Here is a 144,179-nt window from a genome sequence, read left to right as displayed (position 1 = left end):
GGCGCTTTAAAGCATAATACCTCCAGCTCGGAAATGTCAAGAGTTAATTGAACTTCTGCCCTCTGTCAGTGAGCACCGTTATAGTTGCCTTGGAATTATCTGTTTCAACTGTTAACCGGTGGTGTAAAGTCTCTTTAGCTCTTCCATGTAAGAGTACAACAATTTCACCAATTTTTGAATTCAATTCTTGCCGTTGGTTTTTGGACAGCCTCATGTAGGTATTAGCATGTTCCAAAAAGATACACACTTGGAAATCAAAAAACAAAACTCAAATCATTCAGTGCATACCCAAGCATCTATATAAAACAACATTTTTCTTCTCCAAGACGGACACATCGTAGTTAGTAGCACTAGTCATTTTATGAACCGCACAGACTGATATGAGACCGATAATGACTTTCTTAATACAGAGCAGAACTATTCATCGGCTGTGACATGTGCAGTAATCTTGACCAACATCACCTCTTCCCTTAAATAAGGGCTCCTATTTGTATATTCCTGCGTTTAACGGAAACAAGCCAAGACCTGTCCTTTTCAGCTGTGAGTCATATTCTGTTGAACTTTTTTTTATGTCACAGACAATTCTGGAAGTTTTTCTCAAGCTAGCAAACTCTCTGTAGCCTTGAGAATCCGTTTATTTCCAAAGACATAACGATTTCTGATTGGTTGAAAATATGACCTGATATTTATTTCCCTTCTGCTGACTTTTAGTTTAGCAATCTGCTCTTTGGTCTTTTTCAAATACAATTTTCGATAAATGTCTTCTTCATTAAACAATGTGACGTCTGCAGGGGGAATTCCGATGGTGTGTCGCGTTGTTCGATTATAATTATCGACAGTCTGGAAGCACATGAACATATTTCTTACTTCTATAATACGTTATCCATTTGAATATTTTTTTCTTTCAGGGTTCGGATTAATCACTCTGCTATTGCTGCCTTTTTTCCCGATCTAGTTGTATAGAAATTAATGTTAAGAGACTTAAATAAAGCCTTTACCTCTTTATTTGTAAACTCCTTTCCTTGGTTTGTGTTGAGATTGAAAGGTGTTTCTTCTTTGAAAATAGATTTGAATGCCTTAACCATTTGTTGTGAAGTTTTATTTTTAAGTGCTCTCATCCAAAACGTATCTTGAAAAGGCGTCAATACAAAAAACGAGAAGATAGGATATACCTCCGTTCTCTTTAGACCGGTTGGAAACGTCTGCTAAATCGCACTGAAATGTATGGCAAAGTCCCTGAAATAATCTTGTTCCTGGGAAAATTAAGTCTTTGTGGTCTGTGTCACACATAACTCGGCGGACTTATCAAGTACTCTTAACTGTGTATGTTTTTGTAGTGCCTTAACACCACTGAAACTACCTACAACACAAGGGTCATTGAAATCGTCTAACATCTTGTTCTTTTCTAAATAGAGGCAACATACGAAGAAGAGTTGAAGGAGTGCTGGTGGTACTTTTATTAATTGCACTGGGAGCCTTCTATGACCGGCTACTGATGGAGGGGTTACAGAGAAGTGTGAACAAAACAAAAGAATTTATAGTTGTAAAAAATATGTCAATGAGCATTCCTCCTTCATTGTAATTTTTATTATTTTTTTTATTTTCAGCCAATAAAAATTATTCTTTTTGCAGATATTATCTGTATCTACGTGATTCTTTTGTATTATATAGAAAAATAACCTTTTAAGTGTTTAACAACAACTGCTTAATTTTAAATTTTACTTTGGAAAAATATTTTGCACATCAAGTATATACAGAGCTTTGAGCAAATAACAATCATTGCAGATAAACTTGATAAGGCTTCAAGGAAACACACGGGTTTAAATTTTCAGCTTTTCAAGAACAGGTGGAACTTTGGAAGAAAAAACTTTAAGAATACAGATAATTTTTATTTTCAGGTCTGAACAACAGATGGAAACAGCAAGGAATTTTTGTCTTTCAGGCAACAAGGAATTTTTATCTTTCAGGGCATAAAAAAGTTTTTCATCCCGCAAACAAATAAGGTGCCGCGGCTGCGGCAGCCCTCCTCATACCATAAACACTCCAAAATAAACTTCCCAGAATACACCTCCCCAATTAAGACCCACAATGCAATGCAATGCAACATAACGTTAAAAATATGCACAAGAATTTACTTTGACGTCACAACAAACATATACAAAGACTACATCTAATCCTCCAATATCGGGGGACCCATTAGCTGAAAAAAAACATCAATGCCTGCTGTACACAACAATTCCAGTTTGCACCCCAGCCCAAGGGTAAAACAATAAAAATAAATTGGAAATTAAAACTAACGCCGTCTATCGAGAGAAAAACAAACTTTTTATTTCCAAACACCATTTCCCGCCAAATCGGAACTCGTCTCCATGCCCGCAAAATCGGTTCATATTATTGGGACCCGCATCCTCCTGGGTACACTTCCCCACCAAATCGGTTCAAACCAACTCCTATTACTACTTATTTTCATTCATGTCCCGATTGTTTAGATACTCCTGTAATAAGGGATTCTAATTTGCATCCTCCACTCAGTTGCGCATAATCTGATCATCGTATTTAGTACATTCATCAGGTCTGTATCATATTTCCTGCTCCTACGCCCAATTTTAAATTAAATTAAATTTTCTGTTTATACTCCGGGACGACCAAACGGTCAGGGGAGTTCGCAAGATGACAGAATACAAGAAACAGCACCGTATTCAGCAATCACGGGCTTGAACCCCGGTCACTCAAGGCACGTGTACTTATGCACCCGCGCGCCTGACCACTAGGCTACAGCGACCTTGTTGTTCCTTTCCTTATAACGTACCAGGCTCTGTGTTATTTTCTCATCTAGTGGGTACACTCTCCTTGAATCTGTATGGGGGAATCAGATCGAATTGTTATCGATGAAATTTCCTACACGTGTGCTGTGGTTTCATCACACGTTTCCCCTCCGACTAGCTCAGTGACTAAAATTTAATTTGGCTTTGTTTTCAAACAAAGAAATCATCCTGTGCTCATTAAAGAATCCTTTGTTCTTTAAGAGGGTTCAACTACATGGTCCAGTAATGTGTACTGTGACCTTTTCTCGGTACCAGGAATTCATCATGTGTGTTGTTCGCAAGCTGCAGGCTTCTTGAACCCAATGGTTTGATGGTAGAAGAAGCACAACTATAATATTGCTCGCCCAGCGACACTTGCTACGTGACACGTTTCATGAAGACCGCATAATTAAACTGCTAATCCATCTCGCTCATTCGACTGCAATCCATTCGAGAGTGTATCTAGTCAACACGTTGAACGAAACGTTGAAGACGTAAAAGACATCTTACCAATGTTTTGTTCTATTTATTCAGAGGAGTTTACAGTTTTGATGAGAATAGTCATTAACCGTATTTTGAAGTCACATGAGCTTGAACCACGGTCAACTGAAATGCCTGTGGCATTGCACGCGTTAACCACTGCTGCATAAAGCCTTATGTTGGGAACATTAATAAGGGAATGTAAGTGTGACAAATGATTACAATTACAACATATTATCGATATCTTTAGACATCACAATGAACAGTTTTCCTAACATATCAGTTGAGATGTGAATAAACATGTATAGCTCATTACATGAATAAACATGTATAGTTCACTACTACAGAAATGTACAGAAACATATTTTCCTCCTGACATTTCATGGAACTAATTTATTTTGCTATTTCGTATTGGCTGACGGTTCTCCGTTCTAAATTTCGATTTTGTGCGATTAACCTCTTCAATCAACAGGTCTTAAAAGTGATGCTGGTGAACTATGACCATCCTGTATGAAGGTAATAGACAGTTTTTGTCCGTGGCTTTCTATAAAATCTATAATGGATGCTGCATTCCACTAGGGGAGTAGTTAGCAAATAGTGAATTGGGATTTAAATTCTGCAGTCACCGAAATTTAAAAATAAAAAAATAATAAATAAATAAAAAATGAGTATGAGTATGTGTAGCACTGTTAGAACAAAAAAATAGCAGTTAGGAAGAGTAAATTATGTAGGACACCGGTCTCCAAAATTTTCATTGGAATTTTTATTCTCTGCTAGTGGGAAAATTTGGGAACTAGTGTTGTGGAAAATGCGTTTTGAATGGCAAGAATAAATCAGTGTGCGGGCGTAAGGCGGACCAGCCGGTTCGAGAAGTTGTTATAATTACAGTTGCAATGATGCAGTAAATACACTCGTTACATTTATTATATATATAGTTTCTAAACAAACAGCTGTCCGCTTGGATAATTTCACATGCATGACCAAGATATGGTATTATAGCCCTAATCCAATCCCCTCTCCTGTGAGAAATGTATTCCGTGATATTGCAGCCATTCAGAAATTAATGTACGCATTACAAAAAAAAAAAAAAAAAAAAAAAGGAAAGGAAAGGAAAAAAAAAAGAAAAGAAAAAAAAATCAAAAAGAATGAACTGCAAGAAGTGCATTTATAAAACTGTTTAATACTCACCATTCGTACTATGAATAAATGCCGGTTGTGGTATTAGCATAACCGGCTCTAACGAGCGAAATTACTCTTTTCTACCAAGATAACGAAGGTTTAGTGTATATGAACGAATAGCAGTTGAATCAATTTTTGTGAAATTTTCATTTCACTGACATCTTTAAAAAAAAAAAAAAATCACCTTTCAAAATCAACCCTGAACTGTCCTATCTAAAATTAGGTATCGGTAGTCGCCCTATTCGGAAGCCACTTGTTTCCGAGAAAAACAGAAAAGTAAACTGTATGCATGAGCTTTTTTAAATTTGCAAAACGGAAGGAGGTGTGTTAACGTATGAAACAGGTCGTATGCAATTCTAAAATTTGTTATTGTACATTACTGCCTGAAAGTCTGGAATCACGTTTCATTTTTTTTTTAACTTTCAAAGCGTTTGTTAAAATAGGACCAACTTGTTACAAATTTTTATTAAAATATTTTCATTATGTACAAAAAAAAAAAAACTGAAATAATATTTAAGAATTTTCTAGAATATTTGAGAATATTCCAGAAAAGTGTAGAAGATTCCAGAAAGGTAGACTGTAAATGATTCTAGAATATCCTAGAAAGTGGGAGTATTGTTTCAATATTATAGAAGATTGTAGATGATTCTAGAGTGTTTTCCAATAATATAAATTGAGGTATAAGAGTTGTAACTGATAAAATCGAACACCATCATTCAGAAAGAGTGTTTGTTGTAAGTTATGTGTGTTTCGTCAAAAACACGGCAAGAAATAAGGAATTGACTGAGACTTTCTAACTCTGTATAAAGAATGTTAATCCATGAAAAGTATTTCACTTAAAGGAATACAAACTTCTATTCGACGATCCAAGGAGATAATTGTGTTTTTTTCTTATTAACCAAGAAATCACTAGGTTAATGTTCCGTCATACTCTAATTTAATACTGATTTCTGAGCTGTCAGAAATGTAATCACAGATTTCCAGAAATCCTTCAGTGAATTTGGGAAGTTGTATTAATCTAACCGTAAGAGACTTAAGAGCTTGTTTGATTGCATAATCTTTCTGTCAGCGTCTCCAAATTATCTTCTATGAACTCTCAATATTTGAGATAATATGTTATTTTGGACATTATTTAAATGATATATTGCATAACTAAAAAAAATGTTAGAGAATGAACATCCTTCTAGCAAAATTACTGTCCGTGGTGAAAATCCTGTTTTAAACTAATAAATAAATAGCCTTGTAAACAGAAAAATTGATGTTTTCGAGTATAGCTCTACAATAGTTTTAGGAGTTCAAACTGTTCAGACACAATAGCTGGATTAATGGAAAAATTGGGCTTTTAAGGTGTAAATTAATAGTTAATATTATAAATTTTAAGTAATTATGGGAATATTGCGTACGCGGAGGCAGGTTTCAGTTATCCAACCAGGAGCCAAAGTCACCTCTCGTCAAGGAAGGCCTGTTTGTTAGATATACTGCTCAGTGGGTAGTACGGAAGCTTGACAAGAATGAGGTTACCGGGACACAACGGAAAGAATGATGCAGACAAATTCTTTGTCGTATGGCGAATAGCGCAGTCCGTTGATAACTGGTATTAGCGATAACCATAAAATAGTACATATTTACACTTACATTCGTCTCAGGTGAAACAGAACAACAGAGTTTTGAGAGGTGCATCGTATGCCTATCTTGTCATGAGCATGTCTACCTTGCCTTGAATGTTTTCGGCTAGACGAGAAAAAAATATATATGAATCAACAGCACTGCAGATAAACATGCAGTTTTATTATCATAAAATCATAACCACTTAAAAATGTGAGAATGAACAATGATTTTTAAAAATAGTATTTTAATAAATAAATGTTTTTTTTTGTTTATACTATGGAGCGACCACATAAAGTCAGAGGAGCTCATAAAATATACAGGGTGATTCACTACCAGTGCGACAAACTTGCAGGAGGTGTAGGGGACACAAAAACGAATCGGAATCACATAACATTGCAGGGTCCGAAATGCCTTCGTCATGCGGTAGAGGACGTTGAACGGGAGGTCGCGTGAACAGCGATCCCGCTGGAAGTCAGCATTTGCGAACCGTTTCTGTTGAAGAAACCAAGTAGCAAAAGTCCTCCGGAGTGGATAATCCGCAGGCTCCAATGATTGGACGCATTGCAGATGGTATGAACTCATTTGGTTTGTTGACAGTATCCTCCATACAGTGGATTGGGAAATACCCAATTGTTGGCCTATCGCTCGAGTACTCGTACTCGGATTGCCTTCTGCAAGACGTGGGACATTCTCCTCATTGTCTGGCGTCCTCGTCGTTCGCTCTCGATTCATGGTACCTCTCGTGAAACAACCAGTCTCACATAACCTTCTGTGCACACGTGCGAAAATCGTATGATGAGGAGCACGGCTGTGCGGGAAACGTTCCTGGTACAAGCGCAGAGCGGCGCGCCCGTTACAGTCCGCAGCTCCATACGCGAGGTGCATGTCGGCCAGTTCAACGTTTGAATACTCGTTCATCCTACTGCCTCGGGAACTGGTTCGCAAATGCTGACTTCCAGCGGGATCGCTGTTCACGCGACCTCCCGTTCAACGTCCTCTACCGCATGACGAAGGTATTCCGGACCCTGCAATGCTATGTGATTCCGATTCGTCTTTGTGCCCCCTACACCCCTGCAAGTTTGTCGCACTGGTAGTGAATCACCCTGTATGGACGTTGTGTATATATTGCTACTGCAATGCAACAGCACTAGCCCATAAATTCCGTATATTAATGATTATCAAAATACTATATACAGTACCTCATCGTACATATACAGTGGTGCTCAAAAAATTGCATCACTTGCAAAATTCATCGAATTTCTATGAAATTCAGCAATATATCATATATCTTTTTTTAGTAGCATTACTCTATTGCATCATCCATCTCTAGCAAGCTCTCTTAGATGATGGCACGTGACATCATCCTCGCGAACCGTCCTTATGTATCTACAATACATAAGGGCGGTTCTAAGAGTGAAGTGGGAAATTACCGGCCGGTTAGTCTAACTTCAGTGGTAGAGAAATAATGATCAAGGGTGGATGGAATTCAGGATTATTTAGCTAGAAATGGAATTCTGAAGGATACTCAGCATTGTTTTGTAAAGGGAAAAATCACGTTTAATAAATCTGGTTAGCTATTTTGAGAGGGTCACTCGTGAGCTGGATTTAGGGAATAATTTAGACATTGTTTATTTGGATTTCATCAAAGCATTTTACTCAGTCCCACATGAACGGTTACTTTATAAGCCGACAGGTTGGAATCACTGGAAAAATCCATAGAGATGGATAGCAGGACGGCTTCAGGGCAGGAGGCAGAGGGTTGTGATAATTAGTTATTCCTCAGATTGAGTTGATGTAAGAAGTGGGGTTCCCCAAGGATCAGTATTAGGACCACTGTTAGGAATGACATCGATGAAGGGGTAGAGGGCGTGATGTCTAAATTTGAAGATGATGTAAAGATTGGTAGAGTAGTTAATGATCACTGTCAAGCTAAGCTTCTTCAGAGAGACCTAGATAGACTTCAAGAATGGTCAGAAAAATGGCAGCTGTGCTTTAATCCAACAAAGTGTAAGGTATTACACCTGCGGAACCCCAAAATAACTTATACACTTGGTGGAGTTTAACCAAAGCCAGTAGTGGCAGAAAGGAACTTGGGTGTTACGATACGGTCAGACATGAAGTTCTCCGAGCATTGTAGACAGGTTGCAAGGAAGGCTCATGGTGTCCTATCGGTGATTTATCGAACAATTGCTAGTAGAGATAAGGACGTCATAATCCCATTATATAAGGCTATTGTTAGACCACACCTGGAATACTGCGTTCAAGTATGGAGACCGCACCTAAAGAAAGACATTTTGCTTCTTGAAAGGGTCGAAAGACGGGTAACTTGCCTGGTGAGATAGGCAAAAGGGGGCCCATACGAGGAAAGACTTCGAATATGTGGGTTGCAGAGCTTGGAAACTAGACAGCTTAGAGGAGACTTGATTGAGGTGTTTAAGGCTCTGAGAGGCATAGATAAAATAAATGAGGACAAAATTTTCTCGGTTATAAATGATTCTAGAACTAGGGGCCATAATTTCAAGTTACGGGGGAGTTGTTTAGACTGGATTGCAGGAAGTTTTATTTTAGCCAGCGAGTTAAAAATTACCTACATGGGTTGTAAAGGCTGACAGTTTGAGGAAATTCAAAGGTCAGTTGGATAGTTCCCTACGGGAGGAGGGAAATGCATAAATTGTCTGTTTCCTTTTCTTTTATTAATTATTTGTTTTTTAAATTTTTCTGTTTTTTTTTTTTTTTTTTTTTTTTTGGCTGGTGCAGCATAAGCCATAGGCTTCCTTGCGTCATGTGGCCATTGCTACTACTAATACTAACGACAGTATAAATACAGTGCATATGCACCGACAGAGCTAGCCAGGTGGATAAAGTGCCTACCTGGCAACCCAAAGGTCGTAGGTTCGAATCCCGCCTTGGGCTTGGATCAGAGTAGTACAAAAAAACCCTGAGAAGTGCATTATGGCCACAGAAGCCAATGCGCCAACAACTAACAAAAAAAAAAAAAAGTGCATATTCCACGAGACCATTCTATGCTATTGCGGTGGCTAAGTTTTCGCAATTAATACCCTGTAGGAAAAGTGTTGAATGTAGAGAGATATTCTACGCATGAAATAGCAAAGCGGATTCACTGTAATCAGTCAACAGTGGCACGTTTATCAGGAAAATTATCAGAAACTGAAAGGAAGTGGACTTCCACGAATATCTTCGGCAGCGCACGACACATTTCTGGTCCGTCTGTGTGTCCGAAACAGAAGATCCTCATCGACAGATCTCGAAACAGCAGGGGTGGAGGAGGAGGTACAGGAGTAAAGGCAAGTGCTTCTACAGTACGTAGATGCCTTTTATCATCGGGATTTGTAGCACGTCACCCAATAAAAAAAGCGACTTTTCACGCAAAAAATGATAGCCCAGTGTCTAAAGTGGGCAAAAGAGCATGCTAGTAGGTCTGAGGATCAGTGGAAATGTGTTATTTTCTCTAATGAATCGAAATTCAACTCGAATGGTTCAAACGGCCTGCAGACTGTTAGACGAAGAAGAGGAGAAGAATTTCATCCTGTCTGTATCGTCTCCATAATGAAACATTCTGTATCTCAAATGATACGGAGCTGTATTTCATACAGAGGAGTTAGTCGTCGAATTTATGAAGGGTACAGTGAATGCTGAGGCGTACATGGATATTCTTAAGACAAAATTACTTCCCACAATTAGAGATTACTATGGGGATGTTGCCAATTGTTTTTCAGAACGACCCTGCTCCATGTCATGGAGCCAAACCCGTAAGTACTTCATAAAATTAGCAAAGGTTTTTAATTTATGAAACGTGCTTAAATAAATGTATTTTATTTCGCTGTCTTTACTTCTACAGGTGCGAAAATGGTCGAAAGATAAACCAATTCGCCCAATTACATGGTCTTCAGTCCTGAATCCAGTTGAAAATTGTTGGTAAACAAATAGTTTTCTGTAATACAGAAGTAGAAAAAACACTTCGAGAGCTTCAGGAGACATTAATCGGTGTTTGGTACATGAGATTTCTAAGAAATGTATTCAGAACCTTATCCAGTTGATGCCACGACGATATTCAGCAGTCATCAAAGCAAGGGGTCGACCACGGAAATACTAGTGTGTATTTTGTTGTTTTTCGGTTATATAGCTGCCTGTCGTTATAGTATTAGCAAAGTAATGGGAAAAATCAAGAACAACGAAAAAAAAAAAACACTACCTTCATAGAATTTTTGTTATTATATGAACCGTAAGTAACATGCTGTTATTTTGGAGAAAAGCACTTATTTCGTTGTATATTTACCGATAGGGCATGAAAGTATATTTTTCCGCAATTCATAGTTTCATATGTGTATTGTTATCAATTATTTACGTTCTTTCAGCTATTTCTAAAAGGTTAGCTGCCAGTATAAAGAACCAGTATAAATAACCTAAAAAATGAGATGATGCAGTTTTTTGAGCACCACTATAAATAATCAAAATATTCTTCGTAACTAATTTCTAACATTTGCTATTAATTTAATCCACTCTGTATGTCTGACCATGAGATAGAGTGAGTTCTCTAAAGATCTCCAAACCTCTACGTTTTTCTCTTCAGATGTGTTATTTAATTACAACATTTTCAATAAAACAGCTTAATCTTTCACGTGCTAAATTAGTGTTTTTCATTTCAGTTCATTCCCATAAGATGAATAGTCACATAACATCCCCTCTTTCCGACTAATTAAATAATAATAATATGCAAAGTGACATATTGTTAATTAAGAACCAAACGAAGTACAAATCTAAAAATTAAAAATTAATCAGCATTTCTTTGTTGCAGTATTGATTAATTTTATGCTGATTTCATTAATAAGAAAGTTTTCACTATTTCCAGTACTGATACTCGGGATGTCGCATTTATCTTCATACAACATAAATTTCTGCTTGATACTTATAAAATTCCAATGTTGATTTGCATTAGCATTAGTAGAGGCATATAATGCAATAAAGCAGCGGTTCCCAACCTTTTTTGACTCGCGAACCCCTTTCAACGTAATATTATTAATGCGAACCGCTAAGCCTATATTCTCTGAAATCGTATATTTCTGAATTTTTATTATAAAATATTTCCAGTACTACGTTTTAATAAACGACATTGTGTAATAATAAAAATTATTATTAAGTATTATTTTGATTAATAACTGAAAAGCAGTTATAAAGCAGTTATTAAAGCAGTTATTAATCAGTCCAAACTAGATTTCGAATAGGCTAAGCTACACTACTCTTTCTACTTTGAGCTTGACTTAGACCATATTACGCCTTATATATTATGTCTGTAAACTGCATGTTCTGAAGTCAATTTTCATGGTTACTTGGACGAAAAACAGAAGTTCCCGTAATCAAAAAACACCTCCCTGAAACCGACTAACTCAGCCACCTTGTGAAAAGAGCTCAAAAAAAAATTCTTCGCTTCACTGACGGGTAGGATGGTACTATTATGTTATATAAGTTATATAAGTACCATCATATAAGTACCCTGCCATCCATAAGTACCAGTTATAATATAACTGGTACTTATGGATGTTTTGATATACTGCAAGATATAACTGTTATATGGTACTTATAAGTACCATCCTACCAAAATCCACCCGATTTTGGTAGGAGGGTACTTAATACTCACGACATCATAAGTGATTCAGATGGGGAAAACATCTACAGTCCGGACATGCATATAAAAGTGAAAACTGAAATATAGCTGTTCAAGAACACAAAACAAACCAGAGGTTAATAGAGAAAAAAGGATAGAACAATGGCAATAAGCTAGAATATAACATCAAGATACAGTGATACACTCGGTCAGTACAAATACTCTAAATAAACAGCATCAATATAAATGAAAAAAAAAAAAAAAAACCATAATACATAAGACTATAATATATCAATAAATATGAATTAATGACGTCAGGGTGAGTGAAATTAGTAATTATAAGAGAATAATTACCATTGTCATCAGATTGATATTTAGTAAAAGAAATATTAAGGTGTGTATGTGTTAAGCACCAAAGAACCTAAGGTTATGACATCAGTATATTGCTTCTGTAATCACTTGTATTTTCCGACTGCTTGCTAGACGAAAACCAGAGTTTTCGGAATAAAAAAAACAAAAAAAAAAAAAACATGCAACTCCTTTCCATACCGACTAACCCGGCCACGTTATGAAACGAGTTCATAAAAATTCCTTGCATCATTGACAGCATATAAACTCATGCCTTCATAATGTGTGAAAGGATTGCGATTATAATCACTGTGCTAACCACCTGGACGAAATTTTAGCAGATCTTATAGCAGTTATATACAGCAGCGGTAGTATCAGGTAGTGGCCGCCGCCGCCTCTGTTTTTTATAAACGCCAAATGCTGCTCTAAGATCGGCTAATATAGACATAGCCTTTCCCCCTTTAGGACAGAAATAAAATGGATTTTTTTTACTGCTATATGATGGGTAAAGGTTAATGATTCCCCAAACACTCCTTTAGTTCCCACCTTTAGAAAATCCAGAGACCGCCCTCTCATTTCATACTGTACACCGATGAGACAAAACACTATGACCAACGAGTCGTTATGCAAATCGAAGCACCTGCAGGTGAACTACGGCGCGTGCGCGGGTCTGGACATGGTATAAAAAACACCTTCTACTGAGCTCCGTTAATCAGTGTTACTCTTGTTCTTCAGATGGGAAAGGCAGTGGACTTAAGCAGGGCCGGATTTTAACGTTTGTAGGCCCTAGGCATTTTTATTCTGAAAAGTGGGAAAGATGAGTAAAATATTTATTATAACAAATTATACTATATTAACACACTGACTGCGAATTACATCTTTTGATATACTGCAAGTATGAACAGTTGATCAGCGCATGCACGTTTATTATAATAATAGTAAACGTCTTTGACTGTTGTCTCATGCTTATCTTGTTAAACTGACTTGTTTCGTTGAGAGTTAAACGTGCATTCTCCTGTTCAAAACAGTTGTACTCACAAATATGTACATGTGAGTTATTATGTAAAGAGAGCGGAAGCCGAGTGGGCAGGACTTAACTGCGGTAGCGCACGCTATCTCAGTGGAACGAAATTCAAGCCCGTGACTACTAAATATGATTAACATTTGTATCGATTGATTTATTGAACCCCAGGAGCTCACTTCTGGTGAGTATGGGCTTGGCACACCCAGGGTCCTGAGCTAGATATCATCATTCTTCTCTGCCTTGGTGCTTCCCTTCTACTTCTGACTCTTGTTCTCGCTCAGGGTAACACAGAATTTTCTTTTCTTTTCTTTTCTTTTTTTTTTTTTTTTTTTGGCTGGTGCAGCAAAAGCCTCAGGCTTCCTTGCACCATATGGCTAATGATAATAATAATAATTATTATAATATTGTAAATTCCGCTGATATATAATAATTGTGGCGGAGCATAAACAAGAACATTTATTATTATTATATTTTTTTAAATAGCGGAATAAGTTTGTGGTGTGACATTTTAAGAAAATAGTGTGAATTTTAAAAGACAACTGATGAGCTGTATTTTCAATTTTTCATATTCTGATCCTAGAATAATTTATTGTGTTAACTGCGTTTGACGTGATTAAAATGTCTGATGGATATATGCAAAAACACGAATCTGGATATGAATAAAGAAAAAGCGTTCGGTAAAATGAAGATTCAATCTCTGATATAAGTTGCCGCAGTTGCCGGTCATTATTCATTATGTATCAAAAAATGACGAAGTACATGAACGTTTCTTGATGTTTGTTCCCATTGAAAAGTATGATGCAAAATATCTTTTTTGACACGGTAGCATCTGTTCTTGAAAAACATGGTACAGATGTAGCAAATTGCAGATCTCAGTAATATGACAACGCTGTTAATATGAGTGGTATGTATTCTGGATCCAAGCCTGATTCAAGGAAAACAACAAACTAGCAGTATGTGCTTCACACAGTCTTAATTTAGTAGGAACCACATCCGCAGAAAGCTGTTTTGCTGCCGTTAATTTTTTCGGCATTTTACAGTCGCTCTACACATTCTCTGCAGCCTCAACACAATGATGGTCTAAATTGAGTAAGATGGAGAATACAGTCTTGGTCAAAAATCTATCAGACACAAGATGGTCATCACGTTATGATGCTGCGAGATAATTCAAAAAAAAAAAAAAAAATTACAGTAAAATTCGTGCAGCACGTATTCATATCTCAGAATGCTAAGAACAAAAACCGACAGTCGTTCATGAAGCAAAAGCTTTGATAAATAAACTCAACAGGTTATAAATAACATTAATGACTGTCATTTGGGAATATTCTCTAAAAAAACATAGATAGAGCGATTAAAGCAATTCAAGAACATGGAACTGAGTTCTGCATAATTGTGAAATTATATGATGTTCTTTTGGGTAACTTGATTGATGTTTGTGACGAAGAAAAATTTGATGATTTTGAAAAAATTCCAAAAGAATTCGTCCCAAATTCTGATTACAGACAATATGAAGACTGAAAGCGGAAAAGGAAGAAACCGTTTGATGAAACATTAGAGGAATTGGTACCAGCAGAAAAAAAGTGCAAAAGATACATTTCGAATTAAAATTTTTTATCGTATTATAGACGTACTAGTCACAGAAATGACAAAAGGACTTGCTGCATACATTCCATGATACCTTCAGTTTTCTTATAGATAAATCAATGCCACAATAAGAAATTTGATCCAAAACCACAGCATTAGTCAACACCTACTCTTCCGACTTAGAAGTAGACTTCGTTGATGAATTCCTATTGTTTTCGGCACTACAAGAACAAAACGTCTGTGGCAAAATTAATAAAGGCACAAAAAAAAAAAAAAAAAAAAAAATATATATATATGAACTGATTACTATTTTATCAAATGTACACATAGCTTTAAGAATTTTCTATGCATAATTGGATCGAATGCTGAAGGAGAGCGCTCATTTTCAAAACTTAAGCAGATCAAGAACTGTGTAACGCAACGCTCAACTTTTTTTTTTTTTTTATGGAAACCTAAAACACGAGAAGTATTAGGAGACCAATACTACTTAATACCATGCATGGGTTGAAGGTTGAGAAGACGAAAGAAGATATTTGTTGACATTAGATTTGAACTTCTGTAGACTGTAATTTTCGGGAAATACGTATGAAGGAAGCTAGGTTGTTCCAGAAAACGGCAGTTGAATGAATAAACCAGGAAGATGAAAACTTGGTTCTGTGAGTTTGAAGTTGGACAGTAAATGGATGTTGGTTGGTGGCAGCACGTGTTCGGACACTTTTGAAAGAGAAAGCGGGAATTATAGAAGCCAATTCAGAAGAACAGTGCCCATGGAAGTATCTGTAGAAGAGGCATGCAGCAGAAACAGTGCGTCTATGAGACAGAGTGGAGAGACTCTGTTAGAGATGAGTCATTAATTAACCTAACTGCCCTCTTCTGAAAGAAAACTGGAAGCCTGAGAGAGGTTTTGGGGGCACTGAAGATGATGCGGGAACAATATTCCATGGTAGGGCGTATTTTAGATTTGTACAGAGTGAACAGCTGTTTGGTGGAAATGTAACGCCAAAAGCGAAAGAGAAAACCAAGTTTTTTAGATGCAGATGAAGCAATATTTGTAATGTGCTTGTGCCAAGAGAGATTAGAAGTCAGGGTAATCCCCAAAAGAGATATATCATCTTGCCCAGAAATCGGAGTGTCACCAAAGATAAGCGTAGGAGCAGAGGAATCCTTTTTTGCGAGATATATGACAGGACTGAGTTTTAGAAGGATCGAAATCAACTAAGTTATCTTTGCCCCACTGGAAAAATACCTGGAGATCGGCATTTAAGGGATTGGTAGCAGATATTCGAGAAGTTGAAGCTGATTGAGCAGGGCGAGGTTTCTCAAACTGGAAAGTGGAATGTAAAATGCTATCATCAGCAAAACTATAGATAGGATTTCCAGTCAATGGAAGAAGGCCATTAATATACAAGAGGAAAACAGTGGGGGGGAAAGAACTGAACCTTGGGGTACACCAGCATTAGTGGAGAAGTCAGAAGAAAGAGAGCTATCTACCATCATCCTCAGTGAGTAGTCAGAGAGAAAACTGGATAATCAATTACAAAAACAGTTGGCAAACAATAAGATGGAAGCCTGTTTAGAAGACCCTTATGCAAAACACGATCGAAAGCCTTTGAAATGTCAGGGGCAACTGCTTGTGTTTCACCGAACTTTTCCATTGAATTTGTCCATAAATGGGTAACATAAGCCTGAATATCACCAGTGGATCAACGCTGACGGAATACATACTGGAGATCATTGATCAGATGGAAGGTTTCTAGATAGTTTAAAAGTTGGCAGTTAATTGATTTCTCCATTATTTTAGAAAGAGTAGAAGTAATTGCAATGGGACGATAATTGGATGGCAAGTATTTGTCACCCTTTTTGGGAACTGGCTGGATATGAGCAAATTTCCAAGCAGAAGGAAAAATTTTTTTTCCCTTTATAATAAGAAAGTGAAAAAAGTCGGCAAAGAACAGGAGTGACTTCAGGAGCGCAGGTTATGAGAATAAACAGAGGAATACCATCAGGACCTGGAGCTTTCTTAGCATCAAGATTCGTCAAAATCCTTCTGACATCCTTTTGACGGAAGACTATAGGAGGCGAATGAGCGTGTTGGGAATGGTGGGAGGTGTTTTACCAAGATCATCAATACATGAGTTGGAAGAAAAATGGGATGCTAGCAGGTCAGTTTTATCCTTGGTTGAAGTGACAATATAACCATCAGGTTTGGACACAGGTGGGAGCAGAGATTCGCAAAAATTGAGGCCAATAGCTTTGGCAAGAGACCAAATTGCTCGGCTACCATTAGGGCTAGAAGGACGTTTTCTGTTCTTACCTGTTCAAAATTTAGTTTGGACCGATTAGTAACTTCTTTACACTTTTTTGCGAGCTTTTGTGTAGTCAGAAAATGAAACTGAAGAATTGGAAACAAGCCGATTACGATATGCAACATTATTCTCTTGAACAGCCTTAGCACAAATATTGGAAAACCAAGGTTCAAATAAAGGACGAGATTTTAAAGTGGAGTGTGGAATAAAGGATGCCATTCCTACAAGAATAATTTCACTGACAAGATCTGAGCAAATATTAACATCAGAAGTTTTGAAACCGTAATCCGAGAAAGGAAAAGAAATCTCGCAGGTACAATAGTAGTAGTAATAGAGGCATGTGATGCAAGAAAGCAAGTGTATGAGCTTATGTAGCATCAGCCAAAAATAAAAAAATAAAAATAAATTCACACAACCATTCCCTCTAAACGTTTGTCCTGTTCTTCCTTCAATATATTTAAGCTATCAACTTCCACAATGACAGATGGAAGTTTGTTCCAGCAATTAACCACCTGCTGGCTAAAGGCAAATTTCTGCACATCTGTTCTACAGCTGTCTTTCCTCAATTTGAATTTATGTCCGCTTAGGTTCGTAATCTGAGCAAGCGGAAGAATCCTATCAGAATTCAGCGTGCTCATCCTGTTCAAGGCCTTATATACCTCAGTCAGATCACCTCGCAAGTGCCTAGTCTCCAGCCCCTGCAATTTGCAGAACTTAAGCCTTTCTTGGTAAGAGGACCCCTTTATCCACTCACCAATCTTGTTGCCTTTCCCTGTACACGCTCAAGCAAATCTACATCCTTCCTAAATTGAAGCCTCCAGATCTGTACGCAATACTCAAGGTCATCCAATTTTACATTCTTGTAATGTCAAACAACACGAGGTTGAGAATAGCCATGAGATAAAGGCTCCATTGGAGAAGAGACAATCACCAAGTTGTGATCTGAGGTGTCTGAAGGACCACCCACTTCGACCGTGTACTTAGAAATGTTGTTTGACTATGAGCAAAGATCGCTTATCATCGTTGGCACTTCTATGTATCGAGAACGATATTACGAGTCATATGGATTTCGAGGACTTTATTAAAGACTTTGCTACAACGAACGGCCAAAGCAAGAAACTATTGCGATATTAAGAAATTTTACAAGTGTTACAAGTAATCTAGATATTGACGATATTGTAGATTTTGTTTTATTTTAATTTCAAGAATAATGTTGAAGATTTATAGTTGCATTATTTTTAAATATGAAAACCTTTCTTCTCCCTATTTTTTTACTTTTTTTTTCTTTCCTTCGTAGGCCCAGGCACAGTGCCTAATGGGAAATCCAACCCTGGACTTAAGCGAGTTTGACAAAGGCCAAATTGTAATGGCCAGACGATTGATCAGAGCATATATAAAACAGCACCGCTGGTGGGATGCTCATTGTCAGTCGTGGATAGTACCTACCGAAAATGGTCCGAGGAGGGAAAACCCACGAACCGCCGGCGAGGTGTTGGACGACCACGGCTCCCAGAGGGTACGTGGCAACAGAAGGTCGACTGTGGCGCAACTCACTGGTAATTGGAATGGTGGTGGCGGGAGTAATGTATCACAAGACGCAGTACATCGAACCCTGCTGAAAATGGGACTGCGTAGCTACAGGCCGCTCCAAGTGTCCATGCTAACCACGGGTCACCGGCGACAGCGCCTACAGTGGACATGCAAGCATCGAAACTGGACCTTGAGTGATGGGAAGGTCGCCTGGTCCGATGAATCACGTTTCCTGTTGCACCATGTTGCACGACGCACACATACCTGGAGGTATGTGTGCGTCGTTTACCTGGGGACGTGATAGCACCACCGCCACGGCTTGTTTTCCACCGTGGCGATGGTGGTATGCTTTTGGGTGAAGTTCTGCTGGGAATCCCTGAGTTTAGTCATCCATGTGCCTGGAACTCTCACATCTACCACCTACCTAATATGATGGTCTGCGTGGGTAGCACAGTGGTATCGTCACAGTTCTCCTCACATCGGGTGGAAAATGCCCGGGTTCGAATCCCGTCGAGACGCGAGAAACTTTAATGGGCTTTTTTCACTCCGTGGCTGAGTTAGTCGGTCTCAGGCGTAGATAGCAAGTTCCCCCCCCCAGAATTTGGGGTTTTTTTGTCCAGCAAAACAGACAAATCGACCTTAGAACACACGCAATTTACAGACATATGACACACAGCAGGGCAGATGAAGTTACTTATCCGGGTGGCCAAAAATAATAGTTTTTTTTTTTTTTTTTTTACCTAATATGATGGGTAAAGGTTAATGATTCCCCAAACACTCCTTTAGTTCCCACCTTTAGAAAATCCAGAGACCACCTGGGTCAGAGCATATCCAAAACGGCATGGCTGGTAGGGCGCTCATGGTCACCCATGGTTAGTACCTACCGAAAGAGATCCGAGGAGGGAAAACACACGAACCGCCGGCGAGGTGTTGGACGGGAGACAGAAATTCGGACAAACCCACAGACGCACTGCAGCTGAGCCAAAATGATGACTCCGTGATCATAGATCACCAGGAAGAGACGTTAGGATCCCATCTCGGGGACCCCAGACAGGGAAACGCAAGAACAGGAAGAACTTGGTTTCAGGAATACCTCAAAACAAGCGAGAGACGCACTCCCAAACTGAAACAAAGGTTGCAACCGAAAACCAAACAAGCCAATGGGACGCCAGCGAGGATAAACCACAAGAGCCCCTGGATCCCACTCTGCCAGAGGGCACAGTCCATTAAAAGTCACTGTTCCTCAAAGCTTCTCTGGAAACTCTATTCAAGAAACAAACTAATAGAGTGACCACAGGGCTGAGGTCACAAATCGTGAACTTGTGGAATTAATTGGATATATACTCTGAATGGAAACCTACCTCGAATTGTGAGAGAGCTAATGCAAAGCTCCAGGCATACATGGAACGTGGGGTAAACCAAATGCCACAGTGCGCCCTCACATATGCCCAAGCGCTGAGGACCACAGTCACAATGGAACGACAACCAATCCCTGCCACCTCCGGCAAAAAAAATGGGCCCTTACTACAAAGACCTAACCTGGTCATTCTGAAGCGTACTAATACTGATATTCTTCACACAAGTGAAGAAGTAAAGAATATCGTAATCACTAACCTTAGCAATGAATTCAAAAACACCTGAATAAAATCGATAAGGAAGACCGGCAATGTCAGCGTCATCATCGAAACCGAAACACAGGAGGAGGCCAACAAAATTATAGTAAACCCGAAGGTGCCACAAGCAGAGACTCCCATGAACAAAGGATCAAGCATAGTAATTTTCAATACAGGAAATGACCTCTCACCAACACAACTGCAGGATGAAATATATCAAAGAAACCTGCAGCAAGCATTCCTGGATACGGATACATCGAAACTGATAACACCCAAATACCAGACATAGTCCAGAGGTAACAAATCAACAAACTGGGTGGTTGAACTAGCACCCAGTGCCTAGAAGGTATTAACCCAGCAGGCATGAATTTACATCGTCTGGGGTAGTCATCGCTACAGAGAGCATGTGGCTGTTCCAAAGTGTTTTAGTTGTTGGCTATTTTGCCACACCACATACGTGCATCCAACCACAAACCTCTCCAACCTGTGGGCACTGCGTGGAAGTAGGTCATAACTAGAACTCCTGCCCCAACAAAAGGACTCCACCAGTGTGTGAAAACTGCAAAGCCAATAATCTACCGGCAGACTACTCAGTCAGAGACAGTAGCTACCCCGTATGTCTAAAAGTCAAGAGTAACCAACAATCCCGAACAGACTATGGGAACTTCGCATAAAAATAAAAATTCCAAAATATGAAGTTTGCTGAACATAATGCCCAAAGGGCAAAAGCCGTCGCTGCACAAAGAAAGAAAAAGGTACACGAGGACAGCCTCGACGTCCTCTTCCTCCAGGAACCCTATGCACACAAGAATGAAGTGAAAGGTTATCCCTCCACGTACAAAATAGTCCAACATGCCGGTAACACCCCCTGGGTGGCACTGATTGTCTGCAATCCTGACCTCACGGTAAACAAAATAACACACCTCTGCAGTGAATGTCATATCCACACTGGAGAAATTTATGCAGTATTGCTACACTGCCGACCTGGCAAAGACATTCTCCCAGCAATACAATACCTGCAAAACGTCCTCCACGAGCTCTCTGCAAAAATAATTGTCTGCGCTGATGCAAACTGCAGGTCACCAGCTTGGCACAGTGCAACCCCTGACCGCAAACAGACAGCGCTTGGGAGAATTCCTGACCAATAGCTCTTTAACAGTATTAAACCAGCCAAACCTTCTCGAGGAGGCGACAATAGATATTAGCCTAGTCACTTGCTCTTCTGCTGGATGCATATCCTCATGGAAGGTCAAAGAGGACTGGACTACCTCTGACCATAGAGTAATCACATTCCAAATGCACCGTGCCCTCAATAGACCACCCACACCCAGAATAATCCTCAAGAGATTTGCCATAGCCAAGGCGAACTGGGAACAGTTCCAAGAGATATTGACATCCTCTGCTGAAACCTTCAACTGCATAACTCTCACCCCAGACCAACACCAACGTGCAGTAGTAAACCTAATCACAGAAACTGTTAACAGACATCATTGAGCAGGAGGCCAGGTATGTTTTCCACAGCCTTTTTGATCAGTTCTGGCTCCAGGAGGTCCGGTTCTGGGCATTTCCTATTTCGCATCTGTGCCGCAGCATTTTGTATCTCCTCCATGGTGAAGGGTGGCTCCATTTGTTGCGATCTGTATGCCTCGTTCGCTTGGGAGATTTCTTCCTGCTTGTCACTGAGGTTGTCTGGGGGGTTCTAGAATGATTGTATTTAACATGTTATTAATTGAATCATCCCATGTTTTAGTGAGGGATCCTTGAGGCGTTTTTGTTGCCGTCGTTATTTCGCTAAATAACCACAAATAAGCTCCCTGGGGAGCTTATTTGTGGTTATTTTGTTTACAACCCCCCAGGGGTATTCATTTCCGGTCGCAGAGACTAGTCGCTCCCAGGAGGCTTTCTTATTTTTCTTTATTTTTTCAGTGCAAGCATTGCGTAGCTGTTGGTATTGATGTCGTAGATAGGCTACGTCTGCCGGTGGCCAGGTTCTCCGCGCCTTCTGGTATTCTTTTCTCTTTATTTGAATTTGCTTTCGTAGTCTTTGTAACTCCTGAGTCCACCACGGCATGGCTCCTACGGAAGGTGTCTTCCTTTTCATCGCCATTTCCGCTGCAGTGGTTATAATGTGGGTGACTTTCTCCTGCATCCTGTCTACATTTTCCATCCTGTCACTCTCCCATCTGGTCACTTCCTCCTGTGCTTGTGCTTTGCGGATCAGTTGTTCTCGAAAAAAGCTCCCAGTTTGCCGTTTTGATGGAGAACCTGCTCGCCATGTATTTGCCATTTGTTGGTCTTGGCATCGTTCTCTTGATATTGAAGGTGATTGTGCGGTGATCCGATGTGGTCCAGGCGTTTTGCACAGTCCAATCGGTCACATGAGCTTCTATGTTTCTTGTGGTCAGCGTGATGTCTATGGTTGATTCCCATAGGGCGTTACAGTATGTCAGTAGATTGAAGGGTTGATTCTTTACAGTGAAGATAGAATTTGCTAGGAACTCCTCAAGCCTGTGCCCATTCCTGGTACCTCTTCGGTCCGTTGTAGTGCTGTGCCAAACAGGGGAGCGGCAATTTACATCGGCGCCGATTACGACTCTTTGTCCTGCTAGGGTTTCTTGCACCGTTTGTAGGTAAATGATAGCGAAATCTATTTATATTCCGGGTCTGCAGTACAGTGAGATCATATACAGGCTGCCAACAGAGCTAATAATATGGGCACATACTGGCCATGGCGTGCAGAGTTGTGGAATTTTTGTCGTAGTTATCTCCGGGTTCCGTACTACCACCGCCGCCCTCGGAGTGTCTTCGTTGCATTGTACAATTTTATATCGGAGCGGATAGCCTCTGACTTGCCTTGTGTGAGTGTAGGGCTCCTGTATCAGGATGACATCTGCGTTAGCCTCATCAGCGCTTTGCCGTACTTGGTCGGCCACTGCTCTGGCCCGCTGCGCGTTTATTTGGTGCACAACTAGGATTCCGTTATTAAATTTCTTATGGTGTATCCCCATAATTGATTCGTGACTCTAAGCCAGTGTTTCCCAACCTTTTTTTTACCATGCCCCACCTAAGTCTTTCTAAAATTCTGATGCCCCCTATGTAACGTTGGGAAACACCGATATACATATTTTTTATATTCAAAAATTGAATTATTCCCTAAATGAAGCCTAATTACAACTTGTTCAGGACACAAAACTTAGGTTTTAGGAAGAAATCATTAGGAAATTATTAAGAAAAAAACAGTAAGTAAATTTTCAAAACATATAATGGACAACTAAAATTCAAGTACAAAATAATTTATATGAAAGATTTTTTTATAATATTTTAATTTTTAGTAATTATTATTTAATTGTTTAATAATTTCAACATTCCATGTGAAGTCACTTCTAGATGAGTGCACTAAATTTAGTGAGACCCTTGTGCTTGATGCAGAGAGATTTTATATTGGGCTCCAATTTAGTCAGCTTCAGTCTCAAATCTCCCAGTTTTGTGATATCCAGTCGATTTCTTTCCTTTAGTAACAAATCATTTATGGCACTAAATCCACATTCAGCTAAATATGAAGATGGAAACGGTAACAATAGCTCTCTTGCAAAGTTGGTTGAATTTGGGTATTTAATTTCTGTTTCATCACAAAGCCATGCCATCGCTCCTTTTATATTGAATAAAGTTTTAACTGACTCATCATTTTGCATTTCTGAGAGTTCTTCTTGGTACTGCATTGATACATCAGACAAATCCACTAACATTGGTTGCATCATCCAGGTTGGAAAATCAATTTGTTTTAAATCAGAAAACCTTTCTTTTAAATCAGCGGACAGAATTTTCAGATGATCGACAATAACAAGTACAGCGGTATCAGTCACTTCACATTTTTGCAGCCAACGAAACTGTTCAAAATTTTTGTTACAAATATATTTTTGACATAATTCAATAAATGTAATGAAACCAAATATCTTCGCTTTTGCATCGACGAGAGTTTTATTTGTTCCTTGAAGTTGTTTATTTAATATATTTAGTTTTTCAAAGATATCGGCTAAATAACTCACAAATGCTTTACCATCGACCGTTAACAGATGCTTCATTTCAGGTTTGTCACTTAAAAAGTCACTAATAGTATCAAATAGTTCCATGAATCTTTTCAAGCAGTTCCCTTTCGAGAGCCACCTTACTTCAGTGTGAAGTAAAAGTCTCACATGGTCTCCATTTTGTTCTTCACAAAAAAGCTTGAAGAGACGCTCACATTTGGCATTAGCTTTAATAGCATTGACACATTTTATAACTGATTTTAATACTTCATTAAGAACAGGCGAAATATTTTTAGCTACCAAGTTTTCCCTATGAATAACACAATGCACAAGAAGCATTTCTGGATTCTCATCTTTCATCAATTTTAAGCAGCCATTTTTCTTGCCCATCATATTAGGAGCACCATCTGCAGTGCAAGATGTTATATTTTTCATTGGTATATTATTGTCATCTAAGTAATTTTTTAGCTTATTATATATATTTTTGGAGGTAGTGGTGCTCTCTAATGATTTACAGAATAACATTTCTTCAGCAAAATTACCTTTATCAATATATCTCACATAAGTTATCAGTACGGCTTCACTGTCTCTCAAAGTTGATTCATCCATTTGCACTGAGAATTTTCTTGTTTTCAGCTTTCCAACAAGTTGTATTTCAATATCTTCACTCATTTCATCTATTCTTCTGCTAACAGTATTGTTATTGAGTGGCATAGCTTTCACGTCTTTGTCATCTTTTTCCAGAACTGTTTTAAGAAATGCTGATATTGATGGTTTGATTAAATTCTCTCCTATAGTATGATTTTTCCCAGATTTAGCAATGAGTAAAGAAATTTCATAACTAGCCTCAAGAGTACGATTGACAGTTGCAGTATGAGCAATAAACAGACTTTAATGTTGCTCTTTTTTCAAAATTCTTCTTTAAAGTTTGAAAGTAATCTAAATCTGAATTTACATGAGCATTATGTTTCGCCTTCAAATGCGCCTCAAGACGACCTCGCTTCATTGATTCGTTGGTCAAGCATTGTTGGCATAAAAGACAAAAAGGTGACCTTTGATCGTGGATAGCGGGTATGAAACCAAATTTTAAGTATTCCTCTGAATACTGACGAACTTTTTTTTTACTTGCACTACTCATTTTACTGCGCAACTGAAAGAAATAAATATAAGATAAATCAAAAACTAAAAATAAACTATGCATTAAAGTTAATTTAATTTTATTTTAATATATCAAAATTAATTATTAGTACGCTTTTTGAATGAATAAATCACACGAATTACTGAATTCGGCTATTAAATCTGTGGTCTCTGTGAACAAGCAGATAAGTCTAATTTGTCAAAAATGAGATAAGTGCACTATAATAAAGTATTTATTATTTACTATTATGTGACACGCAGCTATCTTCGTTATTGTAGTTTTAGCGTGAGTAATAAATATTTGTATATTCGAATATATGCGTGTTTATATGAGAGTGTGAAGTTTATTTTTCCTCTCCTGCAAATTCGAGTTTTTGGACTTATTTGCTTATTTACTGAGACCACAGAAATACATATATGACAAATACATACCATTGTATATCACGGTTCTTCATTAATAATAATTCTGTGCGTGGACAAAGTAATTTTTATTTTAATCTGAGATCGTCAAACCTATCCAAATGTACAGTCACGATGCCCAAACGAGCGTTTGTATGAAAGGAATTACCTATTTCATATAACATGCTGAGTTTGCGGTAGGCTACAGTAGACAACCACTTTGCTTGCACATTGCATATGCCATAAGCAATCGTCCAATACAGTATATACTATTCCTTCACTAGGCATAGTAAGCAATACTCTCCGAGCAAACTGTAGTTGATATTACTCCAAACTTTCAAGTGCAGCTCTATAGAAAGTACAACATTTAACGAATGCTTATTTAAAATTGAGATACCAACAATTCTTTTGTACAAGTTAAATCATAGTAGGCGGTTGTTTTAAACTGTAGACGAGCAATTTTTGAATTGCCCCCCTGAACAATCAAATTGCCCCCATGTGGGGCGTGGGACCCACGTTGGGAAACACTGCTCTAAGCTTTCTGGTAGGTTGGGCAGTTTGTGTCGCGTGTGGAATGGGCATGATCTAACCTGAGGGATTTTCAGTTGGTGCAGATGGGATCTTTTTCTTTCTTTGGGCAGCTGCTGTAATTGTGGCCTATTTCAGAGCAGTGGCCACATGTTGCTTCTTTTTGGACGCAGTTGTGTGTTGTATGGTCATACTTGTGGCATCGAAAGCACCTTGGTATATCCACACGTTCTCTAAATCTATGGCTGCTCCACTCTATGTATATGGTGTTTTGCATTCGTAGGATCTGCCATGCTTCGGGGACCAGCTCTACCACCCAGTTGCAGTTTCCACTATTTCTAGATTTTGTTCTGTACTTGGGTATAATCAGCTATTTTTCATCCTTGTCAGGTAATTCGTTTAGGAGATGGAGATTTTTCCTGTATATCTCTTCCCTTACACTTTCAGATGTCATATCCTGGTCAATATCAAAAATGATTACAGATGGCCCTTTTCTTTTGGAGGCCTCCGCGGTAAGGCCTAGGGTGAAGATCTTGGGGTTTGTTATTATCTGCTGTGCTTCTTCTTTGGTTGCCGCTTCAATAACTATTCCAGGGTTCCTGGTTTTTCGGATAGCTTTGATTCTAGTAGCGCCGAAGTCCTCTTTCAAGTTCTCTGTGACTTTCTTCTTTATTTCCTCACTGGTGGATTTTTCATTCCCTACTGGTTGTACAACCACTATGTTGGGTGTGGGCAGAAGGGTTTTTCTTTTGACCGGTTGACTTTTGGTCTGTATATTTGTAAGTTTCCTCAGCGTTTCTGCGTAAGTGGGTGCCCGCTGTGGCATTTTTTTTGCCCCACATTCCATGTAGGCCTCCAATTTGGCCTTATTTGTTACTGCTTCTACGTGGACCTTCTGTAGAACTGTTTCCAGCTTGGTCCAGATGGTCACAATTTCTCCTCTCAGGGCAGTGGTTATTCTGCTAGAGGATTCCTTCAAATTATTTTCGAGCTGTACCCGGAGGACCAGCATCTGGTCCAGAACAGAACCCTCGGGCAGCGTAGGGTCCATGGGGGGGACTCCGCATTTTTTGGTGTGTCATTGGCATCCCGTTTGTCCTCTGTAGTGTCAGTCTGTGTGGCAGCTACTTCATTTGTCTCCTTTTGCTCGGATTGCGAGTGTGTTTTCCTTTCTGATTTCGGGGCAGTCATTTTCCAATTTTTTCCTTTGTAATATACAGATGCTTCAAAAATGTTTTTTTTTGTTTTTCTATGGCCAGTGTTAATAGCCTCTTTTCAAGACGCCAATTATCCGCATCAGTACATAAAATTAGTGTTTTGTGAAGTCCTTTTTTAATTCTTTGATACCACTGTATTTATACTTTGGTCGGGAGGCTCCTGAGCGGGGGTTCTCCGTCTCTTTTTGATTTTCTATCATTATCGAGTCATTATTTTGATCTTGTTCCGCGGCGATGGTAGTTCTGTCCGATTTTCGCTCCATTTTGTTGGTATTCCGGATTATCAGGTTTTGGGCGTGTTTGTTGAAAGCATAGATTTTTTTCCCTCTCTCCCCCATCCTATTATCCTGGTTTTTAATTTTTTTTTTAAATTTATTTATTTAGTTTATTATTACTTTTTTATTTTTAATTAATTTATTTAGTTTATTATTACTTTTTTATTTTTAATTTATTTATTTAGTTTATTATTACTTTTTTTATTTTTAATTTATTTATTTAGTTTATTATGGAAATTAATATAGTGCGGGATAAATTGCCAGGGTGAGATATGGGTGGGCGGTAGAGGTTTTTTTTTTTTACTTTTTTATCCCCTATCACCCTGTTCTTTTTTTTTTTTTTTTTCGTTGTGTTTGCTGGTACTATGTAAGTAACTAAGTGCGGGATTGTGGACCAGGAAGGTGTTTTTTTTTTTTTTTTTTAAATTTATTTATTATTTTTATTTATTTATTTATTTATTTTTTTTTTCTCTCTGCCCATAGGAGTAGAAAGCTTTGATTCCTGAATACCTGTGCGGGGAGGAGAGATTTATTAGTTTATTTTATTAATATATAAATATATACTGTATATATATTTTATTTATTTTATTACTATTATTATTTATTTTTTTTTTTTTTTTTTGGCTCCCAGGTTTGGGGGTGGGATTGCTGGCGCCCTCTGGTACTTCTACCAGAGGATGCGGGAATTTTGTGCGGGCAGCACAGATAGTACAGTAGATCTAGGCCCAGCTCCACGTTCATAAGGACGAGCATCAGGTAGCAATTATCGTAGGTGATGACTGCTCCCTGGTGGCTAGATATCTTGTATAAGGATAATAAAATCAAGTATATTAGGTGGATTTGGACAAATGTCTAGGGGCCACCAAAGACAATAATAATAATAATAATAATAATAATAATAATAATAATAATTGTTAAAAGTAGGGCTCCAAGAGCTGCGATGGACCCTAACCACAAGTCCGTAGGTTTATTACGTATCTTGCAACTGTTAATCGCAAGTTTAAGTTCTCCCCTTGGTCACGTGAAGGGGGAAGGAACAGCCAGGTGCTAAAGTGCGCCCAGAGCGATGGGATTAGTTCCCTGTGGTGTTTTCGGGAAACGCCGAAGACGATGGTGATATCACGATTTCAATGTGTCGCACGAGTAAGAAGTTCACGCGTCACCATGGAAAGTTTATGGGAGGGGGAAAAGCACAAAAAAAATCATGATTTTCTCTATAATATTGCTTTATACACAAAGTCCAGAAATACTGGAACGTTGTTTCTGTACAAGTTAACACAGGAAGAAATCACTATGAGGGCAACCTCCCCAGTCAACGGCCAGATACCAGCGTGTCGGCGTGCTTAATCGCAAATCTTCGAAGTTGTAACCAACGAGGCTCAATAAATCTTCTTCTATCACAGCCTAAATTGAAAGTAATCGCTCTGTGATCGCTGTTAATCCAATCTGGTTTAATTTGCCAATTAGACATGAAATTGAAGGCCATATTATTGGCTAACGTTACATCTATGTTAGATGTAACGTTAGCCAATTAGTTAGTTATTAATAGTCCAAAACGTCGGTTCGTTACCAGGCTTATTAATGATCTCAAGTTTAGATGAGGATATCAGCTATTCCAATAACCTGCCTCTGGCATCCGTAAATCTAGAATGCCTTAAAAGATTTTAGCATTTGAATCCAGAATATAATCACTTTTCTGCCTTTCAATCTGAATAACGGCCCTTCCAAATAGCTAAGAGCAATGAAGCTAATAGCTAAGCAATGAAGGTCCGTATCAGGCTGACAGTATACATAGTTATAATGAAAAATTGTCCCCAACTAGCTTCAATACCAACACAGACTGCATGCGATGCACATAAGGAATCAGTTCTGGTCACAACCAGATCACAGCTGAAAATTAGTATAGCAGCCCGTAGTTTGTGACACTTCTTTGAGACAAATCTAATAGAGTTGGGATATCCAGTTAGCTGACCTCTATAAACATAGGTTCCTGAAGTTGTCAATCTGGACAGTGTCAATCCTTTCACGTTCGCAAACTAATCTTAGTTCATCTGCTGCAGATCTTGCACGCTGCGCATTAATTTGGAGAACCTTGAGCTCACCGTACATATTATTTCTGTGCGTAAGAGTGCTATTGCTCTTTACCGTAAAGTGCAGAATACGCTCTTTCCTTAGTCTTTCAGTGCAAATATGTATTCAGGACACATTTTATCTCTAACCGAATGAACAGCAGACCTATTTTTCGCACTACTATTGGAACAACACTGAGGTTTGTTTGTATTTTTACAGAATTTAAAATTATAATCCGACACAGCACAATGACTGCAAATCGGCGTTTCACTTCTACATGTCTTAGAAATGTGCCCGTTCCTTTGACAATTATAACAAATGGTAACCAAATGAAATTCCTTAAATCTGTAGGACATCAATCCAATAAAGATCCGTGTTTGTTTATCAAGAAACATTTTAACTCTACAGGATATTTCCAAGGTCCAGTTAATTCCATTTTGGTTGTTTTCATTAGAAAAACGTATTTTCACTGACGTCATCTCTGCATAGACCCATATGCATATAACTCTTATGTCCTTAATTAAATCATATAATATTATTTTTAAACCAGGTTTCTAGGGCTTAGTGATATTCAATCTGAATTTCTTTATGAGGTCATTCATCCTAATATCCTCAAGCTCCTTGTTAAACTCCGTCTCAATCGCATTGTCAGGTAGTCTTCGCATTCTCCTAATTCGTACCCTTTTAAGCGAATTTTCCATGATTTTAGAGATCGCTTTTTCTACATCCATGTTAGACTTGAGTTTAGAATCATGCTCAGGCCTGAAGTACATTATTTGAACTAACATTATTTCTAAACCCATTATTCTGCTTTGCATGGCTATCATAATTAGTTATGTTATCCTACCTATTTTCCTTAACATAATTTTTAACAACCTCACTGTATAGTTTATCAGTACACCTAAAACCTGTAATTATTGCATTGTATTCAATTAGTGACCCCTTTTAATATCTATTTTTCTCTTTCAAGCGTTCATTATCTATTCCCAATTTCAAGGCCAAACTTTCAGATAACCCCATCTAGCCAATATTTGAGAGATAGCATCATTATTGATTCCATGTTCTGTAGAAAATAAAAATTTCTCTAACTTTCTTCTTATACATGTCATGACAACATTGACTGGTTTATTATGGAAATCGTTAAGCGCTTGTTTCTGCTTATTTTAGTTATTCAGTCCATCTCTATCAAACAACTGTGAATCTATTAAATCTGGTTCATAATCCAGTTCGTTTTCTACAAAATCTTGCGATTGATATCCAGAAGTGTGTGAAGCATATTGATGTTTGTCGGCGCCAATGTTGACAGAATTATTAAAATTGTCAATATCCTCAACTGGATTCGTATATTTGCTGTCAATGTTTAAGTCCATTTCGATATTCTTGTTCACTAGCGCATATGGACTTCGGTCCTAGTGGCGCCTTTTAGGGAAGTGTCTAACATGATTCCTGTTCACTTGTCTCATTTCTTCATCCTTCAATACCTCTATTTCATTTAATACATTAGTCAGATTTTTCTTACGTTTATTGCTCCAGTGTCGGCCTTAGCAAATGTGGGACCCGATTGGAGCATGCCGGCGGGGCCCCTTGAGTGCAAATATATATTCAGGACAATATTTTGAAATAATGAAAAACAAAAACAATTAATAATTGTTTATTAATTTTATATTATTACAATTTGTTAACAATTGACTAGAAATGTTGATAATATAAACAAAACTAATTAGAAGAATATTTTTCTTGCCCACTTATCTGCAAAATCTTTGAAGATTTTAGGTTCGTGTACTTCCTGATTTTTTCCCCATGGGTTTTCTGCAAGTTGACAGTGTTGGGTACCGTTATGTCAATCAGATAGGTAGCCTATTCCTTCTTGTCCGCAAGGGTTATGGCCGGTCTGTTGTGCGGGATTGTCCTATCCGTTATTATGACGCGGTCCCAGTACAACTTGTGGGTTGGGGTCTCTAGTACTGCCAGGGGTTCGTGCTTGTAGCACGGTACACTTTCTTTGATCAACTGGTATTTCCTTGTTAGCTTCTGATGTATGCTGGCTACCTGGTCGTATCTATGTGTGTACACTCCGCGGTGATGTGTTGAATCGTTTCTGAGTCCAGATGGCATCGTCGACATGTGTCATCGGACACTCCGGGCACTTGGCGATGTATTTTCTATAATTTCTTGTGTTGATTTCCTGGTCTTGGATTATTATTATTATTATTATTATTATTATTATTAGCCATATGGTGCAAGGAAGCCTGAGGCTTATGCTGCACCAGCCAAAAAAAAAAAAAAAAAAAAAAAAATTCCCTAAGTTACCTTGAGAGAGAAAGAGAGGAACCAGTTACGATGAATCGTTCATTATGTGCTGTGATATTTGGCATATATGTTAGTGACTTAGCTGCTGACCCCATATAAACGTGGGAAGAAGGCGAAGATAAAGAAGAAGAAGTTAGTGTGCGTGCTGCAGCTAGTTCCTAGTTATCATCCCTATACTAATACAAATATCAGTTCCTCTTCCTTTCTGAACTCCTAGTTGACATTATTTGATGAGGACTGACAAAGTCTGTATACAACTCTTCTGAGAGTTTATGGTCTCTTTACGTCAATAGCTTTAGTCTGTCCAAAGTTTCCAGTCTGTAATAGCACCATGTCCATTTGGTGATTATGCCTGCTTCCATTGATATAGAATGTGGAAATTTTGCAACAATGGCAAGAACAGATTTTTTGTTAATATGGCATCTAATGACGCCCGTTGTAAGTCGCTAAGCTAAACCTCGATCAATTCGAGGTTTAGCTTAGCAAAAGTTTTATGTATTTCTTTGTTGTGTTGATTTCTAGCCTAACGCAGTTGCTTTTATACCTCTTTCTTAGTGTCCAAAATATCAATGTATTGCAAGGCATTCATTGTTCCTGGAACAACGACTAAGCCTTATAATTAAACTATGTGAAATCTGTACCGCATGAATCAGTCAGCCGAAGCAACTAGAACATTCAAATCGTACAACGAGATCAACCAAATACAGGGCTAGTCCCAGGATTATCTAAGGGAGGGGGCTTATAGCAGTTAAAGGGAAGGAATAAAGTAGTGTTCAAGGAAATCATTAAGCTTTAATCGTCATATAGCAGTAAATCTACATTATTTTGATCAGTTAGTATAAATTATCTGCACATTATACATTATCCAAATTTTTCCAAGTGCGGAAACCGCTGAATCATTCCGAGAGTTGTGATGACACATCTTGGTAAATAATGTGTGAGTGTGGTAGGTGCAGTTCATTTTTCACAAATCCCAGGAGTATCGGAATACTTTCGCCAGTGTCAATAATATTGGCAAAAGACTAGCAGGGACAATAAGGTGATTATCCCTTTGTATAAGGCAATGGTCAGGCCACACTTTGAGTACTGCATACGAGGTCTGAAGGCATCATTTTAGGAAGGATGTAGAGCTGCTGAAACGAATACAGAGAAAGGCAATGCGATTGGTGAGGGGAACAAAGGTTGCTCTTACCAAAAAAGGCAAATTGCAAATTGCAGTGTCTGGAGACGAGGCACCTTCGAGGTGATCTTATTGAGGTGTATAAGGCTTTGAATGGTTTAACAAGCTCAATGCTGATAGGATTCTTCCTCTTGATAAAATTAAAATTCCAATTGAGGAAAGACAGTTGTAGAATAGATGTGTGGAAATTGCCTTTAGCCAGCGGGTGGTTAATTGCTGAAACCAAACTTCCATGTGTCATTGTGGAAGTTAGGTACTTAAATGAATTTAAGGAAGAACTGGACAAATGTTTGGAGCAAATGGATCAGTAAAATGGCAAGTTTAGCATTTAGCATTACCATTAGTAAAGGCATATGATGCAAGAAAGCAAGCTTATGTAGCATCAGCCAAAAGAAAAAAAAAAAAAACACTCCCATTTCACCCCTCCGTTCGTTCGAAATACCTGTCCATCCCATCCTATCCTGAGCCTTAAATTTCTTTAGGCTATAAACTTCCACAACAGGATGGAAGTCTGTTCCAACAACCAACTATCCGCTGGGTAAAGGCAAACTTCCACATATCTATCCTACACCTGTCTTTCCTCAATTTGAATTTATGCCCTCTCAGGTGATTATTCTGAGCAAGAGGAAGAATCCCATCAGAATTGAGCATGCTCAAACCATTGAAGTGTTTACAGTGTCTAGAGACTAGGCAACTGCAAGGTGCCTAGTCTCCAGACACTGTAATTTGCAAAATTTAAGCCTTTCTTCGTAAGGGCAGCCCTTTGTTCCATTCACTAATCTTGTTGTCCTTCTCTGTACTCGTTCCAAGAGCTGTACATCCTTCTTAAAATGAGGCCTCCAGACCTGTATACAGTACTCAAGGTGTGGCCTGACCATTGCCTTATACAAGGGGATAATCACCTCCTTATCCCTGCTAGAATAAATCCTATATATCATTGAAAAAACACTATGAGCTTCCCTTGCAGACCGTCTGCACTGCTCAGAAAACTTCATATCTGCCTCCACAATTACCCCCAGGTCCTTTTCGTTCTCTACCACTGTCAGTGTAGTACCACAGAGTTGATACGTCACTCTGGGGTTACTGCTTCCCATATGTAGTACTTTACATTTGTCAATGTTAAACTTCATTTGCCACCTCTCAGCCCATCAGCTCAACTTTTCTAGATCCTGTTGCAGCAGTGTACTGCCATTAGTGTCCTTAACAACCCTGCAACCTTCATATGGTCTGCAAACTTGGACATTAAGCTTGATATACCATCATCAATGTCATTTATAAATACAGAAAACAACAATGGACCCAACACTGAACCTTTAGGGACTCGACTAATAACATTAGTCCACGATGAGCAGTGCCCATTGATTACCACTCTCTGTCTTCTCCAACTCAACCATCCCTTTATACATAGCAGCAATTTGCCTCCAATGCCACACTGCTCCAATTTTTTCAGCAGTGTTCCATGTGTAACAGTATCAAAAGCCTTTCTAAAATCCAAATTTATGATACCAAAGTTATTCCCTGTATCCAGTTCCTTTGTGACCACATCATAGTATCCAATAAAATTGGCCAGGCAAGACTTTCCCTTAACGAAACCATGCTGTGTCAGAGCTATAAATGAATTCTGTCTAGATGATCCTGCAGTGCTTCTTTAACCAGTGCCTCCATTAATTTTTCTGGAACAGAAGTTAAACTAACAGGTCTATAATTACTTGCGTCGCCCTTTGCTCCACCTTTGTGAATTGGTGTCACATTTGTACATTGCGGTTCATGGGTACCTCGCCTGAATCCAAAGAAGCTCTCATAATTATGGCTAAGGGTTTGCTTACTTCCTTTGCTGCCTCCTTTAATATAACTGGATAGATCCATTCCCTCCCGGGTGCCTTTTTTATGTTTATCTTCAACAATTTCTCCTCCACTTTCCTCCCAGTTATTGCAATATCATCTAGTTCACTGCCAGAGTTTAACTCAACTCTGGCATTTCTCTCCCTGAATAACTCCTTATGGGTGAATGTAGATGCAAAATACTCATTTAGTTTTTTCGCCACCTGAGCAGGAGCATCAGCAGTTGAACTATCAATATCCAGTGGACAAATCTGATTCATCCCTTTCCTTCTAGAGTTTACATAGGTAAAGATTTGCTGTTTTTCTTTGCATCCTTTGCCGAAGATTTCTCATAATCTGCCTTTGCCTGCCTAATCTCCTTGTGACTTATTACAGACAAGCTTATATATATCATAGGCTTCCATGTCACCCATTAATTTGTATGTATCACAGGCATTTTCTTCTCTGCCACACGTCCCAATTCTTCATCTGACATCCATTTAAGCCTAAACCTTAAACAATATTTCTTAGTTTGTATGTAAAATCTAGTACCTTCCAAGATTAATTTTTTGAATGCTTCCCAATTTGAATTTGCTGTTGGTAACATCACCAGTTGGTCCCACTGTATAGAATTTAAATACTTTCTCAGACCTCCGCTGTAGCCTTTACGAAAGCAAAAACCCTTCCCTTTGCCCCTGATGGTAGTTACCTCTTTAAGTAAATTCCACTTCAGCACACTATGATCACTACCACCTAGTGGTTCCTTTATCTGCAGATTCTTAATGCATGAAGAATCACTATTGATAATGAGATTAGCATTAGCATTGGCATTAGCATTAGTAGAGGCATATGATGCAAGAAAGGAAGCTTATGTAGCATCAGCCAAAAAAAAAAAAAAAAAAAAACTTCCACTTCACCCCTCCGTTCGTTCGAAATACCTGTCCAGCTGAGCCTTAAATTTATTTAGGCTATCAACTTCCACAACAAGGGATGGAAGTCTTTTCCACCAACCAACTACCCGCTGGCTAAAGTCAAATTTCCGCACATCTATCCTACATCTGTCTTTCCTCAATTTGAATTTATGCCCTCTCAGGTGATTATTCTGAGAAAGTGGCAGAATCCCATCAGCATTGAGCATGCTCAAACCATTCAAGGCTTTATACACCTCTGTCAGATCACCTCGCCGGTGCCTAGGCTCCAGACACTCTAATTTGCAAAACTTAAGCCTTTCTTCGTAAGATCAAGAGTATTACTACCTCTAGTTGCCTCCCGTACATGCTGATGTAGAAAACAATCATCCAATAAATCCACAAAAGACTTGCTAGTGTGTGAGTGACCAACCTATAAATTCCAGTCAATATCTGGGAAATTAAAATCACCCATTAAAAGACTCTCTGATTTACTGGCCTATTCTATTTCCCTGTACAGTTTCTTATTATACTCATCAGTGTCATTAGGCCTATACAACACTCCTACCCTCAATTTTGATCTCTCAATGCTTATGTCACAACCAAACTGACTCGACACTGCACTGTCCAGCGATGTCGACTGGCTTCACTTCCTTGGATTTTATATGTTTCTTAACTAATAGCATAACACCTCCTCCCATCCTATCCTGTTTGTCCTTCCTGTACACATTGTACTCCCCAAATTCCAGTTCTGCATTCCTTAGATCTGTGTGACACCAAGTCTCTGATGTTCCAACAATATCTGCCTTTGATGTTTCGAGAAATACCTCAAATTCATTTACCAAACTCCTATCATTGGTGTACATGGAAGTATACATGCACCTGTTCCTATTCTTAGCTACCCTAACACAACCTATGTGTTTACTTGTACCGCAATGACTCCCAGCAGTCTCTGAAATATCCTGCATCTTGTTTTCCCAGGCTCCTGATCATTCCAATAGATGCAGTGCAAGAATCACTTTCACCTCTGCCAGTGGCTACTGTTAATCTATTAGTCCTTGAATCCCCCCAATCTAGCAGTTTTCCTATCCACCTAACGCTGCCTCGATAGCATCAGCAAAGACTCTTGCATCCTTTCTATTGAAGCGTATCTCATCCCTGTAGAAGCAGTCTCTCCTGCTAACAAGCACAGACCATGCTGAAAAAAATTCTACCCTATGAGCCTTGCACAATCCCTCCAGGGCCGAATTGATTGACAAGGCTCTCATCATATACTCCCTCCTATCGTGTCTGGGAAGAATTGCAGACACTTTCAAATTCAACCCTAATTCATGGCTTTTTTACAACAGTGACCTGTACAGGTTGTTAAGTAATTCCGTCGGTCTCCACTTAATATCATTAGTGCCAACTTGTACAACAATATCACCTTTTGTGCCCTAAAAAGATGACATCCGCTGTACAACGTCATCAACCTTTGCCCCTGGCAGCTATACCCTGGCCCTGTTCCGCCTATCCTTTTTACATAGCATGTTCCCCGTTTCCCTGGCAATAGAGTCACCAACAACTACTAGTTCCTGTGGGACCAGAGCATTCTGCCTTGGGGGTTGTGGCTGTGTTGCGTGATGATCAAATGCAAGCTCTGGCGTTGATGTGGGCAGCTGAGAGCTTGATGGGCCCCTCAATTTAGATCCTTCGTGGGCATCCTTCTAGCTTCGAGCTGTCCTTCAAGCTGTAATATAGGTCCATAACAACGCTGAGTTGTCGCCTCATTTCCTCACACTCTTTCCATCGCGCACACACAAAGACTTGGCAATATCATGTCCCGTCCTTGATTGCTCCACAAACATCAAGCAAGCAGTGCATTTTAAAAGGCTGTGATTCAGAGGACAACAGCCCCCCCCCCCTCAGTTCTCAACTGAGCCACAGCACTCCATTTAGCTTGAGCCTTTTGCTTTGCTGCTCTGGTCTGAGTCATGATTTCGATTCAAATTGAATGAATTTCAATTTCAGTACAAAATTATAACCGTAAACTTGTATCCCAAATAGCATATATATATAAAACCCTAAACTTGTATCCCAACTGTGTTGGGATACAAGTTTAGTATTAATTAGTACAAGTTTAGTATTAATAACATTATTAATACAAGTTTAGTATTAATTAACTTCCAAAATCTCGCTGTCTCAATTCAGAATAAACCAAGGATGTTGACTAGGTCTGTAAGCTGCTTATAGAAAATAATTTACCATATAATATGGGTGTAGATACACCCTAGTTAACCTATAAATTTGAATTACGTATGTAGTGTAAAAGGCATCGTTTTAATAGTATCTCATATTGTGGGTGCCTTCACAACGAGATAGCTGGTATTGCACTACTTCAAATAACGCTTCTCTAGTAGAGAAGACTATTGTTATTTTTTTTCAGAGGATACCACCACCCAGACGCTAGTGGGCTTCATCATCAGTGGGCAGGCAGGTACCCTAGTCGTGCAACATTCCATCACAGTTGTGAAATTTTATCCACAATACGAGAGATGACAAAGGGTGTTGGTAATAATGTATTTGAAGACGAAATGCACAAGGCATAATCCTTATGGGTTTTGGTAATTAACTATATAATATCGGTGTACTATATAATATAATATAGTATATAAAAACTATATAATATCGCCCGCCCACGGATGATGAAGCCCACTAGCTTCGAAACGATCGTCTGGGTGGTGGTATCCTCTGAAAATAAATAACAATAGTCTTCTCTACTAGAGAAGCGTTATTTATTTGAAGTAGGTGCAATTCCAGCTATCTCGTTGTGAAGGCAACCACAATATGAGATACTATTAAAACGATGCCTTTTACACTACATACGTAGTTCAAATTTATGGGTTAACTATGGTGTATCTACACTGATATTATATAGTTAATTACGAAAACCCATAAGGATTATGCCTTGTGCATTTCGTCTTCAAAGAAAATAATTTAATATAACAATTAGTCAATAAAGCGGCTAAACATAGCTAAGCAACTTCCCGTTCGCCGGCACTTCAAAATTTGTAAAACACGTGGATTGGATACCCTTGCTGAAACTAAGTAAACCTACAAAATCTCTATCTAAGTTAAAATTTAAACTAAGTATCGTAACTAGGAATATAAAGCTACTCTAGAAAATAAGTTAATATGCCAATTTAAGTTAATAAAACAGAAAAAATTTCTCTTATTTTCCTGAGCCGTAAAAACTTCGCCTGCACGAGGCTACTCTCGTTTTTTTTTTTTTTTTTTTTTTTGGCTTATACTGCATAAGCTTTTTCTCTTGAATCATGTGTTTCTACTAATGCTAATGCTAATGCTGCATAAGCGTTTCCTCTTGCATCAAATGTTTCTACTAATGCTAATGCTAGTGTACTGTTAAGAATTTCGTATGCTGTCTATAAATTGCGTGTGTTCTGAGGTAGATTTTCTGTTTGCTTGAGGGAAAAACTCGAGTTTCCGGAGAAAACACCATGCTACCTTCGCCTGAGAACGACTAACACGTTATGAAAAAGACCCGTAAAAATTCCTCCGTCATTGACGGGACTCGAACTCAGGTCTTTTCCACCCGGTGTGGGGAGAACGGCGATCCTATCAATTGTGATGCCCACGAGGGCACAGTTTGATGAAAATAACAGCCCAGTTGTTTATACCAAAATATAAATACTTATGGTAAAACTGAAATGTCTGCGCCGGTAGCATAGTAGTATCGTCACCGTCCTCCCCACACCGAATGGAAAAGGCTGGGTTCGATGACTCGAGGAACTTTAATGAGGTTTTTTTCACTCCGTGGCTGAGTTAATCGGTCTCAGGCGTAGATAGCCAGGTTTTAACCCCCAGAATACACACAATTAACAGACATAGGACACCGCACGCCAGATGAATTTAATTATTCGGGTGGCCTAAATATAATAGTTTGGGGTTTTTTTTTTTTTTTTTTTTGTAAAACTAAAATGAGATGCATATTCATTTTTATTTCCCAAGCAATTAAGAAGACTTTAAAATCGATTTTAAATATTGTGAATGGAGTCGTTTTAGAGACACTGTTGATAGCATTTAATAAAAAGCAGACTGTAATTTTTATCCCAGATGGCGCCGCGATTGTAGTGGACAGTTATCCAAACTGCCGTGTATGTGACTGCCGGCTTTGGATTGGTACAAAAAGAGCCGGCGGCTGCAGTTTGCTTATGTTGTCAGTGTTTGCTTCTCGGTGAAATTTAGGTTTGAAGGCCGGCTTGTATCGGCTGAACTAGCATTCTGTTACTTGCCATTTGTACTAGACACAGTTATGATTCAACCGTGGAATGATGTTCTGCTTTTTTATAATAGAACAATGGAAAACGGAGGTAAGGATTCAATTAAAAAGTAATAAATAAGTGTTTTTTTCTATATAATCGAATACCATATTTTACTGTGTTATGTATTTCACTAATTATGAAGGTTGCATACTGATATATTTTTTACTTATGTGTTGATTTCTAATTCTGGATTAAATTTTTTTGTCTTCAGTTTTGATTTGTATCTGAAACAATTATGTGAGATTAAGGTATATAAGCATGTAATCCACTTCTGAACATGGGTGTTTATTTTATTTAAAATCGATATTCACGCTAAGAAGCATCACTTTTCGTAGGATATAAAATTTGCTTCGAACCGTGAATTATTTTCCTCGCATACGTATTGATAAATTTATGTGAATTACGGTTCTTTGCAAACTGTTTTTCTGACATACCGCAGTTCAGGGGCAACTTGTAAGCATCACTTCGGTATGTTAGAAAAAAATTCAATTCAAGGATGGCAAGGGGAAAGATGACTTTATTTTTCATTTTCATTTTCACTGAGTGTTATTAGGATATAGTGATTACTAGAGGGGCTAATATACAAGTTTCTGTATCAAGGTTATTTCCACTTCCTAACAACAGTTTTCTCGTTAATGATTACAGGTATTTAAAACTTGCCACGACTCCTTATCGGATGCATTGATATTAAAAAGATCAGCATAGATCTATCCTTATTTTGGAAAAAAAAAAAAAAAGCACTGATTGTTTATGGCTGTTGTTTTGCATTTCGATCATGAGAAAATTGAACTTATTTATTATTATTATTATTATTTTTTTTTTTTCATTATTAAAAGAAACCGTTTCATATGTATGCGTATGATGTTTGGTACATTTTTAAGTTTATTTTTGAATGGAGTTATCTGCACTTAATTGACAAATGGACGTTTTGTTTTCTGTTTACCGTAATACATTAATAAATTCATCATTGTGTAACTGGTTTTAAACTGATAAATTATTTTATTTATATTTTTGACGTTATCTATAATGGAATGTAAAAATGGATGAAGATGTTGGGAAACCGAATAAAAGCATTTCCAAATGTACTGTTCTTCAGATTTCGTGGGCTGCCCAGAACCGATAATAACAATGTCGGATGAACTTTTTAAAAATCAGTTAATTATATTTTATACCAGATAATATATCTGGTATAAAACTTAATTAATTGATATTTTAATTTTGTATATAAAAAGAATATTTTGATATATTGCCGGAAACAGCGCATATGCAACATCGGAGAAGTGAATGAATCGTTAAAGTTGTCGGATGACCCCCCCCCCTTTTTTTTTTAGAATTAGCTTCCCCCTTCTCTTTCTTCTCTGAAGGTTGCGTATCACCCTGGAGGTTGTGTATCATTAGATTTTACTTTCATTGGACAAGTTTAACTGGGCTCGGCACTTTTACGCATTCCTGAAAAATTTTTTTTTTTCCAGAATGCGTACAGTGCCAAGATTTAAAACGTGTCCAACTTAGCTTATATTTTTGAAGTACACATATAATATATAAACAATAAAATTAAACTTTAGGTGAAATCTGCACTGCATGAATCAGTTGAAATAATTGGATTAATCAAAAAAAGTAATATCTGTTATGCATTATCAAAACTGTTCTTGAATCTGTTCATATGCTGGAAATGCATTAGTTTTGGAAAATGTCTGATTAATTTAATGAAATTATTCCTGGTATATCATCTCTAATGTATATGCCTATATTACAGATTAATTATCCAGCAATAAATTATTTTTATTATTTAATTTTTTAATTAAATTTTATTAAACTAATTTTTTGGATCACAAATTAGTCAGCATTAATTTATGATCCAACAAATTTCTTTTTTGAATTTTGATCGCCTTTCCTTTAAATAGTTAAAATCATCACTTTTTGTTTGTCCAGAGCCTTCCGAACTTCTTAATTTTACCCAGTTTTATATCCAGCAGAAGAATAAGTACCAACTGAGGATACAGTAATGTTAAACATAGCATAATGTTTTTGAATTTCTTAGTATAGTTGGGCATTTCCATTTTTTTTTTTTTTTTTTTATTAATACACACAGTTTACATATATTCATATATACACAAAACTTACATAGATTTATATACAATTATATAAAAATTTCCATTCACATAACCCAGGGCTTGTGTGTACGTGTATCGTGGTAGCTCCAAGGCCCCATCTGCACCTTTTTGTTCTCTGTGATGGTGCAGAAACTCTAAGCCACTTCACCATCAGGGAGCAGCCAACACCTGGGCAGCTGCCGCCTGTCACCCATCCCAGGCATGATGAAACCAGCCTGGGTCTACTATCCTTTATGTGCACAAAATGCCACACCCACAATAGGTAGTGCAATACCGGTGGGTGCCAGCAATCCCACTCCCTGGTTGCCCAGACCTGGAAGCCAGCAAAAAAAAAAAAAAAAAAAAGTGCCAATCAGTATAGTTGGGAAAGTGCAAAGTGTGTTAGTCGTCTGATAGCACCAGGGGTTCCCCCCATCTCCATGTTGTGTACTCTGTTGTTCGTGTAGCACAGAATTCTGTGAAGGCTAGAGATTTAAAAAGTGTGTGGGGAGTGGACGGATGTGTAGTGTTGTGTACCGTTGTTCTTCTGACCATTTAGCCATTGGGACCCACTTGGGACCCACCATTACCACACTTGTCTCCAGGGAGGCAGGTCAGGTACCTGGTAGATTTTATTGTACGCTGGCAGGCCCTGTCACCTAGTTTCCAAAGATTTCAGTTTGTTTGTTTTGTTATTTGGTTTTTAGGAGCATTAGCAACTAAGGCCATGTTGCTCCGGGATATGCAGTGGTCATTCCCTGACCTTTCCGCATCCTCCCTATTTGGTGGTGACGGGCTTGAACCCCTGTCTAATCAAGAAGAGTGTGCTACGCACTGCCGCTCCTTCCCACCTGGCTACGGAGGCACCTAAAGATTTCAGTGGCAAGGGCCTTTGTGAAAAAAAAAAAATAAATAAAAATAAATAAATAAAAATGGGGGTTAACGCTAGAATATAAAAGGCCAAGATAGGTTTATATAAGCATGGTTTAAATTTGGATGTTATTAATTGATAAGTTGTGTGGGGTGTACACTGCGAGTTAGACAGAGTGGGGGGGAGAAGACAAGGCTGGGGGAAAAGACAGAGGTATGGAGACGATAGAGAAGGCGACCCCAGAAATTCAGTGAGGCAGACCCTATTGCCTCACCTGGCGGAAGAAGGGGATGGAAGGGGAGAAGAGACAGGAAACAATCTCCTCCCCCCCACAGCCAGAGAGGAGAGTAAAAGAAAACTAGGCTAGAGTGCTCGATTTGATTGCCATTATGGCTTGTGGCAGAAAAGCTGCTGGCGTCTCCAGTGTCAGGATTTGGAGTCTTGAGTGGGATCAGGTACCAGTTGATCTTGCCTGCAGATATCAGCCTGATGAAACTTGGATGAAGGAAGTGAATTTCAGTTCAGTTGAGCTTTGGAGAGGTTGGTGCTGCTGGAGAGGTGTGCCCAGAATATGTCTCAAGTTATTTTGGTGGTTTAGGCTCCTTAATGTTCTTCGTCTGTTGAAGACATCCTGTGCAAAAGTGATTGGACTACTTATAATTGTCATGGGTATGAATTAGTATATGTTCTTGGTCCTTTGGCAAATTAATAATCTTATAGTTGGGCAAAAGAATAATACTCTCACAGTGGTATTTGATGAACAGTAGTGCTTGACAAGCCTGCTCTGCAGAGTAAAAGCTTGACATTAGCCACCATTAGTCGAGAAACACGTCATGATGAACCGAAGACAACAATTGAGATAAACACTGACAAAGATAAAATTGAGTATACTGAGTTATACAAAGTCATTAGAAAGAGACTCAGAGAGGACATAAGAAGATTTAAACAAGAAAAGTAGAACAAGCATTAAGGGAAAACAAAGGACTTAAATCAGTAGCCATGAGCAGTAATATAGACAGACAGAAAAATGATATTGAAACAGAAGAATAGTGATGGTGTACTTATAAATAGCAGAGAAGGCATAATTCAAATACCAGAAGACTACTATAGAGAATTATACAAACAGCGAGGGAATGATGTGATGCCAGCAGAGGGGAAGATGGATCACAAATTAGTAACACATACGACCTATCCGATATCCTTCCTTATGAGGTAGACCATGCATTGAAGAAAATAATCAGAAAGCTCTGGGGGAAGATGAAGTTACTGTAGAGTTGTTAAAATTGGGAGGAAGAGACATGACACAAAAACTTGGAAGGCTCTTTACAAAATGCATTAGAAAAGGTGTGACACCTAAGGAGTGGAATAATGCAATCATAGTTTTGCTACATAAAAAAAGGAGATAAATTGGAAATTATAGACCAGTTAGCTTGTTATCCCACATCTACGATTAAGTTGTTCACAAGGGTCACACAGATTAGAAAGAATACTTGATGAGAATCAACTGAAAGAGCAAGCTGGCTTTAGGACAGGATTCTCAACTATGGATCACCTTCACGTAATGTCATAGCTAATGGAGAAAGCAAATGAATATAAAACACCATTATGCTTGGAATTTTTGGATTATGAAAAGGCATTTGACTCCATACATCATAAGGCAATGTTTCGGGCACTGGAAAGACAAGGCGTAGATACCCCATATATTATGATTTTTGAAGAAAATATGAGAATGCTACCTCCTTCATTAGACTAGACAATATCTCCGAAGTTGTTTACTGCTGCCCTTGATGAAGCTCTCAGAAGATTAGACTGGTCGCAGAAAGGAGTCAATGTGAATGGAGAGTACCTAAACCATTTACAATTTGCAGATGACATTGTGATCATAAGCCATGATCCCAAAGAATTAGAGGAAAATCTTAATCAGTTTTGCAGAGTTAGTAAGGATTTCAGACTAAAGATAAAAATGGCTAAAACAAAAGTAATGATGAACAAGTATGCCACAGAAAGGAATATAATCGTTGAAAGAGCAGTAATTGAAAAGGTGGATTCATATACTTATCTGGGACAATTCGTTAGCTGTAATAATGATAAAGTCAAAAGAAGAATAAATTTTGGATGATAGCATTCATGAACTATAGTCACATACTGAGGAGCAATATCCCAATTTGTCTGAAACATAAAATAAAGAACCAATGTATACCCCCCACCATGACTTAATGGAAGTGAAACTTGGGCACTCACCAAAATAATGGGAGAGAAGCTGAGAACTATGCAGCAAAAAAATGGAATGAATTATATTAGGAATCATACTGTTAGATAAGAAGAGAAACACATAGATTAGGCAGCAAACTCAAGTAAAGGACATTTTTTATCAAAACTAAAACATTCTTATCGAAGACATGATGACAGATGGACTAAGAAAATAACAGAATGATACCCAAGAGGAGCTAGAAGAAAACCTGGAAGACAACGATGGACAGATAGAATTCGTGGGTAGTAAATGGATGGCCATTGCACAAAACAGAAGGAACTGGAAAGTTGCTGGAGAGGCCTTCATCCTGCAGTGGATTGAAAATGGCTGATGATGATCAAGAACTGCCAATGATGTGTTCCTTATACAGGAGGTCTCAGATCTGCATCATTTTGATCCAGTGTGAGTTTTAAATTCTAAATTTAAAAAGTTTTGCCTCTGAATGAAGATACATCAAGAAGTTATTTGTAAGGAATCGAATTGAACGATTGGGCATTGCCAAAGACAAGGCCCTATCCAGGTTTTTGTCAAAAAGACCTGGATAGGGCCATTCAGTTTCTGATTGTGGAATTGTCAAATGAGATTGGCTTTGACAAAGTCATATGTAAACTTGATGTAACATCTTGTAACTGTTGCATGGTGATTTCTTTAGTTTTGTTAAAAATTTGAGGTTGATTCGTTTTTCGATTCTTTTGTCTGTCATTTTTCCAGTAGGCTGCAAAAAGAAAAAGGAAATGAAACCTGTCTCACTGCAAAGTGAATAAGGAACATGACTTGAATGACACAAAGTGAATGTTGGAACATGACTTGACTGACAATGAGGAAAGGGCTCAAGGTCAACTGCTGGTATTTTGTTGTCCCACCATGAGCTTTAATTACAGTCTTGCACATTCTATGGCAGAATCTGATAAATGAATAATAGTTCCATGCAATCTTAACCTGCTCACTGGCTTTTTAGGAAAAATTTTCTGTCCTATAATACTCTAAAAATTTTCAGTTGAGTTTAAATTGGTATCTTACATGAACTTCTTTACCTGAAAATTGCATTAAATGATTGTAATATTAGTATTGGCAAAGATGTAAGAAAGTAAGCTCATGTAACATCAGCCAAAAAAAAAAAGAAACACACACACTTAATCCATCCAATAATTTTTATACTTTTTCCTTGAATTTGTTCAAACCATCCACTTCCACAACAACAACAACAGATGGAAGTTTTGCTCAAACAATCAACCACTTGCTAGCTGAAGGCAAACTTCCCCTTCTATCTTGCAACCATCCTTCCTCATGTGTGTAGTCTCAGCAAGAGCAAGAATGCCATTAACATTGAGCTTACTCAATCCATTCAGCACCTTAAACACTTCAGTCAGGTCAACCTGCAGGTGGTTAGTCTCTACAAGCTAAATAAGCAGAACTGAAGCCTTTCTAGATAATAGCACCCCTTTTTATTCCCTTCACCAATGTGGTTACCCTTCTCTGCGCCTGTTCCAGTAGATCTACATTCTTCCTAAAGTGAGGCCTCTAGACCTGTTTACAGTACTCAAGATGAGGTCTGATCATTGCATTATACAAAGGGATAATCACCTTCTTGTCTCCACTAGCAAAGTTTCTTTACATCATTGAAAAAACCCCCTTGAGCTGTCCTGGCAGCATGTCTGCACTGCTCAGAGAATTTTATGTCTGACTGCACAATTACCCCCAGGTCTTTTTCATTCTCCACTGTCCTGAGTGTAGTACCACACAGTTGATAAGTTACTCTGAGGATGTTGCTACCCATATGCAGTACCTTGCATTTGTCAATATTAAACATCATCTGCCATTTTTCAGCCCATTGACCCAATTTTCCTAGATCTTGTTGCAGTAGCTCATCCTGATTATTGTCGTTAACCATCTTGCCAAACTATGACATTAAGCCTGTTATACTTCATTAGTATATTAATAAATATTGAAAACAACAATGGGCCCTGCACTGAAACCTGGTGGGACTCCACTGATAACATTTAGTCCACAAAGAGCAGTGCTCATTGATAACCACTGTCTGTCTTCTTCCACTTAACCATCCCTTTATCCGTAGCAATAACATGCCTTTAATGCCACATTACTTCAGTTTATACAGTAATCCTTTATGTGCAACTGTATCGAAGCCTTCCTGAAATCCAAGTATTTGATATCAAATTTATTTTTTGCATCCAGTTCCTGGATCACTGCATCGTAGTAATGTATCAGATTGGTTAGATGAGACTGCCCCTTAACAAATCCATTCTATGATTGCAGTATAATTGCATTTCTGTCCAGATGGTCCTGCATTACTTTTTTAAAAAGTAATGCCATTATTTTCCCTGGGACAGATGCTAAGCAAACAGGTCTGTTATTACTCATGTCACCTTTTGATCTCCCTTTTATGAATTGGGGATACACTCACACATTACTAGTCTATAGGGCCCTCCTCTGAATTCAAGGATGCTGTCATGATTATGGCTGAAGTCTTGCTGACCTCCTTTTTTGTCTCTATTAACATGATTGTATAGATACTATCCACCAGGTGCCTTTTTTTTTTTTTTTTGTTCAGCTTCCACAATTTCTCTTCCACTTTCCTCTCGGTTATTACAAAGTCATTTAGCTCCCCAATGAGTTTGAACTTCTGACATCTTCACTCCAAAAGAATTCCTCATATATGAATGGTAGATGCAAAATACCTATTCAATTTTATAGCAACCTCAGGAGGGTCATCAAGAGTTAACACATTGACATTGTGGCCAATGTGATTCCCTTCCTTCAATTCTTTCTTTTCTTCTACTGTTAATATAAGCATAGAAGTTGCTTTTCTTTGCATTTTTTGCCAGAGACTTCTCATAATCTACCTTAGCTTGCCTAACCTCCTTTGTGACTTGATTACTGACTAACTTATATCTGCCATGGGCTTTGATTTTCCTGATAACTTATATATCATCATTCTTCTCTTTCTTGGTTGATTCCCTTCTACTTCTGTCTCTCAGTAACTTGGAATTTTTTTTTTTTAGCTGGTGCAGTATAAACCTCAGGCTTCCTTGCACTATATAGCTAGTAATAATAATGCATCCCATGCACTTTTCTTTTCTGTCTCTTGTCTCAATAGTTTGTGTGACATCCATTTAGGTCTAAACCTTGAACAGTATTTCTTTGTTGATATGAAAAGCCTAGTAGCTTCTATGGTTACTTCCCTGAATGGTTCCCATTTAGAATTTGCTGTTGGTGACATCATCAGTTGGTCCCACTGCATGGAATTTAAAAACTGTCTCAGCCCACTGTAGTCATCCTTATGGCAGCAAAAGCCTTTTGCTTTGCCCGTGACAGTAGTTATGTCTTTCATTAAATTCCACGTTGGTACACTGTGATCAGTGCCACCCAGTGGGGCTGCAGATTCTTAATGCATGTAGAATCACTGCTGATAACTAGATCAAGTGTATTGTTTCCTTCTTGTTGCTTCGTTAATATGCTGCTGTAGAAAACAGTCATTCACTTTCTGCTGGTGTGTGAGTGACCAACTCACAAATTCCAGTCAACGTCTGAAAAGTAAAAATACCCCATTACAAGATGCTCTGATTTACTGGCCCACTATTTCTTTGTATAGATGTTTCGTATATTCACCACAGTTATTAGGTCTATAATAACCCCAGGGGGTCACATTTGGTGAGTATTGGCTTGGCACACCCAGGGTCCTGAGCTGAATATCATTATTCTTCCCTTTTTACTTCTCTCTCTCTCTCTCTCTCTCTACCCACCCCCCTGCAGGGTAATTCAGAATTTTTTTTTTTTTTTTTTTTTTTTTTTGTCTAGTGCAGCATAAGCCTCGGGCTTCCTTGCACTATATGGCTAATATTAATATAATAACCCACTCTTATTCTCAAATTTGTTTTCCAGTGCTTATATCACACACCAAACAGACTCAACATTGCACTGGTCACCCATGCGACCTTCTTATATTTGTATAATTAAGAGTATAATTTGTGTCCTTCCTGTATACATTGTACTCCCATAATCAACTTCACTTATGTCTGAGTGACATAAGTGAGGCTGTTTTTTTTTTTTTTTTTTTTTTTTTTTTTGCAAATTTTCCCAACATTGCCTTGTACTTGTGATGTAAGTCTTCAGATCTCCTCCTACTCTTAATATCGTGAGTGCCATTACAGCAAGGAGATTTAGAAGGGTTTTTCCATCACATCACAAAATTTCTCTGCAGCTGCAGAATCAACACTGGAGACTTCACCACATACTTTAATTTTTTAGAAACCAGCACGATGCTTGAACCTAACCACCTGTTGCTTGCCACAAACATGGCTTGGGGTTCACCGTACTTATCCTTAATATCTTCATAAATACTTTTTGCTTTTGCTTGAATGGCCATTGGACTCAGGGGCACTTGCTTCTGAATCTGATTTTCCATCCATATTATTAATAGCTTTTCCACCTTCGATATAGCACCTGAACACTGTTTTGTGATCACTGTTGATCTTAGCATTGATCCTTTAACATGTTCTTTTATACGCCCACTGATCCTTAAAATAATATTCACTGTTGAAGCAGCGAGACCTAATTCGGTTCAATAGTTGACAACTGTGTCCTGCTTCATACTTCTTAATTAATCATCTTCATTTCTAAATCAATTTTGTTTTGTTTCCTAGCACTTGCACATTCCATTGGTGCCTCTCCCTTCGCCATTGTAATAAGTAAATAGGAATGAAGAGAAGATTCTGAAATTTTATTTGTTTTTTATATTATTATTAGCCATATGGTGCAAGGAAGCCTGAGCCAAAAAAAAAAAAATTCTAATTTACCGAGAGAGAGAGAGAGAGAGAGAGAGAGAGAGAGAGATCGAGATCCATCCTGGGTGTGCCAAGCCCATGCTCACCCGGGGAGTTCCTGTAGTGCCTTAATATTATCATGTTTTATTAACATTACATTCACTGTGGCATGGCACAGTTGTGTTGGAAAACAATTTTCTGTTCCTTGAAAGAGGCAAATAATGACAGCAAAAGAGTTGCCTTTAAAATGTATTCTGTCCACTCCTTTATTTGTTATATATCAACAAATCATTTAGTCCAACAAAAACTTTACTGCTGATTGAATACAGTTAGGGTTATAAGGTTTCTTTAGATCAATGTTGAATGTAGCATTTACCACTCAATATGTAGAGATTTGGATTCATCAGAGAATATTATAGGTTTCTATTGCTCAGTTGTAGTTAGGATGTGATTTAGCCCACGTTTGTTGTTTTTTCCTCATGGATTTGTCAAAAAGGCTTCTTACGAGGTTTGCTGTGCTTTCAGACTACTTGCCACAAGTCATTGTCTGAGAATTCTATTAATTGCATTTATCCCAGTATGTTCACACATGGATTTATGTGTGTGGAACTTGCACAATGATCATGGAGGCATAGATGCATCAAAACTCTGTCCTTTGCTGCAGTACTTCTTCATTTCAGTCTGGTTCCAGATTTCCTTTTGGCACTTCGTCTTGCATTTATTTTCAAGTCACCTTAATGCAGTAGACCAGTCACAGCCAACTTTTGCAGCTCTATGTTGACTAGAAAAACCCTCCCTAATAATTAAACTTTTCTTCCTTTGAGTTAACTGAGCAGTATGCTATATTACTGCTGAATAGGGGCCACGGGTGCCAAGCGTTTCCATGGCCAAGTGATTATTGTGCGTATATCAAGCGTTTTTCTTCCCAGCGAATAAGTTTTCCTTAGTTTTATCTTGCAGTTATTCAATTTTCTGTTAAATAGCTCTAGTCTCTTATAAGAAATAAGAAGAGAGCCCAGAAGAAGGAAATCACCTTTTTCTTTAATTTAGATTTACTAACCGTACTAACTCTACGCTTGGCCACAAAGCGGCACTGCTCCTGCCTCCCCGTGGCGGGGCCGGTAACCTGGGTGGTAAGGAGAAACCCCCAGGGCGAAAAAGGAGCCATTATGGATAAAAATAATTATCCACCGTTAGAGCCTTCGAGCTCAAGAACAGACACTCATGACCCCAATCACGACTTAGCAAATGATCATCCAAAGAGACAGAAGACTAATCAGATGGAGCAACCCTGCCCATCCTTTTTAATTTTCCACTCCCTTACTAGTCAGCCAATGAGCAAACTGTCTCCCTTCGTAATACAAAAACATCTCGAAGGTATTGCAGGATCTCCTAAGACTGTCAAGAGATTACAATCAGGAGACGTGCTAGTGGAGACTACGAACCACAGGCATTCGGAGAAACTCTTACAGTTAACAAACTTTGCGGGCATTCCGGTAAAAATATCTCCTCACGCAACCCTAAATTCATCTAAGGGTGTCATATCCAGTTGGGACCTGTTAAATGTCACAGAGGAAGAAATTACCCAAGAGCTGCAGGGACAAAATGTAATTCAAGCCAAACGTATAATGACTAAAAAAGATAATCAACTTATCCCAACTAGAAACATTATTCTCACATTCAATATGCCCAACTTACCGTCCTCTGTAAAAGCAGGTTATTTACTTTGCCGTATCCGCCTGTACATTCCCAATCCTTTAAGATGTTTTAAATGTCAAAAGTATGGCCACTCACAAACTGTATGCAGAGGAGTTCCTGTCTGTCCCAACTGTGGTTCCTTGTATCACATACAAAGTGACTGTACGACTACTAAAATGACATGTCCAGATTGCAAAGGTGATCATCCTGCCTATTCTAGAACTTGTGAAAAATGGAAAACGGAGAAACAAATTGTAAAATACAAGGTCGAGAACAAAGTGAGTTACCCAGAAGCGAGAAGACTAGTGGCACCTACTATGAATAAAAATATTTCCTATGCTAATGCAGTTAAAAAAATACCAAACAGTCTCTACTCAAACTAATGTTACAGTTCTTACTAATATTTCAATTTCAGATTGTGCTAGAACTGTCCTCTCTGTGGAAAAACCAAATGTACCTAAACAACAACCCAAACTCTCAGACCAAGCAAATAATACTCCTCTTACAATACCAGCGGAATCTCCTCCTCCAATGAGTGCTACCACACCATGTATTACAAATTCAAATATAACCAAAAATAATCGAGACACAACCATGGACACAGATGGCACATCTATACAGGAAGATCCTCTTTTAGAAATCCATGCCGAAGAAGAAGAAATGGACACTGGTCGGCCAGTCTTCCAAAAAAAAAGACAAACACAAATTGGAACGCCATAAACCAGTCACTTTCAAAAAGCAGTCAGAATCAGCTCCATCAACTAAACACAAATAATGCCTTGTATTTTACAATGGAACTGCAGAGGCTTTCGTTGCAATACAGTCGATATCCAAGATCTAATAAATCGATTTTCTCCAGTTGCCCTTTGTCTTCAGGAAACTTACTTAACTTTGCAAATTTCTCCTTCGATAAAGAACTATTGCCTTTATCGAAGGGATCGTAATACAGCAAATGCTGCCCATGGTGGTGTAGCAATCCTGATTAATTCAATGATCCCAACTAAACATATTCCACTTCACACTGAAATAGAAGCTGTTGTTGTGCGTATAACGCTCCATATTGAAATAACTTTAGTATCAATCTACTTACAACCAAACCGTACCTACTGTTTAAAAGATCTTGAAGATCCCCTTATACAGATACCTCCACCTCTTTTTATGTTAGGTGACTTCAATGGGCACTACCCCTTATGGGGCGATCCTAAATTAGATAGACGGGGTCGACTCATTGAGAGCCTAATAGAGGCAGTAAACCTCTATACTCAATACTGGCACACACACTCATGTTCAGCTCCCAAATGGACATACCTCAGCCATAGATCTCTCCATTTGTTCTCCATTACTGGTCCCGACCATAGAGTGGTATGTTTTAAATGATATAATGGGTAGTGATCACTTCCCAATCGTGTGCAACCTATTAATAGCACAGACTCCTCCAGCTCAACCCTGCAGAAAATGGAAATTTGCCCGAGCAAACTGGGCAAAATTCCGGTCATCAATATCTTTTGATGAGGAAAAAATCCGTCTCCAGCCTATCGATGATGTGACAGAATACATCACGTCACATCTCCTAAATGTGGCTAAAGAAACAATACCACTATCAAATCCCTCGGTTCGTAAGCATTATAATTATTGGTGGAATGAGCAATGCACAAAAAGCAAAAAATAAAGCCTGGAATTTGTTTCGGCAATATCCAACAACACCCAATCTAATAAATTATAAGAAGTCAAAGGCAAAAGCACGCTTCATACAAAGGCAAGCCAAGAAAGAATCCTGGATCCATTTTGCATCAAGCATTAACAAAAACACTGACACCAAAATAATATGGAAAAAAATTAGACAGCTTTCTGGTAAGTTCCCTACCGTACCTTCACCAATTCTATCCTGTAATGGGCAAGATCTATCTAGTCCTTTAGATATCGGAAATGCTTTGGGCAACACATTTGCTGAAATCTCAGCGACAGAAGCTTATACTCCACTTTTCCAGAGAATTAAAAACACTGCAGAACAGCACTCTGTTAACTTCCAAACTGCTCTCCTTCTGCCGTATAACAAACCCCTACAATATTCTGAACTCTTGCATGCTATCGGAACAGCCCACAATGGTGCTGCCGGACCAGACTGAATCTATTACGTCATGCTACAACATCTTGATGACAGAGCATTGCATCTCCTTCTGCTCTTTTACAATCTTATTTTTCTAGAAAATATCTATCCAACTTCTTGGCATCATTCTACTGTTTTGGCATTCCTAAAACCTGAAAAAGATCCAACCAATCCCCATAGCTATAGACCAATATCCCTCTCAAGCTGCCTCAGCAAAATTCTAGAAAAAATTGTCCACTGTAGACTTGTGATCATTGAGTCAGAACAGTTAATGAGCAATAGTCAGTATGGCTTTCGTCAAAACATGTCATGCCTGGACCTTATGGTTAAGGCTGAATTTGCCATTCGTAATGCCTTTTATTAAGCATGAACATCTAGTAATGGTTTCCATAGATATAGAGAAGGCTTTTGATACCACCTGGTGGCATGGCATACTAAGAGACCTTTACTCTCTTGGTCTACGGGGCAACCTTCCTATATTTATAAAGCATTTTCTACACACTAGATCTTTTCAAGTTCGATACCAACATGCCCTCTTTGCAACTTACATTCAGGAAGAAGGTGTTCCACAGGGATCAGTGCCACTCTTTTTGTCCTAAGAATAGATTCTATCACTAAACAAGTTCCAAATACCGTAGAAATTTTTTATGCGGATGATCTTGCCATCTCTTGTCATTCCCAAAATATGAGATCTATTGAACGACAGCTTCAGATATCATTAAATAAAATACAGCAATGGGCCAGCCTTAACGGCTATAGGCTATCACAGCAGAAAACAGTTGCTATCCATTTTTGTAGACAACGTAAATTTCATCTGGATCCTGAACTTCACATCTCTAATATTTCCATCCCAGTTACTAGTAACATTAGATTTCTAGGTTTAATCATGGACAACAAGCTAAATTTTTTAGAGCACATTAAAAAGTACATACTGCCTGCTTAAAAAAGATAAACATACTCGGATCTTTATCTGCACAAACGTGGGGTGCAGACCGTACCTGCCTTCTTCGATTATACAGGGCATTAATCAGATCCCGTCTTGATTATGGAGCTCCCATTTATGACTCTGCCAGAAAAAGCACTTTACGCTGGCTTGATCCAGTACAACACAGTTCACTGAGGATTGCACTTGGCGCATTCAGAACATTGCCAGCACATAGCCTTTACATTGATGCTCATGAACCGCCACTATCTTTATGTAGGAAATTGCTATTGCTAAAGTATTCTGTCAAGATACAAAGTTGTGCCTCGCATCCCTCGCAAAAGATATGGCTGAATGGGAATTCAGCCATATCTTTTAAATCCACCATTAGAAAATCTGTACAGAAATAAACCTAGCATAGTAAAACCAGCTGGTCATCGCCTTCTTGAACTACTGCAGGTTTGGAATATATCCATCCATTCCGTACAACAAGTAGCCACATGTACCCAACCACCATGGGTTCAAACTCCTATACCAACCTGTGACACTTTCCTCTGTCAGTGGGGAAAGAATATTTTGCAATCATTAAATATCAGACAAGTTCATGCTGTTCACACTCAAAAGTATATTGATTTTTTACCAATATACACAGATGGCTCTAAATCAAATTCAAAAGTTGGAGCAGCTGCAGTGTTTCCGAATACAATTGTATCAGCAGCCCTTCCTCCTGAATTCAGTATCTTCTCAGCTGAGTTATTCGCAATTAAACTAGCTTTAAAAAATCTCCCTCCTGACTGCTCATTAAAATCAGTAGTTTTAATCCCTCAGCTCAATCAACGCTTTGTGTAGTTCCTCAGATAAATTTCACCCTGTTATAATTGAAATTAGAAAATTATTACTAATGATTAAAGAACGTCACCAACTGGTCGCCTTCTGCTGGATACCAGCACATTCTGGTATTTTAGGCAATGAACAGGCTGATAAAGCTGCAAAAAACCCAACCAGCTTAGATTTCACCAATATCCCTGTCCCAGCCTCAGACTATGCACCAATGATTCATGCTGCATGCCTAACAGAATGGACAGCACTATGGCATTCCCAAATGAATAATAAACTCTTTCAGATTAAACAGGTTCCGAAAATCTGGCCCTCCAGTATCCGGACATCAAGACGAGAAGAAGTAATTCTTTCAAGAGTAAGAATAGGTCATACTTACCTGACCCATTTTCATTTCCTGACAGGAGATGATCCACCACAATGTCCACATTGCTATATAAATATGACTGTTAAACACATTCTCATTGACTGCCCCTATTATAAACAAGACAGAATTTCCACCCTGCAATCACTGGTTATCCTTCAACAACCAATAACCCTAGAGAATTTGATAGGTGACAAGGCAAATATATCTGAATTCTTCCATTTTCTGAAGCAAATTAGAATTTTTAATCTTTTCTGACTAAGGACATTTCAGGCAGTACGATTCTTTCCCTTTTCCTTTAATAGAAATGAATAGGCGCATTATAGCCAAAGTTGCTTATGCGCCATGAAACCCCCACAACAACAACAACTGCTGAATAGGAAAAATGAAGGCATATCAGCAAACGGATACTTTTATAAACAAGATGATACAAATACAACTGTATTATTATATAATGATGAAATATTACACTAGTTTTACAGGATGATGTAATAGTGTCTTGAAATGGCTATAATTTTACCTATAGAAGGAGTTATTAAGGAAATATTAAACTTTAGGAGATTGACAGCTGTTTATGTGGCTGCCAGTTATTTACATGATCATATTTGGAATTAATTTAAAAAGTTTAGTTTTTTTTTTTTTTTTTATGCTACCAAAACTTATTTGACCAGTGTTATTTTATATCAACTCTGTTTCTTTTGAGTAATCATAGGCAAGATCAGAGTATTTTAGAAGTGAATTTTGCAATTTACTTTGTGTTTGGAGGGGGATCTTGAGAAGGCTAATTTGTGTTATTTGTCTGTCAGGTCTGCTGGTAACTAATACTCAGCCCTGTTCAGAGAAACGTTTTCTTATCTGATAGGAGGCTGTATTGGCCAGTTGGAATTTGTAATTATTTTTGATATGGTTGGTATGTTGTGTGTAAAACCTGAGCAGACTTGCAGGGTTTCATTTTACTCACAACATAATTTCGGTTTTGGGTATAGCTTAGCTTTAATTTAAATGTTTGAATTTTGGATATCTGTGGTCTGTATCAAAAGTTCTAATATAACTTAACCAAACTGAATAAAACAAACAAAACATAATAAAAGTAAACTGTTTATCATAAAATTGATAAACAAAAAAAAAAAAAAAACATAACTATTGGACAATAAAAGAGCACTGAGATGAAAAAGATAGAGTAAAATGACAACTTTCACCACAACTTTTGACAAACACATGCTGTATTCTTCAGCTGCTTAACTTCTGATTAGTGGCAGCTTTAACAAAAACAATTATACTGGATTATCATCATGGGAAGTAAGTGAATTGTTAGTTAGCATGATTGATAGCTGTTTCATACTGTGCCAATATATCTACAGATATCATCCTGCTGTTGTGGTAGCCATGGCTGCCTCCAAACACATCTCTGCAAAAAGTCTGAGATTGAGTGACTGCAAACCATTAATTATTAGATGCCTACCCGCCCATCGATGATACCCCAATCAGAGTTGAAACTAGCATTAGCATTAGTAGAGGCATATGATGCAAAAAAGCAAGCTTATTCAGCATCAGCCAAAAAAAAAAAAAAAAACACACCACTCCCATTTCACCCCTCTGTTCGTTCAAAATACCTGTCCAGTTGAGCCTTAAATTTGTTTAGGCTATCAACTTCAACAACAAGTGATGGAAGTTGGTTCCACCAACCAACCACCTGCTGGCCAAAGGCAAATTTCCGCACATCTATCCGACATCCGTCCTTCCTCAATTTGAATTTATGCCCTCTGAGGTGATTATTCTGAGCAAGATGAAGAATCCCATTGGCATTGAGCATGCTCAAACCATTCAAAGCCTTATACACCTCTATCAGATCACCTCGCCGGTGCCTAGTCTCCAGACTCTGTAATTTGCAAAACTTAAGCCTTTCTTCGTAAGAGCAACCCTTTGTTCCATTCACTAATCTTGTTGCCCTTTTCTGTACCCGTTCCAGCAGCTCTACATCCTTCTTGAAATGAGGCCTCCAGACCTGTATACAGTACTCAAGATGTGGCCTAACCATTGCCTTATACAAGGGAATAATCACCTCCTTATCCCTGCTAGAAAAATTCCTGTATATCGTTGACAAGACACGATGAGCTACTCTTGCAGCTCGTCTGCACTGCTCAGAGAACTTCATATCTGCCTGCACAATTACCCCCAGGTCCTTTTCATTCTCCACCACTGTCAGTGTAGTACCACAGAGTTGATACGTTGCTGTGTGGTTACTGTTTCCCATATGTAGTACTTTACATTTGTCAATGTTAAACTTCCTTTGCCACCTCTCAGCCCATCTGTTCAACCTTTCCAGATCCTGTTGCAGCAGCATAGCGTCAGTAGTGTCCCTTAACAACCCTGCCAACCTTTGTATCATCTGCAAACTTGGACATTAAACTTGATATACCATCATCAATATCATTCATAAACACCGAAAACAACAACGGACCCAGCACTAAACCCTGAGGAACTCCACTAATAACATTATTCCACGTTGAGCAGTGTCCGTTGATTCACTCTCTGTCTTCTGCCACTCAACCATCCCCTTATCCATAGCAGCAATTTGCCTCCAATGCCACACTGCTCCAATTTATCCAGCAGTCTTCCATGTGCAACAGTATCAAAAGCCTTTCTAAGATCCAAATATATAATATCAAAGTTATTCCCTGCATCCAGTTCTTTTGTGACTACATCATAGTATCCAATCAAATTGGTCAGGCAAGACCTGCCCTTAACAAAACCATGCTGCGTCTGAGCTATAACTGAATTCTTGTCTAGATGATCCTGCAGTGCTTCTTTAACCAGTGCCTCCATTAATTTACCTGGAACAGAAGTTAAACTAACAGGTCTATAATTACTTGTGTCAGCCTTTGATCCTCCTTTGTGAATTGGGGTTACATTTGCACATCTCCAGTCTATGGGTCCTCCCCTGAGTCCAAAGAAGCTCTCATAATTATGGCTAGGGGTTTGCTTACTTCCTTTGCTGCCTCCTTTAATATAACTGGATAGATCCCATCCACCCCAGGTGCCTTTTTTGTTTATCCTCAACAATCTCTCCTCCACTTTCCTCTTAGTTATTACAAAATCATCTAGCTCACTGCCAATGTTTACTTTACGTACGTCATTCTCCTTCCTGAATAACTCCTCATGCGTGAATGTAGATGCAAAATACTCGTTTAGATTGTTAGCCACCTGAGCAGGATCCTCAACTGTTGAACCATCAATATCCAGTGGACCAATCTGATTCATCCCTTTCCTTCTTGAGTTTAAATAGGTAAAGAACTCTTTTCTGTTTTTCTTTGCATCCTTTGCCAAGGATTTTTCGTAGTCTGCCTTTGCCTGCCTAATCTCCTTTGTGACTTGGTTACAGACCAACTTATATCTATCATAGGCTTCCATGTCACCCATTAATTTGTATGTATCCCATGCATTTTTCTTCTCTGCCACATGTCTCGTTAGCTCATCTGACAACCACTTAGGCCTAAACCTTGAACAATATTTCTTAGTTGGTATGTAAAGCCTGGTAGCTTCCAAGATTAGTTCCTTGAATGCTTCCCATTTTGAGTTTGCTGTTGGTAACATCATCAGTTGGTCTCACTGTATAGAATTTAAATACTGTCTCAGACCATCATAGTCTCCTTTACAAAAACAAAAACCCTTCCCTTTACCTCTGATGGTAGTTACCTCCTTGAGTAAATCCCACTTCAACACACTGTGATCACTGCCACCTAGTGGTTCATTTATCTGCAGATTCTTAATGCATGAAGAATCACTACTGATAATCAGATCAAGAGTATTGCTCCCTCTTGTTGCCGCACGAACATGCTGATGTAGAAAACAATCATCCAATAAATCCACAAAAGCCTTGCTTAGTGTGTGAGTGACCAACCCACAAACTAGGTCTGGGTAGTTTACACTTTTTAAATAAAAATCAATATACTTATCCATTAGAGTAGTGCAATGCAATACCAAGCAACTCCATGGTTCAGTGCCTCCACAATGAGATTGTTTCACTAAGTAGCCTAGTTTGCTCATAACTATGTACAGAAAGAGGCCATGCCTGACATGTACAATAACATCCTTATTGATGTTAACAGCTGGTTCTGAAGATATAAAGAGCTCCAGTCCAGTGTGCCTATTCTGAACTGAAGGAGTCTAGGCACATGACAATGCAATGCCTACACTCCTTCAATGGTTCTTTGGTCTCTGGATCATAATGAAACAACCGTGTTTCGTCCGTGATCACAATTTGTGCCAAAAATTGAAGTGGTGAAGAATAGCAGTTGAAGAGAGGAAATGCTGTTGCTTTTGATCCGCATTCAGGTATTTAGGAACCCGTTTGGCAGAGAACTTCCTTATGTCCAGAATGTTATGAATAGCACATTTAACGCTTTCCCTTGATGTGTCTAGTGTCAGCTATCTGTTTATTATCTGATAATTTGGACAACTGGGAATCTGTCAGAAAAAGTTAGTTGGGCTTGACAGAGTTTAGGTGTAAATGGCCATCATTGAGATTAGAACTGAGATTGAATATTTGTGAAATGAATGATGAAGTTTATGGGAGGTTTAATCTTTTCACAGATAAGCTTGTTCTAGAAGAGAGAAGTTTAGTGTTTTATGGACAAATTTCAATGCTTGAAGAAAAGGGCTGTTGTACCCAAAGTAATTAAACTCATTTGTGTTCTTTAAAAGATGAAATGAAAAATAGATTATCAGATTTATTTTGTTTTGAAGCGAAGCCATGGATGTTAGATCCAATTGGATGTGATGCTGGGCTGCTAGTGAAGAAATTCAAGAAGAACTCATTGAATTAAAATGTAACGAAAAATGCAAATATAGATTCGAAAAAGGTGGAATGGCTGAGTTGCGGGGATCAAAAACAACTAAACTTCTTTATCCAACAATATGGTCTGAAATGGCCAAAGTACTTTTTTGTTTTCCAATGTCTTATATGGTTGAAAGTGGTTTTATTTCAGTAAATAAAATATTAACAAAGGAAAGAAACAATTTTTTTTTTTTTTTTAAATGAAAACCCCAAACACGAGAGGTATTAGAACCTATAGTAGTTAGTACCGTGCTTGGCTTGGAGGTTGAGAAGACGAAAGAAGATATTTGTTGACATTAGGCTTGAAATTCTGTAGACTGTAATTTTCAGGAAATACATGTGAAGAAAGGTTGTTCCAGAAAACGGCAGTTCAATTAATAAATGAAGATGAAAAGTTGATCCTGTGAGTTTGAAATTGGACAGTAAATGGATGTTGGCTGGTGGCAGCACGTGTTCAGACTGTTTTGAAAGAGAGAGCGGGAATTATAATAGCCAATTCAGAAGAACAGTGCCCATGGAAGTATCTGTAGAAAAGGCATGCAGCAGAAACAGTAAGTCTATAAGACAGAGAGTGGAGAGACTCTGTTAGAGAGGAGTCATTAATTAACCTAACTGCCCTCTTCTAAATGGAATCTAGCAGCATGAGAGGTTTTGGGGACACTAACCCAGATGTGGGAACAATATTCCATGGTAGGGCGGATTTGCGATTTGTACAGAGTGAACAGGTGTTTGGAAGAAAAGTGATGCCAAGAGCGAAAGAGAAAACCAAGTTTTTTAGATGCAGAGGAAGCAATATTTGTAATGTGCTTGTGCCAGGAGAGATTAGAAGTCAGGGTAATCCCCAAAAGCAATATACCAACTTGCCTAGAAATTGGAGTTTCAAAGATTAGCATAGGAACAGAAGAATCCTTTTTGCGAGATATAAGACAAGACTGAGTTTTAGAAGGATTGAAATCAACTAAGTTGTCTTTGCCCCACTGGAGAATTACCTGGAGATCGGCATTTAAGGAATTGGTAGCAGCTATTCGAGAAGTTGAAGCTGATTGAGCAGGGCATTGTTTCTCAAAATGGAAAATTTTTGTTGTTATTTGGTTTTTAGGAGCATTAGCAACTAAGGCCATATTGCTCCGGGGATATGCGGTGGTCATTCCCTGACCTTTCCGCATCCTCCATATTTGGTGGTCACGGGCTCGAACCCCAGTCTAATCAAGAAGCATGTGCTAAGCACTGCTGCTCCTGCCCACCTGGCTATGGAAGCACCAAAAATGGAAAGTGGAATGCAATGTGCTATCATTGGCAAAACTATGGAAAGGATTTTTCAATGGAAGAAGGTCATTAATATACAAGAGGAAAAGAGTGGGTGAAAGAAGTGAACCTTGGGGGACACCAACAATAGTGGAGAAGTTAAAAGACAGAGAGTCATCTACCATCACTCTCAGTGAGCGATCAGAGAGAAAACTGGATAACCAATTACAAAAAACAGTTGGTAAACCATAAGATGGAAGCTTGTTTAGAAGACCTTTATGCCAAACACGATCAAAAGCCTTTGAGATGTCTAGAGCAACTGCTTGTGTTTCACCAAACTTTTCCATTGAATTTGTCCATATATGGGTAATATAACCAGTTGATCGACACTGATGGAATCCATGCTGGTGATTGTTGATCAGAAATAAGGGTCTAGGTAGTTTAAGAGTTTGTGGTTAATTGATTTCTCCATTACTTTAGAAAGAGTAGAAGTAATTGCAATGGGATGATAATTGGATGGGAGGGACTTGTTGCCCTTTTTAGGAACTGGCTGGATATGAGCAAATTTCCAAGCAAAAGGAAAAACACCTTTGGAATAAGAAAGTGAAAAAAGCACCAAAGAACAGGAGTAAGTTCAGGAGCACAGAATAGATATACTGTATGTTCAAGAGGAGACTTCATACCAAACATTCAACTTTTAGCTAGAAGCATCAGGCTCAGATCCCATTGAATAAAAAGAGTAAGTATAAAGTATTTTCTTGTTTAAAGTTTCTTGTTGGATGATTAGGTAAAAATTTTTCTAAAAAAGCCCTTTAGGGGACAATTTTAAAAAAAAAGGTTGAGAAACACTGTTCTAGAACATACTATAACGTTGTCGAAAGCTACTGGATGTTCTAGGTATTTGAAAACAGGGTGATGAGAACTTTTTATACAGTTAAATATTTTATATGTATGATTTTTTTTTTTTTTTTTTTTTGTATTTTGTATGTATTTTATACAATTATACAGCAGCCTATGGTAGATATAATCTAGTCTGTAATAAAGTCACAAAGGAGGTTAGGAAAGCTAGGGCAGATTGCAAGAGGGCCCTGGCAAAGAAAACCAGCAAAGATGTCTTTTGTTATCCCTAGAAGGAAGGGGTTAACCCACATTGGTCCACTTAATATTGATGGTTTAACTGTTGATGATCCAGATCATGTTGTGGATGAACTAAATAGGTATTTTGCATCTACAATCACACAATGAATTCTTTAGGGAAGGGAATTTTATCAAATTTTAACAGGGAGTTAAATGATTTTGTGTTAACTGAAAGGAAAGTAAAAGAGCAATTGTTGAAACTAAACGTAATAAAGGCACCTTGTGTGGATGAGATCTATCCAGTTTATTAAGAGAGGCAACAAAGGAGGTAGACTCTTAGCCATAATTATAAGAGCTTCTTTAGATTAAAGGGGGTCCCTATATACTGGACATGTGAATATATCCTTAATTCACAAAGGAGATTAAAAATGTGACACAAGTAATTACAAACTTGTTAGTTTAACTTCTGTTCTGGGGAAAATAATGGAGTCCCTCGTTAAAGAAGTAATGCAAGACTATCTATTCAAACAGCTACACATAAAGAGTTGTAATTAAATGTTAGTTTATCTACAAGGTTGAAGATAGATATACTACAGAGCACATGCAGTTTTTTTAAGTTGACAATATAGAAAGAAGTAATGAAAAAATTTAGTTTTATAGTTGGAGATTTTCATTTGATAACTTCATTTCATTGTGCAATTTTTTTTTTTATCTTTTTATTTTTGTTTTGTTTTTTGCAGATCCACGTGTGGCTGATTGGCCAATGATGCATAGCCCATGGCCTACAGGAATTATATGTTTATCATATGTATATGTAGTAAAATTCCTTGGACCAGCATTTATGAAGAATCGTGAACCATTCAACATCCGTTGGTTAATGACATTATATAATTTCACCATGATTATATTCAGTGGTTTGATATTTTTGGGGGTATGTATTCGTACAGCTTGCTTGTACCATTTTTAAAAGACAATCCCACTGATATTTATTGATTTTTATGTTTACTGTTGAATTTATTTTTTTCCTAAGTACTGAAAGAAATCTCTAATGAATAGATTTATAGACGTGTTTACTATTGCTGATGAAATGGGAAAAAATAAAGTATATATTAAAACTAGAGATAAATTCGCCTTCCTTGAATTAATTCTGTCAGTTTCATAAAACATCTTGCACATTATTTTTTTCCTTCATAGAAGTGCAGGGGCAGATTGGCTGGTTGTTGGCCAGTATTATTTGTACATGTAATGTTAAGTATTTAAGTTTCTGAATTGTAAATAAGTATTTTATATATACAGGGTTTGATCAAAAGTTTGATAAATGATCATGATCTTATAATTCTTGAATGCATTGTGGTGACCAAAAGATTGTAAGTGGAATTTAATAACATCCTATGAGCATATGTGCTGCAGGTTTTAACTTGTTGTGCACCATGCTATCAGAAAGTTGCATTGGGTGAAAACTTGTTTCTGATTTGTAATATGTACTGAAAATGACAAAATATGAACAAAGTTCTAACCTTATTTTTGTTAAGGATGCCGAATCCAACAAATTTAACAGGTGATTAGTCTTTGCTGTATCAACATGACCAGAATTGCAATATTGCAGTTTGTTCTGGAAGTTGTTACTGTTAGTGAAGCTTACTACCAAAAACTTTTAAAATGGTTTAGTTTAAAATTAATGACACAGAAATGAGAAATTGAGTAACTCATTAACTGTAACAGTGCATCATGTCATTCACCATCTGTCAGTTTTTTTTTTTTTTTTTTTTTTTGACCAACAAAAACATTCCCATTTCTCCTTTGTTGGCCAAAATTAAAACCGGACATGAAAGGAAAACTGTTTGAACAAATTCAGTCAAACATAATGGATTGCCTAAAAAGCATTTTTAAAAGAATTTCAAAAATGCTATTAGTCAGTAGCAAGCATGATGGAACAAGTAGTATGTGGTTGCAGATTATATTGAAGATTAACAATGTAAACATTTTTCAGTGATTAGAGTTAATGTTTTGCAACATTCACCGAGAATTTTGATCAAATCTTATATAAAGTCGATGGGTAAACAGGTATGATTCACCTCAGTTTTTATTTTCTCAGGGCACATTTTCTTTTCGGTCCTGTGCAACCCACCTGCAGTTATGCAACATTACATTTCGAAACTGTGTGTATGTGCATGCACGCTGCTCAAAAGGGATCATAATTTTTCTGTTAAGAACCATCCTTTAAGTGCATTCCTTGCCTGCCTGACTACTCATGAGATGGTGATATGAAACTTGCTTTTAACACTTTTGATCTGTCTTAATTAAAATTATTGGTTACTTTACATTTGTCGGATAACTAGCATAGTGAAGTCCGATGAAGTTTTCTAAAACGAGTATTAAAGAATTTATCCCACTTGATGGCAAATTTGAAAAGAGTATTAAAGAATTTATTCAACTTAATTGCTCATTGCATATCATGGGGAAAAGGCCTTGCTTTGAATCCTGTTGACACACACACACACATGTTTGCCACATCTGAAGATTATAAGCGTCAAACAGTACTATACATGATGTTCTGTAATGCATATAGGTGGCCATTCTTAAGCAGGTCAGTATAAGAGGAGGCATAAAAGTAGAGCCACATGATATTGACTGTGAGGTGTCAGTGTACTGTGGCTGTAGTAGTAATGTCAAATGATGCAAGAAAGCAAGCTTATATAGCATCAGCAAAAAAAAAAAAAAAAAAAAATTCACCCATCCATACCCTCCAAGAAGAATTTGTCTAGTTCTCCCTTGAATTTATTTAACCCATTCACTTCCACAATAGCAGGAAGCTTGCTCCAACAATCAAACACCTGCAGGCAAACTTACACACATACACCTATCCTGCAACCATCCTTCCTCAGCTTGAATGTCTCCTCATGTGTAGGCTCAGCAAGTGGAAGAATACCATTTAACATTCTGCTTACTCAGTCCATTCAAGGCTTTAATCACCTCACTCAGATCTCCCTGCAAGTGCCTGGTCTTCAGACACTGCAGTTTCCAGAACCGAAGCCTTTCTGGGTAAGAGCACCCTTTTTGTTCCCATCACCAGTGTGGTTGCCCTTCTCTGCACCCATTCTGTTATCATTGACAGAACACCCTTGAGCTGTCCTCGCAGCATGTCTGCACTGATAGATCCTGGATTTTAATACATATTGGATGGTTAATGCTCACTATCAGAATTTAATTTCTGAAAATATCTAAATTAAACTATAATTGCATTTTCCAGTACACTTTTGTTTTTTATTATAATGGTATATAAAAAAAATTCAAGTTTTATGTTGGACAATCCTGTTTTATGCTGTTAAGAAACACATAAAATCTAAGAAAGTGCATCCAATTGATGTTGGTAGACAATGCAATATTTGCATTAGTAGAAGCATTTGATGCAAGAAAGCAAGCTTATGCAAAATAAATAAAAAATAACCACTTCCACTTCACCCCTCTGTTCGTTCGAAATACCTGTCCAGCTGAGCCTTAAACTTATTTAGGCTATCAACTTCCACGACAAGGGATGGAAGTCTATTCCAGCAACCAACCACCCGCTGGCTAAAGGCAAATTTCCTCACGTCTATCCTACATCTGTCTTTCCTCAATTTGAATTTATGCCTTCTCAGGTGATTATTCTGAGCAAGAGGAAGAATCCCATCAGCATTGATGCTCAAACCATTCAAGGCTTTATACACCTCTATCAGATCACCTCGCCAGTGCCTAGTCTCCAGACACTGTAATTTGCAAAACATAAGCCTTTCTTCATAAGAGCACCCCTTTGTTCCATTCACTAATCTTGTTGCCCTTCTCTGTACTCGTTCCAGCAGCTCTACATCCTTCTTGAAATGAGGCCTCCAGACCTGTATACAGTACTCTAGGTGTGGCCTGACCATTGCCTTATACAATGGAATAATCACCTCCTTATCCCTGCTGGAAAAATTCCTCTATATCATTAACAATACTCCATGAGCTACTCTTGCAGCCCGTCTGCACTGCTCAGAGAACTTCATATCTGCCTGCACAACCACCCCCAGGTCCATTTCATTCTTTACCACTGTCAGTGTAGTACCACAGAGTTGATACGTTGCTCTGGGGTTGCTGTTTCCCATATGTAGTACTTTACATTTGTCAATGTTAAACTTCATTTGCCACCTCTCAGCCCATCTACTCAACCTTTCCAGATCCTGTTGCAGTAGCATAGTGTCAGTAGTGTCCTTGACAACCCTGCCAACCTTCGTATCGTCTGCAAACTTGGACATTAAGCTTGATATACCATCATCAATATCATTTATAAATACAGAAAACAATAATGGACCCAATACTGAACCCTGAGGGACTCCACTAATAACATTAGTCCACGATGAGCAGTGTCCATTGATTACCACTCTCTGTCTTCTCCCCCTCAACCACCCCTTTATCCATAGCAGCAATTTGCCTCGAATGCCACACTGCTCCAATTTGTGCAGTAGTCTTCCATGTGCAACAGTATCAAAAGCCTTTCTAAGATCCAAGTATATAATATCAAAGTTATTCCCTGCATCCAGTTCTTTTGTGACTGCATCATAGTATCCAATCAAATTGGTCAGGCAGGACTTCCCCTTAACAAAACCATGCTGTGTCTGAGCTATAACTGAAGCCTTGTCTAGATGATCCTACAGTGGTTCTTTAACCAGTGCCTCCATTAATTTTCCAGGAACAGAAGTTAAACTAACAAGTCTATAATTACTTGTGTCGCCCTTTGATCTTCCTTTGTTAATTGGGGTCACATTTGCACATCTCCAGTCCATGGGTACTTCCCCTGAGTCCAAGGAAGCTCTCATAATTATGGCTAAGGGTTTGCTTACTTCCTTTGCTGCTTCCTTTAATATAACTGGATAGATCCCATCCATCCCAGGTGCCTTTCTTGTATTTATCTTCAATAATTTCTCCTCCACTTTACTCTCAGTTATTACAAGATTCTGTAGTTTACTGCCAGAATTGAATACACCTCTGGCATTCCCCTCGCTGAATAACTCTTCGCGTGAATGTCGATGCAAAATATTCATTCAGTTTGTTAGTTCTTTACTTATGTAAACTCTAAAAGGAAAGGGATGATTCAGATTGGCCACTTAACATAGGTGGGTTGACTATTGATGATCATGCTAAGGTAGCTGATAAACTGAATGAGTATTTTGCATCTACATTCACACAAGTTATTCGATGAGGGGAGTGCCAGAAGTTTATCAAACTCTAACAAGGAGCTAAGTGATTTTTTTAATAACTGAGAGCAAAGTGGAGGAGAAATTGTTGAAGTTAAACATAAAAAAAAAAAAAAAAAAAAAAAGCACCTGGGGTGGATGGGATCTATCCAGTTATATTAAAGGGGGCAGCAAAGGAAGTAAGCAAACCCTTAGCTATAATTATGAGAGCTTCCTTGGACTCAGGGGAGGTCCCCATGGACTGGAGGTGTGCAAATGTTTCACCAATTCACAAAGGGGGTTCAAAAGTGACACACTGTAGACCTGTTAGTTTTAACTTGTGTTCCGGGGAAAATAATGGAATCATTGCAGGATCATCTAGACAAGACTGCAATAATAGTTAAGACACAGCCAGCATGGGTTTGTTAAAGGGAGGTCTTGTCTGACCAATTCGATTGGATACCGTGATGTGGTCACAAAACGAACTGAATACCAAAACTAATTTTGATATAATATACTTTGATTTCAGGAAAGCTTTTGATACTGTTGCACATGGATGATTGCTGTACAAATTGGAGAGGTATGGCATTAAGGGCAAGTTGCTACAGTGGATAAAGGGATGGTTGAGTGGGAGACGACAGAGTAGTAATCAATGGACACTGCTCTTCGTGGACAAATGCTATTAGTGGAGTTCCCAAGGTTCGGTGTTGGGCCCATTGTTGTTTTGTATATTTATCAATGATATTGATAAAGATATATCAGGTTTAATGTCCAAGTTTGCAGATGATACAAAGGTTGGCAGGGTTGTTAACGACAGTATAGACAGTATGCAACTCCAGCTGGATCCACATAAGTTGGGCAAATGGGCTGAGAAGTGGCAACTGAAGTTTAACATTGACAAATACAAAGTACTGCACATGGGTAGCAATAACTGAAAAGAAACGTATAAAATGTGTGGTACTACACTCGGGGAAGTGGAAAGCGAAAAAGACCTGTTTCAAGTAAACTTCTCAAAAATAGTTATTTGTTTTGTGTTGTAATATTTTTGTGTGATATAATGTTCTACATTAAAACTTTATTGCTTTGTCAGTATTTTGTTTACTTACTGTATTCTTTTACTTTTTATATTTTCACTTTAAAATATTGTTTTATTAATTTAATATAAAAACCAATATAGTTAATTTTGTTATTTAGTAACTTTAAATAAAAACTGGTATATGAAAAGATAGCTTCCAGCTAATCTGGACTTTCAGTAATCCCGACCAAGTGTGGTCCTAGCTAATCTGGACTTTCAGTAATCCCGACCAAGTGTGGTCCTGTCAAGTCCGGATTAACGGGCTTATACTGTATTGTAAAATCTGGAAACAGTAACTAATTTTCTTTATGTACTGTTTGTTGATGTTATTTTTCAATATCAAGTAGTGGGAAATAACATATACGTAATCAAACATTTGAAAGCAATAAGTTTAAAGACAACATATGTTGCGTATAAAGGATCGCAAAAGTAATGTAGCATTTTGCCATGATGATGGTGTCGTACATGTTGAATGTTTATTTGCTTCATTTATCATAATCATAATATTCCTCTGAGTTGTGCTAATTGTACAAATGCATTCAGAAATAATTTGACAATACTCAAACAGCAAAAAAATATGGTAATGGACTGCCAAAACAGCAGGCATTGTTAGTGAATTTCCGAGAGAGAAAAGATTTGGTTGTTGATGGTTCTGAAAACTGCTATTTTTCATGCTGCAGATTGTTGTAATCCAAGTCATATCCTCCTCTGGTAATCTTTCCTAGTAGAAACATTGTCAAAGCAAGAGCAGCTTGCTCTCATTTTGTAACAATAATCAGTCATCAGTGTGAGCTAATGCAACAAGATCTAGGAAAATTGAGTTGATGGGCTGAGAAATGTGTACTGCACATGGATAGCAGTAACTCCAGAGTAACTTATCAGCTGTGTGGTTTTACACTCAGAGTAGTACAGAATGAAAAAGATCTGGGAGTTACTTTTTATAATTTTTACTTTAAAATATTGTTTTCTAAATTTAATATAAAAACCAGTTCAGTTAATTTTGTTATCTAGTAACTTTAAATAAAAACTGGTATGTGAAAAGATAGCTTCCAGTTAATCCGGACTTTCAGTAATCCGGGCCAAGTGTGGTCCTGTCAAGTCCGGATTAACTGGGTTATACTGTATTGTAAAATCTGGAAAAAGTAACTCTTTTCTTTATGTACTGTTTTTTGATGTTATTTTTCAATATTAAGTAGTGGGAAATAACATATATAATAAAACATTTGGAAGCAATTGTGCAGCCAGACATGAAATTCTCCAAGCAGTGTGGACATGCTTTCAGCTCATGTGGTTTTTTCAATGATATACAGAAACTTTGCTAGCAGGGATAAGGTGATTATTCCTTTGTACAAGGCCATGGTTAGGCCTCACCCTGAGTATTCTATACAAGTCTGGAGGCCTAACTTTTGGAAGGATGTGGATCTGCTGCAACCGGTGCGGAGAAGGGTAACCATATTGGTGAAGGGAACAAAAGGGTGTTCTTAGCTAGAAAAGCTTCATTTCTGCAAATTATGGCACCTTGAGATGCTACACATGCGGGTAAATCTGATTGAGGTGGTTAAAGCCTTGAATGGATTGAGTAAGCTGATTGTTCATGGTATTCTTCCACTTGCCAAGACTACACACATGGGGGAGCATAAATTCAAGTTGAGAAAGGAAGGTTGCAGGATAGATGTGCAGAAGTTTGCCTTCAGCCAGCAGGTGGTTGATTGTTGGAACAGGTTTCCATCTGTTGTGGAAGTGGATGATTTGAATAAATTCTTGGAGGGTATGGATGGGTGAACTGTGTGGATTTTTTTTTTTTTATTTTTGTTTTTTTTTTTTTTTTTGGTTGATGTTATATACTTTCTTGCATGATTTGCCATTACTACTACTAGGTGATGTGGGAAGTGTGCTGATGCTGTATTAGCTTTAATACCTCTGATAAGTCCATTTAAAGAAGGGGGTTAGAAGTGATGAGATAAGCCATATGAGCACTTTTTTTTTTTTTTTTTTTCCCCAGTTTGAAAATGACAAGTAGTCATTATTGAGTGGCACTGACTTGTATTCAAATCCCGTTCATAATCCAAAAAGACTGAATTTCTCAAGAAATGAAACCTCTGCTAAAACCAATCCTAAACAGGCCAAAAAAGCTATAACTGTAGGCATGCTATTATCATTCTTGTTCCTCTCTTCTTATTTGAATAAAGCAATTGCTCGTTTCTCTCAAGTGTTTTGACTACATTTGAAAATTTGCTCGTAACTCTATTCTAACTTATCTCACATTCATTTACTGAGGTCATTATTTCTAGATTTGTTAAAGAGTGTGATGTGTTAATTTGTTATTCTACCAGTTATTAAATCTTTCACTTCTATTTCAGAAGTCCATTATAATAGCATACAAAACCAGAAAGACAATTCTAACTTAATCATGGGTGTTTATACTGCCAAGTTGTTGAGAGTCTAAAACAAGTTATTCGTTTGTTCAGTAAGGAATTACTTTATTGATGGATATGATCACATGTTGCATAAGTTTCCACTGAAAAAATATTCTTAAATGCAAAAGATGCACAAATTTTATTGGCTAGGAAGTGCATCTCTTTCAAATATAAAAATTTTTTTGGGGTAAGTTTCCAGTACTTCTCTGTGTAATTGAAGGTAATGATAAAGAAATGGGTGATGCAACAGATGTTTTACAGTATCAGTTGTCATGAGAACCTTCTAGATGCTATTATGCTTTATTATGAAAGAAAGAATGAATTGATGTATAACAGGGCCAGATTAAGGTATTCTTGTGCCTCGGGCAGAAAGATTTTGGCACCTTTTTACATATCCTAGAAATCTCTGTAAGCATGGTGATCCCAAGCTATAATTAGCTTCTGCACCTCTGTAAGAATGGTGCCCCGGGATAGCTGCCTTGTTACACCGTGCCTTAATCCAGCACTGATGTTATTAGTCATCCTTGGGGGGGGAAAGAATTGATAAATGCACAGTGAAGCTTGCATATACAGGATGTCTCTTTTGAACCTCCCTGATTTTGAAATTTGGTTAAAATTCACATGTATATATTGCAACAGATTGGGAGCCAGAAGAGGGGGATATGTTCAAGTTTCATTATTAATGTTTTGAAATGTGCTATGACCAAGGAACAGGCAGTGATGTGGTTTGCAGGGAGCAAATCTGCTGTCATAGTTCAAATGCAATTTAGACACTTGTTCAACAGACCCAAAGTCTATATGGAGAGGGTACAGGACATTTTTTAAACACTGGTAGTGTGCAGAAGCAACATGGAGGAAGTCGTTAAAGTGTCTCAGAAGAGAGAGTTGAAGAGGTATGTTTTGCTGCCTTACTTTTGTAGCCCACGAAATCAATCAGCTTGCATCAAGGGAATTGAACATGCCCTGTGCAAATCTGCACACAGGGTTTGTATGTCCATAAATTGTAAATGGTTCAAGAATTCAAGCTGAGTGACAACTTTTCTGTTGATATTCTTGATTGCATTGACCAAAACCATGATTTCTTGAGTCATATTTTGTTTTCCAATGAGGCAACATTTCATGTTTTGGGAAAAGTTGAACACAATGTTTGAATACGCAGTTCTGAAAATCCACACAGTATCCAAGAGCACATTCAAGACAGTCCAAAAGTGAATGTGTGTTGTGTTGTGATTTGGTCTTATGAAGAGCATAATTATCATGCTGTTTTTCTTTGAGGATACTGTTACAGGTATCTTATATATAGACAGTACGCAATTTCTCAGATTGTACACCTGCAGTACAACATAAATCTTTTAACCAAATGTAATACCATCTCATTGGAACTTGTAGATGTGCATTGCTCTGAATGACTCATTCCTGGACTGTTGGATTAAGTTTGGTGGACAGATACCATTGACCTCTCGTTCACCTGACATAACTTCCTTGGATTTCTTCTTCTGGGGCTGTGTGAAAGATATATTGTTTATTCCACCAAAGTGTCTAACATTGCCACCATCAGTGGAGATACGTTAGAGCGAACCTGGTCTGAAATCGAATATTGTTTGGACATTCTTCATTGCATCAAAGGGGCTAATGTTGAAGTCTACTGACTTTTTTTTTTTTTTTAATTATAAACTGAGTTTTCTTTTGCAAGACATGTAAAATCAGGGATGTTCAAAAGGGACACCCTATATTTTTCTAAGTTATGCTTGGCATTTTAGCAATTTCTACAGCAGTGCTGAGTGTGATACGAAATTCATCCAGATGAGAGGGGAAAAATGAAAAAGAAAAAAAGGAACACACTTTATAGGTCTAATTCTGGTGAAATGTTGGAAATGCTCTTGACCTCATTTCAAGTCCTCATTCCTTGACCAGGTCTTTTGTTCTCTTCAGTAATCTGGTTACCCTTCTCTGCACCGGTTCCAGCAGATCACATCCTTCCAAAAGTTAGGCAACCAGACTTGTAGAATACCATGGCATTATACAAAGGGACTAGACCAGTGGTTTCAACCTTTTTTTTTTAATAATGGCACTCCTAAGTAATTTATTTTATTTTGCGGCATCCCTACTCAATTTTCTGCCTGTTAGATCGGATTCTCTCTCTCTCTCTCTCTCTCTCTCTCTCTCTCTCTCTCTCTCTCTCTCTCTCTGTCTGTCTTAATATTAAAAAATATGTTATATGATAGTTATTATAATAATATAGTTAGTTAGAAAAATTACATTTCATAATACAAATTATATATACAGTATATAATAATTATTCTTTATATAGAGGTACTAAGTAAACATATAAATTAAAAAAAAAAAAAAAAAGTTTAAGTAACTTAAACCCAAATTACGTGGCACCCCTGGAATGTTGTTGTGGCACCCCTGTTGAAAACCACTGGACTAGACAGTAGGGCCATTGTTATGAAAATAATTATCATTTTGCATTTTTGAAAGGGGCAAAGTCTGCAACAGTATCTTATGAAGTATCATGAGGCAGTCATTGGTTGATGTCTAACAGTCAATCCATATAGAAATCCCACAGCCAGAAAAATCCTAGATACAACAATGTTGTAAGCATATATTGTACCAGTAAATAATTTTGTGGCTATATTTTAATATAAAATGAGTGCATTATTGGTGATTATTAATTTAAAATTGGATTTTAAAAAAATTTACTTTGCTCATGTTTACCTACAAAAAAAAAAAAAAAAACCTGCATTCAATCAGCCAATTTCCAGCATTTTCAAATGCAAAAATGGTTGCAGGTATGAAAATATGAACTTTGGCCATTCCTTCTGTATTTAGGAACTCTGCCACTTTAGTACCTGGTAGTAGTACCTTGAGAAAAGATGTGGAAATCATTGTATGTATATATGAATGATTTTTTTGTTGCGATACTGCTTCCATTTTTTAATCATAACTTGTTTTCAAAGAATCTTAATTATGAAAATAAAAGTTTGATTTTAAGCTATATAATCTGGTCCCAAGGGGATGCCATTTTCTCAGGTTTGCCAAGCTGTACTTGCTACCCGGGAGTCTAAAATGGCGATGGAACTGATATTCGGGTTTCGCACACAAGTCAAATGGATCTAATTTTGGCAAAGTCCGGTTGGTCCGTAACAACCAAAGTTTGCATCCTCGTGATGGTGGGACTGTTAACCCTGGGTGTAACTCCCATGTGCAAGTCCTGAAATACGGCACTTAGCATACTAGTGGTTGCAGGGTTTGAGGTGTGACACCCACACTACACTGAGGATGCTGCCCCTCTGTGTTACCAGGGAATGCTAGATGGCAGATGACTCATCAGTGGATGCAATACCACCACTTTGCTTATTGGAAGCTTGAAGTGATGGAACCCATGTTTAGTCTGCAGAGCAAAGCTCTGGCAACCACCCACATCCATTCCATCATGCAATATTGAAGTCTTTTCGGGTTATAATGAACATCATGGTGAGATCCAATCTTCCTTATATTTCTAGGGTATAGTTCTAATTCGCAGGTTGGCTGCAAGATAGTCCACCAGACCGAACCTGTTGGTACCTGTCCAGTAGGCTTCCGGATCGGTTAGTGCACAATCTCCCTGCCTGTACTCTGCCAAATAGCGACTGGAGAGAGTCCTAATAGTGTGTATGCAGGGGGCTATTGTTGATGGAATGTTATATCAGGGAGCTGAGTATATTCTTACCATGTATACACCATATCCAAAAATTTCATTACTTTATACGCCATTTCTTCCCCACTTTTTCTTACTAATGAATACATCATGAATAGTCAAATTAATAGAATAAACTTATATGCAAAAAAGATCTAAACCTCCCAAACACTTCCTTGTTCATTTCACAAAAATACATGGTCTCAGTTGTAAGGCTTACAGTCTGCCAAACCTAGTGTCCTATCGGTTATTGGTTCCTCTTTTCCACTTCTTTTCAATATCCTCCTGCTTAAACTCTCTCTGCCACATTCCGTCAAATTCATCTGTTGCCTCTATTGTTCTCCCAACTCCACTAATCACTTGGAATCACTTACTTCCTCTCTTTGAACTTGATTTTCTGCAATCCAACTTTCCTAACAGAGGTAATTTTCCTTGGTGATTTTCAAGTTCACAGTTCCAGTTGGCTTCTGTTTTCTAATTACATGGACCCAACTGGTCGAGATGCTGAGGCTTTTGCAATTACTAATGACCTTGCAGAGATTGTTCATTTACTTACCAGAATACCAGACAATCCTAACCATCAGCTAACATGCTTGATTTTTTTCTACAAACACTTCTAAGTACACAATCCAGGTGAGTGATCCTCTAGGCACCTCAGATCACAACTTGGCGATGGTCTCCAATTGAGCCTTTCTCTCACGGCTATTCTCAACGTCTTGTTGTTTGGCATTACAAGGCAAATTGGGATGATCTGAAAGATTTCTTTTCCTTGGGTGGATTACTGTTTCAAATCTTCTGATGCCAATGTTCAGAATGTACCAGTGAAATTATATATGTAGGGATGAAATCCTTTATGCCACACTCCACCTCAAAATCTCGTCCTCTGTCTTATCCGTGGTTTTCCAATAAATGTTCCAAACTGTTCAAGAGAAGAATGTTGCATATCATAATTGACTTGTCCAAATCACCTGGTTCATTTTCTGCTTACACCAAAGCTCGCAACAGTTGTAAAGCAGTTATTAATCAGTCCAAACTAGATTTCAGACTAAGAGTGAAAAACTTTTTTCTTAAAAAAAAAAAAAAAAAAAAAAAAAAGAAGAAGAAATGTCGAGCATTCTGGTCTCTTGTGCTAAAGCCACAACTTTTGCCCATATTTGTTCTCACCTCTTTAAAACCAGATGGTTCTATTGCCACTTCAGCCAAACATAAAGCTGACCTGCTAGCATTGTAATTTTCTTCCAACTTCTGTATTGATTATGTTTGTAAACCACCTCCCACCATTCCCAGTACACTCCATTCAATGCCTCTTATGGTCTTCTGTCAAAAGGTGTCAGAAAGATTTTGAACAATAATGATACTAAGAAAGCTCCAGTCTTGATGGTATTTCTACAGTTCTTAAAACCAGTGCTCCTGAACTTTCTCCTGTCCTGTTGCCTTTTTTCACTTTTATTCCAAAGGCAATTTTCCCTTTTGCTTGGAAGTTTGCTGATATCCAACCAGTTCCTAAAAAGGGTGACAAATCCCTCCCATCCATTTATCATCCCACTGCATTTATTTCTACTCTTTCTGAAGTAATAGATAAATCAATCAACTGCCAATTCTTAAATTGTCTAGAAACCTTCCATCTGATCAATGATTGCCAATACAGATGCAGTCAGTGGCAATCCACTGGTGATATTTTGGCTTATGTTACCCCTCTATGGTCAAATTCAATGGAAAAGTTTTTGGTAAAACTGAAGCAGTTGCTTATGGCATTTTTGAAAGGCTTTTGATCATTTGGCATCACTGATATCGTTTAAATGTGCTTCCATCTTATGGCTAGCCAACTGTTTTTTTTTGTAATTGGGTATGCAGTTTTCTTTCTGACCACTCTCTGCAGGTGATGGTAGATGAGTCTGTCTTCTAACTTCTCCACTAATGTTGGTGTTCCCCAAGTTTCAGTTCTTTCTCCCATTCTTTTCCTCTTGTATATTAATGACCTTCTTCCATTGACTGGAAATCCTATCCATAGTTTTGCTGATGGTGGTACATAGCATTCCACCTACTGGTTTGAGAAACTTCCCTGGCACAAACAGCTTCATCTTCTCAAATATCCACTACCAATTCCTTAAATGCTGATTTCCAGGTAATTCCAGGTAATCTCCAGTGGGGCAAAGATAATTTAGTTGATTTCAGTCTTTTTTTAAACTCAGTCCTGTCTTATCTCGCAAAAAGAATTCTGCTCATATGCTTATCATCAATGACATTCTGATTTCTAGGCAAGATCATATATCTCAATTAGGAATTACCCTGACTTCTAATCTCTCTGGGCATTAGCACATTACAAATATTGCTTCCTCTTCATTTAAAAAGCTGGGTTTTTTCTTTTTCTCTTAGCATACTTTTCTTCTAAACAGCTGTTTACTCTGTACAAATTGCAAATCCACCCTACCATGGAATATTGTTCTCCCATCTGGGGCAGTGATCCCAAAACCACTCTCAGGCTTCTAGATTCCATTCAGAAGAGGGCAGTTAGGTTAATTAATGACTCATCTCTAATAGAGTCTCTCTAGTGTCTGTCTCATAGATGTTCTTTCTGTTGCATGCCTTTTCTATAGATACTTCCATGGGCACTATTTGAATTAGCTTCTATAATTTTTGCTATCCCTTCCAAAGCAGTCCAAACATGTGCTGCAATCAGTCAACATCCTTTTACTGTCCAACTTTAAACTCACAGAACCAACTTTTCTTCTTCCTTATTTATTCATTCAACTTCTGTTTTCTGGAACAACCTTCATTCGTATTTCCTGAAAATTAAAATCAACAGCAGTTCAAGTCCAATGAGGCACCTCTGTAGCCAGGTGGGCAGGAGTGGCAGTGTATAGCACACACTTCTTGATTAGACCGGGGTTCAAGCCCATGACCAAATACGGAGGATGCGGAAAGGTCAGAGAATGACCACCGCATATCCCCGGAGCAATATGGCCTTAGTTGCTAATGCTCCTAAAAACCAAATAACAACAAACATAACAACATCAAGTCCAATGTCAACTAATCTATGGCCAGTTTGAGAAATATAATTGGAAGTGTCAACCAGTTGATTATTCTTATACACCAGATGCTCTCGGAGTAAGTAATAGTTTATGTATCTACATGGTGTGTGGCGGATTTGCCAGATTTTTTTTTTGGCTAGGGGCCGCTTTACTCAATAAATAAAAATAAAAAAAATCTACATGGTGTGTGTGTGGTTATATGGGAAACTACAGGAACTGATTGACACAAAATACAATACAGTATATATTTTGTGTGCTTGTGCCTGCACATAAAAGTTAACTTGCACAAGTAATTCTCAGATAGGATTAATACTGCTAAAGGCTGCTATATTTTGAAATATCATTTTCTAGTAACATTTTTGTGGTAGAAGTACCTTCTCAATCTTCAGTCCATTCGCGGTACTGTATTCTGTAGGTTCTAATACCTCTTATGTTTGGGTTTTTCATAAAAAAAAAAAAAAATAAATAAATTTCCTTAATTAGTGAATTAATGAATGTTAAGTATAAATTTCCTTAAAAAAGTTAGTTTATAGATTATTTTACTTCATTTAATTTTTTTTCTTTTCCTATTAGTAGAGCAGTTAGAATAGTTAATATATTCTTCAGTTACCAACATTGATATCGTTTAAATTTTGTCAAATTGGAAAATGTTCCATAATATTTTTTTTTTTTTAATTACAGTTTGGAATCTATGGCTGGTTTGGGAAATATAACTGGAAGTGTCAACCAGTTGACTATTCTTATACATCAGAAGCTCTTGGAGTAAGTAATAGTTTATGTATCTACATGGTGTATGTGGTTTTATGGGAAACAGTAACTGCTTGATGCAAAATACAGTACAATACAGTGTATATTTTGTGTGCTTGTGCCTGCACATAAAAGTAAACTTGCGCAAGTAATTCTCAAATAGGATTAATACTGCTATATTTTGAAACATTTTCTAGTAACATATTTTTGGTAGAATATTCAGGATGCCCACAAGAAACTTTAACCCTCTTTGATTATTCGTAACTTTTTTTTTTTTAATAAAAGAAGATTAAAAGTATATTATTTATAAATATATATTTAGAGATAATGTACTTTTAATCAAGTTCTAACTTATTCAGCAGAAAGTTCTGTCATGCAGGAATGAAATTTACATAATTTTTTAACATGGTATTATGTTGTTAGCAAGAAATTATTTTTTGCATTTTTTTCCTCCCCAGATTTGTAAAAATTGAAAAATTGTGCTCTATGTGCATAAAGATTTTAAAATATAAAGTTTTGCCAATTTTTACTTTATAGCCAAACATTAGGGTTAGATTATTGTCAAAAATAAAATCAAGATCAAAATTTTGTTTAAAAAACTTAAAATAAATGAAAACTAGTTCTTATTTTATATTTTCTTTTATTTTTTTGATGTAATATCCTCTACATTTATATGCAGAGGATATTACCTAATATGACCTAAGTAGCTCTTGCGCCAGAAATATGTATTACATGATTCTGCTTCACCACGATTTCATCACATCCTTGTAGAGTTGGAGGGCAATTTGTGTACATATACAGGTGATTTATTAACTTTGAATTTAAACAACTTTCAAAATATATAATATACAATAAAACCTATTTATAGTGACCTGGAAAATAAACTTGGCTATAGCATCAAAATTAGTTAAAAAAAATCTCCATATCTACCATTTTAATAACTTCATTTCAGAATTTACATACATCTGTTTTTGCAAGTTTCCAGTGAATTGACCTGCATTATACATTTTAGAATGTGTAAAATGTTTTTTAATTTATTTAGTTAGTATTGTATTTCAAATATTAATCTATTTTATAGTGTGTCTCAGATATGGCATTATATTATGAGGGGAGATTAATCCAAAAGTAATGCACAAAAGTAGTTAGTTTACAGTGAATTTATTTTGTACTATAACTTACATTAAAAGCCATCAGTGTAGTCTCCTTTATGACTTCTTCCCAATATTCATCTAAGTTTTGAATATTGTTTAACTGTTTGCTAAAGTTAAGCTCTCTGATGCATTGAATGACAACTCAATGTGTCTAAGGACAAATTTCTTCCATACAATGATTCCTAGAGCTTGAGGAATAGTCATAATCACAAGGACTATGGGGTGCTTCTCGCTTGTAGTCAGTGAAATAAGCTGTACAATCTGTGATATGAATGCCTTGCATTATTGTGGAGTAAGAGCACACCAGCTTCCAACATCTGTGGCCATTTTTGATGAATTTTTGGGCATAATTTCTGATGAAGAAATGTTGCATATTAGTCAAGTTACTGACCTTCCGAGTGACGCATGATCAGTGGTAATAATGCCCTCATAATTGTAAGCCATAATGACTATCTGTTTCACCTTTGTGGGGGAGGAATTCTTAAGATTGCTGAGGATGAGGTCGGGACTTATTTGTGAGCAATATAACATCTAACTTATTTAAAACTACACTTTTAGTATAATTGAGTGGAATGTTATAATCGTTAACCCAATATTTGACATTGCTACCAAGTTTCAGTGTGTGGTTTTTTTATATAAGCTCAGAAGAGATGCTATAGTATCATGTAATAGTATCCTATTCTTAGGATGGAAAAGGATACTTGGGAAGCAGCTGCGTAGTCATTTGAAGAAAATTTTAATGAACATTTATGGAAAATTATAATTCTATCCCGAGAAGAAAGTTCTTGAATTCACAGAATTAAGCTTGGATTTACTGGTGCCTGAAGAGCTTCAGTGTACAGAATGAGTAAAGTACTCAAGAGCGAGGACAAACCGAGAAACTTTGTCAAACAAAGTACCATTACTGACAGGATATTCTTAATGAACATCCTACTGTAAATTGCTTGACAACAATGAGTTACAAACATTATAGAAAGCAACTGTGCTTCATTTATTGCATTATCTCAGATATGTGTATAGTATATTAATACCTTTTTAGTATTTGACGTCACCATTAAAAAATATACATGACATTAAACTGTGTAAAATCTCAAACTTTGAAATAAAATACTTTAAAATCCATCACAAAAAAAATACAGTCCAGAAATATTAAGAAAATAATAAGCATTATGCCACTTATATCAATGATTGCATTTGTATTTTAGAATCCATGCAGTGGTGGGGGGGGGGGGCTTTCTTTCCTTATAGGTTGTTTTCAGGACTGTCTTCTCCTTTAAACTTTTTACAGCCAGCAAGATTTGAACTGTATAGATAATGCAATAGTTTTATTTCTCATAGCAGAACAAACTTTCCTTCCCAGTGAGTTGCCTGGTATTGCACTAATTTTAAACAGTTGGCTTACTTAATTGGCCATTTATTTAAAAGATGTGATAGCCTGTTTCTGGACTAACTGTTCCCTCATCAGATAGGTGGTCTCTAGTAACAACACAGACAAAACATTGTAAAGAAATTGTTCAATGCGAGTCATGCAGTATACAAAATCGGTTTTCAAAGTTGTAACATAGCTAAAGCTTTTGAAGCTGTTAAAAGTAGTGCAGTACTAGGGCAACTCGTTTCAAAGGCAGCTTTGTTCTGCTTTGAGAATTAAGACCATTGTATTGTCCATGCATTTAATAATACTTTGAATTTGGCTTTCTCCATGGAGAAATTTTCCTTTTATAAAGATTTATTCTATTAAAATTTGATTTATTAAACAACTTTCACTGTAATATTATTTCGTTGAAAAGAAGTAATTGACTTTAACTTTTCTATTTTATATCTGTGGCTTATTATTAAGATAATTACTACTCTTTCCTCCTCTTAACATTCAATTATACCTGTCTCCATAACTTAATTCACTAGGTATTCTTTACATATGGTATTTAATTATTTTGCTTACTTTTATGCCTTGCTTCTACTTGAGAATGGACAGTATTACCTTTTGACCTTACCTGTTCTTCATTCTTATCTCAACAAGAATGATCTACTTCTCAACAATTTCTCTCTGCACTTCAAAATTGTTTCTTTAGCTGCAAGTATGAATTCAGTCTTTCTAAAATTCTATATAGTTTAAAAATTTTTCTCCATTTGTCCTGTTTCATAAACAGTTGAACTTATTCATAAAACGCACAGTTATAACAAGATTTCAGCTGTTGTGAGCTAACGGCAAAGAGTTGATTGGAAATGATACATTTTATGAGCAACATTGCATGGTAAAAGTTATCATGGTAGTTAAAAGCTTCACAGGTATAGTGAGCAAATCTTTAAGCCATTAAAGTGAGCAGTGGCTTAACTACTGTATGAGGGCTAAGGTCTGTTATTGCTTTGCCTGTTTATCATATTATTACCCTTATATCTTTCCACATCCCTGCTGATAGCAATTTACGACCCTTTTATGATTCTCAGAATCTCTTAGTGCAGCATGCTACCAAAAAGAACATAGCCCTTGTTCCAGTAGCAGCAGAAATTCCTGAAGACCATGTGGCATGGGTGCTGAAGGCCTATGGGGATTGTAATGGTAACCCATGGAAGGGGGGGACAGGATAATTCTACTACACATGACCTTGTCTGAATAGAGCATGTACCATGTTGTAGGTGCATATCTGCATTTAGCTTTTTGTTTTCTTTCCCCAATCTCTTAATCCTGTTTTGTATCTCTTCCCTATTGTTATGGATTCTCAGAAGACCTGGGGAAAGAAATGACCCAGAAAACTAACCAATGAAATTTTTCTGTATTGGTATAAAACATTCAGCTTTCAAATTCAGTCAATTAAGAATTCAGTGCAGTTTCAAATCTTTGTATGTGAACTTTTTAAAACTTTGGAGAAACACTTGGAATTTTTAAAAACAATTTTTGCTTCTGTAGTTTAGGATTCTTGTGCTGTGTTAAATTCAGTTTTTTTTTTTACCCTGAAATGCCAGGGGAGAAAAGAAAAAATTTTGCCAATCATCAAGAAAGTGAAAATTATTCATGACTTAGAAAATGGAATAAGTGATGCATCCATTTGCAAAAAGTTGACTGAACTCATTAGCTGTGTCAACTATTTTGAAAAATTGGGGAAATTGCTAGTACTTAAAAAAAAAAAACATCTTTGCCAAAAATGTGATAAAAGTGATCTGGATAAGGCTCTTTTAAGTTGATTTGCATTGAAGTGAAATTGTATTCCTATTAGTAGTCATCTCCTGAAATTCCATGCTGGAAAATTGGCTCATCAACTTGGATATGCAGATGTTTGTTTTCAAAAACAGGTGGCTTGATAGATTAAAAAGAAATAATATTGTTTATGGTAAGATAAGTGGTGAATCTGGCTGATGTAAATGAAGTGCTTCTGCTTCCATGGTTGCATACAACAACTTAGATTTCTAAAGAAAAGGCACATTTAGATTAGCTGAAACTTAACTTCTCTGCTTATAAATAAGCATATTAATATTACAAATATTACTTCCTTTGCATTAAAAAAAACTCTTTCTCTTTCACTCCTGGCACTGTTTTTCTTATCTTTGTAGCTGATAGTTTTGTACAAAGTGTAAATCATGGAATACTATTTCAACATATGTGAAAATTCCTCCCCACTCTAAAACTCTTGATTCTCTCCAAAAGAGTACTGAAGTGTTAATCATCTTTCTCTCTCATTTTCCCCCCCCCAATCCTCTTTCACTGGTATTCAATTTCTGCTTCGTGTCTTTTCTACAGCTGTTTCAGTAGGTTGAAAACTTTTCTTCTGAAGCATCATCTATCATTCACTTCTTTCTTCCTAACTAACTGCTCTTCATTTATTATCTCTTCTGTTTTCTACAAAATCCTTCCTCTGTCTGTCTGTCTGTCTGTCTGTCTGTGTGTGTGTGTGTGTGTGTGTGTGTATTTCCTGCAATTATAGACTTCCAGAAATTCAGGTCTGTCTGGCTTCCAAGTTCTCAACCCATTTATGATTATTTATTGAAGTTGTATAGGTTCTAATAACCTTTTGCTTTAGGAATCGTCACTAAAAAAAATTAAAGTACTTCTTTTCAGCCCACACAACATGCAAATTACCAATGAAGGTCTTCATGATGCACTGCAATTGAAAGTAGTTGAGGCACCAAAAGAAAAAACATATTTGATATTTATCTATTTTGGAAGCACTTCGGTAGTAATAATTTTCAGTTTAGTTTTATTAAATTTAAAAATTGTCACATGCCTATTAAAATTATTGTAACTATTTTATTTTTTTTATTGTGATATCTTGACAGATGGCAAGTGTGTGTTGGTGGTTTTATATCTCCAAGTTTGTTGAATTTCTAGACACCGTAAGTATAGTTATGTAGTTCTTTTATAAATAAATTTCAATTGATAACAATTTGGCTGCTAATAGATCTTTACAATGGCAGAAAGACATAATTACTGTTAACACAGAATGGCAAAAACCTGCTAAATTATAAATCTGCTTTAACAAATAGACCTTTTGTCAGTAAGATGTAAATATTTTTTGTCTACATCTCTATTCCATATAGTTGTGGAAAATATCGCTGCAGTTTTCTGTTTTCAGTGATATTTTCAAAAGTGTCAGAATAATTTAAAATCAGTTTCACACATTCCAAATACTTTGTTTAAATGTTATTATTTTGGCATGAAATTTGTAGAGCATGTTTCTGGGAAGGAATTATTTTAATATGAGGAACTCACAATTCTAAAGAAATATGTAGCTTGGTTACTGAATACTTAGATTATATGAAATCCTTTGGGATTTATATTTTACAATAAATTTTTTTTAATTTTCAAACTGATGAAAAAATATGCAAAATAAAATAAAAATAATTAATAAAAAGTGTAAATTTTTTTTTTCCATCTGGTATTCAAATGGCTTTTAATGAAATGAAAAAGTAACATTTTTGTTTTGATACCTATGCAAACCCATGAAGTTATTGCATGGGTACAGCTTCCTTTTTTTTTAGAGGATAACTTTATATTTAGCATTAGTATGATGCAAGGAAGCAAGCTTGTACAGCATCAGCAGGGAAAAAAAGAAAAGAAAAAAAATTCCCATTTCACCCATCCATTTGCTCCAAAAGTTTGACCAGTTCTTCCTTGAATTTATTTAAGCTATCATCTTCCACAGCGACAAATGGTAATTTGTTTCAGCAATCAACCTCCCACTGGATAAAGGCAAATTTCCACACATCTATTCTAAAATTCTTTCCTCAATTTGAATTTATGCCCCCTCAGGTGTGTAATCTGAGCAAAAGCAAGAATCCCATCATCACTAAGCTTGCTCACACCATTCAAGACTAGGCACCTTACAGGTGCCTAGTCTCGAGAAAATGCAAATTGCAGAACTTATGCCTTTCTTGGTAAGAGCACCCCTTTGTTCCCCCTCACTAATCTTGTTGCCCCTCTCTGTACACGTTCCAGCAGTTCTTCATCCTTCCTAAAATGAGGCCTCGTGATCTGTGTGCAGTACTCAAGATCTGAACCTGACCATTGCCTTATACAAAGGGATAATTGCCTCTTTATCCCTGCTAGCAAAGTTCCTGTATATCATTAGCAAACCCCATGAGCTTCTCTGGCAGCCTGTGTGCACTGCTCTGAAACTTCATATCAGACTGCGCAATTACCCCCAAGTCTTTTTCATTTACCCTTACCTTGATTGTAATACTGCACAGTTAGTACATTACTCTGGGTTTACTGCTAGCGATATGCAGTACTTTGCATTTGTCAATGTTAACTTCATTGCCACTTTTCAGCCCATCTGCCCACTTTTTCTAGATCCTTTTGCAGCAGCATACTGTTGTTAACAACCCTGCCAACCTTTGTATCATCTGCAAACTTGAACATTAAGCCTGATATACCTTTATCAGTATCATTGATAAATATAGAAAACAATAATGGGCTGAACGCCAAACCATGGGGGACTCCACTAATAACATTATTCCACGAAGAGCAGTGTTCATTGATTACCACTCTCTCTGTAGTCTCCCACTCAACCATCCCTTTATCCAATCCCTAGCAGCAATTCGACCTTAATGCCATGCTGCTCCAATTTGTACTGCAGTCTTTTATCTGCAACAGCATGAAAAGCTTTCCTGAAATCAAATTATATGATATCCAAATTATTTTTTGCATCCAGTTCCTTTTTGACCACATCATAGTATCCAGTCTTATTGTCAGACTAGACTTCCCCTTAACAAACCCATGCTGTGTGTGTGTGTGTGAACTATAACTGCAGTCTTGTCTAGATGATCCTGCATTGCTTCTTTAACTGGCAACTCCATTATTTTCCTCCCAACAGAAGTTAAATTAACAGATCTGTAATTACTCATGTCACCTTTTGATCTCCTCTTTTTGAATTTGGAATACATTTGCACATCTCCAGTCCATGGGGACCTCCCCTGATTTCAAGAATTCTCTCATAATTATGGCTATGGGTTTGCTTACTTCCATTGCCACCTCCCTTAATATAACTGGATAGATCTCATTTACCCACAGCTGCCTTTCTTTTGTTTAACTTCAACAATTTTTTCTCCACTTTCCTCTGAGTTATTATGAAATCATTTAGCTCCCTGTGAGAGTTTGATAAACTTTTGCCCTCTACTTCCCTACAGAATTTCTTTTGTGAATATAGATGAAAAGTATTCATTTAATTTTTCAGCTATGTGAGCAGGATCATCAACAGTTGAACCATCGATATCAAGTGGATCAATCAGATGTAACCTTTCCTTCTTGTGTTTACATAAGTAAAGAAGTCTTTGCTGTTTTTCTTTGCATCCTTTGCCAAAGATTTCTCATAATTTGCTTTGCTTGCCTAATCTTCTTTGTTGTTGTTGTTATTTGGTTTTTAGGAGCATTAGCAACTAAGGCCATGTTGCTCCGGGGATATGCAGTGGTCATTCCCTGATCTTTCTGCATCCTCCGTATTTGGTGGTCACAGGCTCGAACCTCGGTTTAATCAAGAAACATGTGCTATGCACTGCTGCTCCTGCCACCTGACTACACAGGCGCCAACCTAGTTTGTGACTTGATTACAGAATAGCTTATATCTATCACTGGCTTTACAATTTACAATATCTACCATAGGCCTTGCAATTTATATACATCCCAATGCATTTTTCTTCACTGCCATTATTCTCATTTGATGCTTGCATTGCTTCTATTGAAATGCAATTGAGCAGCAGCCTGGAAAGCAACGCAATAAGGATTTCCAGGACTGCCGGAAGTCATAGTGGAACAAGTAAATACATGAGCTGTGTTAGGGTAACTAAGAGTAGAAACAGGTGCATGTGCACCAATGCTAGAAGTATAGTTAATAAATTTGATGAGCTTGAAGTGGTAGTCAAGACATCAAAGGCAGATATTGTAGAATTGGAATTTGGGGAGTACAATGTGTACAGAGAGGATAGAAAGGGAAGAGGGGGTTATGCTGTTAGTTAAGAAACACAAAATCTAAGGAAGTGCATCCAGTTGATATTGGTTGACAATGCAATGTTGAGTCTGTTTGGTGTGTCATAAGCACTGGGAAAGGAAAAATGAGAGTAGGTGTGTGTTATAGGCCTAATGAATCTGATGAGTATAATGGGTAATTGTGCAGAGAAATAGTGGGCCAGCAAATCAGAGTGTCTTATAATGGGGAAATTTTAATTTCCCAGAGATTGACTGGAATTTGTGGGTTGGTCACTCACGCACTAGCAAGGCTTTTGTGGATTTATTGGATGATTGTTTTCTACAGCAGCATGTTCAGGAATCAACTAGAGGGAGTAATATTCTTAATCTGATTATCAGTAGTGATCCTTCATGCATTAAGAATCTGCAGATAAATGAACCACTCAGTGGCAGTGATCACAGTGTGCCGAAGTGGGATTTACTCAGAGGTAACTACCATCAGGAGTAAAGGGAAGGGTTTTTACTTTCGTAAAGGTGACTACGGTGGTCTCAGACAGTATTTAAATTCTATACGGTGGGACCAACTGATGATGTTACCAACAGCAAATTCAAAATGGGAAGCATTCAAAGAAATAATCTTGGAAGCTACTAGGCTTTTCATACCAACTAAGAAATATTGTTCAAGATTTAGGCCTAAATGTCAGATGAACTAATTAGGTGTCAGATGAACTAATTAGACATGTGGCTGAGAAGAAAAATGCATGGGATGCATATAAATTAACAGGTGACACAGAAGCCTCTGATAGATATAAGCTGGTCTGTAACCAAGTCACAAAGGAGGTTAGGCAGGCAAAGGCAGATTACGAGAAATCTTTGGCAAAGGATGCAAAGAAAAACAGCAAAGAGTTCTTTACTTATGTAAACTCTAGAAGGAAGGGGATGAATCAGATTGGTCCACTTGATATCAATGGTTCAACTGTTGATGATCCTGCTCAGTTAGCTAACAAACTAAATGAATATTTTGCATCTACATTCACACACGAATGCCAGAGGTGTATTAAACTTGTGGCAGTAAGCTAGATAATCTTGTTTGTTGTTGTTTATTTGGTTTTTAGGAGCATTAGCAACTAAGCCCATATTGCTCCAGGGATATGTGGTGGTCATTCCTTGACCTTTCCGCATCCTCTGTATTTGGTGGTCACTGGCTCGAACCCCAGTCTAATCAAAAAGTGTATGCTACACGCTGCTCCTCCTGGCTACGGAGCTGCTGATAATCTTGTAATAACTGAGAGTAAAGTGGAGGAGAAATTCTTTAACATAAGAAATACAACTGGGGTGGATGGGATCTATCCAGTTACATTAAAGGAGGCAGCAAAGGAAATGCGCAAACCCTTATTCATAATTATGAGAGCTTCCTTGGACTTGGGAGATACCCATGGACTGGAGATATGCAAATGTGACCCCAATCCACAAAAGAGGATCAAAGGGAGACGCAGGTAATTACAGACCAGTTAGTTTAACTTCTGTTCCAGGGAAATTAATGGAGGCACTGGTTAAAGAAGCATTGCAGGATCATCTAGACGAGACTTCAGTTATAGCTCGGGCACAGCATGGATTTGTGAAGTCTTGTCTAACCAATTTGATTGGATACTATGATATAGTCACAAAGGAACTGGATGCAAAGAATAATTTTGATATCACATAGCACACCCAGGGTCCTGAGCTGGATATCATCATTCTTCATTTTCTTGGCGATTCTCCCCCCCCCCCCCCCTATTTTTCTCTCTCTCTCTCTCTCTCTCTCTCTCTCTCTCTCTCTCTCTCTCTGTAAGGGGTAATTCAGAAAATTTTTTTTTTTTTTTGCTGGTGCAGCATAAGCCTTGGGCTTCCTTGCACCATGTGGCTGGTAATAATAATAATAATCATTTGGATCTTAGAAAGCCTTTTGGTACTCTTATACATAGAAGACTGCTGCACAAATTGGAGCAGTGTGGCATTGCAGACAAATTGCTGCTATGGATCAAGGGATGGTTGAGTGGGAGAAGACAGAGTTGTAATCAATGGACACTGCTCTTCGTGGACTAATGTTATTAGTGGAGTCCCCCAGGGTTCAGTGTTGGGTTCATTGTTGTTTTCAGAGAAAAAAAAATGCATGGGATACATATACGGTAGGACCAACTGATGATGTTACCAACAGCAAATTCAAAATGGGAAGCATTCAAAGAAATAATCTTGGAAGCTACAAAGGCTTTTCATACCAACTAAGAAATATTGTTCAAATATTGAAATATTGATGATGGACATTAAGCCTGAGTATATCAGGTTTGTCCAAGTTTATAGATGATACGAAGGTCGGCAGGGTTGTTAATTACACTAATGACAGTACGCTGCTACAACAGGATCTAGAAAAGTTGAGCAGATGGGCTGAGAGATGGCAACTGAAGTTTAACATTGATAAATGTAAAGTACTGCATATGGGAAGCAATAACCCTTGAGTAACGTATCAACTGTGTGGTACTACACTGACAGTGGTAGTTAGTGAAAAGGACCTGGGAGTAATTGTGCAGGCAGATATGAAGTTTTCTGAGCAGTGCAGATGGTCTGCAAGAGTGGCCCATGGTGTCTTGTCAATGATATACAGGAATTTTTCTAGCAGGGATAAGGAGGTGATTATCCACTTGTATAAGGCAATGGTCAGGCCACACCTTCAGTACTGTATACAGGTCTGGGGTCCTCATTTTAAAAAGGATGTAGAGCTGTTGGAACGAGTACAGAGAAGAGCAACAAGATTACTGAATGGAACAAAGGGTTGCTCTTAAGTTTTGCAAATTAGTGTCTGGAGACCAAGCACCTATAAGGTGGTGTGATTGAGGTGTATAAAGCCTTGAATGGTGTGAGCATGCTCATTGCTGATGGGATTCTTCCTCTTGCTCAGAATAATTTCTTGAGAGGACATAAATTTAAATAAGGAAAGACAGTTGTAGGATAGATGTGCGGAAGTTTTCCTTTAACCAGTGGGTGGTTGATTGCTGGAACAAATTTCCATCTGTCGTTGTAGAAGTTGATAGCTTAAACAGATTCAAGGCAGAACTAGACAAACATTTGGAGCGAGTGGATGGGTGAAGTGAGGTGTGTGTGTTTTGGCTGATGCTATGTAAGCTTGCTTTTTTGCATCATGTGCCCTTGCTGATGCTAATTACTTCATCTGACATCCATTTAGGCCTAAACTTAGAACAGTATTTCTTAATTGCTATGAACAGTCTAGTAGCTTCCAAGATTAATTCCTTAAATGCTTCCCATTTAGAATTTGCTGTTGGAAACGTCATCAGTTGGTCCCACTGTATATATATACACACTGTAATTTGAAAACCGACACCACCATAGTCACCTTTATGAAAGCAAAAACCCTTCCCTTTACCCCTGATGGTAGTTACCTCTTGGATTAAATCCCACTTCAGCACACTGTGATCACTGCCACCTAGTGTTTCCTTTATCTGCAGATTCTTAATACATGAATAACCACTGCTGATAATCAGATCAAGAATATTACTCCTCTGGTTGCTGATGAGGACTAGAGGATTTCTCCTCTGGTCGAACATGCCGATGTAGAAAACAGTCATCCAATAAATGCACATAAGTCTTGCTAGTGTATGAGTGACCAACCCATAATTTACAGTCAATATCTGGAAAGTTAAAATCTTCATTATAGGACATTCTGATTTACTTGCCCACTCTGTTTCTCTGTACAGTTGTTTGTTGTACTCATCAGAGTCATTAGGCCTATAACATATTCCTACTTTCATTTTTGCTTTTCCAGTGCTTACATCACACAAACTGACTCAACATTGTACTTGTTACCCAAGTCAACTGGATGCACTGCCTTAGATTTGTTATTTCTTAACTAACAGCATAATCCATCCTCCCTTCTCTCCTGCTCGTCCTTTATGTACACATTATACTCCTCAAATTCAAATTCTGCATGCCTTATATCTGACAACACATCTTGATATATATAACCACGTCGATGTCTTGACCACCACTTCAAATTCATCAAATTTATTTACTGTACGCCTAGCAGTGGTGTACGTGCACCTGTTCTCACTTTTAGTTACCCTAAAACAGCCCATGTATTTACTTGTTCCATGATGACTCCCAACAGTTCAGATTTTAAAATCTGAGAGAATGTAAAATTGTATATAGCAAATATAATTAAATACATTCAAACTCAGTTATAATAAGATCCAAGGGACGGAAGAATATTGCTCGTTATTATGATAAATTGTTATCTGTTGTTGTAGCTATATGTTACTTTTGCTCTTACTGCATTTATTTCACACACACACACACACACACACACACACACACACACACACACACACACACACACTGTACTTATGAAAAGGATAATAACAATAATGAATAACCATAAATAAACTGTTAATCATGTAATGATTAACAGTTTATTTGATATATTTATGCGCTATATAAAAATAATTCACGAGAAAAATAATTTCATTATTAAAATTGCTTGTTGTAATGTGTACATCATTTTTATTTTTTAAAGAAGTCCTCTAATGTTATTTTTTTTCAACTGTTTAAGCAAAATTTAATAACAGTATGTTTCATTTTACTGATATAAAATTGAAATTTTCGTTTTTAAAACAAAGTTTTTAAAGCAGTTTGTGTGTCTGCACTTGGCACTACATTATCTGAACACTCAACACAGCCTTCTTCCTTGTTATCATCTTTGTAGCCTCTTTTTCTCTAACAGCTTTGAGAATGTCCTCATCTGTCAGGATTTCGGCCGTTAGTCGTGAGGTTCATCCTTGCAATCATCCACACGTGCCAACCCAGTATCCAAGTTATGTTTCCTCAGCCATGTTGTTATTGGAATATTGTCACCATTTTCTTTAGTTTTTTCATTGACTTACTTGAGTCTTGCCTTATTAAAACAGTTCTTGATTGTCTGTGATGTGATCTTATCTGATTCCTCACTCATGAATCAGATGGCATCAAGAACTGAAATTTGAATTTTTTCCTTTCTTTCAATGGATTCTATAGCATCCAGTATTAATAGTTTTTTTTTTAAATTGTATTTAAAGCCATTTAAAAAAAAAAACCGTACACTGATATTTGATTCTTGAAACCTTGATATTTGAAACACCTTGATCCATAGGTTGGAGAACAGAAGTTGAGTTCAGGGGTAAACATACAAATTTGACATTGGTTAAATTGAGAAGAATGGGATATGATGGGCAATTGTCTAAAATCAGCAGAATTTTCCTATCTTTCTTTTTTTTCTTAGCTCTTTGTCCCAGTTATGCACTTCTTCAAAAATGGATTATGTCATCGAGGCACTTTTTTGTAAGCTCTGTATATTATAGGAAGATTTTTAATGTTTTTAAAACAGCTTGGATTCTTGGTTATGTCTGTTATTAAGAGTTTTTTTTTTTTTCCTTTTTTAGTTCCACTCATATTTGAACAAATCAACACAGTCACTGACTCTTTGGATAATTTTCCACCTGTGCACTTTTACCTTTTAAACTTGTGGAGTCTTGTGAGGGGTCAATCTATAAAACACACCGGCTTCATCAGCATTAAAAATATTACTTTCACAGAAACTCTTTCTTATATCTGGCCAGACCTTTTCAATCTAGTCATTTCTCACTTCTTTGCTTATATTACCAGATTTGCCACTTATCTTGCAATAAACAATATTATTATTATTTTTTAATCTGTCAAGAATTTGTCTTGCAGTCTTGTTGCTCTGTAATTTGGAACGTTTAATAACGTGCATGCAAGGTTAAGTTTCACATTGGAGAAGGAGGTGAACAAGCGAAGACAAACTTTTTAAACTTCACATTAACAAGAGCGAGTAACAAATTACAGTTTAAAATATATCATAAACTGACGAACACAGGGATGTTATTACATTATTTGAGTTATCTTCCTTTCGTTTTATAAACATTCTATTATTTTAAACAATTCACAAATGCATATAAATATACAACAATGCAGACTGCATAAGATCATGAATTTGAAGAACTTATATACAGCTTTCTAAACTGGGGGTATTTGCTAAGTACCATAAACAATATTAGGTTGCAGACCAAAGAAAGGTTGGTTAATAATGGTAACAACAACAAGGTCGGGGAAAAAACATTTTATTAAGATTCCATATGTCCAGCAATGGTACAAACAGCTCGATATTCTTTTCAGGGACAACACTGATTTCAAAGTAATAGCAAAGTCCATTCAGAAACTGCATTCTGTGCTGAAAAGGCGATCCACATTTTCCTCTTCAGTTATGGAATTACACGGTGTAGTTTACAATATTCCATGTGGTAATTGTGATTCTTTGTATGTTAGTTCTACTAGGTGCCTTTTTAGATACTCGTTTAAAGCAATGTGTGGCATCGGTTAGGGCAACGAGAATCACAGCATCTGAACTGTCATTTCATTCGATAAACGAGGATCATGTCTTCTTGTTTAACGAAGCCATTGTTTTGAAATGAAAATAAATTTTGAAATGAAACCTAAGAAATGAAAATAAAAAAACAATGCATTTAACATATGGAGACCTTTTCTCATATCGGATTCATGGACTTTTTCGCACGTGTGGTTTAGCAAGTAATCTCTTAATAATGAACAGCATGGGGACAGGTCACATTAGTCAGTTTGTTTCTTACCTGTGATAACAACAACAACATGTCAAAGTTTTGTTCCTTTAGGAAGGAAAGTAATTAATTTTAAAGTATTTATTATCGTGTATTCTTGAATTTTAACATTTATTTTAAAAAAACTTTGACACAATGTTTTCAATTTCTGAGTTTATGTGATGTATTGGATTGATATGGGTTAATCATTTTAAATTTCGAACCATGTATAAACAAAAAAAAAGGGGTTGAATTTGGAGAGTTTAGAAGAGAAGCAATCCTGAGGAGAAAAATAGAGGTAACTCTTATGAAATTTTTAAAAAATCATTCATGTAAAAAATTATCAATGCATTTTTACCCAAGTCCCCCCCACTGACACCTTAGCTAGCAGCAAAGAGAGCTGAGGGAAAGGGTTTTTTTTTTTTTTTTTTTTTTTTTTTTTGTAATTTCTTCGATATTAATCCTTACTTCTCTGAAACAGTTTTGGCAAAATATTTGTCATGGGTATTTTAATTCTCTGTAATAGCCTTTGTTTTTTTTTCACTTATATCTTAACTACTCTCATCCACAGACGTGGATGAGAGTAGTTAAGATTTCCTTACATGGAGTGGCCTAGAATACAAAATGCTGATTCCTCAAAGGATTTGGTGCCTCAGAATAAGCTGCCCAGCCCAACTTATATTACCATTTAATAAAAGTGAAAAGTGCTAGCATTAACACCCACTATGATATAAACGCTTATTTTGGATTTCTTCTGTAACATATGCTCCATTTATAAAGATAGATGTTATTTGATGATTTCATATTTTAAAATTTTCATAATTTAGATCTTAATTTAAAAAGTTTTAATATTTTGGTATTATTTCTTTCTTTAAAATGTATTATGTATTTTTTTTTTTTTTTTTTTAGTTCTTCTTTGTGCTTAGGAAGAAATCAAGCCACATTTCTCTTCTTCATGTTATCCATCATGGAATAATGCCCATGAGTGTTTGGTGGGGTGTAAAGTTTACACCAGGTTAGTTTAAGTAAAATAATTTTTCCCCATTCCCATTGAAGGTTTAAAAAAAAAAAAAAAAGTTATTTTTTGATGATATATTTTTATGTTGTTTCCATTAAAATCCATTGTCCATCCACTCTTAACTACAAAGACCTTGTCATATACCTTCATTTGGCAGTTATCTTGGTATGTTATAATTCATATGATCTTTATCATGTATTATATTTGTTCATGGGCCAATTTGCATGTTGTCCAGACTTAAAATCCAGGTTAACTCAGTCAATCCCTACTCCCTCCACCTGTAACCAGCTAACTATCTTAGTTTATTTTATTTATTTATTTTTTTACTTGTGCATACTAAAATTTTAGGTGACCAGAATGTTAACTCTATCTCATGATATTTTTCCTGTTGCTTTATTCTGAACAGCTTTATCAGAGATTGAAATGAGCCTTGAATTAGTTATGCTTGTCCAAGCATAATCAGCTGAAGAAGTTGCAGAAATGCTAATTATATGTTTAATTATGTTTAACCACATGGGTTAAACCTCTTGAATCTTTGGAACTATGATAGACTTGGCACATTATGGCCTAAGCTGCTGATGTATTATAAAAAATCAAATTGGCAACACCTTTGGAATTATGAAAGGAAATGTCCACAGGACTACTGAACCCCCCCCACAGGGTTCTGAGGGGTTCAGTAGTAGTGGTGTAATAATTGTTTACCTTAAGGTAAATATCTGTCACATTCAGAAAGAAATGATGGCATACCCAATGATTGATTGAATGATGGAAACTGACTGAGGAAAGGAAGGTGTCATTCAGAGTGAAGAATTTAGAAAAGGAAATTGACTGAATGCATAAAATTGGTGGCTAAAGAAGTAGTGGGGGGGGTCCAAACAACAAAGATATACAGAAGGAGACTTGATGGGTGGAAATATGACAATGGATCACTGAAAAAAGTTTTTTTTTTTTTAAAGAAAAACAGAGACCAAGGAAGGCTGAAAATTTGGAGGGCTAAGAAGCATGCAGGCAGAGAAAGCAGCAAGTAAAGTAAAGTATAAAGTATATGATGACCTGTATAGTAAGTTGACAATGTTAAAAACCTGCAAAGAACAAAAGAAAGAGGGAAAAAATAGAGATTTGGAAGACATTAGTTGTATCAAAGATGACAACCAAAAAATCTTGGTGAAAAGAGAAGAATTTTAAAATTCCAGCAGTTGTTGAATGAGGAGATGACATGAGAACCAGTTAGTAAGCAGCACCAAATATGGGTTGATTAAGCAATTTCCAACTGTAGAAGTTAGAGACAGTTGCAAAGATAAAGAGAGGAAAAGCTGTAAGTCCAGGTGATATATCAGGTGAAATATAAATAGTAGTCGGAAGAAAGAGTATTGATTAATTAGGAGAAATTTGAATTCTTTCTCTCAAAAGTTCTCAGCCATAGCAGATTTCTTATAATCAGTGGACTCTATTGCTTTAATGTCCCCCCCTCCATATAGTCTTTAAACATACATGATGACATCCCTGTATAATACTCTTCACGATCCAGACATTTGATCTTGTATATAGCTCCACTTGCATGTGCTGTAGGTACAAGGTCTGGAGGCCTCATTTCAAGAAGGATGTAGAGCTGCTGGAACGGGTACAGAGAAGGGCAACAAGATTAGTGAATGGAACAAAGGGTTGCTCTTACGAAGAAAGGCTTAAGTTTTGCAAATTACAGAGTCTGGAGACTAGGCACTGGCGAGGTGATCTGATAGAGGTGTATAAGGCTTTGAATGGTTTGAGCATGCCCAATGCCAATGGGATTCTTCATCTTGCTCAGAATAATCAGCTCAGAGGGCATAAATTCAAATTGAGGAAGGACGGATGTCGGATAGATGTGCGGAAATTTGCCTTTGGCCAGCGGGTGGTTGGTTGGTGGAACCGACTTCCATCACTTGTTGTTGAAGTTGATAGCCTAAACAAATTTAAGGCTCAACTGGACAGGTATTTCGAGCGAATGGAGGGGTGAAATGGGAGTGGTGTGTGTTTTTTTTTTTTTTTTTTTTTTTTTTGGCTGATGCTGAATAAGCTTGCTTTCTTGCATCATATGCCTCTACTAATGCTAATGCTACTCTTGACACAATTACACATGTAATTGTCAAGCAGCTGCTCACAGCATGTATGACAGGTCCACAATATCCTTGATCTATTCTGTTAAGCCAGGATAGTATTAGTATTAATAGTTCAATGTGATGCAAGAAAGCAGACTTATACAGCATCAGCCAAAAAAAAAAAAAATCCTGATTTTATTCAAACTATCCACTTCCACAACAATGAATGGAAGTTTATTCCAGCAATGAACCTCCTTTTGGCCGAAGGCAAACTTCTGAACATTTATTCTGCAACCATCCTTCCTCAATTTGAATTTATGGCCCCTTCATGTACATAGTCTGAGCAGGGGGGAAAAAATCCATCAGCATCAAGTTTGCTCAAATCATTTAAAGTCTAATGTCATGGTAGGATCACCCCTTTGTACCACCTCTCACCAATCTTGTTGCTCCTCTCTGAGCCATTCCAGCAGCTCTACATCCTTCCTAAAATGAGGCCTTCAGACCTGTATGCAGTACTCAAGGTTTCGCCTGACCCATTGCCTTATACAATGAGATAATAGCCTCCTTATCCCTGCTAGCAAAATTCCTGTATGTCATTGACCATACCCAATGAGATGTCCTGGCAACCTGTCTACACTGTCTGGGAAAACTTCATATCAGACTGCACAGTTACTAGGTCCTTTTCATTTTTCACTACCCTGAATGTATGCCACTCAGTTGATACGTTACTCTGAGTTTCTGCTGCCCATATGAAGTACTATGCATTTGTCAATATTAAACTTCAGTTGCCATTTCTCAGCACCCATCTGCCTAATTTTTCTAGATCTGCAACAAGAGAGGCGCCTCCGTAGCCAGGTGGGAAGGAGCAGCAGTGCGTAGCACACGCTTCTTGATTAGACCGGGGTTCGAGCCCGTCACCACCAAATACGGAGGATGCGGAAAGGTCAGGGAATGACCACCGCATATCCCGGAGCAATATGGCCTTAGTTGCTAATGCTCCTAAAAAACCAAATAACAAAAATAACTGCAACAAGATTGTACCTTTGTTACTGTCATTAACCATTGTTGTTAAAAACAATTTTTTCAAACTGTTTGTGAGCTTATGTGTGTGCTCTGTAGCGTGATGTTGTGTTTTGGCCTTTTGGCTACCTGGAAGCAGTGATCACCTGGATGACTTCCTCCAGGTACTCGTCCCTAGCAGAAGGAGGGCGAGGCCTCCCCCTTACTATCTGCACGCCCTCTTCCCTGGGGAAAGAGTTCCCAGGAGGAAAGAAAAACTTGTATAAGATGAAGAGAAAGAAGGAGTAAGAGCTGATAGCAGAACCTGGTGTGCCTCCATGTGGCTTAGGACGGGAGGCAAGGGTGAAAAACCAGGTATTTGTTACTCCCTGGCTGCCAAATGGCAGTGCCAGCCAACAGAACAATAATACGCATGCACGTGTGCACGTGCGCATGCACACCCTCTCAGCCAGCCAGCATGTGGCTTATGCCAAATACAGAAGACCCAGCAGTGAATGGCGAACCCTAGAGACCACAACAAAATACACAATGTCTTTTCTGTACAAATTGTTACTCCCTATATTCAGCTTCTCTGCCTGCAGCTGCTGTTACTCTGTTAGCCGGTGTATCTCTGCCCAGGACTCCATAAAGCCATTAAACCAACTCGCCACAGGCAACTTGTTGGGGACAAGTGGCAAGTGAATTTTCAGCCTTGTTCTAAATGTATACAAAATATATTACCTTATTTTCTTTGTGTAATTCATACAAATTTTTTCAATTTAAAACATCATCTCATTCTCTGTCAAGTTATGCAATCACAGATAGCCACCAACAAATTTATTAAAGAAGTTTTATTTCCAACCAGGAAATAGTATAATATGTAGGCACCTCCATAGCCAGGTGGGAAGGAGCAGCAGTGCGTAGCACACGCTTCTTGATTAAACCGGGGTTCGAGCCCTTCACCACCAAATACGGAGGATGTGGAAAGGTCAGGGAATGACCACCGCATATTCCTGGAGCAATATGGCCTTAGTTGCTAATGCTCTTAAAAACCAAATAACAAACGACAGTATAATATGTAATTAATTTAATAAGTTAATTCCTTTGTAGACTGATTTACCCCTGCTAAAAGTTAGTTTGCACGAAGATACTCTCAAAGATATGTCTCCCTACTGTTTTCAAAAGGTGAACTAATTCCTATCTACGACAACAGGTGGCACTATTTATCTCTCACTCTCTTTAACTCTTAAGTAAGCATGAAATTGTAATATAGTGTTGGCACAAGCTTATTTTCACAATTCACAACATGAAGTAGCTGTAATTATATACCTGACTATTTTACGTAATGAAAAGACTTTTTATATACTGTTATTTATAAAAATACATTATCTTGCAAAGATGAGTTGCTGGAGGTGAAAGTGAGGTAAGGGTGTGAAGGAGGGAGGGTAAGACTGAATCACATGACTGACATTACATCGTGAAAAGTGAGTCTGACTCCACAGCCAGTGTTAACTACTTTCTTATTTTCATAAATTTTATTATTTGTCTTTCCTATTGAATTATTGTTTATGGATAATTTATGTAAATTCATCCTTCATTATGAACAATAAATGAGAGGAAACACGAACTACACTTTTTAGTTTAGTGAAACTGTGCAAAATGAAGCAAAGATAGGGAACCAGAAACTGTTAAAGACACTGAGAAAAGGTTTCTGTTGTGTCATTAAGAAAAAACAATAGTGTAAGATGTGCTTTTGTATAAAGATGGCTCAAGGGATTCAAGTGGTTTAGCAAAAATCTTCTATTAAAGATATGTTATGAAAAAGAAATAAGAAACAAAAAATACCTGGGGCTACTGACAGTGACCCTAGATTACTACAAGGTTTTCCAGGACTTCTCAGAGTGGAGACATTTAGGATTCATTAGGCATCCAGTTCTCACAAAAAATGTTGCAACCATAGATTTGGTCAGAAACCACCTGATAACACACACCTCTAGCTGCCTGCCAAAAAAAAAGACTGATTCTAAAATGTTTGAACATCTAAAGTGCCTTTTTAATATAGCCTATTATATAGCTAAATTCAATAAACTATTTATTGACTTCAAAAACTCGATAGCCCTACTAAATAGGCATGATATAAATACAGGTCCAGACCCACTGGCATAAGAGGACCAAAATGACATGAAATGTAAAGCATTAGCATTAGTTGAGCCATATGATGGAAGAAAGCAGGCTTCTACAGCATCAGCCAAAAAAAAAATAAAAAAAACTCATTTCACCCATCCATTTACTCCAAATGTTTGTCTAGTTCAGCCTTAAAAGTTATTTAAGGTCGAATTAGACAAACATTTGGAAGTCTGTTCCAACGATCAGCAGTCAACAGAGGGAAGCCTGTTCCAGCAATCAACTACCCGCTGGCTAAAGGCAAACTTATGCATATTTATTCTGCAATTCTCTTTCCTCAGTTTGTTTATTGGCTAATGCTTATACAGTATCAGCCAATAAACAAACAAACAAAAAAAACCTTCCCATTTCGCTCAGCCATTCATTCCAAACGTTTGTTCTAGTTCTGCCTTGAATTTATTTAAGCTGTCAACTTCCACAACAGCAGATGGAAGTTTCTTTCAGCAATCGATCACTTGCTGGCTAAAGGCAAATTTCTGCACATCTATTCTAAAACTGTTTCCTCAATTTGAATTTATGCCCCCTCAGGTGTGTAATATGAGCAAGAGGAAGAATCTCTTCAGCATTGAGCTTTCTCAAAACATTCAAGGCCTTATACACCTCAATTAGATCACCTTGTAAGTAACAAGTCTCCAGATGCTGCAATTTGCAGAACTTAAGCCTTTCTTGGTAAGCGCAACCAAGAAGAGATTAGACGGCTGAGGCCTCCAGACCTGTATGTAGTACTTAAGGTGTGGCCTGACCATCACCTTATACAAAGAGATAATCACCTCATTTATCCCCACAAAAATTACAATTACTCTTGCAGCCCATCTGCACTGCTCAGAAAATTTCATATCTGACTGCATAATTATTCCCAGGTCTTTCATTCTCCACTAACCTGGGTGTAGTTTTGCACAATTGGTACATTACTCTGGGGTCACTGCTACCTATAAGCAGTAATTTGCATTTGTCAATGTTGTCACCTCTCAGCCCATCTGCTCAATTTTTCTAGATCCTGTTGCAGAAGTGTACTGTCATTAACAACCCTACTAATCGTTGTATCATATGCAAACTTGGACATTAAGCCTGACGTACCTTCATCAATATCATTGATAAATACAGAAAACAACAATGGGACCAACACTGAACCCTGGGGGACATTAGCCCACTGATTACCACCAGAAGTGTATTGCTAAAAAAAATAGTACCGGAACGCTCGTTCTCCAGAAGACTATATGATAATGCCACATTGACTGTACAGTAACTGAATCAGACTTCAGACTAACGATTCATAGAACAACCAGTTCTAGGGTTCAGCTCATGGCGAATCAAAATGTAGCGTTCGCACACATCACAGTATATCTCATTCATTGGATCTCTTTATCTAACACATTGTACTTTAGTAAGAAACATTCAAGTTTCATTTAATAGGTTCAAGCATCGCACTGGTTTCCACAACGTTAAAATATACGGTGAAGTCTCCAGTGCCAATTCTACAGCTGCAGAGAAATTTTGGGATGTGTTGGAAAAAATATTGATGAACACAGCAAATTTTTAACAGTGCTGAGGCCTCCAGACCTGGATGCTCAAGGTGTGGCCTGTGGCCCTCAAGGTGTGCCCTATACAAAGATTGCTCTGTATTGGAATAAAATGCTGGATAGAATATACATTGCTTTTGCTTGGGACTAATGCAGTGGGAAATTACAGATTAAAACCACTGCTTGTGTGGTTTTAATCTGGAAATCCTTGTGTAATTAAGAGCATCAATAAAGCCAACCTACCCGTGCATTTCCGATCGAACCAGAGAGCATGGATAACAATATCTCTCTTTGAGGATTGGTTTAAATACTGCTTCATTCCAGAGGCTGAAAAATATTGTAAAGACAGTGACATCCTTTCAAGATTTTTTGTTTCGATTAGATAATGCTCCTGGACATCCTACACATCTAGATGATGTCACTTCTAACTTGAGAGTCATATTTCTACTACCAAACATGACTTCACTCATCCAACCTATGGATCAGGGTGTTATTTCGAATTTAAAAGCATACTATTTACACAAACATTTGCTCAGGCATTGTCTGCAGTAGACGAAGAGAAAAATTTTACGTTAAGAGACTTTTGGAAATCTTACAATATTTACCACACCATCTTAAACATTAATAAGGCCTGGGCAGAAATTACTAAAAGTTGTTTAAATGGCACATGGAAGAAAATATGCCCATGGCATATAAAAGGTTTCGAAGGATTTGAAAAAGACGAATCATATGAAGAGGTTAAAATTGTAAAGGTTGCAGAGCTACTTCAGTTGGAGGTTGTTGCCAAAGACAAGGAGTTAATAGAGGAAGAAGAGAAGGAATTATCTAACGAAGAACTTATTGACTTGCAGGCAGTGAAAGTGAAAGAAGAAAATGCTGACGAAGCTCAAGATGAACCAAATGAGGAGCCGAGATGCTTCATCAGATGCTTCACCAGAGAGATGGCAATGGCAATTTCATGAAATTGCATCAGCAATGACGAGGTGTGAGAAGATGGATCCTGATAGCGCTTGATTCTTAAAAGTTAACAGAGGGGTGAATGATATGCTTGCTTGCTTGTGACAAAAAAAATCTGCTCTGAAAAGAAAAAAGCCACTGTCCAGTCATCCATTAATATGTTCTTTCGTAAGGTTGATCGGCCGACCCCTTCTAAATCTCCACAGCCCTGAACCTCCACAGCGGCGTACTTATCAGCTGAAGACGTTGATTCTGGCAAAGATACTCGAGAGGTAAAACTTTACTGACTTTATGCCTGTCTCCTCTTTTTTTGTAATTTTATAATTTTGAAATTTTTCCTGCGCATGAGATAAAAAATTGAATAAATACAATAAATAATTTTATTTACATGTTCGTCAAATATTTCTTTTTTGATTCAATCAATTCAGCGAGCACAGTTGTGAGTGCTGCACAAGCATGGGAGAAATTTCGACTTATGTGGTGTTCCATGGGATGCAACTCTTACTTAAGTCGGGGAGTTCTTGTAATTGTGCCATAAAATAGAGATTAGTAATGAATACAAAAAAAAGCAATAATGATGTAGTTCTAAGTGATGGGGGGAAAGCTTAAGGAAATGTTCAAAAAATGGTTTTGGTAAGAATGTTAAAAAATATAGACATCATTAATATAATTAGTATAGATTAATTATCATGGTCAACATGTTTAGTGGGGGGGGCACAACATCTTGATCTATCTAGGATGTGTATCATTTCAATGTAATAGTTACAATATAAAGATTGGGAGAGGTGTTAATGATCAGTGCCAAGAGTGCTAGTTCAGGATGACTTGAACGGACCTCTACAGGAATAGTCAGAAAATCGGTAGCTATGTTTTAATACAGCAAAATTGTATTAAACTATTGTATTGCCTTGCACTTGAGGAAGAGTGATATGAGCGGATATGAAATTGTGTGAACGTTGTAAGCAGGCAGTCAGGAAAGCCCATGGTGTTTTGTCGATGATTTATTTAACAATAGCCTGTATAGGATGGTCTTATTCCCACTGCATAAGGCAATTATAAGACTGCACTTTGAATTCCGTATCCTGTGGCCAAGTATGCCGACACCATCTAAAAAAAAAAAAAAAAAAAAAACTTTGAGGTTCTTGAAAGCATACAAGATGGGTAGCTTTCATGGGGAAATCAATGAAAGGACTTCCATATGAGGAAAGACTTTATGTGGGCTACAGGCAACTAGGCACCTTGAAGGGGACATGATTGAGTTTTATAAAACTCTGAGAAGGGTCAGTAAAATGAGTGCAAATTGAAGACAAAATTGTTATAAAGAATTTGGACTGGATTGTAGAAAGTTTTCCTTTAGCCAGTGAGTTGTTGATTACTGGAATAACTTGCCTCTGCAAGTAGCAGAGGCTGACAATATGAAGAAATTCAAAAGTTTACTGAATAGTTACCCATGTGAAGGTTTCTACTTCTAATTTTTTTTTTTTTATTGGCCAATGCAGCAAAAGCATGTAGCTTCCTTGTGTTATATAGCTAAAACTAATTTTGAACTTGCAAGATGTTGAAAGAGGTTAAGAAAAAAAGTTAAAACTTAAAAAATCTAAATTGAGCTTAAATAGAATCATAAAGGAACTTAAGTACAAGGTTTATCATCTGAAGTTTGAATAAGGATAACCCAGACAGGAGATTGAAATTTGCTGAATGGTTTTTGCTCACTAGTGTTACAAACTCAGATATCATTGACAATGTTTTGTAGACTAAACAAAACATTTAAACAAAATAGAACTGTTGATGACCATAACTATGTTTATTACTCTCTTAAGAATTCCTCCATTTATTCTTTATAGGGAATTTAAGTGCCAGGTGGCATTAAAACGAGTCTGAGCTGGAATTTTGAAATGAGGTGTTTTTGGATCTTTTTTCCTTTCGGGGAACTGTGTCAGGAGAAAGCTACCTAAGATGTTAGTAGGCAGTATCATTCTGTTAATGTAGTCCAAAATCAACTTTCAGCATTTTTTTTTTTTTTTTTTTTTTTTTTTGCAAAATGAAGCACTAGTAGCTGACTTACAAAAAATTGTCAGCAATTTTTAAACAAAAAGTTTCCATGTCATTTGATCAGATGGTGAGGTTCCATTGAATAGCCACCATGTTCCTTGGATTTAATACTCTGTCATACTTTTTGAGGATATTCTTAAAGTATTTAGTAATAATCTGGTCTCTGTTGGAGCTTCAGCAGTCAATAGTTAGAGAATTTGAGAAATTTCTGAGGAATGTGCCTTGTTGTGTTGTTTAGTGCCGAAAATAATGCCCATATTCAACAGATGCAATTTTTTTTAAGTTAAATGTATACCCTTTCTATTGTACTAGCATTAATTAAAATATATATTAAAAATAGTCTTATTTGCAATCAAACATGTCTCCTTACTTAAGGACACATTCATTCTCTCTCTCTCTCTCTCTCTCTCTCTCTCTCTCTCTCTCTCTCTCTCTCTCTCTCTCTCTCTGTGTGTGTGTGTGCGCACACATACAGAAGTTTCCCATCATGAGTCATTCAAGTTGTCTATAGAGATTTTTGTCATACTCCTCAGAGTTGTTTTGTCTGTAACATACCCTGACTATCATCTTCCTTTTACCACATGTTATCTTGCATCACGTGCTCATCCTTCTGAATTTGATCCAACTGTGGATAGTCTGATTCCTTTCAGAGGATAAGAAACTCTTAATACGAAGGACAATCCCCCCCATGTTCCTCCTGAACACACTATACTCACCATAATAAAATTCTTCATCCATTCTTTCTCTGAATGGTACCATGATCCCTTAGCCATATTATATCAGCACTGAATGACTTAGTCAAGCGCTCAAATTCACTTAATTTATTTACAGTACTCCTGGTAGTACTATATAAACAAATTAAATTTTTTATTATTGTTATTTATTCTAATATTCCAGAGCAAGTACATGGTGCTGTAATATTCTCAACTTGGTTTTCATCAAGGATCCAAACTTCATCCAATATTTGACTGTGCAGGAACCGATAGCAGTTAATGACCATGATATCATAAAATGGGAATTGTCAAAGAATTTCTAAGGTTACAGGAAAGGGGGAGGGCTTCAATTTCAAGAGAGGTGGACTAAAATGGATTGAGAAATTTCTTGGGCTCTATTAACTGGAGACAACTATAAGCCATTTGATACTATTTCATTATAGAAAGTATTCAAGGGATTTATTCTGGATGCGACCAATGCATCTGTTCCAGTGGTGAATTTTTCCAAAAGAAAAAGTTCCAAGTTCCAATGATAAACCAAAGCGGTCAAGGGTTTATTGAGGAAAATGAAAAAAGCATGGGTTAGTTAAACTATTGTTAGATACCAATTTATATAATGACTGTTAAAGCATATTTGTAACAAAACCACAGATGGGATTAAAGAGGCAAAAGCTGATATGATAAATAATTAGCAAGGAGAGCTTAAATATAGAGACAGATTCCCTTTTCATATATGAATACAAAAAAAAAAAAAAAGAAAGAAAGAGAGGGAAAGTGGATCAGCTAGAACCCTTGAACAACTGGAAAAGTGATTGAAAGCCCAGCATAAGTGGCACACAAGTTGAGTAGGTACTTTGTAATAATCCTTACAGTTGGAAGACCGTTCAAATCATGAAAGATCAGTGACAAGGAGTTAAGACTGCTGTAAATTTAGTGATATATCAATCTCAGAAAAAAAGTATATGGGGAAAACTACTGAAGCTGACTGATGGTAATGTTCCAGGAGTGTATGTATACATTCTGTTATATTAAAATGGCTGCATCATTCCATTGAGGATGTTAATCAGATCATCATTAGACACCAGGAAGATCTCCCCAGACTGGAAAACATTGTCGCCCCAACCCATAAAGGAGGTGTGAATGGGGCAATGGCATAGACCAGTGAGTTATTCCTAAGTGTCATAGGAATGGTATCCATAATGGATCCCAGCACGAGTTTGAGGGTGAAGTCTCACCGGATCAGTGTAGTTAATTATTATGAAGAAGTCAAAATAGTTGGATGCAAAAGCACTTTAGCATTATTAGAGCCATGAAAGACCATTATATAAACTTGAGCAAATTGGGATTAATGTTAAGATCCATCGTTGAGTCAATGGCTGGCAAAAAAAAAAAAAAATAGGAGACAGAACAGTCATATATGGATATCTCAGGGCAAACCAGTGTAGCAATTGGAGTCCCTCAAGGATAATTTATAGGGTGAACTTCTGTTTCTTGTCTTCCTTAATGAAGACAGGGAATGCAGAGGAAGCAGCTGTGGGGGGTGAGTTAATGACCAAAACCAGACCATTTTGCTTCTAAAATAACTTAGATCAGTTGCATGAATGATCTGAAAAATGACAAGTAAAGTGTAATACTTCTAAATTCATCAGTTCCAGGATGGAGAATTTTGAGCTCGTGGAAACATAAGTTTTTTGAAAATTTGTATTGTCTTTTTGATTAATTAACATATTAAATTGTTTAACAAATAGTCAGTCACATTTGTTAGCTTATTTTTAAATTTAACTAGTGATTAGTGACTATTCGTGGCAGAGAAGAAAAAGAAAAATGCAAGGGATGCATATAAATTATCAGGCAACACAGAAGCATATGATAGATATAAGCTAGTCTGTAATCAAGTCACAAAGGAAGTTAAGCGAAGGAAGATTACGAGAATCCTTGGCAAACGATGCTAAGAAAAACAGCAAGGACTTCTTTACTAATATAAACTCTAGAAGGAAGGGGATGGATCAGATTGGTCCACTTGATATCAATGGTTCGACTGATGATGATGATCCTGCTCATATAGCTGACAATCTGAATGAGTATTTTTTCATCTACATTTACACATGGGAACTTATTAAGGGAGGAAAATGCCAGACAGTTTATCAAACTGTAACAGGGTGCATAATGATTTTGTAATAACTGAGTGCAAAGTGGAGAAGAAATTGAAGTTAAACACCAGAAATTCGCCTGGAGTGGAAAGGATCTATCCAGTTATGTAAAGGAGGCAGCAAAGGAAGTAAGCAAATCCTTATCCTTAATCATGAGAGCATCCTTGGACTCAGGGGTGTATACCCCATGGACTGAAGATGTCCAAGTGTATCCTCAATTCACAAAGGGGGATCTTAAGGGTGGCATGAGTAATTACAGACCAGTTAGTTTAATTTCTGTTCCGGGGAAAATAATGGAGTCAGTGGTTAGAGATGCATTGCAGGATCATCTAGACAAGACTGCAATAATAATTCAGGCACAGCATGGGTTTGTTAAGGGAAAGTCTTGTCTGACAAATTGATTGGATACTATGATGTGGTTACAAAGGAACTGGATGCAAAAAATAATTTTTATATCATATACTTGGATTTCAGGAAGGCTTTTGACACTGTTGCACGTGGAAGACTGCTGTACAAATTTGAGCAGTATGGTATTAAGGGTAAGTTGCAACAATGGATAAAAGGGTGGTTGAGTGGGAGAAAACAGTGATAATCAATGGATGCTGCTCTTCACGGATTAATGTTATTAGTGAAGTCCCCCAGGGTTCGGTGTTGGGCCCACTGTTGTTTCGTATATTTATCAATGATATTGATGAGGGTATATCATCGAATATACCCTCATCAATGTTGAAGTTTGCAGATGATACTTAGGTTGCAGGGTTGTTAATGACAGTAATGGCAGTTTGCTACTTCAACAGCATCTAGAAAATTTGGGAAGATGGGCTGAGAAGTGGCAAGTGAAGTTTAACATTGATAGATGCAAAGTACTGCATATGGGTAGAAGTAACCCCAGAGAAATATACCAACTATGTGGTACTATATTTATGGTGGTAGAAAATGGAAAAGATGTACAGGCTGATATGACATTTCTGAGCAGTGCAGACAGGCTGTCAGAGCAAGTCATGATGGTATTGTCAATGATAAAGAGAAATTTTTCTGGTCGAGAAAAGGAGGTGATTATCCCTTTGTATAAGGCAATGATCAGGCCACGATTTGAGTACTGTGGGCAACAAGATTTGTGAGAGGAACGAAAGTGTGGTCTTATCAAGAAAGGTTTTAAGTTCTGCAAATTGCAGAACTCAAGAGACTAGGCACCTGTGATGTGATCTGATTGACCTGTTATAGGCTTTGAATGTGTTGAGCAGGCTAAATTCTGATCGATTCTTCCTCTTGCTCAGATTGCAAGCCTCAAGGGGTGTAAATTCAAATTGAGGAAAGACAGTTATATAGAATAGATGTGCAGAATTTTACCTTTAGCCAGTGGGTAGTTGATTGTTAGAACAAACTTCTATCTGTCGTTGTGGAATTTGATAGCTTAAATAGATTCAAGGAGGAACTGGACAAATGTTTAGAGGGAATGGATATGCGAATTTTTTTTTGGCTGATGCTACATAAGCTTGCTTTCTTGCATCTCGTGCCTCTACTACCACTATTCATACCACTTTGTATTGGTGTTTTGGCTTGAATATCATAGCATGTTACAAGTAGTGCTGAGGAATGGTAAGGTTTTAATTGTGATGAATAAGTAGATATAAGTTCAACAAGTTCTGATCACTTGTTGGGCATATCTTTTTTATGTTTATCTAAAGAATTTTTACTGTTTATCAAAGATATAACTAATTTAACATTGCAATCTTTATGATATAGCGTAACATATATCTTGAACTTGATAGCATAATGCATATCACTGCATTTAGGAATGTGTTAGTGTAGTGTAGTATTGTCAATTAATCAATTAAATTGTATTTTAACGGAAATCATGCCCCAAACTAGAGCAACTGGCACAAATTAGTGGGATTTCTTTGGCTCAGGGAATGACCGATAGGGGCAATTCTCCAATGTATCGCAGCCTAAAAAATGTGCATCTATGCTAGTGAAATGTTTGCTGATCTCTCTGGAACAGGTCATAATCCAGGCAAGGAGGATGTCTTTGTGTGCGTGTGCGCTAGGTGCAGAGAGTTTGAAGAAATTAGGCATCAACTCAGCTTTCTGATGGGCATTTATAAGTTTGAAGAGTAGGGTAAATGCCCTCAAAGGAATTAAAATGGAGGCCCACTAAACTCTCAGCTGCCCAGTGCAATGCTTGAGCTCACTCTTGTGCATCAGACAGTACATCACACATTAGGTCCTTGAGGTTGTCAGATATGCCAGACAAGCTGTACTTGCTCCCTGGCAGTCTAAAATGCTGATGGAACTGATATTCGGGTGACACTAAAGTCAAATGGACCCAGTTTCAGCGAAGACCAGACGGTCTGTGACAGCCAAATCATCTGCTTACACCTTCACGGTGGTGAGACTGTTAGTAATCCTGGGTATAACCCCCATGCACAAGCACACCCACTGTGTGCTTGTGCATGGGGGTTATACCTACATAAATACTTAGACTTTTGAATCTACACAAGTCCAAGTATTTATTTCCATTTAAAAGAGAAATACAACTTGTAGAGTAGCTTGTTGATGTGATATATGAAGGTCCCAAAGGTAGAGATGATAGTGGAAAATAAAATTAGTCACATCTTATTAATGCTACATGTGTTAAAAACAAGGGACAAAGTAAGTGAGCTACTCTTTAAACATCACACGCATTCTACATAATTTAATCTTCCAATTAAATTTTCACTTGAGAAGATTTATACCCTTCTGGAGACTTGGAAGCCAAGCGTCCAGATGAATTGAGATCTTGATTGTTCATCACCCAGTTGTGAACCAATGTAAGCAGGGGTCGAGGTGTGGCGCCCACACCACATGGAGGAATGCCACCTCTCTGTGTTACTAGGCAGTACTAGGTGGTAGATGACTCATCAATTGGTGCAATACCACCACTTTGCTTATTGGAGTAGTGGAACCCGTGGTTAGTCTCCAGAGCTAGGTTCTGGTCAACACTTCCCCACCTCTTCCATCATGAAGTATGACTGAAGACTTTTGAGGTTATGATGGACATCATGGCAAGATCCAATCTTCATTACATTTCGAGGGTACAGCTCTAAAACGGTGTTTGCAGGCCGGCTGCTAGTTAGTATACTGGACCAAACCTATTGGTAACTCTTTAGGATGCTTCCGGATCAGCTAGTATATAATCTTGCTACCTCTACTCTGCCAGATAGTGACTGGAGAGAGTCAGAGTAGTGTGTATTCGGGGTCATTGTCGAGGCCCCGTTATGTCAAGGATCTGGGTATATTCTTACCATGTGTACACCATATCCAAAAATTTCATTACTTCATAAAGTATGTACCCTCTCCCAAACTTTTTCTTACTATCGAATACACCATGAATTGTCAAACTAATAGAGTAAACCTATCTGCGAAAAGATCTTAACTTCCCAAACACTTCCTAGTTCATTTCACAAATATATGTAGTCTCAATTCTAATCTCAACGCTGTCTATTTCCACTTGCAGTCTGCCAAACCCCATGTACTTTTTCTGACAGAATCACAATCATTGGTTGATTCAACTACTGCTCATCTCAGTTGCCCAAATTATTCACTGTGCAATTGCTTTCACCTCAAAGGTGGTACTTGTGCATATGTCCGTTCCGATATTCCCAGTCAGAGACTTGGTAATTTGGAATCTCCTCTTTTCGATCTTCTCTGGCTTAATCACTCTACCTCATTCTGTCAAGTTGATCTGTTCTCTGCTGTTCTCCCAACTCCACTAATCACTTGGAGCTCTTTGCAACTGAAATTTCTTAAGTCCAACTTTCCTAACAGTGAGTTAATTTTCCTTGGTGATTTTAATGTTCACAACTCCAGTTGGCTTCCGTTTTATAGTCACACCAACCCAGCTGGTGAAGATGCTGAGGCCTTTGCAATTACTAATGACCTTCCACAGATTGTTCATTTACCTACAAGAATAGAGGACAATCCTAACGTACAGTCAGCATGCTTGATCTTTTTCTCTCAAACAACCCTTTTAAGTACACGGTCAAAATGAATGGTCCTTTAGGCACCTCAGACCACAATTTGCTGATTGTCTCTTCTCCAATGGAACCTTTATCTCATGGCTATTCCCAAACGTTGTTTGGCATTACAAGAATGCAAAATGGGATGACCTGTGAGACTTCTTTTCTTATTTTTCTTGGTCGGATTACTGTTTCAAAAGTTCTGATGTCAACGTTTGCTCAGATTGTGTCAGTGAAATTATTCTTGCAGGAATGGAATCCTTTATCCCACACTCCACTTTAAAATCTCTTCCTTTATCTAAACCTTGGTTTTGCTATAAATGTGCTAAGGCTGTTGAAGAGAAGAATGTTGCATATCGTAATTGGCTTGTTTCCAATTCTTCAGTTTCATTTTCTGCCTACACCAAAACTCGCAACAATTGTAAAGCAGTTATTAATCAGTCCGAAATAGATTTTGAACAGCAAAGAGTAGAAAACTTGCTTCTTGCCCCAATGGCAGCTGAGCATTCTGGTCTCTTTCCAAAACTATTGGCTGCAACTTTTGCCCATCTTTGCTCCCACCTCTGTCAAAACCAGATGGTTCTGTTGTCACTTCAACCAATGATGAAGCTGACCCGCTAGCCTCCCATTTTGCTTCCAACTCATGTATTAATGATCTTGGTAAAACACCTCCCACCATTCCCAACATGCTCCATTCATTGCCTCCTGTGGTCTTCCGTCAAAAGGATGTCAGAAGGATTTTGACGAATCTTGATGCAAATAAAGCTCCAGGTCCTGATGGTATTTCTCCACTTGTTCTGAGAACCTGTGCTCCTAAACGTACTCCTGTTTTTTTACTGCCTTTTTTCACTTTCTTATTCCAAAGGTGTTTTTCCTTCTGCTTGGAAATTTTCTCATTTCCAGCCAGTTCCTAAAAAGGGAGACAAATACCTCCCATCCAATTATTGTCCCATTGCAATTACTTCTACTCTTTCTAAAGTAATGGAGAAATCAATTAACCTCCAACTCTTAAACTACCTAGAAACCTTCCGTCTGATCAATGATTGCCAGTATGGATTTTGTCAGTGTCGATCCACTGGTGATATTCTGGCTTATGTTACCCATATATGGACAAATTCAATGAAAAAGTTCTGTGAAACACAAGCAGTTGCTCTTGACATCTCAAAGGCTTTTGATCGTGTTTGGCATAAAGCCCTTTTAAACAAGCTTCCATCTTATGATTTGCCAACTGTTTTTTGTAATTGGTTATCTCGTTTTCTCTCTGATCGCTCACTGAGGATGATGGTAGATGGCTCTGTCTTCTAACTTCTCCACTAATGCTGGTGCCCCTCAATGTTAAGTTCTTTCCCCCACATTTTTCCTCTTGTATATTAATGACCTTCTTCCATTGACTGGAAATCCTATCATAGTTTTGCCAATGATAGCACATTGCATTCCACTTTCCATTTTGAGAAACCTTGCCCTGCTCGATCAGCTTCAACTTCAACTCGAATATCCACTACCAATTCCTTAAATGCCGATCTCCAGGTAATTCTCCAGTGGAACAAAAACAACTTAGTTGATTTCAATCCTTCTAAAACTGAGTCTTGTCTTATATCTCGCAAAAAGGATTCTTGTGCTCCTATGCTTATCTTAGGTGACACTCAGATTTCTATGCAAGATGATATATCTCTTTTGGGGATTACCCTGATTTCTAATCTCTCGTGGCACAAGCACGTTACAAATATTGCTTCCTTTGCATCTAGAAAAACTTGGTTTTCTCTTTCACTCTTGGCGTTACATTTCCACCAAACAGCTATTCACTCTGTACAAATCGTAAATCCTCCCTACCATGGAATATTTTTTCCACACTGAGGCAGTGCCCCCAAAACCTCTCTCAGGCTCCTAGATTCCATTCAGAAGAGGGCAGTTAGTTTAATTAATGACTCGCCTCTAACAGAGTCTCTCCACTCGCTGTCTCATAGACATACTGTTTCTGCTGCATGCCTTTTCTATAGATACTTCCATGGGCACTGTTCTTCTGAATTGACTTCTATAATTACCACTCTCTCTCTCTCTCTCTCTCTTTTTCAAAACAGTCTGAACACGTGTTGCCACTAGCCAACATCCATTTATTGTCCAACTTCAAACTCACAGAACGAACTTTTCATCTTCCTCGTTTATTCATTCAGCTGCTGTCTTCTGGAACAACCTTCTTTCATACGTATTTCCTGAAAATTACAGTCTACAGAAGTTCAAGTCTAATGTCAACAAATATAAAATAATAATGTCAACATTTCCACCAAACAGCTATTCACTCTGTACAAATCGTAAATCCTCCCTACCATGGAATATTTTTTCCACACTGAGGCAGTGCCCCCAAAACCTCTCTCAGGCTCCTAGATTCCATTCAGAAGAGGGCAGTTAGTTTAATTAATGACTCGCCTCTAACAGAGTCTCTCCACTCGCTGTCTCATAGACATACTGTTTCTGCTGCGTGCCTTTTCTATAGATACTTCCATGGGCACTGTTCTTCTGAATTGGCTTCTATAATTACCACTCTCTCTCTCTCTCTCTCTCTCTCTCTCTCTCTCTCTCTCTCTCTCTCTCTCTCTCTCTCTCTCTCTCTCTTTTTCAAAACAGTCTGAACACGTGTTGCCACTAGCCAACATCCATTTATTGTCCAACTTCAAACTCACAGAACGAACTTTTCATCTTCCTCGTTTATTCATTCAGCTGCTGTCTTCTGGAACAACCTTCTTTCATACGTAATTTCCTGAAAATTACAGTCTACAGAAGTTCAAGTCTAATGTCAACAAATATAAAATAATAATGTCAACATTTCCACCAAACAGCTATTCACTCTGTACAAATCGTAAATCCTCCCTACCATGGAATATTTTTTCCACACTGAGGCAGTGCCCCCAAAACCTCTCTCAGGCTCCTAGATTCCATTCAGAAGAGGGCAGTTAGTTTAATTAATGACTCGCCTCTAACAGAGTCTCTCCACTCGCTATCTCATAGACATACTGTTTCTGCTGCGTGCCTTTTCTATAGATACTTCCATGGGCACTGTTCTTCTGAATTGGCTTCTATAATTACCACTCTCTCTCTCTCTCTCTCTTTTTCAAAACAGTCTGAACACGTGTTGCCACTAGCCAACATCCATTTATTGTCCAACTTCAAACTCACAGAACGAACTTTTCATCTTCCTCGTTTATTCATTCAGCTGCTGTCTTCTGGAACAACCTTCTTTCATACGTATTTCCTGAAAATTACAGTCTACAGAAGTTCAAGTCTAATGTCAACAAATATCTTCTCTCGTCTTCTTAACCTCCAACTGAAGCATGATACTAAGTACTATAGGTTCTAATACCTCTGGTGTTTGGGGGTTTTCATAAAAAAAAATATATATATACAGTGACAATCTTCAAGGCAGAATGCACTGTCCCACATGAGCTAGTTATTGTCAGAGAAATAAGAGGAGTAGTACGAAAGTAAAGTCTCCTATTTTTGTCCTCAGAAAATTTAATTCTTACAACTATGCCATCACCATCATTTTCTATGCACTTCCACCATCTCTGAGTCAGGCTCTGTATTCCATTCCTGTAAAAGTCCCTTCCCTTTCTCCAGAGGGCTTTGTGAACATTGTGCTTGAGCTGATCGTTTTCTGAAAAATGGGTTCCACAGAGTGCATCCTTCAACAGGCTGAAGAGGCGATACTCAGAAAGTGCGAGATCTGGGCTGTGAGAGGGTTGAGGAAGAACATTGCACCCTAGTTTTGCAATTACTTCCTTTCTGGGGTCATGCATTGTCATGGAGAAGAAGACCCAAATTAGTTTTTTGTATGGTGAAACTCTACAGATGTGGGCTTTCAAAATTTCCACATATCAATCTGAATCGATTGTGGTGCCACGCTCCCAGAAGTCCACAAGCAAGGACCCATCTTTGGACACACGCTTCTTCCCAAAACACTGTCAACATGACTTTAAACAGAAGACTGTCTTTTGAACAACTTCTTGCATGGTGAATTTTGATGGTGCCACTCCATCAACTGTCTCTTCTATTCGATAGGAGAAAGTACAAGTTGAGAGATTTGTCAATCAGTTCAACCCTGGAGAGAATTTGCAAGGCTCATGCAGTAGAATTTTTCTAAGTGTGGTCTGTGCTTAACAGGAGACAGTTTTTACAGGGGTGGGATACACTTGAATTAGAAGGGGTGAAGGAATATTTGCTGATGCTGCTAGCTTGGGAGATATGCAGAATAATAGTTTAACTAGAGTTGCAAGCAGAGGCGAAAATGATTCTTGCATTGGTATGTGCAACAGCCTGGAAAGCAAGGTGTCTGGAATTTCAGGCCCTGCAGTGGGTCATCATGGAACAAATGAATACATGTCCTGTGTTAGGGTAAATAATAGTAAGAACACGTGCATGTATACTTGCAACTATGCTAAAGCTAAGAGCATTGTAAATAAATTTGTTGAATTTGAAGTACCAATTAAGTCATCAAATACAGACATTGTAAGAATACAAGAGATATGCTGTCACTTGGACAATAAGTGATCCTGAATTTGAATATGGGGAGTACAATGTATGTGATAAAGATGGACAGGAGAGGTGGAGTGATTATGCTCTTAATTAAGAAGAATATTAAATCTAAGGCAGTGCATTCAGGTTAACCAATCAGTCTTTCCAAGTTTGTGTAGGATCCTCACTGTCTCCTCCCTTTTGCCGAGAGGAGGGAATACTGCAAGGATCATTATTAAGCTTTACACTTGAGGCTGTCACAGACATTCTCTCAGATATGCCAGACAAGCTGTTCTTGCTACCTGTGAGTCTAAAACGCTGATGGAACTGATATTCGGGTGACACTCAAGTCAAAGTGGACCCAATTTCGGCGAAGTCCGGACGGTCTATGACAGCCAAATCCTCTGCTTGCACCTTCACGATGGTGGGACTGTTAGTAATCCTGGGTATAACCCTCATGCACAAGTACATGGTGGGTGACCACCCAGGTGTGAACCAACGTAAGCAGGGGTCGAGGTGTGGCGCCCACACCACATGGAGGAACGCCGCCCCTCTATGTTACCAGGCAGTACTAGGTGGTAGATGACTCTCATCAACCGGTGAAATACCACCACTTTGCTTATTGGAGGCTTGAAGTGGTGGAACCCATGTTTAGTCTCTAGAGCTAAGTTCCGGCCAACCCTTCCCTATCTCTTCCACCATGCAGTATGATTGATGATTTTTGAGGTTATGATGAATGTCGTGGCGAGATCCAATATTCCTTACATTTCGAGGGTACAGCTCTAAAACGGTGTTCGCAGGCCGGCCGCTAGTTAGTACACCGGACTGAACCTATTGGTAACTCTCTAGGAAGCTTCCGGATCAGCTAGTGTATAATCTTGCTACCTCTACTCTGCCAGATAGTGACTGGAGGGAGTCCGAGTAGTGTGTATGCGGGGAGCATTGTCGAGGCCACGTTATGTCAAGGATCTGGGTATATTCTTACCACATGTACGCCATATCCAAAAATTTCATTACTTCATACAGCATGTCCCACCCACTTTTTCTTACTATTGAATACACCATGAATTGTCAAAATAATAGAGCAAGCTTATCTGCGAAAAGATCTAAACCTCCCAAGGACTTCCTAATTCATTTCACAAATATACGTGGTCTCAATTCTAATCTCAACGATGTCCATTTCCACTTGCAGTCTTCCAAACCCCATGTACTTTTTCTGACTGAATCTCAGTTATCAGTTGATTCAACTACTGCTCATCTCAGATGTCCAAATTATTTGCTGTATGATTCCTTTCGCCTCAAAGGTGGTACTTGTGCATATGTCCGTTCTGATATTCCCTGTCAGAGACTTGGCAATTTGGAATCTCCTCTCTTTGATCTTCTCTGGCTTAAAATCTCTCTACCTCATTGTGTAAAATTCATCTGTTGTCTCTACCATTCTCCCAACTCCACTAATCACTTGGAGCTCTTTGCAACTTGACTTTCTCCAGTCCAACTTTCCTAACAGTGAGGTAATTTTCCTTGGTGATTTTAACGTTCACAACTCCAGCTGGCTTCCGTTTTCTAGTCACACCGACCCAGCAGGTCGAGATGCTGAGGCTTTTGCAATTACTAATGACCTAGCACAGATTGTTCATTTACCTACAAGAATACCGGACAATCCTAATCATACAGCCAATACGCTTGATCTTTTTCTCACAAACAACCCTTCTAAGTACAAGGTTGAAGTGAGAGGTCCTTTAGGCACTTCAGATCACAACTTGGTGATTGCCTCTTCTCCAATGGAACCTTTATCTCATGGCTATTCCCAACCTCGTATTGTTTGGCATTACAAGAATGCAAAATGGGATGACCTGCGAGACTTCTTTTCCTTGGTCTGATTACTGTTTCAAAACTTCTGATGTCAACGTTTGCTCAGATCGTGTCAGTGAAATTATTCTTGCAGGAATGGAATCCTTTATCCCACACTCCACTTTAAAATCTCGTCCTTTATCTAAACCTTGGTTTTCCAATAAATGTGCTAAGGCTGTCCAAGAGAAGAACGTTGCATATCGTAATTGGCTTGTTTCTAATTCTTCAGTTTCATTTTCTGCCTACACCAAAGCTCGCAACAATTGTAAAGCAGTTATTAATCAGTCCAAACTAGAGTTTGAACAGGCTAAGAGTAGAAAACTTGCTTCTTGCCCTAATGGTAGCCGAGCATTCTGGTCTCTTGCCAAAGCTATTGGCCGCAACTTTTGCCCACCTCTGTCCAAACCAGATGGTTCTGTTGTCACTTCAGCCAAGGATAAAGCTAACCTGCTAGCATCCCATTTTTCTTTGAGCTCATGTATTAATGATCTTGGTAAAACACCTCCCACCATTCCTAACACGCTCCATTCAATGCCTCCTGTGGTCTTCCGTCAAAAGGATATCAGAAGGATTTTGATGAATCTTGATGCTAAGAAAGCTCCAGGTCCTGATGGTATTTCTCCACTTGTTCTCAAAACCTGTGCTCCTGAACTTACTCCTATTCTTTGCCGCCTTTTTTCACTTTCTTATTCCAAAGGTGTTTTTCCTTCTGCTTGGAAATTTGCTCATATCCAGCCAGTTCCTAAAAAGGGTGACAAATCCCTCCCATCCAATTATCGTCCCATTGCAATTACTTCTACTCTTTCTAAAGTAATGGAGAAATCAATTAACCGCCAACTCTTAAACTACCTAGAAACTTTCCGTCTGATCAACGATCGCCAGTATGGATTCCGTCAGTGTCGATCCACTGGTGATATTCTGGCTTATGTTACCCATTTATGGACTAATTCAATGGAAAGGTTCGGTGAAACACAAGTAGTTGCTCTTGACATCTCAAAGGCTTTTGATCGTGTTTGGCATAAAGGTCTTCTAAACAAGCTTCCATCTTATGGTTTGCCAACTGTTTTTAGTAATTGGTTATCCAGTTTTCTCTCTGATCGCTCACTGAGGGTGATGGTAGATGGCTCTCTGTCTTCTAACTTCTCCACTAATGCTGGTGTCCCCCAAGGTTCAGTTCTTTCCCCCACTCTTTTCCTCTTGTATATCAATGACCTTCTTCCATTGACTGGAAATCCTATCCATAGTTTTGCCGATGATAGCACATTGCATTCAACTTTCCATTTTGAGAAACCTTGTCCAGCTCAATCAGCTTTAAGTTCTCGAAAATCTGCTGCCAATTCCTTAAATGCCGATCTTCAGGTAATTCTCCAGTGGGGCAAAGACAACTTAGTTGATTTCAACCCTTCTAAAACTCAATCTTGTCTTATATCTCGCAAAAAGGATTCTTCTGCTCCTATGCTTATCTTTAGTGACACTCCGATTTCTAGGCAAAATGATATATCTCTTTTGGGGATTACCCTGACTTCTAATCTCTCTTGGCACAAGCACATTACAAATATTGCTTCCTCTGCATCTAAAAAACTTGGTTTTCTCTTTCGCTCTCGGCGTTACTTTTCTCCCAAACAGCTGCTCACTCTGTATAAATCGCAAATCCGCCCTGCCATGGAATATTGTTCCCACATCTGGGGTGGTGCCCCCAAAACCTCTCTCAGGCTTCTTGATTCCATTCAGAAGAGGGCAGTTCGGTTAATTAATGATTCATCTCTAACAGAGTCTCTCCACTCGCTGTCTCATAGACGCACTGTTTCTGCTGCATGCCTCTTCTACAGATACTTCCATGGGCACTGTTCTTCTGAATTGGCTTCTATAATTCCCGCTCTCTCTTTCAAAACAGTCCGAACATGTGCCGCCACCAGCCAACATCCATTTACTGTCCAACTTCAAACCCACAGAACCAACTTTTCATCTTCCTCATTTATTCATTCAACTGCCGTTTTCTGGAACAACCTTCCTTCATACGTATTTCCTGAAAATTACAATCTACAGAAGTTCAAGTCCAATATCAACAAATATCTTCTTTCGTCTTCTCAACCTCCAACCCAAGCACGGTACTAAGTACTATAGGTTTAATACCTCTCGTGTTTGGGGTTCTCATAAAAAAAAAAAAAAAAAAAAAAACACTTTTTGCTGGCGCCTCCATAGCCAGGTGGGCAGGAGCAGCAGTGCGTAACACACGCTTCTTGATTAGACCAGGGTTCAAGCCCGTGACTACCAAATACAGAGGATGCGGAAAGGTCAGCATATCCCCGGAGCAGTATGGCCTTAGTTGCTAATGCTCCTAAAAAAAAAAAAATAAATAAAAAAATAACAACACTTTTTGCCATCAAAGTAAATTCCATCACAGAACAGCTCCCTCAGAACAGAATTTAAAAGATAAAAAAAATTGTAGTTAATTTTTAAAGGTTGAGTTGTTGCCTTAATTCATATGGTTTTAACTTTTTTGCCCTTTTTCAGTTGCTTTGAATTAAGGCAACATCCCAAATAGCACAGTATTTTTTTTAATTGCAGATGCTTTCTGTGCTGCATTCCATTGAAATAATAATTCCATTATCACCCACCACAAGTTTTTGCTTTGCCATCATCCTTTAGGCTTGAATATGTTATGGGTGTGTTTTGCTTTATTTAAAGGCCCATGTAACATGGAATTTTGTATCATTTCTCCCATAACTTGGGAGCTTTGTCAAAAAAATAATTGATTTCAAAAATGTTTTAAATGGTATATAATTCATCTTGAAAACACGTCTTGATTGGATATTCAGTTCAAGAGTTAGTGACTTTAAATGTGCGTGCGTGCGTGTGTGCGCGCGTGTGCCAAGGCAGATAAGTATAATGTCCATCATGGAAGGAAAGTGAATTTTTGCTATGACAAGAAATTTTTTTTAATACTTTTTATATATTGTTTTATGATATGTTATTATACTAAAATAACAAGTTAAATGCCCAATTTACTACCATGTTTACTTATATATTTATGATTTGGATATAACCAGGGCTCAGAATGGACTGGAGTGCACCAGAATGCTGTTGCTGTTTCAGTTCATCACATGCATTTGATAATGTCATGTACATACTTGATTATTAAAAATAAGATATTATTGAGTATTCTGTTGCATAAAATTTTACATTTTGATCCCTTTGGGGGGGGGGAGCCTGAACATGCTGTGCACAGGGTCCATGAGTCTCTGACCCTGCTGCAGAGTACAGCAGGACATTTTTAATACAAAGTGTATTATTTTTGTTGTAGAGTGGAATTCCACTTAAGGCAAAAATAGTCTATTTTGTATGAATTTCAACACCATATTTTTGAAATATTGATAATTAATTATAAACTAAAAGATCAAATATAGCATACCTGTCCAAGAAAGAATGACGAAGGAGGATGCAGATTTTGGGGTGGAATTATCTAGTCAGTTTCATTTTTTTTAAAATTAATTATTACCTCTTTTAAATTATTTTATACACAGTTAAGTAATCTTACCATGTAAAACAGTTTTATTTACATGTTCCCATTTGCATTTCTATAATTAATCCATTGTTTATATTATTCCTTTTAATGTGAATTATTTTTTTTCAGGAGGACACAGCACATTTTTTTCATTTTTGAATAGCCTTATTCATGTTTTCATGTATGTCTATTATGGATTGGCAGCAATGGGACCAAGCATGTACAAGTATCTCTGGTGGAAAAAGTATATAACAACAATTCAAATGGTAATAATCTAAAGCCCCGGTAACAGTTTTCATATTACTTTATATAACAAAAATAAGCTTGATCAGTCATTAGTATATAATGTGATTATGAAGGAAGAAGTCGAACGTATGAAGGTAATTAAAGAAAAGCACCTTTAATTAGTTAAATACAAAAACACATGAATTCAGCGTTGTCAGTTCCCTTTCAGAGTTAAGTATTCTCTGCTTTATTTGTTTAGTTAATGTGTGTGAAGTTTGAAGTTCGTAGCATAGAGGTAAGTGGCATTTTTTAATCAAGGCTTCAGTAATGAAATTTTGAATTGAAATTAAAAAAAAGAAAGGGAATGAAATTTTGAATTGAAATTAAAAAAAGAAAGGGAATGAAATTTTGAATTGAAATAAAAAAAGGAAAGGGAATGAAATATTGATTGATAAATTTGGTGCAATAAGAAACATACACCCCCCCCCCCCTTTTTTTTTTTAATAATTTACTATTTTCCGAATTGGGACTTGTCTCGGTTCCAATCTCAGTGATTTTCTCCATTTTCCTGGGTAATCTCTTTACCCATTTTATCAGATTTATCTCTTGACTCTGTTGTCTTCTATCTCTGCAAATTATTTTTGACTTCATTTCCTTCAAACTGTGCTTTTTTTCAGTTGAACTCTCTAACAGTTAATGATTTTGACTCCAGCTGGCTTCAATTTCCTAGTTGCTGGACCCAGTTAGGAGAAATGCCTAAGCTTTTCTACTAACTGGGCCCAGTTAATAAAAAAAAAAAAATGGGTAAATGAACAAGTTGTGACCTTTCACAACTTGTTCATTTACCTACTAGAACATCAGACAGTTCTAACCACATATCCAATACTCTTGATCATTTCCTCACCAAAAACCCTTCGGTATACATAGTTGTAGTTTTATGGTAAAACATAATCCATTTGCTTTGTAAGTTCTTGATGGTTATATGTGGGCTAATGTAATGTAATGAACTGTTAAAAAATTTTTGATATAAACTGTCAAATTAATACCATCGATGAAGACTTCTAGTAGATGTTGCAGAAATGAAAGCAAAAACAGCAAAATAATATTTATACTTACTTTTACATTTTTTAATGGATAAAGGCTCATTTCCTAATTTGATTAATATAACAATCAGCATGGTATTGACTTAAGGATTTAAAATATTCGTGGCACTGTGTACAAATGACGAGAGAGAGAGAGAGAGAGAGAGAGAGAGAGAGAGAGAGAGAGAATCAATCTGTAGTTGCGATTTAATGCTAATTAAATGTTAACTGCATGTTACTGTAATTTCCACTGTGTATAAATAAATATAAATGAGAAGTTGAAATGTAAAAAGCCAACCTAGTTAACAAGGTGTTTTAAAATAAGTGATGAGTTGTTTGCAAATTTTAGAGCTCAAAAAGTTTAGAATAAAGATTCATTGTCTGAAACTTGTAAAAGAGTGATTTAAAATGACTAAAGCATTTTTTTTAAAACTATTTAGCAAAGATCAATTTTGATTGTAAACTTAATTTGAAAAAGGTGAGACTAGTCTCATCTTTATTAAGCTGTTCATAGTAATAGATAATACAGTCTTCATGTTGTGAAATTCTGTTCAAGAATTTTAGGTTTATTTTATATCACTTGAATCTTGCTTATTATTTGACTGTCTGATTTTGGTGTATATAGATTGTATTCTGTAGTTGATTTGAATTATGGAAATGTATGTTTCACTACAGAATGTTTGAGAAGTTTTTCTTTTACTTGCCCAGTTTTAACAGAAATGTTCATCCCATTTTGGCATTACAAGAATGCAAAATGGGATGAACTGCATGACTTCTTTTCCTCCTTTCCTTTGTTCAATTACTGTTTTAAATTTTGTATCTTAATGTTTGCTCGGTGAAATTAAGTGTTATTTCTTGTACAAATGAAATCCTTTGTTCCTCATTCCATCCTAAATTCTCACCCTGTATCTAAAACTTTGTTTTCCAGTAAATGTGCTAAGGCTGTTCAAAATAAGGGCATGACATATCTCAATTGCCTTGTATCCAAATCTCCAGCTTCAATCCTTGCTTGTACTAAAGTGTGCAATAGCTGTAAAATAGTTATTAATCAATCCAAACTATATGTATTTTGAACAGGCTAAAAGTATGAAAATTTGTACTTTTCCAAATGATAGTCCAGCTTTCTGAGGATTCCACCTCTGTTACAACCTTATGCTTTTTGCATCGAGAGCTAAGGATAAAGCTGACTTATTAGTATCCTGTTTCTCTAACTCTTGTATCAATAATCTTGGTAAATTGCCTCCTACTTTAACAAACATTCTGCAAATTTGTCTTCTGTGGTCTTCTGACACAAGGAAAATAGTAAAATTCTGAACAATCTTAATGCCGAGAAGTCTCTAGATACCTATTATATAGTGGTGAATGGCATTTCTCCACCGTGTTGAAAAATTATGTATCAGGTACATAATCTGGCAGGCATTAAAACCCCCCAAACGAGAGTTCACAAATTCTTGTCATCTGCTTTATATGCATATCTATAATCGATAACAACTCTGTACTTATCATTAACTTCATCAATTACAAGAACTGTTCAATAGAAAATGATCATAATTTTTCATGTGCAACCGTACTGATTGCTATTCCTTGCAATCAGTAAAAATTTTTAGATTGTGACACCATGATTGTTGTAATAAATAAAAATACACTTTTTTGAAACAGTCATTTATTCATTAGACTGCATTGCAGCTACAGAAATTATTGCTCTATGATAACTAAAATAAGATACATCATTTTTTTTTTATTCAGTAGATTTGAGTTCATGACTGAATCACCATCAATAGTGGTTCCATTATGTGAGGTATTTATTGATGTATCTGACATGTCAAAATTGAAGATTATTTTCATAAACTTACAAAATCCTTTTATATTCTTGTATATTGAAATTACCAGCAAGTATAATAGGTAGACAATCCAGTGGTTTGATTAATCCTGCTCCTTCAATCGAATGAGGCATTAATGCCTTACAGATGTCAGTTACCACTGTTCCAGGGGCAATGTACATAGCAATCACAAAGATAGGTTTATTATTGAAATTACTGATCCACAAGTGTCACAATTTTTGTCTGTCATGTGTTGTGCAAAGATATGTGATGCATTGATAATAGTAGAATCTTCATGTTGGTATATAGCTACGCCGCCGCTACAATCATTGGGTCCTTTTTATTGTCACACGATGAAAGATGATAATGGTACACAATTGTCGTTATCTACCCAAGTTTCACTGAAAATTAATATTTTGCTCTATTGCATGACTACATAAACAACTTTGTACATTCATTGATGTTATCAAGAAATCTCTGTTATGAAGGAAATCTTGTAATCACTTTGTTATAAGCATTATTTTTTTAAACAATCTATTTCTGTAGGGAGTTTGACATTGTTCATTTTCTTTGTGTGGTGGAATGTGAAATTATTACAAGGTTTGGTTATATATATAAACCCCCCAGTGAGGATTACGCTATACATGCAAGTTGCTGTTGCTCTTTTTCATAATTGTATATCACTTTATCAAAGGTTTCCTCCTTGAGATTTATGGGTAGTTAAATCATATGCAGGTACCAAAGGAAATTCAGTGCATCTGCATGTCAATCATCTGTTATTCTTAAACAGAATTGTTGTCAACCATTTAACAATAGGGCACACGTCCATTGGGTGTAGATTTATCTTTCATATATTGTTTGTTGCAATTGAAGACTATGCCCTATTTTTTTCCTCAGGAAATTTCATCCATACTCATGTGACAGCTTTATCTTCTTCATACTCAATACGCTGTAATGTATTGTACCAATCGCAGTAATTACCATCTATATTTGTGATGGTTTTCCATCACAAATCCCATGTGATATTTGGTCATTGCTATTTTATGGATTTTATTTCTCATACTCCTCAGTAGTTCTTCCGAGTTATATCCTTGGTACACATCCTGGGCAACAATTTTGTGCATTTCTTCCTGAGATAAAACATAATTATTAACATTGTTATTCTTTAGGAAAAAAATCTCGATTCAATACTTAACTTTTTAAGAAGTTAAAAGTATTGAATTCTCCATTACTTATTTTCTTAAGTTATCCCAAGAACGTATTATCAGATTGTCATACAACTCATACATGAAATTGTAATGAATGCCATAGTATCTGATTGACCAACAAATTCTTTAAAGGTTTATATATACAGCAGGCCTGCGTTATAACGAGGTTCGCTTTACACTGATTCGCTATAACACTGTTCTCATATTATAACTCGTATCTGACTATAACGCTGTCACAAATCACTGTAATGCTCTTTTACAGATTGCATTTTTGGCATATTTAATGAAATCGTTTCGTTTGATGGAGTCGATAGCTTGAAAATGAATAGCAAAACAGCGTTTCCCATACCGACTTCAGAAATTTTCCCACGCTCAGTGAAATAATTTCCTTGCACGCTAATTTAATTGCAGTACAGTGACTTGTTAACGTAGTTCCAAGATCAACATTTTAAAAAATGATCAAGTATATTGCTTGTAATATTTGCGTTATATGCATTTATCTGAAGTCTAGTCATCACTCAGTACAGTATTAGACATCATGTGTAACAGAAAGTTTACTCAAACATTGAATCATAATTAGTGCAATCAACACAGTTACATTTTCTGGATGCAGTACGAAGACTATAAATGTAAGAAAAAGACTGAATTTGAAAATTAAATTAGATGTTTTTGAAGCGAATCGATTCCGGCCAATGACAAGCAAATGTGTTCCATAACTGCAAGAACAATTATAAAAAATAAAGAATTAATTTTAGCAGTGGGAAAGACAGCTGTTCCACTGCAAGAAACTAGGGCTAGGCAGGCTACTAGGATTGAAATGGAGAAACGAGAAACTTTAACTAATTTTATTGAAGATTTTATTGAAGATAATATCCAATGCAGAATTCAGTTAAGTTGAATATGAGAGAGAGAGAGAGAGAGAGAGAGAGAGAGAGAGAGAGAGAGAGAGAGAGAGAGAGAGAGAGAGAGAGAGAGATTAGCCTATATGATGATCTGAAGAAAACTCGCCTAAAAAAAAATAATGTGGAACCATTTAAAACTAGTAAGGGCTGGTTGAATAAATTTAAAATCCAGGGAGAAGCCGCGCCACAAGTGCAGATCAAGGAGCCGAAACTTTCAAAAAAACTTGTTAAAATTATCGAAGAGGGGTATTATGTGTTATACTTCTCAACAAGTTTTTAACATAGATGAAGCAGGACTTTTTTTGGAAACGAATGCCTAAAACAAGTTTCATATTGAAAGAAGAAAAAAAAAATATGCCAGGTTTCAAAGCAGCGAAGGATTGGTTGATATTCAGAATTCAGCCCTATATCCTGAACCCTCTAAGATGTTTTAAATGCCAGAAATTTGGCCATTCCCAGACAGCATGCCGTTGAGATGCAACATGTGCAAGCTGTGGGTGTAAAACTCTTACACAAACAGAATGTAAAGCATCAACTCCACAGTATGCAAATTGCAATGGCAACCATCCGGCACATTCCAAAGACTGCGACCTCTGGGAGTTGGGGAAAAAATACAAAAATATAAAATTGAAAATAAAGTTTCCTACCAAGAGGCAAGAAAAAAAGTAAAATTAAGTATGCCAAAATACACCTATGCTTCTGCTACTTAGTCACTAATCAGTAGCAGTCAGATGGAAGTGACCATCCCTCCAGACTCATCGATCTTCAACTCGATCAGTCCTCTCGGTCCAGCATTCATCTCCACCAAATGTAGTAGACCGATGCAATAATACACCACTGACAGTTCCATCCCAGAGACTTCCCCGTTGTCAAGCAGTGAATAATTTGCAGAAATCAGATCCTGTTGATGTGAAGCAACTTTATCTATCAAGCATGGACACAGATGACATAACCAACCAAGAAGATCTGCTTGAAATACATGCAGATGATATGGAAGAAAGCAATGACTCAGAATTCCCTAATTTTTCAGGAAAAGAAAAATCAAAACTCGACAGATGCAAACAAGCCACCCACAAAACTAAATAATGGAACAAATCATACAATGGAATTGCAGAGGTTTTCGCAGCAATATTGATGATATCTATGAATTAATTCACCATTGTAACATCAAAAATCTCTGTTTCGGTCAAAAATTATATCTTCAGAAAAGATTGATCTGAAACTAACAACCTCCGTGGAGGAGTAGCTGTACTTGTGGAATCACGAGTCTCCCCCCCCTCCTCCAGGTGCATTCCTTTGAAGACACCATTAGAAGCTGTTGCTACATGTATAGTTATCGGTATCACATTGACAGTGATCTCGATATTATCTTCTGCCAAACCATCCATGCACATTTCAGGATCTGGAAAACCTTATTTCTCAATTACCATCTCCTATCTGTCTATTAGGAGATTTTAATGGACATCATCCATTGTGGGGTTCTCTGGTCTCAGATGGATGTGGTGAACTTATTGAAATGCTTCTTGACAGAGAGAATCTGACACTATTGAACTCTGGCTTACCCACCTACATCCATTTTCCTACTGAGTCAAGCACTGCTGTCGATCTCTCAATCTGCTCTCCGATTGTTCCGACTGTTCCCAACCATAGAGTGGATAATACATGACAGTCCTCTAAACAGCGATCATTTTCCCATGATTGGTAACATTCAAACCATCCAGTCCAAACAAAGAGAAACAAAATGGAAATTTTCCAAAGCAAACTGGACAAAATTTACCAATCATGTATCTTTTAATGAGGATATCATTATGTCTTCTGCTAATGACGCTGCCACCGAATATATTACAAAGCAGATACTAACAGCTGCAACAGCCGCTATCCCACAGTCTCAAATAAGAACAGCATGCCAGTCACTGGGGGAATGGTGATTGCAATAAAGGGAAAAAAATGGAATACCTTCCGCAAATATCCCACCACTGCCAACCTTATTAACTTCAAGAGAGACTGAGAACCAAAGCTCGTTTCTTCCGGCGAAAGGCCAAAAAAGAATCATGGGTAAAATTTGCCTCCTCAATCAACAAAGATACTGATACCCGAATAATCTGGGAAAAAATAAAAGAAGCTAAGTGGAAAATATCATGTATCGCCTTCTCCTATTATTAACTGGAATGGAAAGGAGATCTCTCCTGGACAGATTGCCAATGCCTTAGAAACTGTGTTCTGCGAATTGTCCACCTCAAGTGCATATCAACAGTCTTTCCAAAATTTAAAGCCGAAACTGAGAAAAGGAAACTGAACTTCAAAGCTACATGCCATTTACCCTATAACCAACCATTAACAATATCTGAACTGAAAGAATCTATATATACCTCAAGAAACAGTGCTCCTGGCACTGACATAATTTACTATATAATGCTTCAGCATCTCAATCAGAAATCACTATCTTCATTGCTTAAACTTTACAATCGGATATTCTCAGAACATATATCCCCCACTTCCTGGCAACATTCTTATATAATAGCTATACCAAAACCTGGAAAAGATCATTCAATTGCACACAATTATAGACCAATTTCTCTAACCAGCTGCTTGAGTAAGACTTTGGAAAAAATGGTTCACCATTGTCTCACCTGGTATCTTGAATCCCAAAACATAATCAGTAATAATCAGTTTGGTTTTCAAAAGAATAGATCTTCCCTAGACCTTATGACAAAAGCTGAATCAATCATAAGGAATGCATTCATCAGAAATCAACATCTTGTCATGATATGCCTTGATATAGAGGAGGCTTTTGATACCACATGGCGATACGTCATCCTAAGAGATTTCCATTCTATTCATATGAGAGGGTATTTACCATATTTTATTCAAAGCTTCCTTCGACACAGATCTTTCCAAGTTAAGTACAGGCAGGTTTTATCTCAAACATATTATTATTAATAGCCATATGGTGCAAGGAAGCCTGAGGCTTATGCTGCACCAGGAAAAAAAAAAAAAAAAAAATTTCGAGAGAGAGAGAGAGATGAGCCATGAGCCCCCGGGGTTATATACAAGGAGTCCCATAGGGCTCTGTTCTTAGTGTCACTAAGAACAGAGTGGTTCACTACGAATAAACAGTATCACAAACCGCATTCCAAACTCCGTTGACTCATATCTCTATGCAGGTGACCTTACCATATCCTGCCATTCCCAGAATATGAACTATATTGAGAGGCATCTACAAATATCCATAAACAACATTGAATTACGGATGGCACAAAATGGATACAGACTGTCAACCCACAAATCTATAGCAATACATTTCTGCACAAAGCATAGAATGCATCCTGAACCTGAGTTGCATTTGGCCAATCACCCTTTACCAATCATGAACAGTATTTGTCTCCTAGGGCTAACTTTTGATAAGAAATTAAACTTACGGGAGTGCACAAAATATCTAAGAACCACTTGCGCAAAGAAAATGAATATACTCCTGGTTATCTCCAGTACATGGGGTGCAGATCGTTATACCCTGCTCCACTTATATAAGTCCCTAATTAGATCTCAGCTAGACTACAGAGCACCTGTTTATGACTCAGCTAGGGAAAGGAAAGCACAGTAGCCCATCTTGCACCCATCCAACATTCCTCTCTTAGGATAGCCCTAGGTGCATACAGAACATCACCAGGGCCGATCGGGCTAGCCAGGTGGGTAAGGTGCCTGCCTGGCAACCCAAAGGTTGCGGGTTTGAATCCTGCCTTGGGCTTGGATCAGAGTAGTGCAAAAACCTTGGCAGGTGCATTATGGCCACAGAAGCCGATGCGCCAACAACTAACAAAAAAAAAAAAAAAAGCATCACCAGTTCAAAGTCTTATGTTGAGGCTCACAAACCTCTACTTAGCATCAGAAGAAAGATGTTGCTGTTGAATTACTCAGCTAAAATTAAAAGTCTGCCTACTTATCCTGTTTGGCCACTCCTGCGTGATCCTCAGTGGAAAACCCACTATGCAAATAAACCCAGAACAATCCGGCCTGCTGGTATCAGATGCAGATTCTAGCAGAAAGCTGGAACATCCAGTTTGATAATATCCTCAGAGAATCAAAAGATCTAGATCTCCCATTGACTTCCTTCACACTTCTAATGAATACTTTGAGCAATGGGGCAAAGGTTCCATAGCAAAGATTAACATCCAACAACTACATTATGCTCATACACAAAAGTACCCCCAATTCACCAAGATCTATACTGATGGTTCATAATCTAACAATCAAGTGGGTGCAGCTGCTGTCTTCCCTAATTCAACTGTCTCGTTTTCACTTCCAGCCAAATGTAGCAGTTATACCGCTGAGCTTCATGCCATTAAGCTTGCTCTGAAAAATATCTCACTGCTGTCAATAAATAAAAGTATAATATATACTGATTCATAAAGTGCTATTTTAGCTTTGAAAGGCACTTCCTCACCTAACAATCCTTTATTAAAACTCATAAGACATAAGCTGATGCAGCTTCATGAGTATCAACAAACTTATCTTTTCTTGGATCCCTGGCAACAGTGGTATTCTAGGAAATGAATGTGCAGATGATGCTGCAAAAGCATCCTTCCAACATAGCCGCAACAAATGATCTAGTCCCATATCGTGATTACAGACACAATGTGTGGGCAGGAGCAGCAGTGCGTAGCATACGCTTCTTGATTAGACCGGGGTTTGAGCCCGTGCCCACCAAATACGGAGGATGCGGAAAGGTCAGAGTATGACCACCGCATATCCCTGGAGCAATATGTATGGAGAACGTGCATGGAACAATGGACACTTCTGTGGAAAATGCAAACAAATAACAAGCTATTTCAAATAAAACCTGAACCACAATTATGGACTTCTAGCCTTCGTAAAAATAGAAAAGAAGAAGTAATCTTAGCTAGAATCCGAATAGGTGACACTCACCTTACATATCTTTATCTGCTTACAGTGAATGATCCTCCTCAGGGTGCATACTGCTCACAACCACTTACAGTAAAACATATACTCCTTGAATGTAGCTTGTTTAACAACACCCGACGAATTTCCTTTAGTTTCATTTCAGATCTGCAACAACCTATGTCTCTCAATAGCATCATAGTTAAAGAAGCAAATCCCTCTGAATTCTTTTTCTATTTGAAACAAATTCAAATGTATGACCGTTTCCAACTGCTGTACAAGCAGTTCTTATATGTAAATTCAGTTGATTTGGGAAGTGCAACATGGCCTAAGTTGCCCTTGCACCAGAAAACACCACAACAACAACAACAACTCTTATAGAAAAATTCTATTTTGGTAAATAGAAGAAAGGGATATAAAGTGGAAATATAATGAACTAAATATTTTGTAAAAGTTAAATCTGATTCATGAGGTTGATAAAGGAGTGAAAACAATATGATATTCCACTTTCAACTCTCTCGACATTTCTTAAAAATTATGATGCCATAGAAAAACAATTCAAGAAAGGAAACGACGTTGGAAGAATGAAGAGAACATGGGTGCAAAGCACGAAGACATAGAGCAGGGGTGGGCACGCATGAGGTCAATGAGAGCCGCATTCCAGTTTTTAATATATTATAAAGAGCCACACCATAGTCACATAGTATTAAATATTTAAATTTAATTTAATTAATATGATTACATATTCTACACAAGTCTTAAGTGCTATGTAAAGTAATATAAGAAAAGATAATTAAGAGAAAAAAAATACAAAATAATTATTTCAAAATTTTAATAATAAAAATAAAATATAATAAAAATGCATTAATAAAAAGTATAACATTTAACGAAGACCTTTGGTCAAATCTTCGAAATTTGGCGTAAAATTTGTTAAAGCCGTTTGCAGCAATTCAGTGAGATGATGATTGGTCAACTGTGAACGATATTTCGACTTCACAAACTTCATTGTGGAGTACAAAGATTCACAGCAATATGTTGTACCAAAAATTGAAATTATATGGCAAGCAGCTTTCTTTAAATGTGGATATTTTGATTCTGGCAAGAGTTTCCAAAATTCAATTATAGAAGTAGATTTGTGCTGCATTTGCAAGGCCTGACCCTCTTTCATCTCTAATAACTCCAATTCCCCAGCCGCCTTTTCAACAAGTATTATTTCAGAAATTGGAAATCCATCTTCAATAATATCACAAATAAATGGGTTCACAAAATATGCATATGTAGATTTCAAACTTTTCAAATCTTCAAACCTATGTTTGAAATCTGCTTGCAATTCTTCCAATTTTTCTTTGTATTCGTTTAACTTTTCTTCTTTGATATTGATTATATTTGCTTTTACTCGTGGAAAATGATTAAATATTTTGTTCTTAAGATCATACACAAAAAGCCGAAGTTTAGCTTCAAAACCAAATACAGTTTGTGACAAATCAATAATAATCTTTTCCTTTCCTTGTAAAGCCAAATTAAGTGTTTGCAAATGTTCTATAATGTCTGTAAGGAACATTAAGTCAGAAAGCCAAGTTCATTTTCTAATTCTGGGTATTTTTTTCCTTTTTCTTTTGTAAATGTTATGATAGGATTTAGGAGTTCCACAAAAATTTAGGAGTTCCACGGCTCAAAACGTTGTAAGTTGATAGCCATCTTACAACACATCATAGGGATAAATCACTGGGCAATTCATCTGTTTCGTCATTCACTCGCAACTCTTCTAAAAAGTTCTTAAATTGACGATGTGTTTTGGCATTTGTTCTAATTAAATTCACAATCTGCAAAGCAATCTTCCACACATTTTTGTATTTGAAGTACTTCACTATGAGATGCCCGTGGTGAATTATGCAGTGAAGAGATAAGAAACGTAAAATTTTACGATTGTTGTTTAAAAGATCAATGAAACCTTGGTTTTCCCCTAATAATTACAGGCGCTCTGTCAGTCGCAACACTTACAAGTTTATCACGAGGCAATTCAAACTTTTCGTTACTTCATCAAGCACATTTCTGACATCGATACCGCGAGTTGTTTCGATAAGAGCTACTAGGTCTAACATTTCTTCCTTCACATTTACATCTGCAGATACATAGCGGACAAAAACGGCTAATTGTGGAACATCCTGAATGTCTGTAGACTCGTCGAGAGCTAAACTAAATGCTGTACAATTTTTCAAATCAAACTATTTTCAACATTTTTACTAATTGCACCAATACAAAGCTCAGTCGTACAGCGTGACATAGGAACCTGCGCGATCAATTTATGCAGTTTTGCATTATCTGGATTAAACTTTAACCACTTCTTCCAAGTTTCTTTTAATAAATTCTCCTTCTCCATATGGACGTTTGGCACGAGCAATATTCCAAGCTATCAAAAAACTAGCTTCGTTTGCTCTGTCACTTCGCGACTAAAAGAAGACAAGAGTCCTTGTTGCTTATGAAGACCAGATTGCAAGGACTTAAGTTTCTCTGTTCGCAATTTTGAATTGAGTGGATATTGAGTTGAAAAGTGGGGATGACTTACTTCATAATCTCGACGTAAATTGCTTACTTTGTAGTTTGCAATTGTAACTTGAGCATTAGCATTAGTAGAGGCATTTGATGCAAGAAAGCAAGCTTATGCAGCATCAGCCAAAAAAAAAAAAAAAAAAAAAAAAACCCACTTCCACTTCACCCCTCTGTTCGTTCAAAATACCTGTCCAGCTGAGCCTTAAACTTATTTAGGCTATCAACCTCCACCACAAGGGATGAAAGTCTGTTCCACCAACCAACCACCCGCTGGCTAAAGGCAAATTTCCGCACGTCTATCCTACATCTGTCTTTCCTCAATTTGAATTTATGCCCTCTCAGGTGATTTTTCTGAGCTAGAGGAAGAATCCCATCAGCATTGAGCATGCTTAAACCATTCAAGGCTTTATACACCTCTATCAGATCACCTCACTGGTGTCTAGTCTCCAGACACTGTAATTTGCAAAACTTAAGCCTTTCTTCGTAAGAGCACCCCTTTGTTCCATTCACTAATCTTGTTGCCTTTCTCTGTACTCGTTCCAGCAGCTCTACATCCTTCTTGAAATGAGGCCTCCAGACCTGTATACAGTACTCTAGGTGTGGCCTGACCATTGCCTTATACAATGGAATAATCACCTCCTTATCCCTGCTGGAAAAATTCCTGTATATCATTGACAATACTCCATGAGCTACTCTTGCAGCCCGTCTGCACTGCTCAGAGAACTTCATATCTGCCTGCACAACCACTCCCAAGTCCCTTTCATTCTCTACCACTGTCAGTGTAGTACCACAGAGTTGATACGTTGCTCTGGGATTGCTGTTTCCCATGTGTAGTACTTTACATTTGTCAATGTTAAACTTCATTTGCCACCTCTCAGCCCATCTGCTCAACCTTTCCAGATCCTGTTGCAGCAGCATAGTGTCAGTAGTGTCCTTGACAACCCTGCCAACCTTTGTATCATCTGCAAACTTGGACATTAAGCTTGATATACCATCATAAATATCATTTATAAATACAGAAAACAATAATGGACCCAACACTGAGCCCTGAGGGACTCCACTAATAACATTAGTCCACGATGAGCAGTGTCCATTGATTACCACTCTCTGTCTTCTCCCCCTCAACCACCCCTTTATCCATAGCAGCAATTTGCCTCCAATGTCACACTGCTCCAATTTGTGTAGCAGTCTTCCATGTGCAACAGTATCAAAAGCCTTTCTAAGATCCAAGTATATAATATCAAAGTTATTCCCTGCATCCATTCTTTTGTGACTGCATCATAGTATCCAATCAAGTTGGTCAGGCAAGACTTCCCCTTACCAAAACCATGCTGTGTCTGAGCTATAACTGAAGTCTTGTCTAAATGATCCTGCAGTGCTTCTTTAACCAGTGCCTCCATTAATTTACCTGGAACAGAAGTTAAACTAACACGTCTATAATTACTTGTGTCAGCCTTTGGTCCTCCTTTGTGAATTGGGGTCACATTTGCACATTTCCAGTCTATGGCTACCTCCCTTGAGTCCAAGGAAGCTCTCATAATTATGGCTAAGGGTTTGCTTACTTCCTTTGCTGCCTCCTTTAATATAACTGGATAGATCCCATCCACCCCGGGTGCCTTGTGTTTATCTTCAACAGTTTCTCCTCCACTTTACTCCCAGTTATTTCAAGATTCTGTAGCTTACTGCTAGAGTTGAATACACCTAATTCTGTTTTTACACGATAGATACGTTCCTGAAAAATACGTGTAAAAAAAATTCGTGTAAAAAAAGACATTGTATTTATGGAAGAAAAGAAGATTGGTTCCGGATCTAAAAAAATCAGTAAAAATAATTTAAAAAAAACACATAAAAATATTCGTTTTAAGCTTATTATTTTATTTAAACAAAATACACATGTAATAATATGTAATTAAAATGTATTAAAATAAATTTGTATGCATATGAAATGAAAAAAAATTCTTCATGAACAAAAAAAATCTGTTTTACACATAACAAGATTTTATTCATTTTCACTTTCTGATAATAAACGGCGCATATGTTTGCGTACGACTGGAATATCACTGCCATCACTAGAAATGTTGTGGACATCGTCTTCTTCCTCTATTAATGAAATTCTTTCTGTGATCTCTTGAGCAAAATCAGCACGAGTCTCCTCTGGTGCTAATGTTTCACCAGTTTTACGAACGAATTCAGTTATTAATCGTTGTGTTCGTGTTTTGGTTAGGCCGTTATATAATTCTCTGTAAGAGGCTGTCAACAACTTCAGTTCACTTTTAAACTTCCCAGCGCGTTCCTCATTAGGGTCATTTTTGACAAAATGATTACCTAATTTTCTGGCCAGTTCCAGACCATCTTTTATTAAATCTGCATTTAGAACAGGATCATTTTCTTCATTATCACTACGTTCTGTGGGATAAGGAGTCCCAAGGACAATCTCTAATATTTCATCTTCGCTTAGGGCTTTGTCGGTTAACAATTCATCAATATCTTCAAACGATAGATCATCGAATCCTTCTCCACCAATTTTGTGTGCCATTGTAATGATGTTGGGAAATTCGGTCGTATTAGGGATGATGGGATCTTTGCTTTTTGCACATTGTCGCCAAACCGCTTTCCAACACGCATTTAAAGTTGCTGGTTTTAATTCAGTTAACGCTAATCCAACTTGATTGATACAATCCATAATTGAGAATTTCTTCCACACATCAATGATTGTTAGTGTTTCATCATTCAGTTTGTCCAAAACGCGTTGGAATGTTCGTTTTACGTAGTATGTTTTAATTGTCGCAATTATACCTTGGTCTAGCGGTTGTATCAAAGATGTAGTATTAGGTGGCAGAAATAAAATTTGTACGTTTGGGTGTTCCAAGACAGGATGGCCGGGTGCATTGTCAAGAATCAGAAGAACTTTAAATTCGAGACCTTTCAAATTCATATAACGTCTGACTTCTGGGACGAAACATTTGTTGAACCATTCTGTAAAAATAGTAGTGGTCACCCAGGCCTTCTTGTTTGCCATCCAGTGAACAGGCAGTTTATTGATATCTACACCTTTCATTGAACGTGGGTTTAGGGCTCGATTTACCAGCAGTGGTTTCAACATACGATCTCTTGAAGCGTTGGAGGAAAATAATAAGGTCACGCGATCCTTAGCTACCTTAAAACCACCAGCAGTTTTCTGCGATTTGGCTACATACGTTCTGTTGCATTCGTTTCCAGAAGAAACCAGTTTCATCTGCATTCCACACTTGATCAGGAGTGTATCCTCTATCTTCAATAATTTTTGCAAGTTCCTGCGGGAATACTTTAGCAGCCGATTCATCTGCAGATGCAGTTTCACCTTTAATTTTTATATTATGAAGAGCATTCCTTTTAAGAAACCCTGTCATCCAACCTGTACTCGCAGAAAATTCATACTTTCTGTTTAACTGAGATGAAATGCTTGGCTCCTTTTCTTTAATCTGTCTGTAAATTCTTAGTGCTGTTTGCTTGATGGCATTTCCATCTACTCTTTTTTGTGACTGATCTTCTATCCATATTACCAGAGCCTTTTCCATTTTTTCCTTGACAATATCTCTTGTATATGATGATGAATTAACACTTACTTTGGTTCCAGAACATACCGACTTCCTAATTGCAGCTTCATTTTTCTTAATAGTTCTTACGGTAGCTTCATGTACACCAAAATGCTTTCCTAGAGACGTAGCCACTTGTCCAGTTGCAAGACGATCTAAAATTTGAATTTTAAGTTCCAAAGAAATCGCTTTCCTTTTCATTTTGGTAATAGGCGAATTATTCGACATTATATAAGGGCTACCGAAAAATATCTCAGTTATAATTAATAAAAAAAGGTATGAAAAATTTGTAAACTTACAATTTATTGACTATTTGGCAAAATTTAATAAATTTATATGTGCACAAATTTCACTAAAGATTCTTTCACTTTGAAATAGAGCTTACTACTAAATGTCTTCCGAAGGTACAATGCACGAATACCGTAAATGTGCACCAAATTCAATAAAAACGTTGATGATTCATAGATACCTAGACGTACACATTGGTAAGCAAAAGCACGCGTTTCAAAACGCACACACTAGCTGTTATCCAATCTATTGGTGCGTGTAATATAGAAATGATACTAATATGCCACAAATAAAAAAAAAAATTCTTACAATTTAGGCAAAACAAAATTCATAGAAATCGTGTTAAATCAAAATGACTCGTGTAAAAAGAGAATGAAATATTTATTTTGAATTCGTGTTAAATCAAATTCGTGTAAAAAAAGTTCGTGCAAAAACAGAATTAGGTGTACACCTCTGGCATTCCCCTTGCTGAATAACTCCTCATGTGTGAATGTTGATGCAAAATATTCATTTAGTTTTTAGCTACCTGAGCAGGATCATCAACAGTTGACCCATCAATATCAAGTGGACCAATCTGATTCATCCCCTTCCTTCTAGAGTTTACATAAGTAAAGAACTCTTTGCTGTTTTTCTTTGCATCCCTTGCCAAGGATTTCTCGTAATCTGCCTTCACCTGCCTAACCTCCTTTGTAACTTGGTTGCATATCAACTTGTATCTATCATAGGCTTCTGTGTCATGTGTTAATTTGTAAGTATCCCATGCATTTTTCTTCTCTGCCATATGCCTCATTAGTTCATCTGACATCCATTTTGGCCTAAACCTTGAACAATATTTCTTAGTTGGTATGTAAAGCCTAGTAGCTTCCAAGATAAGTTCTTTGAATGCTTCCCATTTTGAATTTGCTGTTGGTAACATCATCAGTTGGTCCCACTGTATAGAATTTAAATACTGTCTCAGTCCATCGTAGTCGCCTTTACGGAAGCAATAACCCTTCCCTTTACCCCTAATGGTAGTTACCTCTTTGAGTAAATCCCACTTCAGCACACTGTGATCACTGCCACCTAGTGGTTCATTTATCTGCAGATTCTTAATGCATGGAGAATCACTGCTGATAATCAAATCAAGAGTATTACTCCCTCTAGTTGCCTCCCGAACATGCTGATGTAGAAAACAATCATCCAATAAATCCACAAAAGCCCTGCTAGTGTGTGTGAGTAACCAGCCCCCAAATTCCAGTCAATATCTGGGAAATTAAAATCTCCCATTATAAGACTCTCTGATTTACTGGCCCACTCTATTTCCCTGTACAGTTCCTTATTATACTCATCAGAGTCATTAGGCCTATAGCACACTCGTACTCTCAATTTTGATCTCCCAGTGCTTATGTCACATCAAACTGACTCAACACTGCACTGTCCAGCGATGTCGACTGGCTTCACTTCCTTGGTTTTTATTTGTTTCTTAACTAATAGCATAACCCCTCCCCCCTTCCTATCCTGTCTATCCTTTCTGTAGACGTTGTACTCTCCAAATTGCAGTTCTGCATCCCTTATATCTGTGTGACACGTCTCTGATATCCCAACAATATCTGCCTTTGATGTTTTGAGCAATACCTCAAATTCATCAAATGTATTTACTAAACTCCTAGCACTGGTGTACACGCAAGTTTACCTGCACCTGTTTCTATTCTTAGCTACCCTAACACAACCCATGTGTTTACTTGTACCGCAATGGCTCCCAGCAGTCTCTGAAATACCATGCATCTTGTTTTTCAGGCTTCTGCTCATTCTAATAGAAGCAGTGCAAGAATCTCTTTCACCTCTGCCAGTGGCTACTGTCAATCTATTGGTCTTTGTCTCCCCCCAAGCTAGCAGTTTTCCGACCCACCTAACACTGCCTCGATAGCATCAGCAAATATTCTTGCACCCTTTCTATTTAAGTGTATCCCATCCCTGTAGAAGCAATCTCTCCTGTTAACAAGTACAGTCCAGGCTGAAAAAAATTCTACCCCTTGAGCCTTGCACAATCTTTCCAGGGCCGAATTGATTGACAAGGCTCTCATCATATACTCCCTCCTATCGTGTCTGTGCAGAATTGCAGACACTTTCAAATACAAATAAGACACAACGACTTTCCATTATTGTCAATAAAAGGAAAATTTTCTACCCATTCTTCTTGAAAGATTCTATTTTCTTGTTCGTATTTTCGTTTTTTGATATTTTCTTGTCTGGACGATCCTGCATTACTTCTTTAACCAGTGACTCCTTTATTTTCCCCAGAACAGAAGTTAAACTAATAGGTCTGTAATTTCTCGTGTCATCCTTTTATCTCCTTTTGTGAATTGGGGATATATTCACACCTCTTCAGTCTGTGGGGGCCTCCCTTGAATCCAAGGATGCTCTCATAATTATGGCTAAGGGTTTGATTACTTCCTTTGCTACCTCCCTTAATATAATTGGATAGATCCCATCTACCTCAGGTGCCTTTCTTATGTGTAACTTCAACAGTTTTTTCCATGATGCATTTAGTGGATGAAGTAAAAGTATAAGGGGGACAGGCATGTATATGAAGTAATGAAATTTTTGGAAATTGCATATACAGGGTGATTCACTACCAGTGCGACAAACTTGCAGGAGGTGTAGGGGGCACAAAGACGAATCGGAATCACATAGCATTGCAGGGTCCGAAATGCCTTCGTCATGCGGTAGAGGACGTTGAACGGGAGATCGCGTGAACAGCGATCCCACTGGAAGTCAGCATTTGCGAACCTTTTCTGTTGAAGAAACCAAGTAGCAAAAGTCCTCCGGAGTGGATAATCCGCAAGCTCCAATGATTGGACGCGTTGCAGATGGTATGAACTCATTTGGTTTGTTGACAGTATCCTCCATACAGTGGATTGGGAAATACCCAATCATTGGCCTATCGCTCGAGTACTCAGATTGCCTTCTGCAAGACGTAGGACATTCTCCTCGTTGTTCGCTCTCGATTCATGGTACCTCTCGTGAAACAACCAGTCTCACGTAACCTTCTGTGCACACGTGTGAAAATCATATGATGAGGAGCATGCCTGTGTGGGAAACATTCCTGGTACAAGTGCAGAGTGGCGCACCCCTTACAGTCCGCAGCTCCATACGTGAGGTACATGTCGGCTAGTTCAACATTTGAATACTCTTCCATCCTACTGCCTCGGAAACCAGTTCGCAAATGCTGACTTCCAGCGGGATCGCTGTTCACGCGACCTCCCGTTCAACGTCCTCTATCGCATGACGAAGGCATTTCGGACCCTGCAATGCTATGTGATGCCAATTCGTCTTTGTGCCCCCTACACCTCCTGCAAGTTTGTCACACTGGTAGTGAATCACCCTGTATACAGCTTCTTGATGTAACGTGGTCTCGATGATAACACTGACTATGTTAGATTTTATTGGATGAGATGCTGTCTTCCACATTGTGTTTTCTTCTATGTGGTTTATCCTGTTTAGGCATGTCCATTCTGCAGTTGGGAATGTTAGTTACTGTCAGCATGCTGCAGTCTTTGTTACCACATACAGCCCTTCCCTGATAGCTGTGAACAAGTATTAATCCCTTAATTAACTGAAGTTATAATTCATTATTATTCAAAGGATTTGACAGTGCTATGATAAAATAAAAAACACTGTTTATTCTGGACTATATTTTGGCTTCATTGATTCATCTTATCAGTTTTGAACAGGTTAAATTAATACATCTAAAACCCAGGAGTAAGTGCTAAATTGCACTGAAACAAGAGCCATCCTAATTTATAGAAAACAAAGTGTATTTGGTCCATATGGTCCTGTTATCACATTGCTATATAAAATCTGGCTCTCTGACTGTTAACTACCTGTTTTGGCATTAACTGTATTGTCCAGTGTCATAAAGAATGATCATGACATTTTGCATTATCAGATTTAGTGCTATTGTTAAATCATCATAATTGGGATTAAATACTTTTTATTTTATCAAAAGGTATATTGTCTGATCCACTATATTATAGTGGATCAGACAATATACCTGTCTGATCCACTATATTATAGTGGATCAGACAGTGTTTCACATTTTCTGCATAAGCTGTAATGGAGTATTTATGTTACTGAATTATATCTCAATTAGCTGAGATGTAATTCGGTTATAGCTTTCTTCTTTCCTATCCTGGAGCTCATGCAATTCTAGTCCATGGGTATGAATTGCATATGAATCACATATGATATATCTTCACCTTGTGACATTCTTATCCATCACTTATGCTTTGTGTACAACGATAACAGATTGATAATGTTTTGGCATAGTATGTGGATATAATTTGGTGTTATTTATTTATGTGTGTGTATATATATAATGCTATAAAAAGTCATACACTATAAAATATATAAATGTGTTTTCCCTATTATCAAAAGTTTATTTTAAAGTATTTATTTTTTGACTTTTCGCATTAATTTTTATTGCAGTATAACAAATTTTGTTTTAGTTAATTATTAGCAAGCAATGAATTTGTAAATAGCCAGTGGATAATGAATTTTGTTATTTTAGGAAATAAAAATACTTGTACACATGAATTTTCATAGCATAACTTTTAGTTGATTAATTATATATTATTAATATTTTCTTTTCTAATTTCTAGATACAGTTTATCATGATATTCACCCATTCATTTCAACTGATATTTATTGACTGCAATTATCCTCGATTATTCATGTGGTGGATTGGATTTCATGCCGTCCTTTTCTTGTTCCTTTTCATGGAATTTTACAAGAAATCTTATAAGACTTCACATATGCCAGAAGGAAAAGGTGCTACATGCAATGGAAGCTCATCTCATAATTTTTTTACAAACTGTAGGAAGTTAGCTGCATGTGGTGCTGCTGTTAATGGACTTTGTTTTAACAGTTTGAATGGAATTCAAAATGGCTATGACAAGCATGTGATAGATAGTAGTAGTCACTTAGGACCTGATAAGAAGGCACTTTGATTTGAAATATAAAATGCTTTATTCGCTACTTTTACTTGCATTAATTCATCAGCAACAAAGAATGAGTCAAGTTCAGACTGAATGAACTTGTTACATACAAACAGTATACATGGTGTTACAATTAAAAATCACCAAGTCCTGTCTCACTTATTTTGATGTTTAGGCTATTTGTTGTGTGAACTGTTTTTGTCATATTTATTGTTTCTAAATTAAAATTTTGCCTACTCAGTTCCTTTTTTCTCAGTTGGAAAGCTGTTCCTATTCCCATTTTAGTTTAAAAATCATTGGTGCACTTCGGAAAAGTGCAAATCGTTTAATTTGAAAAGGTAGGGATAATAATTATGACACAACAGGCGAAGTGTGCTGAGATTCCACACAAACTATCAGATGCGAGAAAGAAAGAA

The 144,179-nt window shown here is 37.5% G+C and overlaps 1 protein-coding gene across 1 annotated transcript; it reads left to right on the top strand.

Moving 5' to 3' along the window:
- Positions 1 to 40,175: 40,175 nt before the first annotated feature.
- LOC150079039 (very long chain fatty acid elongase AAEL008004-like) lies at positions 40,176 to 143,910 on the top strand. Its single transcript, XM_090382433.1, has 7 exons — positions 40,176 to 40,339; positions 64,115 to 64,305; positions 79,448 to 79,528; positions 84,934 to 84,990; positions 95,623 to 95,728; positions 122,371 to 122,507; positions 143,428 to 143,910. The coding sequence occupies exons 1-7, from the start codon at positions 40,282 to 40,284 to the stop codon at positions 143,773 to 143,775; spliced, it is 978 nt and encodes a 325-aa protein (XP_090238559.1). The 5' UTR covers positions 40,176 to 40,281; the 3' UTR covers positions 143,776 to 143,910.
- Positions 143,911 to 144,179: the final 269 nt, after the last annotated feature.

The sequence above is a fragment of the Mastigoproctus giganteus genome, chromosome 10 (genome assembly GCF_048544385.1).
Source record: "Mastigoproctus giganteus isolate SK-2022 chromosome 10, ASM4854438v1, whole genome shotgun sequence".
Taxonomy (NCBI): Eukaryota; Metazoa; Arthropoda; class Arachnida; order Uropygi; family Thelyphonidae; genus Mastigoproctus; species Mastigoproctus giganteus.
This window is presented reverse-complemented; position numbering and strand designations above follow the sequence as displayed.

Bases quoted from the DNA above. Each gene is read 5' to 3' on its own strand.
- LOC150079039 (XM_090382433.1), top strand. From the start codon at position 40,282: ATGATTCAACCGTGGAATGATGTTCTGCTTTTTTATAATAGAACAATG. The intron at 40,340-64,114 runs GTAAGGATTCAA...TGTTTTTTGCAG, and splicing joins TAGAACAATGGAAAACGGAG to ATCCACGTGTGGCTGATTGG. The intron at 84,991-95,622 runs GTAAGTATAGTT...TTTTTTTTTTAG, and splicing joins TTGTTGAATTTCTAGACACC to TTCTTCTTTGTGCTTAGGAA.